Raw genomic sequence first — 138,054 nt, 5'->3', positions numbered from 1 at the left:
ATCTCCCTCCTCTCGTAAACCCGGGCCTCTTCACTTTGACCTTCATGTAGTCTGGGTTAGGCAGTAACCCCAGAAACAGCCGTTCAGAATGATGCATGTGTGACCTTGTGCTTGATGGCAACGTTCAGTGAAGCCTCAGGATCAAAACTGAATTAGACTGAATCTTATATTACAGACAAAAGGAAAAATACCTAAGAAATTAGACAGAAATGACAACAAAGTGGAAATCTGTCTGTCTCTAAACAGAAAATGCAAAGTGGCAGAACACCTGATTAAGGTGACCAGCTCTATGAAAAGTAAGAGGCAAAGACTACAGACTCAGCAAAGAGAACCTTTTAATAGTGACAGGCAAACACAGACAGACCTGGGCTGTGTTTCCCAAAAGCATCGTAAGCCAGAGGTTTTTATGATTTGCTTAGTCTTACAATACTTTTAGGAAATAATTGCACTAAAAGGGACAGACTGTGCTCTTTCTGCACACAAAATGAGGAAGAAATATATAAACTTAAACCTCATTAGATAAGAAAATATTTATGTAAGCTTGTTTCCACCACACAATAAATAAGTAAAAACTTTTCTCATAATTCTTCCTTTTTTCCCCCTGCAATTATGAATTTAGGCTATATCTCACAATTCTCACTTTTTTCTCACAATTCTCTGGGGGGGCGGGGGGCTTGGAATCAGAATTTCAGAATTATGAGATATAAACTCACAATTATGACTGGAAATTGTGAGTTTAGTTCTGCTTGTTGAGTTTAATTAATTAAAATGAGCTAAAGTAACACAAACTTAATTTCATTGTGTTCAATCCACCTAATATATTTAAAGCTGAAGTTTACTGAAGTCATTTGTGTTACATGAATAATTTTTGTTGACAACTTACTGGGCAGTGGATCTGCAGTTCCAGCATGCTTTACTGCATTATGAGAGTATAAAGTTCAGTTATGTTGGACAATTAGAGGAGTTTCTGTAATGTTTTTTTTATTTTTTTTTTATTTTGCAGTTAGTGTGGTGAAGAGTGGCGCTTGTGCTTAGGCAGTGATCTATAGTAATTTCAGTACTGATACCAGTTTTTTCTTATTTGTTCATTATATAATCATTATGTAAATTGTTTGTTTAAACATAAGAAAATTAAAGGTGCACTATGTAACTTTTTTTTTTTTTTTTTTCAAAAATTTAAATATTATCGTTACAAATGTAATAAAGTTGTTAAACATAGCCTACTAGGGTAAATTAATTTGGCCTAAACCAACTTAATTGTGTTCACCCAACTAAATGAACTAAATTAAATTGTGTGTAAAAACTATTTATTTTTTGAGTATATTTTGTATAGAATGCATTGACATTCATACATTTTAAAGTGGTAATTTACTCACAAAATTAAAAGTCTGTCATTATTTACCCCCATGTCGCTTAAAACCTGTATGACTTTCTTTTTTCTGTAGAACATGAAGGATGTTGGTAACAGTTTTGGTGACCACTGAATTCCATTATATGGACACATAATCACATTTCTCAAAATGCCTTCTTTTATGTTCCACAGAAAGTCATACATGAGGGTGTGAATGATGACAATTTCACTTTGTGAGTGTGGCTTTTGAGGCCACTGTGTCTAATGTGTTTAATTTTCCGTGTTTGAAGTTTCATAGAAAGTTATATCAGTGGTATATGTATTATGAATGAAAAAGATGCATATATAGTGAGGCCATACAAAGGGAGACACAATGCTTACAGAGAGAGTGAACTTCAAAGCAGCAAGAAAATAAAAGTTGAAGAAGAAAAACCTGGAAAGCTGGAGGGATTATACTGGATATATACTTCCCCTTTACTATTCTCTTACTCTCTCATTCTCATTTTCTGTTGTTCTTGGTTATTGGGTGGGCCTATAATGGGGTCAAATGAGAGGGGCTGTCTTAAACAGGAGTGATAGGAACAGCTGTATGAGCTCCACTGAGAACCGATACAGACTGATGTGGCTCTAATATGGAGATATTAAAGGAAATACAGTTTTTGGTGTATTTGAGAAAACATAAAATTAGGATAACTCTGCTAGTAATTCAAACCGTTGTATAACACTCAAGTGTCTACAAGTGCCTGACAACACACACACACACTCAAGCCCACATCACTTACATGCACCTACATGCAAGAATCAAAGGTATTTGTTTCAAAGGGAGAGACGTAAAAACTGAGAGAATGGAACATTAAAGCATTTATTCTTGCAGATTTATCTTCTTTCCGGAGCACAGTGAGGTCTGGCCCCTATTTTCTTTTATCCACACATAAATCATGAAAGCTTATTTCCACAATAATACACCAATCATGTTGTGCAGATAATAAAAGGGCAACATCCCCACAGATATTGGAAGTTTGCAGTACGAGCAACATTAAAGCACAGAAAAATGCTTAGGTTTTTCTCACACATCAGCTTGAGTTTTACTGTCACGTGGATCTTGTTTACTCAGCAGATCCTGAGGTTTTGGGCAGTTCAGATCTATAGTCTATGATCATTATTTGTGTTACTGGATTCATCTTTGCCGATCGTTGCGTCAGCAGGTTGGAGACTGATTGTCTCAAAGCTTTACAAAAATCATAGATCAAAGGAATCAGAACAGCTGTGCATCAGATGACACATGTGCATTCACTTCAATTATTGAAATCCTGCCATACAGGTGTTTTTATGCAGATTGTTTAGTCATTCTTTCTTACATGTGTTATTAATATATCCTTTAAGTTCAAGTGAATTTGAGTGAAAAAGAAATGGGACTATAGCAAATAATTGTGAATGGAACATTTAAAAACAAATCTATCAATACAATTTTTGATATGCTGTTAATTCTGAGAATATTTAAATGATTTTGTTTGTAAAAAAAAAAAAAAAAAGAAGAAAAAGAAAAGAAGAAAAAATTCATTCATTTAACAGAAGCAAGACTAATTTTCATCTATTGTCCCTTGCCAGTTCTTAAAAAGGCAACCTAAAATAAAAAAAGTAAAGCAAGTTATCACAAATATCAGTTATAAAATATAGCATTCAGACCAATATTCAAAAGAACAGGTTACACACCTACCAAACAAACACGCAGAACAAAACATCATTTACTAACACACACAGACACATACAAACAAAAATTAATAACACACAAAAAAACAGAAATTGAGTCAGAGTCAGTAGGCAGCTAATATTTTTCTGTCAAATTTCTGTCATTAAGTACTCACCCTCATGTCGTTCCAAACCTGTAAGACCTTTGTTTGTCTTCGGAACACAAATTAAGATATTTTTGATGAAATCCAAGGGTATCTGATCCACAGCAGCAACGTTGTTGAAGCAATTTTCTTTGAAGAGCTTCCCTGTTTACGTCCGAACGGCGGCTCAGTATTGGCCAGTATTGGCTCTGGTCATGTGATGCTGATGCAGGAGCCGGCCAATACTGAGCCCGCGTTCGGATGTAAACACGGAAGCTCTTGAATGAAAAAATAGCGTAGCAATATGACAGAGAACAGACAAATGTATGTTATCGATGTCTTTAATACCTTTCTAGACCTCAAAAGGTGCCAGCGTGGATCAGATACCCTCGGATTTCATCAAAAATATCTTAATTTGTGTTCCGAAGACAAACGAAGGTCTTACGAATTGGGACGACATGAGGGTGAGTACTTAATGACAGAAATTTCATTTTTGGGTGAACTAACCCTTTAATAACACCATTTGTGTATGGGGAAAAAACATAAAAAGGGCTGAAAAACACTGCACATTTCTGCTTTTGAACTTCCAAAATGCACTGCCCCATAAACCGTCCATAGCAAATGTATTACTGTACACATCATTTTTTTGTACACAACTGAGGGACAAGTCAAAATTATTGCTTTGAAACAATGTATATGTGTAAAGTGTATAAATACTAGACTGGACTAATAACACTTAAAGGGATAGTTCACTCAAATATGAAAATTTTGTAATTACTTACTCACCCTCAAGTGGTTCCAAATCTGCATGAGTTTCTTTCTTTGGTTGAACACAAAAGAAGATATTTTAAAGAATGTGGGTAACCAGACAGTTGATGGCACCCATTGACTTCCATAGTAGGGAAAAAAATACTATGGAAGTCAGTGAGTGCCATCAACTGTCTGGCTACCCACATTCTTTAAAATATCTTCTTTTATGTTCAACAGAAGAAAGAAACTCATACGAGTTTGGAACAACATGTGGGTAAGTAAATGATGACAAAATTTTCATTTTTGGGTGAACTATCCCTTTAACTTGTACTAAAGCTGTTGCATTCATTTAATATAGAAACAGACACCTGAATTGTCAGGCATAAACAGACATGTGTTGTGTTGTTATTGCTATTGTGTTGTTATTCCAAAAATTTTCTTTTTGGAACAGATTACCTGGGATATAATAATTTCTAGAATCATTTTCTTCCACTTTGGGAATATTCTGTAAGCATATATTTTTCCTAAACCCTGAAATAATCACAAGTGCATCCAGTAAAAGCAGTGGTGTTAAAGGTTAAAATGGACTTGGCATTCCTTCGTTTTTTTCCCAGCCCCTGTAGCAGGGGTACACAAGGGTACAGAGAGTGTGAGGCTGGAGGCGGGATGTCCTACTTTAGGAGGGAACGTGAAATTTCAAAGACTAGTGGCCCCTTCCTCAGAATTCACCACATGCTTTCATTCTTTCCGCTTCTTTGCCCAGTCTGTTTTATCCCATGGAAATAAACACACACACACACTCAGAGAAACCTCAGTATAATGGTGCTAGGAATAACATTTACTTAAGACAAAAGCAAATATGTGAAGTATGAGATTTTTCTACTGTTCTTTTGCTTTGTTGAATATTTCACAGATGTATTTTCCAGATGAAGACAGATGAAGTTTGTGTATCAGGCCTGAAAACTGTCATAAAATAACTTAATAAAGATGCCTGGCCAAAGCAAAAGTGTAAAAAAAAAAAACTCATTTTCTCAACTTTGTCTTTTTGTCCTCCTCTTTCCCTCCGTCTCTTTCTCGTTCCCTCCCTCTCTCAAAGTAACCATGTGCTTTTCGTGTCAGTAGACAGATTTAACCCTCTCCTCAGATGCACACTGCTGTCTCTTTTTCTCTTTCTTTTTCTTTGACTTCTCCTGCTCTCACTCCTTCAGTTCTTTATGTGTTCATTCTTTGCAGCTTTTTTCCCTCTTTATGGCACTAGAAACTCTCCTGTAGAAGAATTTATGTAACCTCAACAGGACAGAGACCTTAAACACACACAAACGCTGAGGAAGCCACAACAGAAACACGTCCAACAACAAAGTTTTGAACAGCGGGACCAACTTCAAAAGTCTGAGGATTACTGGGAGAGTAGAAGGAGCGTCAGGTTGAAAGAGCGGGACCATGCCGGACTGTCAGATCCGGATTGGGTTTGTGCCGGTTGTGCTGGTCTATTTCTTTCTGCTGTTGGCATCTGGTTCAGGGAATGCACGCATGATCAGGAAGAGGGGACTCAACCAAAAGGTGAGGATTCTAATGTGATTGCCATATTCCTGTACCACAGTTTTTGACCATAATCATATACCATGGATTTTCATAAAACTACCATGGTACATGTCCAAAAAACATGGTATTAACATGGTACCATGTTATATCATATTCATGTGCCATAATATTTTGATCATGGAATTGCTATAGTGCCATGTCATTTGTCTTTTTATTACTTTTTTTGTAATGGATTATGGTTTGTGCTATATTTTGAGCTGGGTAGGAAAATTATCTATTTTCAAGATTTTATTTTCAGATTACCACAGACTTCAAATATGCTATAATAAGAAGCAGTAATCAAATTTGAACTCTAATATGATATCTGATATACGTTTGATCAGAAAAATTCCATGGTACTCTTTGGCGCGTTGTTAGTGAAGGCAGTGTTGGAGGAAGTTGGCATCTGTGAGACTGTAAGAGGGTTTTTAGGTCCATTATACAGTGAGGGGGAAAAAGAAATGAATACACTGTGTCTCTGTGACTCCAGTGGAGTTTCTGTGGTTACGGTTGAATACTCAGGCAGTATAGAATGTATTGTGTGTGCAGCAGATGCATAGTAACTTGAAGCTGGAGGTTTCTGGCCCTCTGCTCATTAGTCCCGATACGTTTGATTGATAACAATTAACAAGGGATGGCAAGATGGAATTTGCACCGGATGGTGATCCCTTCCCAACTGACTGAATTCCAGAGTTATTCTGATTACGGCTCCTCTGTAGAATTCAAGATTGACAAGATTTTCAAACGGATCCATTCACACGTTCCACAGGAAATGGAGTATAGTAGCTCATTATGGAATAGTAGCTCATTTTTAGGTTAGGTGTGTCGTCTTCTTTCTGATTTTGTCCTTAAAAGTCCTCTCATATTCATTTTTCTTTGTTAATTTATCTTTCCATTTGGCATTATGACAAGTAACATCTGCTATCTGTCCTAGCTGTCCTCTCTTTCTCGCTCTCTTTCTGCGGAGTCATTGGTGTGAACTGATGAAGCATGTGTAGACACAGTACAGTGCTGTTATAGCAATGAATCATAATTAGGTGCACATTGAGGGTAATTGAGATCATTCCACTGATGTGACCTGTCTTAAGAAAAACAGCAATAACAGGTCAGAAAAGTAGAAAAGGTTTTGTAACACAGTATTATTAGGGGAGTGAGAAAAGTGAGTTTGAGCCAGCATTCTGTATTTTCTGGGTGGGCTTGAAGCGGTCCAAAAGACATCCTGATCCAGCTGGCTCCCAGCTCACTCGTAACTGCGAACAATCATGGACTATTTATCCTTACAAAGCATTTATGCTTAAAAAAGCTTGTGGCTGTTTCGTGAACAACTCTGAATCAGAATGTAATCAATCCATGAGCTTGTTTCATAGGTTTGGACTGCTAAAGTACAATGGCAAGATTATAAAGCTAAATATTTCTTATTCATCTTTGCAAAGATAGCCATCACAAAAGACTAATGTGGATATCAAAGCTTTTTACGGCATATAACAGCTCAGTCTCTCTGTAGGACATGTAAAGGCATGTGAATGGTCATCGCAACTCTGCTGTACCCTCACAACCCCATCAATCTCTGAGGTCCACAGTGATGATTAACAAGCCAAGGGCGAATGGTTTAAAAGCTGACAGAGATGATGACAGATGTTTTAGAGCTACCTGTCAACAACCTTCTAAGGCGATGCAAGTGTCTGTCTTCCTCTTTCAGGTTCTGTCTGCACATAGACTCAAATCAGCAGTGCAGTATCTGCTTGCATGGCAGGTTATTTCAAACTGGAGCTGTTAATGTTTTGCACCGTAAATAGCATTTGCAAGATAGTAATCATTAATTTTTAGTTTTTGCAAGATATTAATCATTAATTTGCAGCTTTAATTATCTGATTAACACCCCGGAAACTTCTCATTGTCCAGTGTTAAAGAAGCTACTTTGAAACTGCTACAAGCTACAAGCTACTAACAAAAAAAAAAAAAAAAAGCTAACTACATGACAGCCATTTCAGGAGTCATTATCTTAATAAGTATACAAGTATCATATGACAGTATTTTTAGATTCAGAGAAATATTTATCTGGCAGAATAATAATTAGGATCTAAATTAGGATGACAGAAAAACAAAAATGTAACTATAACATAAGTAGAATTGGTAGGGTAACACTTTATTTCAATGGTCCCCCAACAGACATTCTACTGACTGTAAGTAATTTAATTTGCAACTACATGTCAACTTATTCTACTAACCCTAATCTAACAGTCTACTACAGTCTACTAATACTCTAATGAGAGTTAGTTGGCATGTAGTTGCATAGTTACTTATAGTTATGACTAAAGTAGACCATCGAAATAAAGTGTATATCCTATTAAAAAAGAAAACAATTATTTTTAAATTCTAGTAATATTTCACAATATTGCTGTTTTTACTGTATTTTTGATCAAATAATCTAGCCTTGGTGAGTGTAAGATATTTCTTTCAAAAACATCTTACAGACCCCTTTTGAATTGTCTAGTGTACAGCTAATAAAACTACAAAACATGATATACTGTATACATAAAACATAATGTAAAAACATGATGAACGGCACAGCAGCATTAAACTATTTCATTACGAAAAGATGCAGAGACTTGAAATGAATGAATCATTTATTTGATCAGAAAATTGTTTAAATCAACCGAACCAGTTTCCAAAACTTTCCAGCACTACATACAGTACAAGACAGACAGGACAGATTGGGAGAGTTCAGCTCATCCATGGGTGCGATTAAAATATGTCGAAAAATACCAATTCTGACCAAAAGTTATAAGTTCTTTAAGAAGCATTTGACTGTTGTGGTGTATCAACTCCAGCTAATACTCAGCATGAGTTCAGACTAAAGCAGTTGTACAGCAGTCATGTGTTCTGTTGCAGAGGGAGTTCAACAGTAATCCCAGTCAGCTGAGATAGAAATAGTAGTTTTACAGGAAAATTAAACATAAACATGTTTAACTCATTTTTTTTTAATCTATAGATGCGAACAGGCTTTGTAAAAAACCATGCCCAAATATTTAAAAAAATATATATTTCTGTAATGTTTAGATAAAATAGGCTACATGAACTTTTCATTAAGAACTTATTTCTAAATTTGACCTACACTGTAAAAAAAAAAAAAAAAATCCGTAAAAAAAAAAAATCCGCAAAAAAAAAAAGGAAAGTGTACTGGCAGAACATTGCTAGGACATTATACAGTAATTTTACAGACATTTCCGTTAACCCTAAAACACAACGCAATGAAGTTAAAAATTCAAAATAGAAGTAAAACACCTGTAAAAAAATTAATACGGAAAATTCCGTCAAATTAAAGCAGTACATTCTGAGTGTAACAGCTAGATTTTCAGACAGAACCACAAGTTTCTGAAGAAAATGAGAGTGGCGCTTGCCATGGCAAAACTTGGCACAAGGTATAGTTGCTAGGATGTTCTAGGTGTTTTCTAGGCAGTTGCTAGGGTGTTTTCTGGGTCGTTACTTAGGCCTCGATATGTGGTTGCTAGCAGTGTTGGGGGAAAGTTACTTTTAAAAGTAATGCATTACAATATTGCGTTACTCCCTAAAAAAAGTAACTAATTGCGTTACTTAGTTACTTTTTATGAAAAGAAATGCATTACATTACTTTTGTACTACTTTTTCTCACCTGGGCTTGCTTATTTATTTAATATATTTAATTATTACAGGTTTGTGTAAAATTCTGAGATTGCATTTCACTGTTTTTATTCATTTTGAGGAATACTGAATGTATTTGTGCAGGTGAGATGAGTAAAGGCATGTTCACATTTAGTCGAGAACTACAATAACCATCGTGTTTACACAGTGCACACAACACTTCTGGGACAGGAGAGCTGTCAGTCAGTAAATGTGAAAACAAAGTAACTTGTGTTACTTATTTGAAAAAGTAACTTCAATTTTTTGCCATAAATTGAAAAAGTAATCCGTTACTTTACTAGTTACTTGAAAAAAGTAATCTGATTACACAACTCAAGTTACATGTAATGCATAACCCCTAGAGTGCTAGAGTGTTCTAGGCAGTTTCTAGGGTGTTTTGCTAGGTGTTAGTTACTATGTGGCTGCTAGGCAGTGTGTTCTGGGTGGTTGCTAGGGAGTAATTTGAGTGGCTGTTAGGTAGTTTCCTGTGGTGCTGATGTTTACACCATGATATGTTTAGCTGGTATATGTATGTTCAAAACCCATTTTTGGTCTAGAATACACCAACTGACATTAAATGATGCACATAACCATTAATTTAAACGATATTACAATACATTTAAGGGGAAAGGAAATTAATCTTGCTAATGAACAATTTACTAACCTCATGGCATGTCGATATTGAATTAGTCTAAAATAGTCTACATTGGGACTGCTAAATTATTTCAAAGAGCTTAGGGAACACCATAATCATGAACCATAGAGGAAAAGAGTTTATCAAGAAAAAGAGGTGAAACACTGAAACAAGTGACCTTAACCCTTCCCCTCATCAAGCTTTCGGTTCTGATCTTCAGATCTGCCAATCACACAGACCCCGTCCTACTCCACTCAGCTCAGACTGAGCCAAGCCTCTGAAGCACCTAAGAAGCTGTAAAATACCTAGAACTCGGCAGGAAATGAACATGCAGACGTCTAGACTTAAATCACAGCACATCGGAGGAACTTGGAAAGAGAGGAAAGGGGGCTATTTAGTTTTCCTCTCGTAATTATCTTAATGATTGCTTAGAAGACCACACTACAGCGTGCTAAGTATGTCAACATGTATTTAGTTCAAATCTTATTGTCCATACTAATAGGGGCCTCAACTCAGTGAACCTGAAGGATGTTGAGCAGTTACAGGGTGGAGTTACAATTTAAACGGGAAGTAAATGATGTTTTGTGGCTCCTTGAGGGTGAGGGAGTGTAATTTTGCAGTGCTTAACCCAGCATTGGTGACATTGAAATAATAGGCTGCTCTCAGTTAATAGTGCACACATTTTTCACCAGACAAGTGAGAAAAAATGGGTAAAATCTATATATGGGTCTACATTTTTTATACAGAAAGACTGTACAGACCTCTTTTACAATATTTTGCTTACATTTGTGTTAAAACACCAGCAAAAGCAGCATCAAACAGTAAAAAGTTCCTGTATTGTTAAATGAAATATCAGCATCGTTGTCTGATCAAATCAGAGGACCGGAACAAACTGTTGTACTGATATCTCATAAGCAGGAACAGAGAATTTGGGAGAGATAAGTAGAAAGACATATACAGTACCGCATCAGGGGACCTATTCCAGACAGGAAGAGCACACTACCACTTCCTCTCTGTCTGACCCAGAGACACTTGGGGAAATATTATCTGTATGTTAAATAAGCAAAGGCAGACTTATCCTAACCAGGATGCATTCAATTAATCAAATGTGAGAGTAAAGACATTTACGATGTTACAAACAACTTCTATTTCAAATAAACGTGTCTGCTAAATGTATAAATGTAAACTGTTTTCATTATTGATAATAAGAAATGTTTCTTAAGGACTGAATTAGCATATTAGAATTATTGAATGATCATATGACACTGAAGACTGGAGTAATAATGCTGAAATTCAGCTTCACCATCACAGGAATAAATTACATTTATTATAATAGAAAACAGTTATTTTAAATTGTAATAATATTACACAATATTACTGTTTACTTTATTGTTGATCAAATAAATGCAGCCTTGGTGAGCATAAGAGACCCATGTAACTGTTTAATTGCTCTTATACTCTGTAAAAAGATTAGAAAAAAAAGTTGAATCCAAGCTAATTACAAAAACAACCACAATGGGCCAATGCCAGACATTTGCTTTTATTTTAAAAGTTTGTTCGAATGCAAAGCTCCAAACTTGCTAAGTGAACATGCTGAGTTTTTAAGATGCATGCAGTTCACAAACCCCTAATTTCATTAGCAAACAAAATCACAGCCACATTTCGACTTGGGCTTTAATAAAAGGCTCTGCAGAGGAGAATGAAGCTCTGAACGCCAGCTTATACAAGTCTGCATTCTAAACAGCTATGGTCTGGAGTTTCAGCAACAGTTTAGTATATACTTGGCCAGGGTAAGAGGAGAATTAGTGAGCTTGAGTAGTGTTGAACTGTACAAAGAAAAGCAAGAGCGAGAGAATGGAGGAGGACTCTCAGAATAGAGTGCACCCCTAAAGAGTACCTCTAGTGCAAACTGAAACCTGGCTCTGGCAGATCTATGAGCCCATTGAAGAACCCATGGGAGGAAGAAAACTATGGAGTAGAAAGGCTCAGACTTGGATGAAAAGCCTTTTTTCTTACCCAGCGTCTGTATGAGAGGTATTATGTTCCTGAACAGTGTAGCCGTTATATTAACAGTGCTACATCAGAGAAAACCGTGTCACAGGCTATAAGAGACATAAAACATTGCATGGAAAAACTGTATACCAGTGATACTTTTGTGTAGCACACTATGCTGATTTTATTATTTTTATTTCTTATTAGTTATTATAGTTATCTAAGACTAAATCCATAAAAAATTACAATAACTAAATTAAAGCTGCAAGCAGTGATGAAAGGGCCCTTGCACCCGGGCTCACCGCCACCCGTTGCCCTTGTAAAAACAGCGAATAGTGGGTGACATGCATGTAAGCTAGTAAATACAGGAGAAATATGGCAAAGTCATTTCGACGTGCCACACTTTCTGCTGCCAACAGGTGGCTCTTACTGTGAATCATATTCAGACTATTACTGAATATTGCCATGTAGATGTCTTTAGGCCAGGACTATTATCAAACATGTGAAGTTTGGAGCAGATTGGACATTGTATGCCTGAGTTACAACAACTTCCTTTTTCGTGGCGTTAATCGCATACTTTAGCACTTAGTCAAGTGTTGCATGATTTAACATGTTTCTAGCATGTTTGGTACTTCATGGCATATTTAAATGTGTTTCTGGGAGTGAATTACTGTGCAAAGCAGGTCATTTCCTGTTGCCAGCAGGTGGCGCTATGACTAACTGAATATTGGCATATAGATGTCTTTAGGCCAGGACTCGTATCACACATGTGAAGTTTGGGGCAGATCGGACACTATATGCCTGAGTTACAACAGCTTCCTGTTTCATGGCGAAACATCAGACTTTGTCAGGCCCCCATAGAAACGGCCTTCAGCGAAAACTCAAGATCTTTGCAATTTAACATCGAGGCCTTAAGATTAGACTGACCAAATATGATGTTGATCTGGTTAAATCTCTATGAGGAGTTAATCACAGTGTAAAACATGCCATTTCCTGTTGCCCACAGGTGGCGCTAAGACTGTAATTGAATATTGCTATGTAGATGTTTTCAGGTCAGGACTCTAATAAAACATGTGAAGTTTGGGACAGATCGGACACTGTATGTCCGAGTTACAACAACTTCCTGTTTCATGGCGAAACATCGAATTTTGTCAGGCCGCCACGGAAACGCCCTTTAGCGAAAACTCACGATCTTGGCAATTTAATGTCACAAAGGCCTTTAGATTAGACTGACCAAATATGATGTTGATCTGATAAAATCTCTAGGAGGAGTTTGTTAAAGTACAATGTCTGGAAATGGAAAAAACTGCAAAATTTTGCAGAGAAAATTCAAAGTATCTCACTTCCTGTTGGGTATTCAGATTTTACACCCAGGACCTTTTTTTGTAGGTATTGGGCTGTTACATGTATCTACCAAATTTCATACTTGTATGTGAAACGTAGCACGAAAGACGCTTAATTGAAATTTTATAGGTGGCGCTATCAAGCCATTTTGCCACACCTAATTCAGAAACCCATATCAGACGTAAATTTTCACTACTTTTGACGCGTGTGCAAAGTTTCATGAGTTTTCGAGCGTGCTTAGGCCCTCAAAAATTCATTTCAAAGAAGAAGAATAATTGACTGAGCAATTACAATAGGGTCCTCGCAGCACCGGTGCTCAGGCCCTAATAAATTTTCATTGAGTTTAAAGATGCAGTAAGCGATTTCAGAGAAACACTCTTGACATTTGAATTCAACCTAAGCAAACAAACCCCTTCCTTCATCGCTCCGCACCCAAAACGCATGTACACGCAATGCAAGAGTGGATGTCTCTTTATCATAGAAGAAGTAAAGCATAATAATGCTTTGCGAAAAATAAAGCGAAGATGCCGAACAAACAACAAGGAAGAACAAAAAATGAACATACAGTACACAAGAGTATATACAAGCAAGAGTTGTTAGTTGGCAGCAGCACACTAGCTCCAGACAAAGAATGACACTGAAAACCGTTACTATAGCTAACATTACAACAACAGCATGTCTTTGTTCTGTGAAACATAGCAAAACTTTCTTGCGTATGGAGCAAAAACAACGTTTTTCCATTTTCAGGCCTTCCCACTTAGGTCTCTCCAGCGCTGGAAACCTTTTCTAATATTAACGCAGGTCCTAAAGCTCTTGCCTGATCATAACCCTTCTTTCTTTTTCCAGAGATATTCATCTGACCTTTTCTCTTTTGTAATGTCTCTCAGACATCTCTCTTTCTACAGTATTTCTTCAAATCTCCCTCTTACTCACTGACTCTCCTCCCCCATATGTGTATACTCCCCCTACTGCTGATTGGCTACAAGTGTGCTTTGGTGCTGTTCAGATCAGTTCGATTGATTGATTGATTGATTGATTGATTGATTGATTGATTGATTGATTGATTGATTGATTGGCCAATCCGTGTCACGGTCCTGATCACCCTGTGTCAAGGTTTATTTTTTTTTCATATTACATATGTTGTCTATTTGTCAGGACTACGAGTACCCCAACCATCCCCAGACCACTCAGCACCAGAAGAATGACCGCTGTCCTCCGCCACCCCAGATGCTGCCCGAGCGGGCATGTGAGGTGTCGGGTTGCCGCTCTGATTCTGAGTGTGAGAGACACAAACGGTGCTGTTACAACGGCTGCATCTACGCCTGCCTGGAGTCAGTACAACCTCCACCCGGTGAGAAAAAACACACTACGATCTGCTCAATAATCACCACAAGCAACCCCACAGACACACACATCCACTTTAGCATACAAGGTATAGTGCAAATGGATTTTACAATGAATTGAGGAGTAAGGTGTGATTTACTGAGCAGGGTGTGTATAAGGTAAATAATGGGTAATTTTGGCCATGCTTATATTGTGTATTGATTTCTTTTTGTCAGTGCTGGACTGGTTGGTGCAGCCCAAGCCGCGGTGGTTAGGAGGGAACGGCTGGCTGTTAGATGGACCAGAGGAGGTTCTGCAGGGTGAGTATGGATTAATCAATGAATTAGCGCACTGACTCGCCATTATTTGTCATTTTAAACCATATTAAGTAATCTTAATAGATTTTAGTATTGAATTTTACGCAAATGAAAACGAGGCTGTCTTTATAATGGCATGTGCTACATAAAGGTCCAAGATCACATGTAATTTTCACAACTCACAACTTTCAAACCTGTGGAGTTTTTGTGTACTGAAAGTTTTTTTGGAAAGACGTTTCATCAGCTGAACACTTCTGTCCCTCACAGCCTCATTTTTATTCTTGTCAAAATTAAATAAAATGCTACCCTGACTAAGGTCTATTCATATCCAAAAATCTATCAAAAATAAGAAAATTTAGAAAAAAATAAGCTGTAGGGGGGGTTCATGAGTTGATGAAAGGCTAATAATGAATTAAATTAAAAAAAAATATATTAAAATAAAATTTTACTTAAAAATAACTTAAAAATAAAAAACAAAATTAAACTCTTACTAATAAATATAATATAATATAATATAATATAATATAATATAATATAATATAATATAATATAATATAACATAATATAATATAATATAATATAATATAATATAATATAATATAATATATAGTTTTATAATTTCTAAATATAATTTATAAGATATTTTATTTAAGATTATATAAATACTGCAGTTAAGTAAATTTATATTATATAAAATGATTTTATATTTGTTCTTATTTTTACTAGATTTAATATTTTATTTTATATCATATAAATGTTTTATTTGCTTATCTGCATGTCATGTGACCATTAACCAACATTGGAGCCCTGACCATGTGACTGTGTTTTATAAAATATTTTTAAATATGAACTTAAAATCTTAAGGGGTCAAAGGGGTTTGACTGACTTTTTTTTTTTTTTTTGAGGAATATACAATAACTGTAGAAAACTACCCAGAAGGCTCTAACTGGCCCATGCTAACCAGCCAAACCTTGACAAGTGGTGCTCACTACAGAGCTAAATGACCTCCACCTCTTCAAATGCCATGGGTTAAGCTTGAGTTGATCTAAGAGTGGAAGGATAGAGTTATGTGTAGGGTTAGGGTTTGGTTGGACCTTCTAGCTCCATCCATTATACCCAAATTACATAGGAGATGGGGAGCTAGACTTCACAAGCCTCAACCTTGACCCCTCAATACATCCCTAGCAGTGACACTGCCACCTGCAGGTGGTTTGGTATTCCCAAATCAAGTATTACAAGGATTACATGCACACTTTGTCTGCGGAAAAACATTCTGGTGCTCAAACCGACATTCCAATAATACAAATGGCCTATTGTGCAACATAATACATTGGTAACTTGTTTGAACACAGATATGCACACAATGGCACAAACCAGTGACTTGCTTAACTGTGTTTATGTGCAGCTGAGGCCTGCAGCACCACCGAGGATGGAGATGAGCCTTTACTCTGTCCAACTGGTTACGAGTGCCACATCATCAACCCAGGAAACCCCTCTGCTGGGATCCCAAACCGAGGCCAGTGCATTAAACAGCGTGGAAACTCAGGTCTGAAAGGGCTCCTCCATCCAATCTTTCATTAATACATCCATCACTCTGTCCACACGTTATACATTGTGTAGGCTATATAGTATGGTGGTTAAAAACATTGTTTTAGTAAACGCCTAAGCAAGATTACATTGAAAATCCAACAGCAGATTGTAGATTTAATATAGGGGTGAATTCAGGTTGATTGTGACACTTTTTCCAAGTCATCTCAATGGCCAAAAGTGTCCCATTCACCCTGAATTCACCCTATTTAAATAAAACATTCATACAATAAACTCATTTAACTGTTCTCCCTCTAGATGGACGTAGCCTGAGACACAAGTCTTCCAAAGATTATTTTTCCAAGGATTTTTTAGGTTAGTACGACCACCAATTTATTTTGTCTTTCAGCTGTAGGGAGGGGAAGAATAAAAGCAGCCATTAATAATAGACTGACAACGAGTTTATCTCTGTTCACCAGGAAGTAACCCCAACAATGCAGTGAGCTATGAGAAACAACAGCACAAGCACTTGGGCTAAGACAGGTGAGTTGATTTTAGTTGAGTTTCACAATTGCATACGAATCCCAACTTTTGAATCCTAATTTTTGTAATTTCTGTTTTACAAGAGGCATTATCTTTTTTTTCTCATTAGGTGACTGAATGTGGGTTCCATTTTAGAGGACTGTAGTAACCAGTAACCACTGACCCTTATTCCTGAACCCCACCCTTCAAATCCATCGTAACTGGACAAGCCTTTCTCTTTAGCTTAAACCAGAGATCGGCTCATATCTGGTGCTATTTATCTTGGGTGCTTAATGTGGAGACAGAAATGGAAAGCTAAAATTTCCTACCTCTTACAAAAGCCAAAAAACAGACCACAGAAAGTATCAAAGAGCTCATACAATACTATCTAATGTCTTATATGCATACTTTGGGTAAAAAGCACATTTCCTCAGAATTAACTGTATTTGAGAGTTTTAAGAATGATACTTTGTGTGTTTTTTATGCTGCTGAGTCTGAACTCTTGTTTGGTTTTTTCTTTCAATTGATACACCAAAAACAGCTGGTTAATATGTTCTCAGTTACTATAAACTCTTAGGGGGAAAAAATTCAATAGGTTGACTCAATTTTAAAGAACATGTGAAGAAGGTGCTATAAATAGAAAAAAATTACCAAATGATTGCCTAATACTTTCATGTTTACAGGTTATTTCAGTTTTTTTTTTTTGTAGTAATATAGTATATTTACGAGCTGTTTAATTAATAATTAATTAATATAATTATAATCATATAATTAATTAAATAATTAAAACCAAATTAATTAATTAAAACTAAAACCATAAAATGATCCCATAATAGGAACCCCTTATGGATTCTATATGAAGTGCCTGACAGAACCTTTTAAGGTTCTATATAGAATCATTTCTTCTAATAGTGATGTGGATTTAATGGTACAAAAATACTCCACAAAGATCATACCACACAATTATTTTAAAAAAATATATATGTTTCTTCTTTTACGTTTTTTTTTCTTCTTCAAAAAATCATGTTTAGGTGATTGCCTCAACAGCTCACCATAACCAACAGTTAAATTCCAGCTTTGCTCCATCACTGCAAAATATTTGTTTTTCATGTGGTGCTTGAACTGTGGTTGTTGTTTACTGAGCCTGTGACTGATTGTGCAGATCTGTGTTTTCTCCACTACTCTCTGATAAGCTATACAAGTCTGACAAGTGGGACAAACCACAATACAGCCTTTAATAAATCAAAACATTTGAAACTGGTGCTGCATATTACTGCTTTGTTATTCCAAATAAAACAGTTGACAAAATATTTCAGTGTCGTCTTCAAGTGTACCCTCTATGTTTATAGACATGGTGTTATGCAGGGTTTGAAATTAATGAAGAAAATCCAGCAAATCTTTATTTAGAAAATTAAAAAGGTAGCTATATATGAATAGTACCTTCTGTGATAACTATCATGAAACCATTTGCATTTATTTTGGCGTTGTACTTCTTTAGTTATATTGTGGTGTAAAGTACATACATTTCAAGACCTCTCTCAATTTTATGCAAGGTTATACTGTACATCAGGGATGGGCAACTGAAGGCCACTGTCCTGCAGAGTTTAGCACCATCCCTAATCAAACACACCCTACGTGAACCGCTAAGAACGTGACAACAGAACCTACAACTGGAAGTTTTTTTCCTAACAATATTAAAATGAAAATTCAAATGCTTAAAAAGATCAAATAATAAATCAAAGTTTCAAAACAGCTGCTCAAATGCTCAAATTATTAAATAGGTTAGTAAATCAAACTCTCAAACAGCTGCTCAAATGATAAATCAAATGCTCAAATGCAATTTCATATCCTCATTCGGAGAAGCATGAACTGTATCAAAAATCAAATTAAAAACTAATTTGTATTTGATTTTTCAACCCAGTATAAACCTCTATAATTCAATGCTCAAATCATAAATCAAATGCTCAAATTATAAATCAAATGCTCAAATTATAAATCGAATGCTCAAACAAACGGACATCGCAAATAAAAAATCAAATGCTCAAACTGACACTCCAAATGATCAATTCAAATGAGGCGTGTCAATCAAGTGGCGTGTGGGCGGAGTTTTGAGGCGGAAGAGGAGACTTTCTTGTGTGCAGGTTGGGTAACTGCCACACTTGAGTAAAAAATATGATTCTGTAAATCATAATAATGAGAAACTTTCTCGTAATTATGACATTTTCTCATAATAATGACTTAGTTTCTCATAATACGTCTCTTGTATTACTTCTAAGCATGCGGACCAGAAGTGAGTGGCACGCTAGTGACATCCGCTGGTCAAAACTTCTTTCTCCGGACGCGCGTCACATGTGCGTGTCCACCGGCGCGGAGCAGAGCGAGCGTTTTGAAGTCCGCATGCTTTGAAGTAATACGAGAAAGTTTCTAATTATTATGAGAAACTAAGTCATTGTTATGAGAAAATGCCATAATTACGAGAAAGTTTCTCGTTATTATGATTTACAGAATTATTTTTTTACTCAAGTGTGGCAGTTACCCAAACAGCACACAAGAAAGTCTCCTCTTCCGCCTCAAAACTCCGCCCACACGCAAAGGGATTTCATTTATCATTTGCGATGTCCGTTTGAGCATTTGATTTGCCATTTTCGTACGTGTTTTGAGCATTTGATTTATAATTTGAGCATTTGATTTATGATTTGAGCATTGAAATATAGATTTAATTATGACAGGTTTATACTGGGTTGATAATGAAAATTAAAAATCAAATACAAATTAGTTTTAATTTGATTTTTGATACAGTTCATGCTTCCCCGAATGAGGAAATGAAATTGCATTTGATTTATCATTTGAGCAGCCGTACGAGAGTTTGGTTTATTATTTAATAATTTGAGCATTTGATTTATCATTTGAGCAGCCGTTTGAGAGTTTGATTTATTATTTGATCTTAAGCATTTGAATTTTCATTTTAATTTTGTTAGGAAAAAACTTCATACACTAACGTTAGCCTATTTGGTTAATACTTTTAAATTGCATGCACTATCATATAAAAAACAAACAAACGAACAAACAAACAATCATTTAATTGACAAAATTTGACATTTCAACACTTACCGCTGAATCCGTCCGATGAGACCACGGAGGAGACGAGAGAGATGACACAAAAGACAAATTCACAGTAGTTAACGTTACCTGTAATTGCCTCGCCTGCATTATTTTCACAGTAAAATTCTGAATACGATATTATATTGTGAAATATCACAGTTAAAAATGTGAAGGGATAATGTAATTTACTGTGAAATATTACAGTTACATCTTGCGAAATCCTAGTGTGCCTGCAATTTTTTAACAATCCTTTTAGGGTTTTTCAGATATATTTGATTGGGGATTGAGCTAAAACTGCAGGACAGTGGCCCTCCAGGACTGGAGTTGTCCATCCCTGTTGTACATAGACAGTATAAGAGACTAAGAAAGCTATAAAGACCACAAAAGTTTGTGAAGCTATATTTGTGTAACCATATTTTTATATCATCATCTCCCGTCCTCCTTTGGCACCTTTTCTTTATATATTTTATTTTAGTTATTTTATTTATTTATTTATTTATTTATTTTTGTAGTTATATTTCTCTTTTTTCTTTCTTTTTTACTGCTTTATAAATGGTTTATACTTGTTTGTATAATGTTTAATATTTTAAAGTGAATGAAAGAGTGTAATGTTAATGTTTCTTGTAATGAAAGCTCTCTTGAATATAAATCAGATTATATAATAAATATTTTAAAGCTAAGCTGTAACTCTGATAATCTAATTTATGTAATTATATTGTTATTTTAGAATTAACTGACATTGCGTTTAAATAATATCGAAACAACATGTATTATAGGCCTAATAATTTGTTTAATCTTCATGTTGTTTCGATCGGGACCTTTATTCTGAAATTAGTTTTTGTAGACAGGGCTTCTGTTCCGGGTCAAGAGTAACCAACGTGGTGGATCTTGCAGCTCAACGTGTGCGGTACTTCTGAGTGGGAAAAATCTGAACGAGAGAAAAATACATACGAAAAGAGGGTAAGAAAAGAGAGAGAGTCATTTTGTACTTGTATTCTTTTCTTCTCGGGTCATGCGGCATTAAGGCTGTGTCGCGTAAATAAGTATGTTAACCTACTTCAGAAAGACAGTTTCAGAAACAAGCAAGAACGTGATATAGTTGGACAAATTTTCAAATAAAGTTGGAAATTTTGATATTTAAACAAGTTACATTTGCAGTTATATAAATAGGCTCCTCGTTTATGATAACTTTAGCAAATTATCATAAACGAGGTACTTGATCAAAATTTCAGACTCTATGACAAAAAATTACAACGTTCTTATTATGTCCATAGGTCTCAGATCAGCGATGGGGGAGTTTAAAGTTCACCGGGTTCGGTTCTTTGATTACATGCCGTCGGGAATCAGAGCCCTGGCTTTCAACCAGCATAATGAAAGGATGGCAGTGGCGAGGATGGACGGAACAGTGGAGATATTCCACTGTTCAGACAGATATTTCCAAGAAAAGGTACGTTAAGTAAAGCTTTGTCATGTTTTTCAAATCAGTGATCATAGACATCACTTTCTTAGGTTTGGGTACCAGAGCTATTTTGATAAAAAGGTTTTTGATCAGCAGACTGTGTTAAAGATGTTTAATTATGTTTCCTATGTCCACAGATCATCCCTGGCAGAGAGCAGTGTGGGATTGAAGGCCTGTCCTGGGTTGGTGAGCGTCTTTTCAGTGCTGGTCTAAATGGTGAAATAACTGAGTATGACCTGACAAACCAGAGAGTGAAATACACCATTGAAGCTTATGGAGGGCCAATCTGGACTATTACAGGCAATCAACAAGGAACACACTTAGCGGTAGGTTTACTTTCCTTAGTACAATGTGTAGAAGTCACCCACACTTCATGTATGAATGCCATTGTATTAATTAATTTTGTTATCAAAACAAAGGCCATTTATTTCAAAGTCAGCATGAAGTGGGAGTTGTGATAATCTTCCCTATTATGACATATATCTGAGTGAAATGGCTTCTCTGGAATTGATTGGATGATTGTGGTTTGCTATTGCTGTGATGTCATGTGAATGACAGGTTGTCCCGCCCTCGTGCCGGTAAACGCATCATCAGAGAAGAGATGTCGGTGCAGGAGGGAGGGGAAGTTATTTTGATTAAAGATTACGCAGGCACATGAAAGAGAAATCATTTACAACAAATACTGCAATATTTCATAAAAAAATCAGAATTGTCAATTTAATTTCATAGTGACTTTAAAGAAAGATAAAGCATGACATTTTATATATATAATAAAAAAAAAGTTAGTTCAGATTTTGTTTTTAATGTTTGTAGGTTGGTTGTGAAGACGGAACTGTGAAATTGTTTGAGGTGAATGAAGACAAAATACAGTTTGAGAGAAATCTGGACAGGCAGAAAGGTGAGATTATTGGTCTTGTTTGAGAGTTTCAGATGCATTAATGGTTACCGTATTAAAAATACTAAATGTCTGATCATCTGACAACCTTATTCCATAGGCCGCATCATCTCTCTGTCCTGGCACCCATCAGGATCTAAAATAGCAGCTGGAATGATGGATAGGATCCAGGTTTTTAATGTGGAGACAGGTAAACAGAATTTGTCTTTCTTCCAAAACATCTTATTGCAGTCTTGTAGAATGAGTACATGAACTGGAGAACTTTAATGTAATCAAGTGTGTCAATTGTTTTTTGTTTTTTTAGGCCACTCTATACACAGGATGCTGGCTGACAGAGGGGTCGGGACATCCCGCAGTAAGGAGTGCATGGTGTGGAGTGTGGTCTACCTCTCGGATGGGACCATCATCAGTGGAGACTCTGTGGGAATGGTCAAAATGTGGAACGATCACACTGGTACACTAATCAAAAGCCATAATGTCACAAAATGTGACGTGCTGGCTTTATCAGTCTCTCAGGTGAGAAGATTGCTGCAAATTTGCGTGCAAATGGTAGCGTCACATTTGACTTTAAAGACTAGCTTGTAAAATATTTTTTTAGAAGTCTCTTATTCTCACTAGAGCTGCATTTATTTGATTAAAAATACAGTAAAAACAGTAATATTGTGAAATTCTACTACAATAAAAATCCTTCAGTAATCATTCTAATTTTCTGATTTGGTGCTCAAGAAACATTCCATGTTATTATCAATGTTGAAAACAGTTGTGTTGTTAAATATATTACTGACCCCAACCTTTTGAATTGTAGTGTACATAATAGATTACACAACATACAACAATAAAACAGATAGGAAAAAGTCTTATTGTACCCTCTTGAATGACAGAATGAGGACAGCCTTGTGGCCGGGACATCAGAAGGATTTGTGGTACAATTCCAGTTCATCTCTATGGTTCTGGAAAAGGATGACAAAGAATGGGTCAGAACCAGAACATTTAGGAACCACACTCATGATGTCAGAGCTGTGGCAGAGATTACAACAGCTGTGGTTTCAGGAGGTGAGTTTTTTTTCTTAGATGATTCAAACAGAGCTGTCTTCATCACTCAATCCATCATATGACTGAAGTATTTTGTCGTCTCAGGTATGGACACACAGCTGGTCGTGAGACCATTATTAGACAAGATTGAAGTGAAGTCATGGGCCTCTGCCTTGCGGAAGATTAACTTTCCACATGTGAGTATTGTGAACTTGTGTCTTGCACTTAGAAGACTTGTTTGTAATAGATTTTTAATAGCAGGGTCTTGTTCTGCACTTTTTCATTGCAGAGGAGTCTGGTGTCCTGTGCAAGAAAGTCAGGCCTGATGCTTTTCCAGTATCCTGGTCATCTGGAGCTCTGGAGACTAGGAGAGAGTGAAGAACAAGGTGAAGATGATATTCAGTGTGATCCTCAATATCAGTTAGAAGTTTGGACACACCTAATCATTCTTTACAATTACTGTTTCCCACATTTTAGAATGTAGTAAAGTCATCTAAAGCTATGAAGCGGCACAAATAGAAATGTTGCAAAAAAAAAAATTGGAAAGAAATGAATATTTTTATTCAACAAGGAAGGATGCATTGATTAAAAAGTGACAGTTAAAACATTTATAATGTTACAAACGTTTTCCATTTCAAATAAATGCCGAAAGTAATTTTGAAGTAAAAGTAAAAAAGTAACCTTCTATTCATCAAAGCTTTCACAAAAATATTAAGTAGCACAACTGTTTTCAACATTTGTGCACCAAATCAGCATATTAGAATGACTTCTGAAGAATCATGTGACACTGATGACTGGAGTAATGATGCTGAAAATTCAGCTTTACCATCACAGGAATAAATTACATTTTAAAACATATTAAAGTTGGAAAAAAATTAAATTGTAATACTATTTCACTTTACTGTTTTTACTGTAATTTGATCGAATAAACGCAGCCTTGGTGCGCATAAGAGACTTTATTCAAAAACATTAAATAAAATTATACCAACACCAAACCTTCGAACGGTAGTGTGAGTAGTGACTGTAATGTTTAACAAATAAAAAAATCATAAATTTTAGTTAAGTCATCTTCATTTATATAGTGCTTTTCACAATAAAGATTGTTTCAAAGCAGCTTCACAGTGATAATAGGAAAATTAATTGACAGAGATTGTTTTGGCTTTACAGCAGCTCTAAGAAAATATTATTATCAAGCTAAAGTAGATTTTTGATTGAAATTTTAGCTGCTTTAAAGTAAGCCACCCTTTGCGTAAAGCTCATTCTCTCATGAGGTGCTGCACCGCGCCACAACAGCTAAAAGCTGTCTACACTGAACGTGACAAGATGACCGTTGCTAGGCACTTGGACTACGTCAGAAATAGAACGGGGAATCCATTGCTGTTGGGAATTTGTCGCGCTGCATCCAGTGTAGACAGTATCACGGATTATAATGGGTTCTGTTGTCTTTTAATGCGTCACGTTGCGCCGATCGCGTCCAGTGTAGACATGGTGTTAATCCTTTACATGAAAAGATGTTTATAAAAATGAGAAACCAGTTTAGTTGAGTGTCTCCAGGCTTTTGACTGATAGTGTATGAAATAATTTCTAGTTGACTTTGGCATATAATGTACATTTTTCCTTGATGTTATTATTTATCGGTCTTTTGTTTTCAGGCCTACCAGGAAGCAGCTTACTTGTAAAAAGAAAACCAGAGAAACTGCTTCATTTGAAAGTGAAGGTACCATTCTTGCTTTGAAAATCAATGTTAATTTTTCTTTAAAGCATGACGTGAATATTTTTTTTTTAAAACATTACAATTGATTAAAATGATTTCTCAAAATATCCATATTGAGTAGTCCTCTTTATAACTCTATCCAGTATGTGTTGAGACTTGTGACATCCGTAGTGCCGCTGAAATGAATGAAGTGATTGAGCTGTGATGTTTATCTGCAGGGAGAGGATCACATCCGCTGCAGTGCCGTGTCTCCCTGTGGAGAATGGATTGCATACTCCACAACCAGCAGTTTACGGCTCTACAGGCTACACTGCGACAATAACAATGTCAGCATCACAAAGGTACTGTAGATTTCCACAGAACTGCATGAAAACAAATTACATAGCTTTGAAGCATGGTAAAGAAATTCATAGATTCTCCTTGAATTTTGAAAAGTCTGATGGCCTCAGATAAAAGTCCCATGAAAACTGATTAAATAGTAGACTGACATTGTTTTGTTTTTTTGTTTGTTTGTTTTTTCCTTCTTTCAGATATCCAAAATTCCAAAGGTACTCAGCTCAGCCAGTCAGCTTTGCTTCTCCTCAGACTCCTCCCATTTGTTTTCCGCCTCCACACAGTCATCAGTGCACTTGGTCTCACTCAGCCAATCAGGTTGCAAGTTTGTGGGCACCCTTAAACCCAAGTCAGGTGAGAGGACTATATGGTTTTATCTTTAGGCTGCTGTGAAAATGAATTCAAAAGATTCACAGATTCAAAAATGAATGCATTAATTTGATTAAAAAAAAAGTGACAGTAAAGACATTTATAGTGTTACAAAAAAATTTGGTTTCAAATATATGCTTAATATATGCTCAAATGTATATCAAATATATAACTTTTTATTCATCAAAGAATCCTGAAAAAAAATATATATATATATATTTCCACAAAAATATTAAAGGATTAGTCCACTTTCAAATAAAAATTTCCTGATAATTTACTCACCCCCATGTCATCCAAGATGTCCATGTCCTTCTTTCTTCAGTCAAAAAGAATTAAGGTTTTTGATGAAAACATTCCAGGATTATTCTCCTTATAGTGGACTTCAATTGGTCCCAAACGGTTGAAGGACAAAATTACAGTTTCATTGCAGCTTCAAAGGGCTTTAAACGATACCAGACGAGGAATAAGGGTCTTATCTAGCGAAACGATCTGTCATTTTAAAAAAATTAAAAATTATATATTTTGATCGCTCATCTTGAACTAGCCCTCTTGTTCTTCTCTAATAGAATTCCGGCAGTGTAGACGCTGCTAAGTGTATTACTGCCCTCCACAGGTCAAAGTTTGAACTAATTGTTATATACTTGTACTAGCTTATTGTATATGACAATTTAGTTCAAACTTTGACCTGTGGAGGGCAGTAATACACTTAGCAGCGTCTACACTGCTGGAATTCTAATGGAATGTTTTCATCAAAAATCTTAATTTCTTTTCGACTGAAGAAAGACGGACATGGACATCTTGGATGACATGGGGGTGAGTAAATTATCAGGAAATTTTTATTTGAAAGTGGACTAATCCTTTGAGCAACACAACTGTTTTTAACATTTATGATAATAAGAAATGTTTCTTGAGCATTAAATCAGCATATTAAAATGATTTCTGAAGGATCATGTGACAGTGAAGACTGGAGTCATGGCTGCTGAAAATTCAGCTTTGCCTTGGCAGGAATAAATTACATTTTAAAATATATTAAGATAAAAAAAAAGTTTTCTTAAATTATAATATTTCACAATATTACTGTTTTACTATTATTTTTGATCGACTAAATGCAGCCTTGGTGAGCATAAGAGACTTATTTTAAAAAAACTTTTTTTTTTTTTTTTTTTTTTCTGACTCCAAACTTTTGAATGGAAGTGTATATGCAACAAAATTATCCTTCTCTTCCAGGTTCCCATCAGGCCATTCACTTATTAGCAGCCAGCGAAGATGGCAAATGGTTGGCTTCTGCGAACAGTGACCACGAGGTTCACGTCTACAACCTGCATACACAGAAGGTGTGTTTTGTGACCAGTGTTGGGGAAAGTTACTTTTAAAAGTAATGCGTTATAATATTGTTTACTCCCTAAAAAAGTAACTAATTGCGTTATGAAAAGTAATTCATTACGTTACATTTCTCACCTGGGCTGTGCTTGCTTGTTTGTTTTATAATAACAAAAAAAGTCCTGTTTTTGGTAAATGTAAAGACACTTTCACTCCAAAAGTGAAATGATAAGCCTCAGGCTGAAGGAAATGCAAATGCAAATTCACGCTTGTACAGTAGAGGGCGCAGCTAAAACAAACCTTTCAGCTGTGCTGCCATTCTATATTGCAGAAGAATAGGCAACAGGAGAATAAAGTTTAACACTAATACTTCAGAAATAAAAACACAAAAATGAAACACAAATGTGATGTTTATCTAAAGTTATTTTTGCTTAGTATGGTTGAATTTGATCATTAAAGGTCATTAAAGCAGCAAAGACATTGGTTAATACATTATTTGTTTTGTTTAAAATATTTAATTATTCCGGGTTTGTGTAATATTGAGTTTGCATTTCACTGTTTTTATTTATTTTGAGGAATGCGGAAGCCTCACATTTAGTCTAGAACTACAATAACCATCATGTTTACACAAGTGCACACAACACCTCTGCACCGTACTCCCGATTCCTCTCCACATGGAGACGAGAGAAGTGTCATTCAGTAAATGGGAAAAAGTAACTTGCGTTATTTGTTTGAAAAAGTAACTCTGATATTTTGTTTTAATTTTAAAAGTAATGCGTTAATTTTCTAGTTACTTGGAAAAAGTATCATACTGATTCATGATTACATAACTCTCTTTACCTGTAATTCGTTACCCCCAATACTGTTTATGACCACAGTGTTTGTATACACACCTTTTGGCTTGCTTATTTGGGGACACTTAATATTCGGCAATATTATTGACATTATCAGAATTGAACTGGGGCTTGTACCATGATGGCAGTTGAACAAACGTAGGGTTACGGGATTAGTTTTGAGTTGACCAAACCAATCCAGTCAGACTTCGTTGGTACCGTGGCGCTGATCATCAGCTTTCTCTGTCAACTCGGGCTTTGATCTGGAGTTTATGGAGAGCATGCTCATGAAAGTGACATCAGTAGCAAACAGCCAATCACATGCCTTGAAACTATTGAATTCTGTTTGCAGCATTGAATCATTATTTTCCTGTTTATCACTCTAAAGCTGCTTTAAAACAATCTGTATTGTATAAAGGTGACTTGACCTATAGATATATTTGACAGAAGATGGATGGTTAACGATGACCTCATGTGTTTCAGCCTCATTGCACAGTTCCTATATACAGTTCTGCTGTCAGCGCAATGGCCATCCACCCAACAACAAACTGTCTGTTCATGATGCATGCAGATCAACAGGTAATTAGTGAGCTTTTATGGCAACCTCCATTGAATTGCTTATGTGTGACTTGGTGTGGTTTTGAATGTATTTTTGATTTTGTTCACCACAGATGTTTGAGTTTTCCATAGAACAGAAACAATACACGGATTGGAGCAGATCGGTGCAGAGAAAGGGCCTTCATTATATCTGGCTGGGAAGAGACACACCGTGCCTCAGTGTGATGTTTAATCCCCAAAATCCTTCCCATGTCATCCTGCATGATGCGTACATGCTCTGCATCATTGACCAAAGCCTGGTGAGACTGACTTAGGCATGCTCTGTCATTACATTTAGTGGCTTCAGAAAGCATTTGCCACGCTTAAAATTAATGTCTAAAATTGTTAAATTTTGGTTTGACAAAATATCAAACCAAGTGGTATTATTTTGAAACTTTTCACTAAACATTTTTATTTTTATTTTCCTTTTCTATTTGGATATTTTTATCTAATTATATTTTAAGAATTTTCATTTGATCTCAAGTTGATTTAGCTATTGTCGTCATGTAAAAAATGTAATTTTTTATGGTTGTGAGCCTCACATTTCTAATGATTTTACAAAACTGTGTGTGTCTTTTCTAGCCACTGCCTGATGGTAAAACACAATTCTACAATCAGCTGACTCTGAAGAGCCTCCCAAAGGAACAGAGGAGATCTCACAGCCATGCTTTCAAAGTCTGCAAGACCTTCAAGGTGCGTGTGAGCTACATGTTTGTTTGTTTTTTCTTTTCCTTTTCCTGAAATTTTGGATGGAAAATTCATTGCTTTTGATTCTCTTTCTCTCTTTTAGGATATCTTGTGTGTTGAGCTGATGTCAGATCAGTCTCTGGTGGTGGTTGAGCGCCCTCTAGAGGACATCACCACTCAGTTGCCCGCACCCATCAAACAAAAGAAATTTGCCACTTAAGAATAAACCCCTCCTGTATGTGTCTGGCCTCAGTGAGGAAGTGTTTTATTAACAGACTGCTAATATTTTTTTCCCTGTTCCCCCATTGGAAAAACTGCTGAGACAGTATTAAAAAGAAATATTTACTGTACATTCTGTGTTTGTCTTTTGTCTAGAAAGGTTAAGTTTGACATCTTCAGGTATCAATGTTGTTATTAGTAACAAACTATTACAATTGTTTTCTGTAATTGAAATAAAGCTGAAATAAAATATAAATAGATAAAAATTAGATGTTTTGCCTTAGCAACTAAACTGAAAGAGGTTTAAGTTGATGTCACTGATTTATATAAATTAGATTAGTAGTTGAAGTACTAAAATATGTACTATAATAGAATATAAAAATTATTAAAATAATACTGACATTGTGACATCTCCATTTTTACATGTATCTTAGGCACTTCATTCATTTAACCACTTTCAAAATTATGGTAATACCACATTACCTTAAAGGAATAGTTCACCCAAAAATGTATGAAATTATTTGTTCTCTTGAACACAAAGGAAGATATTTGGAAGAATGTCAGGAACCGAACAGACGTCGTCCCCCATTGACTACCATAGTATTTATTTTCCCTACTATGGTATTAAATGGGAGGTGAGATCTGTTTGGTTACTGACATTTTTCCTAATATCCTTCTTTGTGTTCAGCAGAACAAAGAAATTCATACAGGTTTGGAACTACTTGAGGGTGAGTAAACGATGACAGAATTTTGATTTTTGGGTGAATATCCCTTTAATTATTGTATAAGTTACTTTAAGGTATTTCAAAGAATATAATGGCATGTGGACTAATGTAGGCAAATTAGAACAGGTTATAAGGGATATATATAAACTTTAATAATTTATTTTTATTTATGTTGCAATTATTTAATATGTATGCCAAATATAGGCACTATTTGTTATCATTTGATCTCGGTCTGGTCGGTCTGGCTTTTTTTTTTTTTTTTTGTAATACAAGTTTTAGTTATAATTGTTTTATTATAAAATATATATATATATATATATATATATATATATATATATTTTTTTTTTTTTTTTTTTTTTTTTTCGAATCGCAATTTTGGATTGAGTAAAAATGGCTGTAGATAACATTATTTTAACAGACTTTTTCGGTTTGTTTTAGTGTTGTTCATACAGTCATACAAGTGTCAGTTCAAATCAAGAACCCCAAAAAGTCAAACAAATATTATAATATACGTTGTCTTTTCTTTGTTTATTCAGAGCTATAATCACAGTAACGAAAATCGGCCTTTTATTTTGAAACGCACAGTAATTACGTCAGTAGTTGTTACCTATGGCTTGTTGCTGTCAGACTCGCGCGATTGTTTTGGCAGGATGGCCGCTCCTCTCAGTGACAGCAATCAGAGACCACTGCAGAATGCCATGAGACTTGTAAAAGTGGCCATTCAGCTGGATACCGGCAACAGACACAAGGTAGATATGTTTAAATCTTTAAATCTTTAAACCTGCCTTGTTTGGTCCGGATATGGTCATATTTATCCAATAAGCGCATGCGAGAGCGACGTCATTTATCAGCGTAAACAATAATAGAAGCTGATGGTTTTCCCCAAAAAACTGCGGGTCCAGTCAGTCGCGTCCAAAATGTGAACTTTATTCAGTAAAAGTACTGATACAATCCTAGAAAAAAAATCAGATCAACAGTGATTTGCATTGTTTACTTTTTGATATTAACTAAATCTAATTACCTGTTCCTAATCACCTGATTTTAGAGTGTTTAACGATTCATCTGAGCTAGTTGAGTTAATGTTGTGAAAACACACTCAGATATATTGCAGATTTAGATAAAAACCTTTAGATAATACATCATGTTGTCCTTCTCTCTTTGGGGGGTGGATGTGGCAACTCGAGATACCCCAGATGTTCAATAGGTCATCTAGCAAAAACATAAACTTAATATGACACTGTGTTACAGAACAGATCCAATAAAATCTCCCTGCCACACCCACTATGGTTATTTATTTCTCTTTATAGGAGGCATACTGTGAATACTTAAGAAGTATCAACTACATCTCTCATGCTCTGCTTGAAGATGCTGCATCTAAACGTAAGTTATTCACACTCCAAACCTGCATTATGAGAGTTCAGAAATTAGTTCTCCAATTACACATCCTCCAACCTTTTTATTCAAAAATGAAATGTGCTTTTTAGGCTTCAACGGTTCTTTCGCAATACATATTATTTCCTCTGACAATCATTGTCATGTGGTGTGAACCGACTTCCTACTTCAAGAGAAAACAGGAGGACTTTGTGTGTCACACAACTGTATGTGCTTCATCATGAGATCAGAGTGAATTTGATTGACAAGACACGGTCCTTTTTGTGGGTTAAATGTATCTTAACTCATGTGGAAAAGATTGCATTAAATGATTCTTAAAGACCTATTAAGATAAGGCTAGATCTTCTCACCTTTGTTCATGATTAGCTTTTCAGGGTCTTGCAGAGTTAACCTGGTTGTTTAAAGGGACAGTTGTTGTTTTGTTTTTTTGTTTTTTTTTTACAAATTTTGTCATTATTTACTCACCCACATGTTGTTCCAAACCTGTATGAGTTTCTTTCATTTGTTGAACACAAAATAAGATATTTTGAAGAATGTCAGTAATCAAACAGTCAATGGCTGCCGTCAACTGTCTGGTTACCAACATTCTTCAAAATATCTTCTTTTGTGTTCAACGGATGAAAGAAACTCATACAGGTGGGTGAGTAAATGATGACAAAAAAAAAAAAAAGACAAAATCATTTTTGGGTGAGCTATCCCTTTAAGGCCAATTCACACCTCACTGACAGACGCCAATAGACACTTTGTCGGGTCAGTGTGTTACCCCTTTCGGTGTCTGTTGACGTCTGTCTGAGCTTGTTTTCGCCAACTGAACGTGCTGAATTGGAATTAGAATGTATGAGTAGTGACGTGCTGTAATCTGGTGACTGTCATTGCAGTGTGAATTGGACTTTAGAACTCCACCTTCAAATTGTACCTTTAAAGTGTGAAAGTTTTTTTGTTCTGTATGAGCAATATGAAATATAAAGAGTCATATGACTCTTATGCACTTCCTCTTGCAGAGGAGGGAGAGATGGAGGCAGTGGAATTAGAGAAGATGGTGAAACTGGTTGAGCAATGTTTGGAGAGGGTCAAATCATGTATAATAAGGAGGCAAGAGTCCCCTACACCTGCCACCTCCTCCACTCCTCTGCCCAACCCCAAACAGACCACCGTTCCAGCTATTAATGCAATAGGTGGTCACAAAATGACAGGTGAGCCTTTATTTTCTTTATCCTGGTTTTCAATCAGGGGGTCCATGAAGTATCTTCTAATGTAACATATAGACATTTATTTATTATTTTTAAAAGTTTAGAATAATTTAGATAATAATTAATTAATTAATAATTTAATTATTATCTAGAATAATTAATAAATAAGCTTGCCAAGGCTGCATTTATTTGATCACTAGAGATGCACCGATATATCGGCCAATACCGATTATTGGCCGATATATCAGTGCATCTCTAGTGATCAAATAAATGCAGCCTTGGCAAGCCTTGGCAAGCTTATTTATTTATTAAAAGCAAAATTTCACACTATTGGCTATCGGTCGATAATTAAAAAAACAGCTGATAGTCAGGGCCGATATATCCTGTCAATCAAAAGAGGGCAGGAAAATGCACTGCATTTGGGCTTTGTGTAAAGAAAATGCTAAGAAACCAGTCTGATGTTCAATATTAATAGTAATTATATGAATTAATAACATTCAGAAAGTTAAGAAATATTAATTTAATCTTCAGAATTTAGTTAATGTGTGTTAATAGTAACTTGATACCAGTTACTCTGAAACAAGTTGATAAAATGGAGAGAATAAAGTTTTTATATGCATTTCTTTCAAAATATAGTAATTAAAAATATAATGATTAATTATTAATTATAATAAAATTATCATTAATTTAAAAGAAGGTATAAAAGGCAGAACCCCCAAACTATCAGTATCGTTATTGGTAGATATCAGTGTGAATAATCGGCTATCGGTATCGGTGGAGAAATTTAGTATCAGTTATTATTACAATCTAAAATAACTTTTTTTCTAATTTAATATATTTTAAAATGTCATTTAATCCTGTGATTTAATCCAGTCTTCAGTGTCACATGATCCTTCAGATATCTTTCTAATATGCTGATTTGTGCTCAATTATTAATATTAGTTCTTATTATTTTCACTGTTGGGTTTTTGCTGCTTAATATTTTTGTAGAAATTGATAATTTTTTTTAGGATTCTTTAATTATTAAAAAACTCAAAAGAACAGTATTTATTTGAAATAATAATTTTTTGTTTACATCATAAGCATACACACAAACATAATATTCCAAACTCCTCTTTCTGTAGAAATGCCTAATGAGCCGGCACTGGTTTCTGAGACACAAAGTAAGGAACAGCCGACCAGACATCGCAGAGTCCTCTCTGAGGGAGGGGTGGCAGGCTGCCCCTTTCTGCCACCTGAAGTCTTCCAGAAGTTTCAGACATTTGAGTCACAAGACAACCGAAAGTGAGTCAGTAAGCCATCAATAGTTTCATAAGCATTGTATACATAACAGCAGAATGAGGAGGAACTTATATAACGATGTGTACAGAGTCCCAGTATCCATTGATTGTTGAGTGTACATCTTGTTCCCAAAGATATAGTATGATATGTAATACATATAAGATAACAAACAAAAACAAGATTTAAGTAACACTGTAAAAATATACATTAGTATTATATAAGGCTAATAAAAATTTTCATAAATTCTCACCATATCAGAGCTCTACATTTAATAACAGTGTAACAATTCACTATAAAATTTCTCCATAATGAATGGACTGGTTTTAATAAATTAAATTCCCCAAGAACATTATGTTTTATAAGAGACAGAATAGCCTCTGTCAAATACTTGAAAGGCATTCAAATAAAGTTAATTAAGAAAGCAATTGTTTTTAATCTGGATGATGCCTCTGTAAGAGAAAGAGACCAAGATATAAACTGCACGCTTTTCCTTAAGATCTAAATAATTATTATAAGTAATATATTATAAAAGAATATCATTATTTTCATCTGCTATCCCCAACCTTTAATATTTGCTTGTTCATCACTGTCATTTTTTTTTTTTTTTTAAATTATGGTTCACATGGTTCACATTAGTTATGTGCACTTCCACTGGCCCCTGGCCCCGACAATTGATCTTTCAAGGTTATCAGTTCTGTGATAAAGAAATCTATTCTGCATCTATATGAAGGAAGTTGATAGTACATCACGTTCTTTTAGTCTCACTATGAGCGGTCCCTAATGCACTGAATGTTCACAATAAGACGTTTTTGTATGTGTATGACAGGGAATTAACACCCATTGAAGAAGCGTCGCGTCTGAACCAGAAACTTAAGGCTAATTATGAAGCACGACTGGCAAGACTTTCCCCTGGCCAGGCCACACAGAAAACCTCATTGGTAAGTCTGGAAAAATTAAATGAGATTGTATAAAAAATAAAATTATGAAAATGACTATAAAAATAATTACAATGCTTGTGTATGCTCTACACTAGCAAATGAATAAATAAATACATATATGCATACATACACACATACAAACAGAAGCCCTAAAATAAAGTGCCTTAGTGCCTTGAGTCTCTTTCTTTCATTCTGCTATATTTTTTCCTTTTCATTATTTTTTTCAAGTATTTTTGGTAAATATTTATATCCATATTTTTTTTGTATTTTTCAGCATCATTTTTTCATATCTAAACAAATTATGGAGAAAAAAGGAAATGGCAAAAAATGAATGAAATGGACCCAAGAAGGCAAGGAAAAAAATGTTCCACCTTGTGATTTTTTTTTTTTTTTTTTTTTTTCCCCACCTTGTAGTTCAACGCTTTTATAATATATATAAAATTGCATATGTGGGGACAAACCGTAAACATTAAACTTTTTATTTGTCCCAATTTCAAATGACTTTATTGTGCGCACGCGTATAACACATCTGACGCCACACCTCTTGTTTTAAATGGCTTTGCGCGATTCACCAAGTCCATGTGCTGTGAATGTGGGATCCAGTCAGGGGTTCAGAGCGATAGGTTGGCCGCACACAGACAAAGACAATTAATATATTTCATTTTCGGTCGCTATCGCAGTACTATCGTAATTTTAATGAACAATAGCGCATTTACTTGCACGGTAAGTGCTTTCGTTTGAGTTTTGGTGGTGGGTCAAACAAACTTTATGTTGTTAGGCGGAACGCAAACATTGTGTACTGTCCAGTTTTCAAGAATGATCCGGAGACGCAGAGAAACGCCAGTGGATATCCGTTTATACTGGAAAAAACTCAAGACATTCTGGAAGGTTCGTTTTGACGTATTATTTATTTATTCATTTACGTGGCGAGAAAAAACAAAACAAAACAGCAGCTGGTGCTGCTCAAAATAAGCGGCTTACATATAAATACGTTTATACTTTTTGGTGGAAATCGTATATTTAAATGCGTATTTGGTATGTGAACATGCAAGTAAAAATGCAGAATCTTTTCCATATGAAAATCAAGTGCGTATAATGACATTTTTAAATATTTTAAATTTTAAAGTTGACATGTCATGCTGTGACATGATCCATCTAAAACTATTTTAATCTGCATTTTGCCAATTTGTTTTTAATTCTGTATTATGCACGGAGCTTTTAAAAGTTAATTATTGATTTACTTCATTAATTGACACTACTTTTTGTGTTTTTGAAAGTTCATTTGGCAAAAGTGTGATTTACAAATAGGGAAGAACTGGTGACCAGTCACAGGGCAGAAATAGTTTAGTTCTTGTTAATGGCTATGATGGATGTTCTTTCAAACTGAATGATTGGAGTTTTTCTGCAAGTGTATCTTAACGCTACAGGGATGCTGCACTGTATGCAAACTATATCCACTATCAAGTAACTTTCTTCTATTTTTCTTGTACTAATGAGTAAATGTCAATAATCAAAGTTGAAACTGAAATAATTACTTGTATATTGATGGTCTTTATTTCCTTTTCTTAATACAGACTCTCTCGCTTCAGAGGCAAATGATGGAGAATCTGATAATAGCCAAAGCCAGACAAGATGCAGTATCCTTTATGGCTTCCTGGGCCGTGGCTTTAAAAAAAGTCACCATGAATTCAAAATGAACAATTCTTTATTATTTTTATGGATTATTGCAGTTTTTTTATTTATTTATTTTTATTCATGTGACCTTGTAATCTTTAATCAAAATAACTTCTCATCCCCATTGCAACAACATCTCTTCTCTAATGTGTTACATCACAATAGGGAAGAAAAGTTGATCACAACTATCGTTTTATGCCAACTTGAAGGTCTGGCTTTAAATTTTAAAAGCATTGCATTTGAAACAATTCTGCTGTTTATTTAAAAAAAAAAAAAAGTTTTTGATGCTGGTCGCTGTTCTTGGATTGGATTGTTCTTGTGATTTGTTCAAGATCTATTTCTTTCCATCAATAATTTCTGTCTATGTTGTAGAGGTTATTACATAAGTTTCTAAGTTTAGCAAAGGGTTTTAGATCCATATGTCAGGACTGTCTGGAAGAAAACGGTAGGAAGGTCAACACCCCTGTAACCTTTTGTACTTTCTCTGCAAACCAGATGTCTATTATTCACACTATCAAACATCAGTATAAGTTTTACCATTGAAACATACTGCTTGCGATGCACTTGAGCTACTTTTTTTTTTTTTTTTTTTTTTTTTTTTAAGTGAAATCTAATTATATCCCCAATTTAATGTAATTTAAACAATTTACTAAAAGCTTAAAGCACTACCTCATTTATACAAGAATGTGTACATGCGAAAAACTAAAAACCAAACATTACGCTTGTTGGGAGATTGTGTTAATCAATGTGTTGTGAACAAGGTTTGCTTCTACTGATTTTTCTGAATGTGGTAATTTTTCAAACTGTTGGGAGTTTTCCTGAGCGCTTGCAGCTTCAAAGGAAAATGGAAGAGAGGAGACTCCGGCTGCAGGAAGAAGCCAACAGGTGAGCTTTTTTGACCCATGGGCCAAATGGACATTCATAACTTTAATTTAAACATGGAGTATTATGAGTTTTGCCAACGGCATACGTTTCTTGCGGTGTTGTGCATGACATAATACCTTAGAATGATAAAGGAATTATGTAAAGAGTCTGAGCACCTTTAAGCGGTTTAATGCTCAATGGTTTTCTAGAATTATTCTGTTAATTTGTGTGCATGAAATTGCATTTTTGCAGGAGGTTTGCAACCTGTGGGACCATTACACCTGACGAACAAGAGCAGCGAGATCTGTATGCAAGTGTGCTTGAATATGAGCATGATCATGTAAGTATATTTATATTGTAGCATTGATTTTTGAATCTTTATGTATATTTGTGCATCTGTAAATTAAATTGGCAAACCTACACTGCTGTTCAAAAGTGTTGGTAAGATTTTTGTAAGAAGTCTCATGCTCAGCAAGGCTGCATTTACAGTAAATACAGTAACATTGTGCCCTAACCCAAACTTTTGAAATTTCTTTTTAATTGAGTATGTATAAATAATGGTTTCATTGGTTTAATCATAGGAATGGCCAAAAATGTGGAAAGCTAATCTGAAAAAGAGCCCAAATGATCCGACACTGGTTTCAGGTCTTATCTCCTGTCTTCTCAGGTAGGTTTGTGGTATCAGATCATCTTTAAAAATAAATGAGTGTTTCTTCTGTAGCTAATGTCACCTGTTTTTGGTCTGTCTTGATCCCAGCTACCCAGATCACCCAGTCATGAAGTTGCTGAAAAGGTTTCAGTATCGTGTGTATAATAGACTGTATCCTATAGTGAGCCAGTGTGTTCCTCTGAGCACAATGCCTGGGCGCTCGCTACCCTTAAAGCCCTCCCGCAGCACCCAGAGCCTGCTGCTGTTCGACAGTCATATCTCTCCACAGCAGCAGCAGAACCCACTCTCATCTGCTCTGACTCACAGCTTATCTGATGCCTCCATCGCTCTTTCCCCATCCTACGACATCAACACCAGCGATACTAAGTCCGAGACCGACCCGGACGAGTCTTCGACTCTGGTCTCCACAGATAGGGAGAACTCTTTTGAAGATCTGGAGAAGTTTCTTACTCAGCTGGACTGGGTTCCTTCTCACAGTGGTGATGATACAGACTCTGATGTGGCCTTTGACACAACACACATAGGCCTACAGTCTCATATTCTTGATCTTGAGGAGCGTGCTCTAAAGGATCATTTGAAGGCCATTGTCAAAGATATCCACAATGCTATTGGTAAATGCATGTTTGTTCTTGTATGATTGATGCCTTAGTTGTGACTCTAGATATGTGCAACATGTGAGTTCAGCATTTGAAGAAATCCCCTGTTATAGCCAGAGGGATCTGTAGGGTTATCATGCATTTATACTTTGTCAGGGTGTAAACTACACCAGAGTGCCATAATCCACCATAGACGTGTTTGTCAAAGGTCCTTTTATGAAATGTACTAGTTGGCCGATTCTCTGTGGTAAATGGATTTGTCTTTGTGTGAAACAGATCGCCTGCTGTCTCTGTGTCTTCTGTCTTTTGAATGTCTCAACACTGCCAGCTCTAAGGACCAATGTGTGGCGAGCATAGAGGAAGTCTTCTTCACCCCTATTTGGCGCCCTCTGTTGGCACTCTTTCGGTGGGTCACAAATTAAGTGTTTTTCACAAATGTACACCACCTTTCAAAAGTTTGGGGTCGTGAGAATTTACACTTATTGTTTTGATGCTTGAAAACCCTTTTTCGTCTTTGACCCAAATACAAAAAAAAAAAAAAAGTATAGCCCTTTTAGGGCTGCGTTTTAAGTTTAAAAACAAAACAAAAAAAAAAAAAATTATGCCCTTCTCTCGCTATTTACAGTTATTTTTTCCTTATGAATTTTTTACACCATTCTATAGGCCTGTATATATGCTTGGGTTGTTGGAGAAAATATAAAACATTTCACAAGCGAAAATAACAATATAATAAATTATAACTCCTCTAAAAAAAAAAAAAAAAAAAAAAAAAAACAGCCAGCTTAAGGTAGCTACAAGTATTATGTGGTTAAATGTCAAATTAACTTCAATATCATACAGTAGAGTTGTGTGGGGTGGGGGTAAATTAAGCGCGATCTGCTGTGACGTCACAAGCGTGTTGCATTGTGGTCTATGGATCTGACTGAAGTGTACATATTGAGTAGACTCGCTCCCTCTGTCAAAGTCGGCGGTCTATCCAAATAAACTTCCCTCACCCAATTGACAAAGTTAAATGCACTTCAGAATGGCAGCGGGGATTCCCCCGAGGGGAAGTGCTTTGGGAAGTTTGCGAGTGTGTCTAAAAGTGGAGTTAAACACAGCCTAGCTCCACCGATTAGGTCCAGAGATAGGGAACTGGATGTCAGGCTCCACCCACTGGCTCTACAGTGTGCAGCCTTTCCTTTGGGTGGGAGAGATTGCAGAGTCATGTTGAGTCATTCCATGATTTATCTAGACATTGAGCAGTAGATGGCACCATTAAGCTAAAAATCAATCATCCTAACTTGTCAATTTGTATCATATACACATTGTTCTTTAGTTACAGCATGGCTGAAAATAACCATTTCCCTTACAACTGCTCCCAAAAAAGCATTAAGTCATCAAGACAGTTTTAATAGCTGCTTTATGGTTTAGTTAATTGCATATAAATATCTTATGTTTCTTTTAACTCTTCAGGAGGGTGAATCGAGAACGGGAGCTGGCTGTTGAGAGCAGCATGCGTCTTCATTGTAATATTTCACCTGGTGATGTTGGTGTAGCATCTAAATTGTTCCCTAAAGACCCAGCTGTGCTGCACGGTTCCTACCCATACGAGTCAGCAGTACAGGAGTTAAAGCTTCTGTGTAGAGACTATTGCCCTCAAAAAAAACTTGAGTGTATTGGTAAGATCTCTGAGATGCTTAATGAAACCACAAACCCTCTCAGTGTCACTTCAGTGCCTAAACAGAATTGCAAAAATGTGTGTGTATATATGTGTGTGTGTGTGTATATATATATATATATATATATATATATATAATTTTTTTTTTTTTTTTTTTTTTTTTTTTTTTTTAAACAAACACTCTTGCCTTCTGGTCAGACAGACGTAGTCTCACCCTTTTTTAGGGGTAATTAGCCTTCAAATTGCTGGCTTCTAGTTATCTCTCTGTTAAGCTGGGATAGGAGAAAGTATTGTAATGTTTATGAGATGAATAGTCAAAATAATGTAATTTCTACTTCATCTTTTGTTTGACTTGTTCTCAATTTTGACTTCATCTCATAAAAATGACGGTATGTAATAATTTTGATTTCATATAATTATAAAATGAAGTCAAAATTTACATAGACATTCATTAAATGAATAGTCAAAATGTCATAATTTCTACATCTTGTATTTGACTATCATAATTTTGACTGTCTCATAAATATGACTTGGTATGTCATAATTTTAACTTCATAAATGACTTACTATGTCATAATGACTTTTAATGTCGTATTTGAAATGATTGACTGTAAAAAATTATTACAGTCGAAATTGAGTCATAATTATGAAATTGAAATTGAGTCATAGTTGACATAAAAAGACAAAATTATGAGACGTCAGTTTGACCCATAATTGATTTTTTAAAAAGTCAAAAATCATAACAAATAAAAATGGTCATACACACATAATTTCGACTAATTTCATAATTTCAACTGTCATAATTATGATTTACCAAAGCATGATTTTTTTTTTTTTCTTTTTTTTTTTTTAATGTGCCAGAAATGGGCTTCCATACTTTTGTTCATAAACTGTACATCATGTTTTGCACATCTTTTGAAAATGTATTAATAAATGTATATTCATACACCTAAAGGGTGCGTATTAGTATCTTAAGGGTGCTAATTAATGCTAATATGTACCCTAAAGGCATTAATATGCACTGTTTAGATATTGTACCAGTTTTTTCTCTGACTGCAGTTGTTTTTCATTGCAGTGAGAACTCTACGAATTATCTGTGGCTGTGCTGAAGAGTACCGCCTCCTGCAAGAAAACGACCATCCACCCAAATCAGCAGCAATGTGAGTATTGTGTTGCTGTGATGCTTTTTCCCTTTTGCTGTCCTTTTCAAAAAAGGTACAAATAAACACGAAGGAACTTCATGTTGGAGTTCAGAGTTCTTTAAGAACAATCTCCTGCTTGTCATCTGGCCTTGTGTCAGACTTCATCAGACCCCACAGAGGCCAAAGCTCAGCAGGGGTCCCGTCTTGACCCTCTGGACCCCGCGGGGCGCTCGGAGCTGACTTCCTCTCTAAGTGGGTCGCCCTGTCTGGAGCAGACTTTGGCCTTGATGCACTTTGAGAGACAGTCTGAATGTAGAACTGCTTAGGTCAAGTAAAATTGATCTAGTTATTCTAACCAAAAGGAAGCTTTATCTATTGCAGATAGATACTTGTGGCTCTGCGTATGTGCCTCTTAACATGATGCTAGTATATTAGATGTTTTTCACACAGCTCCTGGCAAATGAATTGGCACCACCGAGATTGCAGTTTCACTTCTTCTTATTCGAAAAATCTTGAATTCTGGTTTCACAGCATGAAATGGGTGTGTTCAATAACATCTTGATGACACATTTTCTTGAAGGTGTGGATTTATTCAGGTTTATCAGAGTGAATCTACTTGGCTTAATTTCTCTGTGGAAAATCTCCCACAGACCTCAGCATCTGCTCCACTCTCTTGGAAAACATCTTAAATTTCTTACTGTCTCAGCTGCGATCTCGACAGTTAAAGTGCAAGCTCACGCTAGCGTCCTGCATAGGAGAAAACTGTGCTGGGATATTATGTGGGCTGTTATGATGTCTGTAACCTCTTGGCCCTGCCACACCCATCAAAACAAGGTGCCTGTTCATCTTTTTTGATTTCTACAAGGAAATATGGGTAGAATGAACACTTGCGTCATCTACATGTGTCTCTTTGCATCACCGCTAGCAGAGCAAAGGCTCGCTGGTGACGCACATGCTCAGCGGTTTGGCACCCCATGACAACGGCTGATGTAGATGCTTGTTTTTAGAGCACTGTCTGCAACTTTTATACAGTGGCATCCAGTTTTTGTTTTTGTTTTTTTTCCTCTTAAGGATGAACATTTTGCTCATATGTAATTTGTTGAAAATGTAGCAACTGGTGCAGATTATGTTATACTATTTATACTGTGCAGTAAATCCGTGGTAAATCAGGCACAAAGCAGAACATGTTTCAGGCAGATACTTCCTGTGCAGACAGTGTCTGGTCATTAGCGTCTGGTATAGACAGGATGTAGGCTTTGAATCAATCATAAACGTATATAATATATAGTTTTATTAATAATAATGTTAATTTAAATGTTTATTTAATAGTATAAGTGTTCAATTTGGTTATAATATTATAATTTTATTTCCTGTTTTATAGATATATTTGAATATTTATTTTATATTATTTACTATTTTGTTTATATTTTACATTTTATAAATAAACTTAAATGTAAATATATAATTTACATTTATACATCTTTAATTGACTGGACTATTTAAAGAATTTTTTTTTAATAACTATTGTTATATAATTGTGATTTTGATATGATTCAATATTTTGCTCATACTGCCCACCCCTAATATTCGTATTTTGTTCTTGCCAGAACAATGGACCGTTGCTTTCTGAACCCAACGGCTTTGGTTATTTCGCATTATTTGAGTGTTTTCCATTCCGTGCTTGAACATCGGTTTAAAAATGATTATGCTATAAAGGCATCAGCGATCCGAATGGAAGTGTTTCATTGTGAGACTTGCCCTGATTTTGCCCCGGTAGCACAGCCAAGGCGCATTCTGCCTTTGTTTTGCTTTTAAGTTTGTGTTTGGTTGTGAGGGAGAATGAATGTCCTCATGCATGCATGAACATGAACAATTTAGGCATTCTCACCCTTTTTTCGGTTGTTTTGTTCCATTGTCTCTCCTCTTTCTCGCTCACTCGCTTTTTTTTTTTTTTCTCCTTTTTTCTGGATTACATCCACTCACAATTGAATTTATATTGCAGTCTCCTTCTGCACATCAGTCATTTCCTCTGTGTATCCTTTGTCTTTTAAGGACAGGAGGGGGCATATTAGTATTCATTACATCTTTCATGCAGTTCATGCATTGGCTAACTGTTTAATTTCAATAGCCCCTATATTTTGTTTTTTGATTTATTCTGAAGTTCACATCACCAAACTCTTCAACTGTTCGACATGCTTAGATTGTGCCATAATTTAGCAAACAGGCTTGAACAAGCTAACGGCCGCGTCATCCCAGCACACCTTCACGGTGCGTGAGCGTTATTTTGATGGCAGCAGAAGCAGTGTTAAAACAGAGATGAGGATGGCATGTAGAGCTATTCTCACCTGTATGAAACGTATCAGGTGTCCTGCAGTCCGGCAGGAAAGGGGACACCCAGCTACCTTCTCACGCAAGCATCCCTTCATCACATTATGTGTTCTGTTAATGTGTTCTTTCTGAGAATATTTTATCCTGCAAATAAATAAACATCATTGGATTTGTTTGTTTAATTCTCTATATCTTATTTCTTAATTTCTCCCATTTTGTCTTTCTCAGAGGTGCCGATGACCTGTTGCCCATCCTTACGTTTGTGGCATTACGCAGTGAAATGCCCCAGCTGGTGTCCGAATGTGCTGCGTTGGAAGAGTTCATCCATGAGGGGTGCGTCTTCAATATCAAATGCTGTGTAATTTAACTGTTCTCCACAAAGTCACAGTATTCATGAACTGAATGCTGTACCATGGGAAATTGTGTATAATGGAAAGGAAAAGGTCATGCACTCTGCCATACTCTGCGCATGTACTTTCCACCAGGCCATGTCTAATGATCCTCTTCAGGCTGATAAGATCAGAGAATGGTCAACTGGCATATATAAAATATAAAGTTAATTTTTTTTTTTTTTTTTTTTTTAATATAATCCTTAGAATGAAGCGACCAGTAGCATATGAGATCAGTAATAAGTAACCACAGAAATCAAATCAACGCATTATTCCATACATTACTGTTCAAAAGTTGTTGTTTTTTTTTTTTATATAAATTCTCACCAAGGCTGCGTTTATTTGATCAGAAATACAGTAAAATGGTAATATTGTGAAATATTACAAATAAAAATATCAGTTTTCTCTAGATTTGAGAATAGATTTGATTAGAGTAGATTCAAAAATGTAATTATTCCTGTGATGGCAAAGCTGAAAAAAAGGATGGAGCGAGATTTTGGTTTACAAATTGTAACTTTACATCAGTCATTCACGTTAGTGCTCGGCTAAAGTATGCGCTGTTATTGATACAGTTACAACATGTGCACCTCAACAAATTAGAAATATACACATTGGTTTGTTGATGGACCTTAATGCTGATGTGGAGGAATTACAGTTGCAACATCTCATAATGTTCGACAAACTGAGTAAAAACGTGCCACTGAGAAATGTCCTGCTCAAGTCGTCCTTGCGCTGGAGGTTTTGGTTGAATAACTAGTTCTTCTAATGTGTCATCATCGGGCTCACGCTCTAATTGATATGGTAAAATTGATGCCATTGTTACTGTCTTTACAGTGTGTACAGTCATTTAGAGGATAGGAAGCCTCCGGAGCTGAAATTCAATTGCAGTAATGGGCGTTTCGTTTCCGACATGCCAATCACAACAGATTAGGCCATCTGACCAATCAGTGCAGAGTAGCTCTCGAACGAGTCGTTTTCAGACTTTGTAAGAAATGAGGTGGTGAGAAAATTAGGTTTACATGCATAAAGGGCAAAAAACATTTTATTGTAGGAGACCTCCAAAACAAAATTAGTAACCTTTAAAATGGCATAATAGGGGCACTTTAAATCTACATTTACAGCCTGACTAAATATTATGCAGTAGAAAATTGCATATCTCAGACTCAGTCTCCAAAAAAGATTGACAGTCTGTCACATTTTTGGCATCATTTGTTGATGGTGGGTTAGGTGATGCTGTTTGGAAATTTGGCTTGTCACATCCTTTGAAGTGCCAGCCTCACTGTCATTTAGGCATGTATCGACAGAACACGACCTCACTTGCTACCAATAATCGAAATGTCATCTATTGCACCGTCTCAGATTCTGTGCATGGATATTTCAGCTAGAAAAATACCCTCCAGTCTAAAAATGTTGGAATAAACCCATAAAACATTATGGTTCTTTTTGGTAATATGAGTCCAACTTTGAAAACAACTTGATATAACATACTAATGCTTGTATAACATTTATATATATTTGAATGATGGATATCACAACAGTGAGATCTCAGTTTGTGTAGGTGACCATTTGACCTGTTTCCTGAGAGACGTTGTGGGGATTCATAGCACCCCTCCTGTGCTGCACTCTCGCGTGTCTACTCAGACCACAGCCCTGAGCTCTGTTTATCAGTATAAAACTGGACATTTTTACAGGCTGGTTAGATTGGCACTTAAAAAGGAATGTTGGGTATATTCTGGTTTGGGTTTTTCTCTCCCTATAAAAATACAAATAAAATATCTTTAGATGTTTATGCTGCTTAGTGGCTTGGAATTGAGGGTGGAACTCTCTGCAGTGTGTGAGGAAAGTTTTGATAGGAAGTGTTCTCGTTCTCAGGCACAGTTGACAGGTTTTATTTAATTAAGACTATATACATGTGTCCTAGACTTTTTTTTTCTTTTTTCTTTTTTTTTTTTTTTTTTTTTTTTTTTTTAAGGCCTTGTTATTAGATGTAGTTCCAAATCTGTTTGCTGTTATTTTTTCCTTTGAAAACAAAAGGAACATTTTGAGGGAAAAAAAAAAAAAAACTGTAGAATGAAATATGTTATAAACTCAAGTGTTTAAATGTTCGTTTTATGGTTACTGAAAGAACAGCATGATCTGTGTCTCATACTCTGTGGCTTTCTCATTGCCTTCATCACTTTCTATCATCTCTTTACACTCTCAAACATGTTAAATTCTGAGTTTTGGCTTCAGCTTGATCTCGTGTCTTGGTCCCATTATCAGACGGGTTCACTTGAAGTTGACCCTCAGTGGAAGAGATCTTGTTTTCCCTTGTGAGGAGAAGCGCTAATGAAGTGTTTATTTATGTCTACAGGTATCTGATTGGGGAGGAAGGGTACTGCTTGACGTCAATGCAGAGCGCGCTGAGCTATGTCGAGTCATTGCTCTTGGGTGGGGCTCCACCCCCAGTGGCCAAACCCACCTGATGTAGGTAAAGCCAATGATATAATTTCAGGAATACTTTTATTTACAGTAAGGACACATTAAGTTGATCAAAAGTAACAGTAAAGGCTTTACATTGTTACCAAAAAAAAACATGATTTCTGAAGGATCTTGTGACAGACTGAAATAATGACTACTAAAAAATTTTTAAATTGCATTTGAAAATGTATTAAAAAAGAAAAAAAGTTATTTTAAAGGTACACTGTGTAACTTTTGACACTCTAGCAGTTAGACAAAACTGCATAAATTTTGCTGAAGAATGTTTTTTGGTTGTTCTTCGGCTCTGGTGACTACGGATGAATATGATCCATCACAATAGATAATGCCTTATAATGAACTCTGTTAGAGAGCTAAATATGGAAATTTATCTGTTAAATAAAATGCCTTACTCACCTGTTGAATAATAACACCGTCTCCATGTCGTTTACAACTTTTCAAATCCCTCAGTTCTCACCGTCTCCCAAAAAACAAGTTGATTCTCACTTTATTACAAGCTCTTTCATGGTGTTTTTGCCAGCAGACTCTCCTCTGTTCAGCGTGTTTTATTTTTTTTTTTTTTATTTTTTTTTTTTTTTTAAACGGACGATTCCCCGGAAGTTCGAGATTTAGTGTGCTCCATTTTAACTTTTTCTTGCTTGTTATAACTAACCTATTCCACTCCCACACCATACATGCGGCAAAGTAGCCAGAGAAACTTTTCTCTATTTACAGATATAACAAGACACGCATTGGCTAGTGACATGTATGTAATTTCCTATGAAAACCATCTCGACTGGTCTAAAATATAAACATTTATAATAGGCTTACCTTAGTTAAACAGGGTTAGACAAAAACGTTTTGGAAGGATTGATGTATTGACGTAAATTTTGTTAATTTTGAATAAAACAGGTTGCAAAAGTTCCAATTAGATTGTGGTATTTCACAATATTGTTTTTACTATATTTTTGATCAAATAAATGCAGCATTGGTGAGCATAAGAGACTTTCAGTTTATGCTTTTCAAATTTTGTCTTTCAGTTGAGTAAGAACTTTAAGTCATATGGTGGGTCGGGGAAAGATAAACTCTACCCGACAGTGTTGTTCCGCCTCATCAGAACTCCCTGTGACACAATTATCCCATGTTATCCAAGCGTTTAACTTTGCAGAGCGCAATGTCTATACAGCTGTCACTTGCACTGTGGCGTCCCACATTTAAACCCGCTCCTCTGTCGTCATCATCCACCACTGAACAGCTTAAATGAAACAATTGGAAGGGGAGTGATGGGCGGTACCCCTGGATCACAGTCAGATGTGCTACTTTATTACCTTGATGGATGGATTACATTGACCTCGCTGAACTTTCAACTTGACTTAAAGTGAAATGTTGCTGTTTGTTTTTGGCCAAAGGGTGAAGTTTCTATTTAAGGTTGTGTTACTGAAATAATGATAGTCTACGGTTGCTTAAGTTCTAATTAGATTACCCAATGGGACTGTTAAACATGCCAAAATTTCAAACAGCCTTTCAACAACTTCCAGAGTGATGGAGAACACTTTCATTCACTTTTACTTCTGTAACACTCTGCTCTTAAAGTAGCTGGCTGGCTCACATTGTTCTTGTACATCAAGTTTAATTAGAACCCTTTGTGTTTTGATTCTAGGTGCCGTAGCCAGCGGAAAGATCTCATCATGTTTTGACGGTCCTCAGGAGTTGCTGTATCTCCTTAGCTCAGCCTGTTTAGTCCTAAATCATGCCAGGCTTCAGTTCTGTTCGAATCTTCTCCCCCTACCCCTTTGAAGGGACCGGAGAAGGTCATGCACTGTGTTTGGGCACTACAAGACAGGTTCATCTGAATGTTGTTAGAAGTGAGATCAATATTGTAGCCAAAGCAAAAAAACAAAAAAAAAGTTTGAGACTAAATGGGATTAAATGAGCCAGATGTTGGACTTGTGAAAAGGTTAGGGGGTTTTTATTGTCTATATATTCTAATCCCATTGATATCTTTTTTTTTTTTTTTTTTTTTTTTTTTTTTTGGTTGTTGTTAAAATGGTATTCCCCATAAAAATTTTATGAAATATAAAGGAAAGACTAAAGCACTACTAGCATTTATCATCCTATAACACCCTATTTATTAAACAATGTGAAGTGTGACACTAATACAGAGTTTTTGTAGTATTTGAGCTCAGAATTTTAGCCTAACTGGGTAGGAGAAAATGGATTAAAATGATCAAGTTTGGTCTTGCAGGTTTTTATACTCTGAGCTGTACATTTCTCTTGCAAATAAATATACCGCTAAGCAGACACACATGTTAAGCTGTACAGGTTTTATGTATTTTTTAAAAAAAAAAATCTTAATTTGTTATTTAAATGCTTTTCACTCTAATAGTCAAAGAAGTGAAATCATTGTGAAAAAAAAGCTTGGATGTGATACTAATGCTGCTGGGCCAACTGTCTTCAGTCTGATGTTACTGATGTTGAGGAGATTTAATATGAAATAGGCATAATAAAATATATGTGTGTGTGTGTGTGTGTGTGTGTGTGTGCAAAGGCATAAATGAATATATTTATATGTTATATTGTTTGAGCAGAGTGTGTGTTTTGTTTGTTGCTGAAGATCTGTATTGTGAATTATGATGAATGTAGCCTGAATCTCTTTGCCTGAGAGACAGCAACCATGTATTTTTTTTTTTTTAAACAAAGCCTTCCCAGAGTTCATGTCCCATTTTTGGGAATGGATAATGCACATGGGCATGGTTTGAAAGTGCATGGCATGAGAATTTTCTAACAATAAAGACATATGTAAACCTTTTCCGTTCCTGTCAGCGTTTTTCTTTATTTTTCCAATTCTTCTATGCATTTGACCACCTTTTAATCGATTAGTTAAAATCTGAAGGGGAAGAAAATCGCTGGGAGAGGCGATTGCGCAGAGGGAGGCCGAGCCGCCTGATGGGCAGATGGCTGGATTGTTCCGAAAGTTTCCGGGCCGAAGGAGAAAACATGCCACTCTGCATCAGGAGGCTTAACCTCTGTCCTAGAATACCCTCTATGTGGATGACGATTACTCTAATGGCTTCACTGTATGACTCTTTGTCTATGGGTGGCTTTTTAAATCCATTCCAGTTCACTTGTCTTGTCCCTCTACATAAATGCCCCAATTCCTGTCTGAGTTTTAGAGATGGCACCCAAAATAGTCTGTGACAAGCCTTGGGGTTAAACACCAAAACACAGCAAGAGTGGCTCGGGAAAGTTTGCAAACCGTGATCTCTGTGTAATTTGATATATAGAAATGGATGATGTGATTAGATGGATGCTTCCTGTCATTTACCAATAATGGCTGTAATTGTGATTGAGTTTTTGCATGAAAAAGCCAGTAGGTTACTCATAACCTTTTCACTTTTAGTGGTTTCTAATTGCTACTATTGGTCTGAAATTTTGCATTTCCTCCTTTCAACTGTTCTTACGATTTAATGGGATAGATCGCCCCAAAAATGAAAATTGTCATCATTTACTCAACCTCATGTTATTTAAAATAGGTTATTCGAGATGCATCGGCGCTGCGCAGACCAATCCGCGTATGACATCAAAGTACCGCGAGAGCGATTTAAAAAGCATAAGGAGTCGTATGCTCTTTAATCGCTCTCGCGGTACCGATCGGTCTGCGCAGCGCCGATGCATCTCAAAAAAGCCTAGTATCTTCTTTTTTTTTCCACAGAAGAAGGAAAAAAAAGTCATACAGGTTTGGAACAACATGAGGGTAAGTAAATGACAGAATATTTATTTTGGGGTCATTTCTAGAAGTATGAGTTTTCAGTTGGAAAATATTGATGAAAAACATGGTCTTTTACTTGTACTCTACCGTCTCACGAAAAGGGACATCTGTGGTTGCCAAAGTGCATTCTTTTGTTTTTCCATTGTTTTAAATTTTTCAATTCCCAAACAATTTTTGAAATAAGGACTCCAAGCCAGATTTTAATGAAATCCAGGCAACTAAAGTCATATCACACCCTCAGCTTTGTGGCTCATGTCACGAAGGGTTACTACTTCAAAGAAACTAGGAGTCTGGGAGATTTTCTCTTTTTTATTATTTTAATTTCCTCAGACACACAAGATAAATGCGCCGGTCATGAATTGTTTCCACTCAGACACATATTAAACTGAGTAACAGAGACTATGTTTAGGTGATGTGAAGAGAATGGCACACTTTTTGGTCTGTAATTCAGATTTAAAGGCATAGTTCACCCAAAAATCTAAATCATGTCATCATTTACTCACCTTCATGTCATTTCAAACCTGTATAAGATTTTCCTTTTTATGTGGAACATGATAGAAGTTAAAAAAAAAAAAAAAAAAAAGTTCTACACTAGAAAGGAAGTAAAAAAGCGACAAGAGGATGAGAAAATGATGAGAGAATTTTAACTTTTGGGTGATATATCCCTTTAATAAACTGATGCAAAGCAAAACCACAGCTGATAAACTGACAAAGTCTTCCCACCTTCTTCCCCATCTTTAATTAGACACTTCACTGAATCCAGATTTGTTTAATGGCAAATTTACATTCATGTCGCTAATATGCAAATATGATAACAGTAAACAAAAACAATGGCCTCCACCTTGGAGGCCGGCCATTTCTGAACTCTTCGCGCCCTCACGCGCTTATTATGGGCCACATGGCTGGGAATAATTGGAGCTGTGGAAGCAGCAGCCAGATAAGTTTTGAGTGAACGAGGGCAGGGAGTCACGCTACAGGGGATGCAAGTGTGCCAACAACCTGCCATGTTTTTTTCTTTTACTCTAACCAAGGAAAAGACCGAGTTTGTTTTCACATCCGTTCTCCCACGTGTCTCACTTCTTCAATGTCAAGCTTACATGTCTGGGGCTGAGTTTATGCTCTGCTGCACTCCAAAGCATCTGTACCATTTCACTGGCTATTATATTTGTTTGTTTTGAGCACAATGATTATTTCAAGGCTATGACTGTACTATGACAAAGCTGGCTATTTTCAATACAGAAATGTTTTGTTGACATGCAATAAAAACAATACACGCATACTAACAGGATAAAGTGGATACAGAGGAAAATCTGTTGACCAGTCTGAGGCTTGCTTACAGATTGCCTTCCAAAATAACAGTTTTTAGATCGGCAGGACAGCTCACAGCGAACACTGTGTGGGACGCATTGCGGCGCTCCACCAGCGCTGCCACAGCCTCCCCCAAATCCAAGTGGTTCAGGTACCCGGGGGCCATTCGGTCTGGGGCCGCCACACCCGTGTTGATTTTCACCTGTTGGAAGATTATAAAGACAGGCATCATAGAGGAACAAATATGAGGAAATACTTTCATGACATTTAATTAAGCACATCTACTGTGAGTCTACATGTCATGACCGGAATATAACCCCATGAACTTGTTGTGTTTAGGAGAGTTTAATGAGATTTTTAGGCAGCACATAACAGACACACCTGGTTGAGTTTGCATGGCACCTCTGGGTACTCCTCACGCAGAACCTGACAGAACGCCAGAGCACTAGCTGCCCCTACGGTCAGGAACCCTGTGCCAGGCATCAGCACTTTCTCTCCAGCGCCTCCTGTACAACAGAGATTGCATCTATATAAGCAGGGTGCGTAATTTACTAATCTTTTAATCTGCCTGATGATTTTTTCTTCAAAATCTGGTTCCTAGAAATAGGTTCCAAAACATTTTTTGAACATCTTTTTAGTGAATGGCTCTTAAAGGACCCATTTTTTCTTAGTTTTCTTAGTTTTTTTTTTTTTTAAATAATCACTGTAAAGAACCTGTTGTGCACTATATACTAAGTTCTTTACAGTGGTTATTAAAAAAAAATAAGAAAAATGGTTCCTTTAAAGGGATAGTTCACCCAAAAATGAAAATTCTGTCATCATTTACTCACCCTCAAGTAGTTCCAAACCAAAGCAGATCTCGCCCCCCATTTACTACCATAGTAGGAAAAATAAATACTGTGGTAGTCAATGGGGGGTGAGATCTGTTTGGTTACTGGATTTCTTCCAAATATCTTCCTTTGTGTTCAGCAGAACAAAGAAATTCATACAGGTTTGGAACTACTTGAGGGTGAGTAAATGATGACAGAATTTTCATTTTTGGGTGAACTATCCCTTTAAGAGCTGTTCACAAAAAAGATTCAAAAGATTTGAAAAAACGAACTTATGGAACTTATATGGAAAAATATATATATATGCGTGCATTGTTGCAGCTCCTATGATCAGTGATTTGAGTAGTGTTTTGAATTTGCTGAAATATAAATTCTTAAGACTTCACTTATTTATACACATTTATGTGCAGTGTGTGAATGTCTTCAAATAGATTTACTAGTAAGCTCAAGATTATTTTCCACTTTCACTAAATATATGTTTTGGAGGGAATGATAACCTACCTGTGATAAACGTGTAGGTGCAGTTAGGATCATCTCTCACCAGGGGAAAGAATGCTTTCCAAGACACAAAGGTGCTGAAAAGCAGGGTCTCAATAACCTGGTGATCAGAGAAGCAGAGTTTTGAGTAATGAAATGATGGTGGATCATTTGGAGAAGCAGACCCAAAGATGAAAATTAGATTAGAAAGCAAAATGTGAATGGTGAAATGTACGTCATATGAGCAAGTATAAAGAGTGGAAGGAAACGGTGAAAGTTAATGCTGCTCTCTTTATTTGAATCTCACCCAGTGCAGTTCTTTGAGGGGTTGAGTGTGTGGTAGACCACCCTGCCACCAGCTGAAGCCCAGAGAGGACACCACATCTGTAATCTTTCCCACAGACTTAAGCAAGGCCTGTTTCACCTCCTCCACTCCTTCCTCTGAGCCTTATAGATTAGGAGTGTATTTTTAATCAGTCACAAACAATCCAAAATCAATGAGACCTCAAAATGACTAGAGTTGCAAAGATAACATAAAAAATACAAAGTAAGAAGATAGGCTACTTACCAACATTCCCCACTAAAGTGGTCAGGTTAGTTTTTGTGCTAGGTGAAACAAACCCTTTGAGTTTCTCCAACTTGCTGTTGTCTCTGGAGATCACAGCAACTTTGAAACCTAAATATGTGTTTGCATAGTTACCACACATGCGAAACTTAAAAATGCAATTTATGCGACGAAATGTGTTTTTACCATTTAAATTAAAAGAAAGAAAATGTTTAATTGGCTTAGACTTACAGAATCAGAATTGAAGATCCTAATTTTAATCTAATAGGGTTGTTGTGAGTATTTGATATATTTTCCTAATCATAACTGCACTGAATAAAATTGTAAACAAAGCAATAAATTAAAAAATATCAAAACAGTGTGGGCAAATGAGTTACACATTGTCTCATTTGATTGTTTTGTAGTAAATCTGTTCCTTTATATAAATGAATAACTGATCTACAAATCATTTGTATTAACTTCTAATAGATAGGTGTTACAGGCAGACATGTTTAAATTTAAGCACGGTCCATTTGTTATATAATATAATATAATATAATATAATATAATATGATATAATAATTGTTGTTGCTATAAATAATTTTTAATATTTCATATATATTTTCAATTTTTTATTTTTTTTTATTTTTTTAATAAAGATAATGCTTACTACTATATATATTAAGATTAAATACTTAATGTGCACTTACCTCTGTCCAGGAGAGCTTTCACTATCCCGGAGCCGACAGTTCCTGCTCCACCGAGAGCTAAAACGACCCTGTCCTCGTTTGACATCGCGCACACAACTGCTGCAGCAGTGCAGACGTCTGAGATTGATTATGGTTTATGGGGTTCATGTCTCCTGCTGCTCAAGATCTTTAAATCTAACCGCAGCAGCAATGCCACGCCCCTTTCAGAATGACACTCCCACCAAATTATTCATTATCCTTTATCACAATTAACTTGGTTTCAAATAAACGATTTTTTTAGGAAAATTATAAATGTTACGAATGAAAAACAAATTATACTAGCCTACAGTGAATAACAGTAATATCAGTAGACAACAAGGTTCCAATAATTAACTTTTAAAAGTGTGATAAAGTCAGAACTAATATTGCCAACAGTTTCCATCTTAGATTATAGCGCCCTCTTGTGAACAATCACTGGTGTATTTAAATAAATCACTTAACTAAATAATCATTGCAAACTGCACACAAGTGTGAAGTTGTTTAAATTATTTTGCTATTTTAATCCCAAAAAAAAAAAAAAAAATGTAGAAGGAGCCTCTGTTTATTAGATTTGGAATAGGGATCCCAAAATGTATATGGAATACTTTCATTACTTTTAATTGTTATTGTTTAATTTAATTGTAATTGTTATTTAAATACAGTTTTAATGATATTTATTTTATACGCTTTTATTTACTTATTTAATTTTTATTTGTTTTAATCTGCAACTTTCACGTGAGCCGAATACGGAAGTGATGTAAAAAAGTTTCTCCGCCGAGAAGCACTGACGCTTTCAAGGCAGTTTGTTTTGGACGCTCAACGTTTATCAGGTAACAAATCTAGTTTATATCATTCGTAACAGTCCAATGTGAACGGCGTCAGTGTGTCACGAGCTTTGTTGATTTGAATTTTAGTTAGTAAGTTAGTTGAAAAAATGCCAGTTGCGGTTTTAGTATGGAAAGGCAGCAAGATACACAATATTTAAACGTTTTAGCGTCGTTTATGCTATTTATTGTTTAACAAATTTGCTATACATTAAATATAATTTTAAAAATCCGAATTTAATAAGTATTATGTAGAACGCTGATTGTAGATCACTGACCGAATTGTGTTTCATCTTCACTTTCACTTTAGTCTGTTGATTTAGGAGGAATATTATACATGATTTTAATAGTGTAAAATATCCACATATATTCAGCAATCGCCGGTTAGATTGAATTGGTTATGGATAATTAATCTTTAGATAATACCGTGTTTTATATAGTTAAATATAAAAAACGTCATCTGCGGTATTTATGACGTCATTAAGTGTAACTCTGAATAGAAACTTCTTATATTGTTGTTAGTATTATACTAAATTTTGATATGTAAGTCATTATTGGTCATGTTTATTGAATTCTTATATTGTGTCTTCTTTACAGGATGAATTCTTTTGCTCATAAAAAGACAGAGAATGGTCTTATCAATAGGTACCAGACTAACCTGGAGAGACGAATTGAGAAGGGGGATCAAAGTTTGGTATGCAGGGATGAGGAACTGTGTAAGGAAGTGGAGGTGCTCCTTTGCAATAACAATGCCCAGAAGATACATAATCTACATGGAGTAGATTCACTGACAGTGATGGAAAAATCTCTCCATGCATTTCCTTCTAAAACTGGCCAAATGGGGCTTGAGAAACTTTCCAAGGCCTTTGAAGTGTTGGAGCTTGCTGCGTTAAACCTCTACGTCTTCCCCTGGAGAAGAGAGTACAGACTGGTGAAGGTATGTGGAAATAGTGGTGTTGTGCCCACAGACCTAGATTTTTATATTGTCTGAATGACATTTTGTTTTTCACTATCTTAATATAGTCTCTTCCCTCTCACCAGATGTTTTCAGGTATGTTCACCCATTTGATCAAACCTGCACTGACCCTTCCGCAGGCTAAGGAGCTGTTTGGATTGCTTGGGTACCAACCTTCAAGCCTTAATGAAGATGAAGAGTTGGCGCTGAACTCCAAACTAGTTCCTGCTGATTTCTTACTCAGCCTAGCATGTGGTTTCTTCACTGCCCGGATGGAATGCCAGCTGCTACTTTCCGCCTTGGGCTCTGCGCACAGAGGTGTGGAGTGGGTTCTTCAGCTAGTTAAAGAGAGGCAGGCAGGCCACAGTCTTCAGGTAGCATTAGAGAACACCAAGAGAAAGTCAGAGGTTGCTAGTGCTTCGGATGCCATCCTAACAAGCGGCATGGACACTGAGCTGGATCTGTACACAGAGCAGGCAGATGTGACTTCTCAAATGACATCCACTACTTCTTCACCACCACACTCTTCTTATATGCAACCAAAAGAGATCGTTCAAAGCAAGTCTTTACAGAAAGAGCCCTTCCAGTCAGACATGAGGAATAATAAGGATGCAAAGCAGGGAAGATCAATCAGCAATCCAGGTCCAATGGAAAACTTAGATAAAGATCAATCAAAAGGTGATGCCCAGAGACAAGCAGCAGTAAACGTGATGTGCAGCTGTATCACTCCAGGTTGTTTATTTATATACCAGTGTGAGGAATGCAGAGATGTTCACAGTACATTGTGTAGCCATTATAAAACGTGCTGTTTCAAAGAGCATACTTTAGTACTGTGCCCACACAAAGCTGAAGACCTGCTTAGATTGGTCAAGGAAAAAGATTCCCTGAAGACACATCATTGTATGGCCAATTCTACTTATGATTCATTTTTGGTTTGCCACGACTGCCAGGTAATCCATGACCACAACTGTAAAATTATTAAAGTATGCAATTTAAAACACAATGTGCAGCCTACAGGAAAATTACAGCTCCCTCAAGGAGAAAGAGAGAATGCTAAAAAGAGGCACATATGTCTTTCTTCTGGAGCCCCAGTAGATGTAATCTGCCACACCTGTAACAACTCCCATGATTTCCAATGTGAAGATTGGCAAAACTGTATTGCGAATGCCCATCATACGCAGTACTCCCAGGAAATGGGTGATTCAGAAACACCTTGTGCACCAATACCATTTCACAATGATTGCTTTACAGATACACAGCCTTTGCCTGAAATTGTATGCCTCACTTGTAAAGCCTTTCATTTCTCTGGGTGTCCTGATGGACGGCATTGCTCTCAGAAACACAAAATACAATATATCGGAAATAAATGCATCACTTGCTGTGGTTCTGATCTTGGCACATTCTGCAAGTATTGTGGTGCTCTGTATTGCAAACGGTGTTGCTTTAAAAATACCATGTTGTGTCAGTGTGGAAAGCTTTTCATCTCCTCTTCCTCTGTATAACATCTATACACCAGTATTGACTATGTGTGGTTGAAGCCTGTTATTATTTTGCTAATTGCACAATCAATCTGAAATACTGAGGGATAAAAACATGACAATCTGTTACGCTTTTGATTTTTGATATCAGCAATGTCTTGATAAGAGCCATATATTACAGAAAAGTTACAAAGCTCACTGTAGAGTTAGCCATCACTTACAAATTTATATGTCATACAATAACACAGCTCATAAATGTATATTATTGGTTGAGATTGTGTGATGGCCAGTCCAATATTTGATTCTTTGGAGATTTAACTCAATGTATTCAGTTATTTGTTTGATGTATTTTGGAAAAATATGGTTTTGGGTCTTTTTAGCAACATTTCTAACCAATTATGTTGTTTAGAGTGACGTACTATACTACCATATAATTATTAAATATAATGCACATGTTTGTTATTGAGATGGTTTAATGGAATATAAAAATAAAGGGAATGAAAGAGAATTCTGCTTGTACTTTTATTTAAAACATCAAAATAAATTCTAAACATAATAATAATAAAAAAAAATACTACTAATGAAGATGAAGATGTAATCTCCATAGTCGTATACTATCCGCAAAGGAAAAGTGGAAAATGTGATAAACTGAGATTAAAATGCATGTATCAGATAACAAAAGATTGATATGAATGTCCATTTTCTCTGAAATCCAAAGGTAAGGTTGCAATAAAGTTCCCAAAGCTTTATTCATTGTACTCTTCCCATTTTACATTAATGAAAGTTTTACTGTCCATGCGATCGATATATAAAACTCCATTGAGGTGATCCATTTCATGCTGCAGTATTCTGGCCGGCCACCCACTCGCTTGCCAGCTGACAGGCTCTGCTTTCTCATTAAGACCTTTGGAAAGAAGACAAACAGTTTTTATTTGATACTTTAAAGAACATCAGAAAGTAAATATTTAAGTCTAGCCTCATAGGTATGGGTCACTTGATACAGGTTGAGTATTTATTTATTTAGACATTTTACAGCATTAAATTTTACCTGAGACTTCTACAGACACATAGCGTGGAACGGATGCTGAATACCCACAGATACTCTCACATGCCTCTTGGAAGATGACAGTGCGTCCATCTAGTACACGCAACTCTGGGTTTACAAAAATCATAAGGGGCACTGCCACCAGACCCCGAGCTTCAATAGAAGTGACTGAGCTGTAATCCAGCATTTTTTTGGGATACTCCAAGGCTAATATTCGTAGAGGAACACCAATCTGGGGTGCGCTCAGGCCGACACACTCAAGCTTTCTCATCACATTGACCAGGGTCTTTATGACCTTCTGCACTTCTGGTCCCTGAATGGCTCCAGGTTCTACTGCCGCAGCCTGTGAACGTAACACAGGATCTCCAACCTGGCACACGTGATTGTATGGAGGAGATGGTGCACCTTTGACTTTCCTTTTCATATACTGTAAGTAGGAGCGCATCTTGATGTTGGTAGAATGAGTACGTGGGGATGCAGTACATGTGAATGGTGACAAGGGCAAAAGTATTCTAACTGGTTTTGGAAGTACATAATTTGTCTGAATTCTTAAGACACAATGTGAAAATGTCCACCAGTGCCTGATCATGACTGGTTGCAGTGGAAAGCTTCTCTCTTGACAGCTGGACAAAAGAAAAAAAAGTTGCCATGTCAACAAAGACAAAATAATTATGAATGAAATAAATTTGAACGTAGTCCAGTAGGTTTTATTTTAACTCATTATGCTGAATGCACATTTAAATTAATTGAACAGCAATGATTTAAAATTGCTACATTATATAGAAGTGGGAAATAAATTATTAAATGTGAGATCTATGTTTGTTTGATATGAGCATTTTTCCAATGACATATGGCAAACAAACAAAAAAAATATTTAACAAAGGACACAGTCACTTTTATGAGCAAGTGTCAGTACTCACCAGCACTGTATTTAATTAGTAACAATTCCTGTAATAATTAGAATGCCACATGTGCAATTTTTAAGCGGTTAGAAGCATTTCAATAACAGCCAGAGACCAGTCCGGAAAACGGAATTACAGAGACACCGTGTTGTTTCTTTAAAATAAAAGTGTCTGGGTAAAAATAATAATAAAAAAAAATAATAAAATAAAGTAAAATAAAATAAGTAAAATAAAATAGAATAAAAAAAAAACAGTCTAAACTTAAACACCACAGAGAAAAAAATTTATTGAGTCGAAGGCTTTTATTTTGGTAAAATCCTGTTTTAAAACGTCACGTGATATGGTCGGCGTGAGGATTGTTTACACGTACGTTGAAGGACACTCCTTCGGTCATATCAAGGCATGAATCAACGATCCACATTTCCAAACAAATCTTACCATTAATAGTACCACATTTAATAATCATTAAAAAAAATAATATACACGTTTTTCATTATAAGTAATTATTCTATGGCCAGTTTGAGGAGAATAATAGCAGAATCTGTAGTTTCATGCAGATAATTATTTTCAGTCCATGTATAGTTTACTATATATTTTTATCGTAAGTAATGCACTGTTATCGTAAACTTTTTATTTGTTATTTAAAAATGAAAGTGAAATAATTAGGTGAAGTGTGTGATCACGTGTTTGCACCGTTGTAGTAGAGAGAGAGATATCCAGAGTACGTACTACATCCGTGATTCGATGAACATGGCGCAGGGGAAACAGGCCATCGGTGGACTGTAAACAAGAGGAAATTTTGGGATAAGATCGACATCGTACGATGCACGTGTGAAATGGTCTCAATCTCGATATACTGGACCACTTGTTCTGCTTCATTGATGACTACGAGGCGACAGATTGAGTGCAACGCATCGAATTGCATTCATAAACATTTCTATAGGACTTCAAACCCCTGATCATTCATTGTTTTGGATATTAAAAAAACCTTGATTTATTGTGGATGACATCCTTGCACGACCAAATGGCTGCACCTGGAAAAGTCAAACGGAGTAATGATTTGCCTCAAGGCGTTGAGAGGTTGAAAGAGGAGCACAAAAAGGTCAGGAGTAATGTTTATTTCGTGTGCCACCAATGCATTCCTGCAGATATTAAAACTTCATGCACGTGATTTATCATCAGCACCAATTTATCTGTTATATGTTTATGGTGTTTTTGCAATATAGTCGCATAGACGTATTTCATTTTCTAGAAAGTTCTTTGTGTATCACGTGTTGCTGTTGGTTAGCTGATTGCTTTGTTACATGTGCGGTTTTTTGATACTTTGCAAAAAAAAATGCATGTACATATTTACATACAGTGTATCTCAATAATGTTATCAGTAAATTATCCTACACGTATGGTATCTAGCAAACAATGTAAACTCCAGTTTAATCGAATACAAAGTTGTCCACGTTGCCAAAATTCATACAGAAAGCAAAAGCTTACAGTACTGTTACAGTCATGCTGTAAAATGACACCGTGTGAAGTTAGGGTTTAACTGACCTATTTATATTTGCATGGTATTTTGAGCAACTTGAGTAGGTGAAAGGCAAACAAACAGTGTCTTTTACCCATGTGCTGACATTGGAGGATAAACCTTAGCTGGCCGGATATGAAGGCTACATTTGTGCTGCTTCGTTTAAAGTCAGCAAGACTGGGGCATTTTACTTTACTTTAAAAGATCTGGAAGCTTCTGTGTTGCATTGGCCTCAGCAACACTTTTTCTAGAAGTGAGAAAATTAGAAAAAACATAACACATATAGGCCTAATGCTTATGTGCATGCTATTAGACATGCTTTTTGTTGTTCTCTTGGTTGCTGAATCTCCTAAAGCCTGGAAAGAGCATACCTGGGTCATATTTCACCCCATCATAAAAAAAATCAACTTTACAGTGAAAATTATATTTTACATAAGGGAAATTAAGATGATTTCCTCCGTGACATTTATTTCCATGACAAATAAGCACATTAAACTTGAAATTTCCAGTCTCATTACGTTAAAATGATCTCATTCTCATTACTGTAATAGAAAACCATATTATAATTTTTTTTTTTTTTAATCATGGTAGTACACTTACATTTATGCTGATATTAATAAAAAAAAAGTTATGTCCGGACAGGAGGCATTTTCATTACTCTATAACAATAATAAGAGTATGAGATTAAATGGAATTATAGTAGAAAACCTCAAAGATATCCAAATGAGCATTACAGTATTGTGAAATAAAGGGTGTATATTATGAAATTAATGTCACCGTGCAAACAATCCCAATGGGCTTAATTTTCTTTGTGCAGTAGTACTTTATAGCTATTTGTGAGACTCAGTCTACAGACTATTTTTAGTTGTTTAACATGTATATTGTTTTTGACAATGATATTGCAAAACATCCTTACATGGTACCTTGTCTCAGCATCTCACAAGAAACTTTCAGGAGTATCATTCACTCTCTCTATAATTGTCAATTCACATTACCAGAATATTACAGATAGTTTAGCAGTGATTGTCACAGTGGCATTTTGGGAATTTCAGTGGTTGTCAAATGACAAATTGTCTTCCACAACAGGTGGTGAAAGATTGCAGAAGTCAAATTGCGCATTGGTGAGTGTCCTTATGCAGTTTAACAGCTCAGACATCATAACATTATTATCAATGCATCTCACTGTCAATGTTTCTCAGGAAATAACTTCATACTAGCTGCACATTAGCTTGTCATCTTAGTTTGTTTTTTTGCATGTTTATATTTGGAATGGAAATGCTGTTTATACTGTGAATCAATATAGATGTTTGATGGCTATGACAAAAGATTTGACGGGCTTTTGTTATATTCCCTTTCAGTATTTTAAAAAGACATTCAGTAGGTAGGACAAAAAATAGAATTTGTATGGCAACAAACCAGCAACTACCTTACAAGTGATTCATTTTTCTCTGTGATTGACAGGGAAAAGGTGGAAAAAGACTATGACTCTCTTCAGGACCGCCTCAGGACTTTGCCTGACAAGCTGTCTTATGATATTATGGTATCACTTTTCAATTATTAATGCATCCAACTTAACCTTTACCTTTAGATACACAAATATTTTGTATGTCTGAGCAACAAAATATTTAATTATCATCAGAGGATTATTCGCTCCATTTTAGCTGGTTTTAAGACACGTTTATACCAAGGTTGATAACTATAAAGTTTTAATATTCATTCTAATTCTGTGAGAATAGGAAAGTTTACACCACAACTGTACCTATAGATCTTATTTACATCAGAGCCATCTTTTATTTTTAATAACGGGAATGATAGCGTGGCTGTGAGGGATAGACATACATCTCTTCAGTGGCTTGTACTGCTATTTAATGTGTTTTTGGATTGTTCTGCTCACAAACCACTGCAAAATTATATTTCCAAGAATTTTCAGTAGACAAAAACCCCAGACAATATGAGCTGTGGAAAAATGTAAGTGATCTAGGAGCTTTATACAGTGGAAGCCATTGAAAATACGGTGTCTATCCCTCACAGCCTCGCTTTCATACCTGTCATGGCGCTGCTCTAAATAATAAGGTATATAGCACCATAGAGGAGCCATTTCATTGGAATCACTTTTGGAACAATGTTTCAGCTGATGAAGAATAAAAACATTGACAGCCAATCAGAGTCTGAGACATACCTGCAGTGTGCGCTTATAGTAACAGAATGTTAATATGTCTTGGTGTGGACACCAATATAGTTATCTTTATAGTTATTGTTCTTGGTGTGAATGGACTTTTTGTCTGATTTGAAAATGTTGAAAGTGACACTTTTACTGGAAGCCCTCATTTTGCTCATTATTTGGTTGTTTTTTTTAACATGATAGGTACCATTTGGTCCCTTGGCTTTCATGCCGGGAAAGCTAGTTCACACTAATGAGTTAACGGTGCTCCTTGGGGATAACTGGTTTGCAAAGTGTTCTGCCAAACAAGCCGACACTCTTGTGGAACACAGAAAGAAACGTGAGTTATTTCTACTAATATTTCCCATTGACCGGTTTTGAATAATGCATACAGCTTGACCTGATATATGTGCTATTTTTCCAGATGTCAAAAATGCACTAGATGACTTACAAAAAGTGATGAAGAACTTTCAGAACAGAGCCGATTTTACAAATGATCTTGAAAAATTGACTGGTGTAAGTGTCCTAACCATGACCTCAATACTGTGTGACATTATTTGGAAACCTTATATTGATGTTTTCATCCCTGGAAGAAACTTCAGCATACGCCTAAAATCATGTCTACTTTCTCAACAGGGTACTGGAGATTTTGTAGACATTCGAGAAGAGGTAAAAAATGAAGATGAAGTTACCAAAGGTAAATCTAGTCATGCTATCAGGCTGTTTTAACTTATATTGTTCACTACGTTTACACTCTATTGTGCTTCCCCAGGAAAACATCGTTTGGCCCACAAACCCAACTCTAAACCTAAGCAGGAGTATTTTTTGGAGCTGACAGAGGACAAGAAGAAGGAAGAAGGTGATGAAGAGAGAAAGACAGGGGTGCTCTCAGAGGAGGAGCTGTGGGCTCGACTTGATGAACTAGAGCGTCAGGAGGAACTGCAGGATCAGAGATACCGGTAAAAAAAAAACACAACGTAACACTGTGTTCAATATTTTGCAGCACAACTGTTTTCAATATATAATAATAATAATAACAGAAAATGTCTCTTAAGCACCAAAACAGCATATTCGAGTGATTTTTGAAGGATCATGTGACATTGAAGACTGGAGTAATGATGCTGAAAATTCAGCTTTGCCGTCACAGGAAAAAATTACGTTTTAAAGTATAAAAGTTATTTTAAATTGTTATAATATTTTACAATATTACTGTTTTTACTCTATTTTAGATCAAATAAATGCAGCTTTGGTGAGCATAAGAGACTTGTTTTAAAAGCATGCAAAAACTTTACCAACCCAACTTTTGAATGGTAGTTTATATGGTGGCAAATGGTACTAGCTAATAATTGTTTTTCTTGTGGGACCCAAAATGGTCATTCTCCAGTGTTTAAATCAATCAAGTATTGGTTCCTAGCATATGAATGGAAGTTAAATGGTTTTTGAAAGTAAATTCTTATTCAGTAATCACAAACTTCACAGAATGTTCATGGAAATTTGGTGATCAAAGTGTAGAAAGCTTGCTTTTCATACCATATATTGCATACATATTTAAGTAATATGAAAATGCAATACACAGTACAAAAAAAGTAGCTGTTACACCAACAATTTAATAGTATACTCATATATTTAGTCTATTTTTTTCTGCCTTGTTATCCTAGATTGGACAGCACAGACACTAATGGAGAAGACACCACTTCCTCCTCAGAGGAAGAGAAGGAAGCAGATGGTGGCAGCAGTGTCCAGGTTAATGGCCATCAGAAGGAAAATGGCTGGGCACCATCATCTCTCACAAGTCAGATGAACGGCACTAATGGCTTGCACCCTGAGAATGAGGAGGAGGAGGAAGATTGTGAGGAGGAAACAGGCAATGGTCTTCCAACTATCTACTTTTCTCACACTGTTGAATTCAAAAAGGTTAGTCAACAGTTATACAAAACCCTTTATATAATGTTACAAAATATTTCTATTTCAAATAAAAGCTGTTCTTTTGAACTTTCTAATTCATCAAAAATCCTGAAAAACATTATCACAGTTTCCACAATAATATTAAGCAGCAAAACCGTTTTCACCATTTATAATGGTAAGAAATGCTTTTTCGAGCACAAACCGGCATATAGACTTTATTCACGGCAGCGCCATTCTTCATTTTTAATGGGAGTGAAAGTGAGGCTGTGATGGATAGACATGCATCTCTTCAGTGGGTTAGACTGTTATTTAATGTGTTTTTGAATTGTTCTGCTGACGAAACACCGCAAAAATATCTTTCCAAGAAATTTCAGTAGACAAAAAAACTCGAGACAACATGAGTTGTGGAAGATTATAACTGATCTAGGAGCTTTATACAGCTTAGGTAAGTCTATCCCTCACAGCCTCACTTTCATACCTGTCATGGCGCTGCAATAATATTACACAGTATATTTTTTTTAACTGCATTTTTGAGCAAATAAATGCAGCATAAGAGAACAAAAACATTAAAAAAAAAAAAAAAACACATTAAAAAAATCTTACCAATCCTAAACTTTGGAGCAGTGGTGTATATTAATATTTTATGTTTTGTATTGAATTACTTTCTCCTGTCTGTCTTAGAAATAAAACTTTTTGCATAATTCTTTCTTTCCATCTTCCCTTTTTCTTCTGTAAAGGTCAGGATAAATACAGGAAAGAACACCACTCTAAAGTTCAGCGAAAGAAAAGAACAAAAGGAGCAAGCCAAACGAAAAAAGAAATGTGGCAGAAGTAATTCTCTGAACGAAAGTTACAAGATCACAAGCCCAGCAGACATTTATAGGTAACAGCCTAATGGGAGACATCATTTATCTATTTTCCTTTATGTCTTCCACTACATGTGTGTTTTTAGCTGTTCAGTTTAAACACAGTGTATGTTTTTAGGGTGTTTGTGGACTTGGTGAATGGAGAGCCAGTACCACGGAAGTCCATTTTGAAGTCTCGCAGCCGTGAGAACAGCGTATGCAGTGACACCAGCGAGAGCAGCACAGCTGACTTTGACGAACGCCGTGCGACTTTTGGACGTTCATGGAGCCATGATGATGCCACGCACAGTGATACCAGCGATGGCATTACAGAGGAGGACAGCCCTACTGGAACAAGCCCCCGCACTAACGGACGCTTTGAGGTACAGAAGGCTTGTTGCTGTTGGTTAAACTTGGCATGAAATGTAAATTCACCTCATCTCATGCCTGGAAGTTTCTAGTATGCCTAGTAAGACCTTGATTAGCTGGTTCAGGTGTGTTTAACTGAGGTTGGAACTAAACTCTGCAGGACAGTGGCACTCCAGGGGTAGGATTGGACACCCCATCTTATTTAGCAGCACAGCCAGAATTGTTAAAGATTTTGTTGTTGGTATTTAAACCTTTTTTATGCTTTTTGTTTTAGGCTTTTACAGGCACAGTGATCGAAAAGGATCCCCTGCCTTGCTCAATCCCACACCTGACCATCGCCCCTCCTGCCTTACCCACAATCCCGGAGAGAAAGCTGGAAGAGCTGGGCCCAGAAGCGCCTCAGGAGCCTCCCAAAAGGATGTCCAAATTCAAAGCTACACGGTTGCATCAGAAATAAGAATTCATCTCATCAGGGCCCAGCTTTTGAATTCAGTTATATACAACAGTAACACTTAAAGACTGATTTCTCACTAGCTGTCCTTTGCCCTCTACACTGCTTCTATACTGTCATCTGTCTCATGTTTCATGCACGCCGGATATTTTATTTGGTCTATAAGAGCAATAAAGATGTTACATGATTTTTCCCAACAGATTTTTCCCAACTTTTTTAAGGCCAGATGGTTTAAGTATCGACAGGCTGCACATTTTGGTATCTTTTTGTGTTTATTAGTTAAATAATAGTCAAAATAGAATTGAAAAAATAAAAAATGCTAAAATGTTTTCAAGACAAACAAAATAGTAGAGTTCGTGACATCATGACTGCTGTCATTGTTGTGATGTGGCTTATTTGGAAAATGCTTTATCAAAGTTTATTCTCATTCTGTTTTGACCTATGTTGGCAATGGAATATCTGTCCAATTCTGTCAGCTTAAAAAACATTTTTATCCCTTCTGAACTTTGTCCTTGACTCTCCTTTATCTTCTTTAGGTCTGTAAACAATACAAATGTACATCAGCTTTTTTGTGACTGCCAGAAAAAAATGATGTAACTGAAAAAGAACAAAATAAATGATTTTGACTATACACGCGTTTGAACTGGTCTGAACATTAGTATTCTTGTTCCTACACGGAACATGCATTTTTGCATTCGTGTCTGGGCATGAAATATACTGATGAAGCAACTCATTTGTCATCGTGGTGTTGCTCAGTCAGAGCCATTGGAGGGCGCCAAAGCGTAATACTTTTCAACCTCAAAGCCAAAACAAGCTGCTGCATTTGGGGGGAAAAATGCTCAGATTTGGTGTTTTTTTTTTTTTGTTGTTTTTTTTTTGTTTTTTAACTAAGCATTTTTTTAAAAATATTATTTCAAGGTTTAAACAATATTCAGACTCAATCTAGATAACTTAAAATGTAAAAATTATTATAAATATTATACAATTATTTGAATATAAATGTTAAGCAAACATGCAACTTTTTTCAAGCTTACACTACACGACTTTTGGCTGGATTTTGCTGCCTCAACGGATTTCCAATTTCTGCGATAAAACCCCACGTGATCTTGTGGTGGAAGTAATCCAGCCAATCACAGTGAAGATGGTATAAACTGAAAAAATGTCATAAACAGTTGAGTGAATTTATGTGAGAACTTTTTTTTCGCTGTTGGTCGGACTGCTCCTTTTTTAGTCTATGCTCTTGACCAAATGTCTTGAAGTTTGTGAACCTCGTCAGCGTTGTATTGTGTATGCGCGCTGATTTGACAAGACGACGACAGATGACAATAAACTTTGTTGTGTAGTGTGACCACAGCAGTTCAGGTAGTGTAAGCTTGCCCTTAGCCAGTTATTATGTAAATGCACATGTCTTAATTCGCCATTGGTCAATTATATATATAATTGTGTGTGTGTGTGTGTGGCAGGATGTCTTTGTATCATTAACTTTACTGAGGGCAACTCAAGCTTGTAGGCCTGTTAGTCATGTTAGATTATATATTTGTGTTGAATGATGTGAAATGTCATAATAAATCACAGGCACATCTCTAGAGAGTCATTTACAAGGTTAGCAATAGCATCATCCACTGTGGCATTCAAAAAAGGTAGCTCAGCCTTCTTGGAAACAAGTATGTCAGAATAGTCCAGAGAGTGCTCCATTATTACTTTTGGCATTTAAAGGCAAGGACTGAGTACTTCTGAGGAGGACTGCCTCCATCAATGCCTTTGTTTGCACCGGTATCAGTCACTTGTGTTTGACTGCAGACTTATCCATCAGCACATTGACATTTGGACGTGGACAGGTTCTGAGTCAGCAGCTGGGCTGAATGCAGCATAGTCCATTCAATTAATTTCTGTCTAGAAGGACTGAGTGATCAACTCAAATCATTTTTTTTTCAAGCATGATCTCAAGTCATGCTTAAAATGGTGTGGAGTTTATTTTGTTATGGCATTTAGCTGGACTAATGTGCAAAAAATGGTTTTGAATAGAAACTGATTAAGCGGGTGTTAAAAAAAAGTTCACTCAAAAAATAAAAATTCTGTCACCATTTACTCACCCTCATGACGTTCCAATCCTGTATGTATTTTTTTCCTTCTATTGATCACATACTGATTATCATTGGTCATTTTTGACAACCTCTAGTCACCATTCACTTCCATTTTACTGAAAATAGCAGCATAAACTTTCTGCTAAGCTTGTGTTTTACAAAAGAAATATGAACGAGTTTGAATCAACATGTGAGTAAATACTGACCAAATGTTTATTTTTGGAAGAACTATCACTTTAATTCTCACTCATAAGTCAGTGCTTTCACATTATTTGGTGTCTCAGTAAATAATGAATATAGAACCACTGTGGTGCCTTCTATTTTATACCACTGTCTCAAGGGCTGGGGGCATCTGTGTTACTGAAACTGTCACTGATAAGGATCGCACTAATAATCGCTTCTGGGCCAATGAGCTCTATAACGTCCAGCTGGTCTCTCATGCTGATCCACCATTTTAGGGGTCAGAGTCTCTCCGAGGTGACTGAGCTCACTCTGGAAATGTCATCATTAGACTCAACATATCAGCTATACCAAGCCATAGTGCCTCAGAGTGGCCATTTCACCCCATAATTGAAACATCTGATACTCATCTCAAAGCAACAGTTATTAAAGGCAATTACACAGCAATTAGTTGTGTAGTTAACACATCTAATGGAGCCAGATGGGGAGTATCAATTTATGCTCGAATGACAAACCTGCCCTGGATTTTGCTGGAGTGCAATTAGCAGTATGAATGAAGCTGAAAAGACAGAGCTGTTTTTTTATTGCATGCTTGGGATGGATTCTTGTTCCTGATTTTACTGTGCATGGTATGCATCTGTTGGTCTGATTTTATAGCCTATTTCAATTTTCAGAGACAAAACATGTGAAGCAATTACATTCGTTTTGGAGATTTGCAGTGAAAGTGTTCTACTATGCATGTGCCTGACTGGTAAAACAATAGATCACCACGGGCAGCTGTGTTACCTCCCTTGTTTCCATGGCAATGCTGCTGATTGACAGTTGCCCTGACAACTCCATTCAGCCACCACCTGCTAGCTGTCAATCAGACCTGCCATCCTGGGGCTATTGACAGAGCTGTCAGCCTGTGTGAGATGTGCCTGTCAAAGCTTCCAAACACTTGTGGTGGCAGGGAAACATCTTTTTCCTCCATTCACATTGTCTTCTCTTGCCTTCTTAAAGTCAAATTTGAGCCATCCTCTTAGATTTACATTTACATTCACATTTATATGCCAGGCACACCGTTTTTTTTTTTTTTTTTTTTAGCAAAGTGAGAAATGTTATTTAATGGAGAACCTTCCAAGTTTACTTTTTGTTATTGCTCTTTTTTTGTCAGTGTTGTTTGAATGCTCTTTTTCAGCAATGTTAGAATGGAGCTGCATGAGTTATAGTTGACTCAAAGTCATAGTTTCCAAAATTTTCCTGTAACAACAGTTATTTTACATAAATATAGCACATTGTATGGTCATAGGATTGTGGAGATTTATCTTTACTCTTCTCACTAAAGCAATGACAATCTCAAGGCTGGCAAACTCTGAATAAGTATATAAGTTAAACCAGTTCAAATTCAGTCTGAAAGATTTGTTCACGAATTGCATTGAATCTATCTGAGCGTTTTTACTTGAACAATTCATGACAAATCAGGTCCTCCATATTATACCAAGTACACGCAAACAGTATTAATTTAAAATATGTATATAACTGTTACTATATAGTGCATAATAAAATAAATTGGACATCATGTAATTTCCTTGACTTGATAAACTATTAAATAATAATAAGAAGTAACCAATGTTGGACCAATGTAGTATTGTAGGGAATAGTGAATAAGGATACAGCCTGTCTCTTGCACACTTGTGGTTAAATAACCAATTCAGGGAAATGAGTCAGACATTGCATCACTAATAGCACAAAGTTTATCCAGTCAGAATTGTTGTGGTCAAGCAAAGCATGAGTCCACCCCTTTTAGAGTGTGCAGAATTGTCAGTGAATCCAAATAGTGTGCAACAGTCAAAAAAGTCCATTCAATTTTTCCATAGGGAAATTACATCAATCAGAGAGTCGAAATGAGCAAAACGCGCTAAAAATCTTGTTAGCCCCGCCTACTTCCATGAAGTACTGTCGGGTCTGTCTCCCTACGCTCTTCAAATACTTGAATATTTGAATATATATACATACATATTTTGCAATAATCTGAAATATATTGTTATTTCAATATATTGTTGAAATATATTGTTTTTATATAATCAGCATTTTTAAATGAGTAGTTTTATATTTCTTCATCGTTTTTAATTCGATTATGCTGTTCACAGTGCTTCATGGGCTTAATTTCTCGTTATTCCATTCCAAATAGGAAATGAAATGATCAAAACGTACACGGACCCTCTTTCTATCACTAAGCCATTAAGTACGCAGTCTTGTACCTTTGTATTTTTGCCCGGTTTTCAAACACATTTTTTTTTCTTCAAAACAAAGTTTGTAATGTTATGATTCACCTCATGGCTGTTTGGCTAGATTCATGGCTTATAATGCTTTAATGATGACTTTTTTGAACCAACAGAGCTGAAAAAGTGGACGGGCACTGTTGTACTCCGGAATAAAAACTCAATTAATTTTCTCCATAGGGAAGTTTATTTTAAACAATAACTTCCAAACCTTTAAAGACAGCCCTACTGTGAGCTACGAGGTTGTTAATCGATGGTATTTGATTCTGTTGAAGCCGTCAGCCCCTGTATTTCAGCTTATTTTTTAAAATAATCATGTTTAACACTGGAATTCCTTGTGAAAAACTACATTACCCGTGATGCTGTACAGAAAATTACACCAATCAGAGAGTTGAAAATAGCAGCACATGCCAAAAGATCTCATTAGCTCCACCCACTCCCATGAAGCACTGCGAATGACGTTATCGAGTCGATCTCTCTACGCTCTCAAAATACTTAAATACTTAATACTGTTTGCAATGCTTCATGGGATTGTAGTTCTTTCCCTCACTAAAGCCATTAAGTACACAGTCTTGAACCTTTGCATTTTTGTTCAATTTACAAATACTTTTTTGCTTCAAATCAAAGTTTGTAGTGTTGTGATTCACCTCGTAGCTGGTTGGCTTGGTTCATGGCTTATAACACTTTAATGAAGACCTTTTTAAAATCCCTATGGGAAAAATGAATGGAAAATAATACTTCCTGAACCGGACGGGAGCTGATGCACTTTATAGGAATCTACTTTCCAAATGAGTCTGGTCCTGCTGAGGCCTTTTAGCAGACCTCGAGTTACGCAATCACGCATTCAATAACGTACGTAATTACAATGAAAAACGCAATAGAATTTAAAATGAGTCATTGATTATTTTTACTTCAGATAATCATTAAGTGTTTCCTGTGCTTGTCTATTTTCAATTTGTTGATTTCTTACAATGGGGTGATTGAAGTTTTATAGACTGCATGAATTCCATGTCAAGTTCATGAGTGTTTTCTGAAATGTCAGTAGTGTCATTGGTGCAGTTTGCTGAGATGTAAATGTATGATGTCCATACAGGACCATCAGTTAAAGCATTATCTAAGTGTTTTAAAACATTCCCTCTTTCTGCCGTCCATGTTTGTAAGTGTCATCAGCCCAGCAGAGCTTTGCTCACACCTGACAGATGACAAGCCCCAGCTCGGAGGCTGACGCTGCAATCAAAGTTCTGTCACACCTGTCAATATCCTGCTGTCATAGCAACACTTCTTGTGAATGATGATGTGAGAGACGGTGGTGGGTTGGGGGCTAACTTTGCATAAACAGTCACCCCCACCTCCAGAGGAAATATGGTTTATGTTCTCCACTTCATAGCTGTCTCATAACAATTTACTTTTTATAGGACTTCATTTAGAACTAGACAGGAAAATGCACAGTTTTTTAATGTATTCACTGTGTTCTGATAATACAGAAGGTATTGAGGTTCTTTTTGTATAATTCACTTTGAAAAATGTGCTTATTTGTATCCATAGCATACTAGTTAACCCTCGTTTTGTTTGGGGTTTTTAATAGTTCAAAAATATACTAAACTCAAAGTTTCATGTTGATACTTCATGACTGTTCCTAATACTTTGACAAAAATGAAAAACAGTTCAATTATGTTTGGGAACTCAGAGACCAGTTTTTCACGTTTTACTGAAAGATTTTTTAAAAATAATTTTACTCAAAGTTTCTATCTGACCGAATATTTTACAGCTTGGCATAATTAGAAAAAAACATATACATTATAGAATTATAATTATAGAAATTCCCATGCTGATTTGATCAATTTACATGACGTTTCCAGGTTTAGAAATCACCTTTTAAAGGATTAGTTCACCCTAAAATGAAAATTCTGTCATTAATTACTCACCCTCATGTCGTTCCACACCCGTAAGACCTTCTTTCATCTTCGGATCTTCGGATCTTTATGAAGTTTTTGAAGCGTCAAAGCTGTAGTTACAAAGGCAGTCAGTGGAAGGAAATCTGACAGCATTCTGTCATCGAAAAGATCTTCATTTCAGTCTTACGGGTGTGGAACAACATGAGGGTGAGTAATTAATAACAGAATTTTCATTTTGGGGTGAACTAACCCTTTAAATATATACAGGTTTTTCAGGACAATGGGAATCCTGGTTCATCAAAGAGAAAAACAAGTTGTTGAGGGGATGAAAAATATTTTTTAAATTATCTTGATTTTTAGTTTCTACTTATTTTAATGCTTGTTTTGTCTTATTTTAAATCATTTTGTGTCATCTTAACGCCCCCTTGGAAGTTTGCTGAGGCCCCCTAAAGTGGGCCCGGACCCTTGGTTTAGAACTGCTGCTTGACTGATTTTTCTTTTTTGTCAATTTACCCCAAACAGAAACAATGTTATTTTAATGGATGCCAATTGCAATTGTAAAACGTACATGCTACTTTGTTTAAAAGAGACATAAAGCTTAACCTGTTAACTGTCACTGGCCCACCGGTGGGCCCATAGCCGTTACATATTTAAAGCAGTAATATCCTATACTAAATCTAAACTAATCTTGACAAACTATATATCATTTGAAAGCTTACAGTTTTCATATTTGGTGACTGATTTTCAAAATAAAATACAGAGGAGCAGAAATTTATCAATTTGCAACAAGAATATTTTCATACTTAACTACATAAGGCATGTTCAGACCTTTATTTTGAAATAGCAATGAACATGAAAAATCATTTAAGATTGCTTGAAACATGTTTGTTTTCATGCCAAGAGTTCAAAAGATAACATCCATTCAATTTTTTGAGAAAAAAAGATCTGAAAATGTTTTTAAATTTGAAAAAAAAAAAAAAATGTATGATTGTGGCAGCGAGCTATAACCCACATACATGTTGTTTTTATGTTTATTAGAGGCTGAATTCATATCAAATTCTGCCAAACTTCCCATACTACTTTTATATAGGATGTCAACTTCATAAATTGTATGAAAATAATGGAAATATATGGTTCAGATCACTCAAACCATATATGGAAATGGAGGCGCCCTTATATGGTCAGTAATGGAGCTTGGTTGTCATCTAGTGAAAAAGTTTGGTACTGCGACAAACAAAATCTTACTGAAAGCTCATTTTTTAAAATATCAACCTGAAATTTGGAACACAACTTGTTCAGATTTTTGGCTTTGATTTCCTTGCAGTTTCAGAGTAAAACTTGTTTTGTAAAATATATATTTTATATAAAATATAAAATATTATATTTTTACATTTTCATAAACTTAAACTTCTATAACTTTTTTTCTGTTTCACTTACATAATTTATTTCACTTCTACAATAATCTGCCATTTTATCTTTAAAACAAGACCAGCCTTATGTCTGTAGTCCAAAGAATTCTTGAATTACAACCATTTAAGTTTGGATAGTGCATTTTCATGTCTATAAAAAAAAGTGGGGGTGACAGTTAACAGGTTTTAAACAATACTGGGATTTGAGGAACTTATTTAAAGGGATGGTTCACCCAAAAAATGAAAATTCTGTCATTATTTACTGTTGATTACTGTTGTTCCAAACCTGTATGAATTTCTTTCTTCTGCTGAACACAAAAGAAGATATTTTGAAGATGGGTAACCAAACAGTTGATGAGCTCCATTGACTTCCATAGTATGAAAAAAAAAAAAACCTATGGAAGTCAACGGGGCCCATCAGCTGTTTGGTTACCGACATTCTTCAAAATATCTTCTTTTGTGTTCAGCAGAAGAAAGAAACTTTTTTAGGTGAAATATAATAGAATACTGACAGGAAAATAAGATGTTAATTTTGATTTTGCTATTATTGTTTTTACACTTGGACTCCAAACATGACAACAATAAAGTTAATTTCAACAAAACATGAGGATTAAATCAAATAGTCTATTAAAGTATGCTCAGAAAATTGACATATGCAATTTAACGACTGTCTAGCATTTTGTTATATATCACATTTGAAATCCTATGATTGGGTCAGTGCAGGGGAGGAAGGTTCTATTAAATCTGTCTGGGTGAGGCATTCACAGTTTTAAAGAGTTTACAATATCCTAGCCATATTTCAAAGCCTATCATCGCCTTCAGATTAAAGCTGACGCTGATGTCTGCCAACTCGCATTAATCAGAAAAGTGTCACAATGGGTTTTGCAACAGTTAAGAGTCAATGCTAATGATGTCTGCATTTCATGTTTCCTCTGCAGTGGATTATTAATCATGATCTATGATATTTGCTGTTGAATTGCTGTCTAATCATTCAAAGAGTTTGTAGTTACAATGTTTTTTTTTTGGATATGTTTCACTTAAATGTGATTCCTGCCATGCAAAAACCCAGTGAATGGAAACTCATGTCTCCTGTGCATTTACATGAATCGGAAGGGACAGCCTCGTCCTTGACAAGTACACCTGTCACAGGGTCAAGTCAGATCACATTGGCAGAGTCAAGCATGTTGCGCTTGGTGCCTGTGTTTGTGTTTATTTCAGGATACATTTGTTGTAGTAACTAGCTGGCTTGTAAAGCAACAGCGAATGAAGTAAAATGTATTTTAAGATAGTTAAACTACCATATTTGTAATAAACAAAATGTAAAGAGATGAGAGAAATCATACCATATGCATTGCAACATGGTATTTTTTTCACTATGCGACTACAGTAAGCATTATTTTCTGCATATATGTTATCCTTTTTATACAACGCTTTATTTCACTGTCTACATTTTTTGTGCTTTTTGTCACAAATATACAGATACTTGCATGACATGATGATTATTTATTATATAAATAATTACGTTAATAAATAGAAAAATGTTACTTTTAGAACATTTCATGATTATATAGGCTATAACCTCTTGTTTTGTGTTTGTATTTTTTAAAATAGGTAAGCGAATACATGAAATTATGACATGATGGCTGTAGGAATTATGTGGAAAATGGACAATGATGACCAAATGGTACGATTATTAATTTTGATGTTTTCTTATGAGTCTTATCATTACATAAATGACATCTTTTCGAATAGTTTTAAATATTAATTTATTCTCTTTCAAGGCAAGTTCTAGTTGAAATTGTTGAAATAAGATGTTTTGACAGATAATGGTACCATAAGACAAAGGCCAAGCAGGATTCTTCCCGAGCTTTTTTATGAAAGGTAAGAATTTCATGCATTTTCCACTTTTAAGTTATATGTGCACATGTTTTATCTGAAAAACTATTTTATTTAGTTTAGCAATAGTGTATTACAGCAATAGCAGTATATTGTTTTATTAATCTGAAAGTAAATGCTTTTTTTCCATTTATAAATGCACAATGAGTTGTTCTCTAAAAAAAACTACAGATGTTTCCTTTGTGAATTCTTTCTTGGGTAAAATGTAATATCCTTACACCAAGCTGATGGACAGAGTTGACACCTCTGTCTCACAGCTCGTGTTATTATTGGGGCATTTTTTCATGAGGGAAGGACTCACCCTGCCAAGCACACAGGCTGATGTTCACAGCTTTGACAAGATTCTGCACCTCTTTGATGTCTGTATGCGAAGATGTACGTGCGTGTGTTCTCCAACACGTTATCACGTCTCTGTCATTCTTCTGTGCTGAACTGACATGTTGAAGGTATGGGACAGCAGCATGAGAGACTGTGGGTGTGTTTGTGTTCATGTTTGTGCTGTCTGAACAATATTAAAAGGCTACAACTAAATTACAACTAAAACAGCTTATATGACTGATTGGATGAAGAAATGATGATGTAGCCGTCATTGCTGTTGTTGTTCAATGTTCGCTCTGGTTTGGACAGATTTAAACAGTGCAAGTAGAGTGAAGCTCGACTATATCATGTTTATTAATTATTTTACTATATTAGACCTTGGTGTCACATCTAGTTTTCAGAGATATTTAGGGTTAAGGTGTACTTTATTGTCCCAAAGGGAAATTTGTGGAAAAAACACTGCATCACATACAGTAAATCATAACAACACACAACATTTAGATACATAAACACAAATACATAAACACAAGCATAAGCATATACTGAATCAAAGATAAATCAGCAGTCCTTGACTCTAGAAAATAAAATTAACATTAAAGCTGCAGTCCGTAAGTTTTGCCTCTTTGTCGCCATCTCTGTTCGAAACCTGCAATTGCAATTATTTGTGGAATTTTCATCTTTACGTGGGTTGTGCTTCGGCACAGCTCCTCAGCGCGGATGAATCTAATGCTTTGAGAAGAATGTGTGGCTGTCAGTCACCGCACCGGTGGATATTGTACAGGTACTTCGGAATCGCAGATTGTAGTCTTGGAAGTACGACCAAAATAAGAATTTTTACTGGAAAATGTCATCTGAACAAGTACTGTAAGTAACAAATCTGCCACTTTTGTTCTGACCAACTGAGAAAAAAACCCATTACAATAAATCGCGCTGCACTCGTAATCATAGGGGAACCACTTTAAGTACTGTATAGCACCAAATCTTGGTGCTTCAGTGGTTCTTCAGCGGTTCTTCACCGGTTCTTTGGGATGAATGAGGTGCTATATAGCACCGTTACCATATACAGAACCTGTTAAGCCCCTGTATGGTTCTTCAGCGGTTCTTCAGTGGTTCTTTGGGATGGTTAAGGTGCTATATAGCACCACTGCCATACAAAGTATCTGTTAAGCCCCTTTAAAGGTTCTTTACGAGCCAAAGAACCAAATGTTGGTGCTGTTTAGCACCATTTTTGTTGAAGAAATAAAATGTGATATGGCACCTCTTATGGGCTCTACATAGCACCATTTGACAAAGGTGCTGTAGAGCACCCCTACAAGTATGGTGCTACATAGCACCAAAAGTGGTTCCCCTATGATTATGAGCCAAGAACCACTTTTAGTGCTATATAGCAAATTTTTTTTTTTTTTTTTTGAGTGCAATGGTGATCTGATGATCGCTTAGCTCATGTAACATCAAACCTTGCAAATTATTATTATTGTTATACTTTGTTCTCAAATTGTTAATGTTAACAACATCAGCATGTATTCAGTGTGTATTAGCGTTACTTGTAGATCTCAGTTTCTGTACAGTCTAATATCTTATTGTCTATTTGTCATACCATACAATCAGCCATGAAAATGATATGTTTAATTATTCTATCTGCTGTGAGAAAAGGCTATAACATGCGATATAGCCTACTAGCTGGGACTCGTTCTTTATGTAAACAGATGTTACATATTGACACAAAGATGAACGGCTGCATGCTCGAATTTCCGCGGAATTCCTACCAGTACCACTCAAATTATAAAACATTATTACAAGCTTACCGTTGTGAATCGGGCTAAGGTAAGGAGATAGTTTTGAACACTGGCTGGTTATGTACTTGATCAAAAATTGATTTTGGATAATTTTTTACCAAAAAAAAGTTACAGACTGCAGCTTTAAGTATTACGATTTTATTTATTTGTTCTGTTAAACTTTTTATCCATAAAACTTTCTTAATTAGGTTAGAAATGACTGAACTGACCATTAAATGCCATAGCACTGCTACACTGCACTGCTATCTGCTCCTCTGTAATGCAGATCAGAGCTGGCACTGACGTTGAATGAGAGGTGGCCAAACATGATCATGACAGTCAAACAGAAAGGCCAGACAAGCAGACAGATGTCTTATCGGTCATTTTCAAAACACTGTATTTCAACTCCTTCAATGTGTGAATAAAGGGGACAGGAAGTGGCAGTTTGGCAGCTCCAACCAGGAGTGTCACACTGAATCGTGTCCCCTGCCATCTCTGTATGGCTAGCGCGGCCCAGGAGGTCGCGTGAAGCGCTCAGCTCATGCATTTCTGGGACGTTGCATCTAAACGCCACCTATGCATACGGCTGAGGCGTGCGGAGAGGGACGATGGACAGGGATGAGACCATTACCACATTTCGAATGAGCCCTGACAGAACATGAGTGGATGCCTTGTCAGATCATTCTGAATACACAATGTCAGATGTCTTGCCACCATGTCAGACAACTCTAGCGATGGTAGAGCTAGCATGCTACAATGTTCAGCTTCTTTTTTGAAATCTTGACGTGCCTGAGATTTCTGCTCAAAATGAGGTCATTTCAAGTGAAACAAGATAGACGAAATATTTGTTTAAGGTTAGTGAATATGCTTATGTTTTGCATTATTTTCTAACTCAAAACAATGTATTTTAAAATTTTGTAGTTATTTCCAGGTTTAAAAGGGGATTTTTTTGGACATTTGGACCCAACTGTATACATCCATACATAAATGAACAATCAAACAAACAAGTAAATCTAACCACATAGACAAACATGGGGCCTCATTTATAAAATGTGCATGCAGATTTGATCTTAGAGTGTGCGTACGCTAAACATTCAACATCAGTGCCAGCTTTCATATTTATAAAAACGGACGTTAACGTGGAAAAGTGCTTTGCGCTACATCAGGGTCCAGACATACGCACTTTTCCTTGTGGCAGAGAGTCAGAGTATTGCAGGTATTTAGAAATCTAAGCAATTCTTGCCGTTCGCCATTCTTAAAGGGTTAGTTGAACTTCGTTCATCTTCCGAAAAACGCAAATTAAGATATTTTTGATGAAATCCAAGGTTTTTTTAATCCCCCATAGAAAGCAACATAATTACCATTCATGGTCCAGAAAAGTAGTAAAGACATTGTTAAAATAGTCCATGTGACTACAGTGGACTACCTTAATGTTATGAAGTGACGAGAATACTTTTTGTGCGCAAAAACAAAACAAAAATAATGACTTTATTCAACAATTTCTTCTCTACCTTGTCAGCCTCATACGCAGTTGATGCAGTGCTTCCGTGTTTACATCCGAACGCCGGCTCAGTATTGGCCGACGCTGTTCACATGAGCACCACAACACATGCGTGTGATGCTGACTCAGGAGCCGGCAAATAATGAGCCAGCATTTGGACTCATTATTTTAATTTGTGTTCTGAAGATGAAAGAAAGTCTTACGGGTTTGGAACGACATGAGGGTGAGTAAATAATGACAGAAATTTCATTTTTGGGTGAACTAACCCTTTAAGTAAAGGATTAGGACATTGACTGGTGCTCTGTTATGTTAATGACATTAAGTAGGTGCTGTTAACACCATTTGCGATTTAAAAATTTCACATCTGCAAAAGAGGCGTACTCATGTTTTTTTGTGCGTATGTTTATTCTCTGAATCACACATACACACATTTGAGAAATGATCGTGAGATCAAGTGTAGGATGTTTTTACGCAACATTTTATAAATAAGGCCCCTGATATGCTACAAGATAATACAAATAAAGGTCCAAAAGTCTACTAGTGAAAATGGAATTCAAATTATGTAATGAAATTGGAATCCTAAAACATTTCCTTTTATGTTATTTTAAAATGTTATTTATTTTATTTATTTATTTTAAAATGCTCAATAGATATTTTATAATTCCAAATGATCAATGTGCCCTCAGACTTTGTGTCCCCATTGTATATATATTTATATGGACAAAGGACAAAGTAAATCTAACCTACTGGGTGCAGAACACATCTTATACAGTAGATATACAGTCATAGGCAATCTACAGTACATAAGGAGTTGTTTGTGCTGGTGTTCCAAGAGTCCTTCATTTGTTAATATTTGAAAAAAAAAAAAAAAATTCTGTCATAACTCAGTAAGGTTCTGTAAGGTGGTACAGTCAACATGTTCAACTAAGATTCTTGTTTCTAAATTCTGTCAAGAGAGGCAGTAAATAAAATAAATAGAGCAAAACTAACACTGGTTCACGGTGAGATATCAGTTCTCTTGGGGGTTGTTTCACTCTAGTGTATAAAAATGAAATATATGCTCTTATTTATACACCAGCACATCTTGTTTTAGACCTTCCTTTTCTTGCAAATATAGCTAGATCAGCCAATGCGTTCCTCTCGAGCATTTTACTTGGTCAGCACTTCACTCGCAGTCAGAAATGTTGCTTAAGGTATCACTTAAGGTGTTGGAAAACAGGATCAAACGGGTTGATACACAGATTTTGACATGCTATTTGAGCATGTAGCTCACTATAATTGGTCGTGTCATCATGCATTAAATTAACAATGTATGGTGTAATGCCCTGAAACGAGTGTCTTTTGCAAATCTGTCAGATATCATGTGAAAATGCTCTTGACAGCTGTCTGGGGAAATGCTAGTGAATAGCAATTCAGCTGCTCAGAATATTCCCTGTCCAGCTGTTAAATATTTTGGACGTACAACAACTTTCTTGAGTTTGTTTATTAGGCAGATTGAATGTAATGCACCAAAGTTCTTCACACTGCTTAGTTTTCCACTTATGATCTTCCATGACTGAACCAATATCACATTTAAATCATGTTTAAAGCACTTCAGCATAAACGATGTCCAACTTGATTTAAACTGACTGCACTCACTGCAGCAGTAAGACAATTTTCTCATTCTTTAAGAAAAGGAAAATGACCTTAACCCGTACCCTTGTGCTGAGAATAATTCAGTCAGTGTGGACTCTGTGGGCAGCTGCCTCGATTCTGTCCCATGAGTGCTCTGGAGCTGTCATAAACTGTCACGTCAACTCAGGTCTGGTCACAATATGAACTGACACTCAAGTAGCGGGTGAACATGATTTCCAAGAGGACATGATAAGATGAAGATCGTTCTAGCTCATTGATCAATTTATTTCAGGTTAACCATGAAAATGTTCTGCTAATTACACCAGAACAGAGATCCACTCTTGAAGTTACATGTTGAGATGTTTATGAAAATGTATGTTTGAAATCATGTCAATTTTTTTCAGGTACTGGCCCACTTGCTATAGTTTTATAACAGCTAACTTCAGACAAGATGTCAGACAAGAAATAAGGATGATTCTAGTACAATCTGTACAGCATTTCACATCAAATTCAAGCTACTGTTTTCACATCAACTTTTTTTCGATTGGCACATGTGTCAGAATTCCTGTTCAAACTTGTCTGATCAGGTTGAAGCTTATTGCACTGTCAAACGTAGCTCTCTTCTCATTAGTCTGGGCCCCTTCCCATCAGTGCATGCGCTCAAATTAGATTGACATCCAAACTGTTCAGATATACAAAGCAATTTAGATGATATTCATTAGAGCGGTGACATAGGCTGATGTGACTCTGACAGGGAGCACTTCTCTCTCTTATTTTATTACCACTGAGGCGTGACTACCCCCACTGAATTCACTGTACCAAGAGAACAAAACAAAAAGACACAACAATGTCAATTCAATTCTATCTGCCAATACTGGATAGGAAACAAGCTAATATTACAAAGAGTACAGACATCTGAGATGTTTAAACTTGGCACGGTAAGAGTTAAAAGATCTGCACTAAAAAGGAAGTAATCGCAGCAGAATCATGAGATTTGAAAATATGAAAAAGCCTTGGTCCATCTATATGACAAATTAAAAAATGGGCTTTAAATGTATTCTCAGAATACTGGAATCAGGTTAAAAATAGTGGAAAAAAATCAAACAATAAAAATGTGAATTGCATGTATGAGAGAGAGTCAAGCATTTAAGAAAAAGACAAACAGGCTTTGTTTTTTCTATAAAAAGATTATTATTTTTTTTTTTACATTTTACATATATGGATGGCATGCCTCATTCAATGTAATAACATTCAACAAAAATGGTGTAAATAAAAACTTGTCTGGTTAAATAGTCTGATTAACAAATCTGGCTAGAATAAAAATTAAGAAATGATACAGAAGTGAAAAAACGCATCTGTAAAAAAGCAAGTCATGGCAATTTATATCAACAACAAAAATGTTTAAGACTTTAAAGTCTTTTATAACACTTTATATACAGTTATTTAGTTATACATCTAAATAAATCAGATTCCTTTTGCACAAACAAAGTAGTAGCACAGGCAATAAATGAAAGCAAGGAAAAAGCAAGCCATATTTTGGAAAATATGCATAACATAGTTTATCTATGTACAAATGTACATTCTTTTTTCATCAGAACAGAAACTTCTCCCCAAAAAATGTTCATGATTATTAAGAATGTTAATAATTTTAAGACACATGTTTACGTATAATAGATTTCTTATACAGAGTATCTATTTGGTAAAGCTGGCAGTAGCCACCTTAGAATGTTTAATGCTAAATTCCCATGGCACCACCATGGCAATGATCACAAAGCTTAGCCTACAAGGCCAGTTGTGTATGTTAATGCAACAAGTATCTGTGAATGAATCCTTACACTATGATCCTACTGTCTGTTCTCAGCTTAGAGTACAATAAATATCCTCACATACAATGTTAACTGTATGATTTTATATCTTGTTTGTATGTTACAGCGCTGGCACTGGTAGCAGTTGCTCCTGACATCCTCTAGCTGGCGATACAGCAGGAAGCACAGGTTTTATGGGAGTGCTTTTAGAATGCTTTGTAACCTTCCGGTTGAGATCCTTAGAAGAAAGTTTAGCCAAGTCTTTCATTTTAAACCCAAGGTGTGACTCAAGGTGACAGATGTACGTAGATCGAGATTGAAACTGTGTTGCACATTCACTACAGTAGAAAACTGGGTGTCCTGAGTCAACGTTCTTTATGAACTTTGTTCTGCCTGTTCGTCTGAGCTGGTATTTCACATTGGCCAGCCAGTGGCTGATGGTTGTCATAGACAGACCTGTTATATGTGATATGACCATCCTTTCCTGGGAGCTCAAATCTGATATCACATATTTTCCATCAACTGTCTGCCTGAGGCAGGACGTGAACTGAGCCTGCAAAATCAGCAAGTGCTGGGGTTTCCAGTGTGACTGCCTACCTTTACGTTTGTGCACCATTGACGTATCCTCTGCCTCATCTGAAGTGTGAGAACCCTCGATTTCTGACTGCTCTGGCCTACATGAAAGTGCTGGGGACTTCAGAACTTGAGAGTCTGAGAGATTACGCAGCATGTCTGAGATGTCAGAGAGGGCATTTTCACGCAAAGGACTCACTGGTGTGAAGATTTTTGAACTAGTTGATTCCCTCACAGATGCACTAGATACAGAGGAACTCACAGCTTTGCCTGGGAGAGCGGCAGCTCTGAGACATTGTTCACTTTTGCCTTTGGACAAGTCTATTGGTTGGTCTCTGCAAATTTCATGGCAGTCCGAATGTAACTGGCTAAGTTTCGTCGAGTGTCCAGATGGACCGGCGAGAGCGGCCCTTTCCGCCATGCTGTTGCTCATCCTGAGAAGCATACTCATAGGGTCCTGGACAGGCCTTAGCGGTTTGGCAGCTTTACCCAGATGAAGGTTCATAACAGACTGAAGGGCACTTAGAGGACTGACAGAGGGTTGTTTTGGCTCAGGGTGTGCAGATAACAGACCAGCATCATCATACGGATCTGAAGTGGAGGTGGTGTGACTCCTGAAATCTTGTGTTTGCTTCTGAATTTCCCTTTCGTTTGTGTTACCCTCAGTGGCATTGCTCATAGATGTAATCATGCTATCCAGGCTTGGAGATTTTGGTGATTTCCCTTTAAGATTCATTAGCTGCCGATGTGGTGATCTCTGCCCATTCAAGTCATTAAATTGCCTGTCTACTTCAGCAACTTTTTCTGTTACTTTGTTTTCCAGTTTTTCCACCTCATGGAGATTAACTGTGGTTGAGGAAGCTCTTGGTGGAGTGCCTGGAGGAATCAAATTACTTTTGTCTAAGGACTGGACTTCCTGACTACTGACTGATTGTTTTAAAGAAGAAATATAGCCTGAGTTGTGCAGAGCAGGTTTCAGATGGTTTTGTAACTGATAAGCTGCATGAATGCTCTGGTAACCACCCCAGCTTGGAGCACCCCTCTGTGCTTTGTTAATGGCCGATGTAACCGTATTCTCCAGTGATTTTAGAATATCAAAATCCATTTTAGGGCTCTCTTTCAGATCATCTTCAGTAAGGTAATCAGACTTTGCTAATGTGCTGAATTTCTGCTTAACATCATTTACATTTGTAGACTCCTTGCATTCACTGTCTTTCTGAGAAGTAATTTCTTGTGTCTTGTTCTTGTTGTCCCCAGTTGCTGCAGATGTGATGGATGATGATTCCAACATTCCTATCGTTGAGAGAGAAGAACATGTTGTACCTGACTGAGACTTCTCAGACTTACTTTTGGGATGAGGAGGCTTGTCTGTCTTTTGCAGTGAGTGGGTAACTTTAACAAAGTGGCCGGTCAACACCATATGAGCACTCAAGTGTTGAATAGAGTCATGCAAAATCCCACACTCCATACATTTGAGATTCTGAGACTTGAACTGTATACCTCGGCTTGTCGTCTTCTGATCTTTTAAGTCTTTATTGTCGGTTTGTTCAGAATACATCTGAAAAATATCTCTGGCATGCCCATCATTAGGACTTCTTGTCTGCTCTGTGGTTTGCAAAGATTTTGCAACATTCAACTCCACTGGAACCCTCTTCCTGAAAGATGACACAACTTTAGCAGCAATTGCTGTTCTTGGCTCTCTCAGAGGAACCTTTTGGTAATGTTTAGTCTTTATCATGTGAACGCTGAGGTCTTGCAAAGATTCAAAAGAGTGTCCACAGTACATACAGCGTAGGACTTTCTGGGCATCTTCCTTTCCCTCCATCTCCAAAAGAGAGCGCTTACGTGGCTTGGACCATGACTTGGCACCCTTGCTAGCACTTTCGAGGTTGTCATCACGGTAGTGGTCCGTTTCATTCATGTGAACTGTGAGATCAAGCAGTGTGTCATATGCTGCACTGCAGCTTTTGCAGTGGAACTTGCTAGCACCGGTAAAGATGGATCCGTAGAGTTTAGTGCTTTGGCGGTAGAGCTGGACAGTGGAGAAAATACTTGGTTCAAGTGCAATAGGTTGTTTTTGAGAGACCTGTTGGAATGTCTTTGCGATAGCAGACTGATGCCAATCATAACTGCTGCGTCCAGGACTGCTGTTGCTGCTGCTACTACCGCTGCTACCGGCTGGCTGTTCATCTGAATACGGCTGAGAGGAATTCAAGTTCAAAAAGGACCAGTAGGGATTATTGAGGAAGCTTTTGTAAATAGCCTTCATCTGTTCTAGGCTGTCTGTAATACATACAGAATGTTCAGAACTGTCTTTTAGAAAGTCTCTTGTGGCATCCTCCTCTTTTTTGTTCAGGGTGCTCTCTGTATCTGACGTAGGGTCACTAGATTCACTTATGTGAGATTCACTGTCAACATCATGACCTGAAAGCTCAGCAGCAGGGGAATCTTGTTCATCCGCTGGGTTTTGTAAGTCTTCTCCCAAATCATTTTCATCTTGTGGTTTCTCACTGGTCACTGAGCAATCACTTCCAGTACCTTCAGTCTCTATGGGGGTCTCCTTAACATTCTCTGAATCATAAGCTAGAGGGTGGGGAAAGAAAAAAAAAATTAAATAAATGCCACTTAAGTAACACATTGAAAGATAAACAAGCAAAACAAACATTTTGCCTAATAATATTCTTCTATAAATGAAGTGAATGGGCAAATTTCTTCTGAAATTCCAATTAAAAAAAGTTCAGTACAGGTGTTCTTCCACCCTGGCCCACAAAAGTCAAAGTCTTACATTCAAATTGCAATTCTGTATACTGTTGTCTGCCTCAATTCATATGCAAATCAAATTCAGGAATTGAATTCAATTCTGTATGGCACATAAGCACTGGTGCATCCACAAGCAAATAACCGAGGACTGAGAAATAACTTTTATTTCTTTTAGAACTGCGATTTAGTCTAGTCTAGTCAGGTTAACATCAAAGCTTTTTTAATCTAATAGTTTGCTGTTAAGCATATAATCAGGCTATTTACAAGAGGTTGCACCTGCTACCATTTGGCCCACCTCTCCACATGTCCACACACCTGTGCACATATAAAGAGACAAATAGATAGAGGGAAAAGGTGGACAGATAGATTGAGAGGTTAAGGGGAATGACATAAGATGGCGGCACATAAGCCACCTGTCACTTTGAATCCCACCTGACGACTGTTCACCTTGGACAGGTGACGTGTTGCGAGAAAGGTGTCTGCTCGAGCACCTCAAGATGACAGATCCAAGGGGACACGGTCGCCCTTCTCCCTGCCAGCTGCCCTCACACCCTCAAAGAGCCCATCCACCACCGTCCTTCGGGACTGATGATCCCGTCTCCTGACAGCCTGTCCCCTGCTAGTTTGACACTGTCACTCTGACTTCGTAAGTGGAACAAATGCCCTCTTGAAAGCCATACCAACCCCCCCTTCTCTGTTCCACTCTATTCACTCTTGTTTGTGTGCGCATTTGTGATTATGTTGCTCATGTCAAAAGGAAAACGCTTGACATGTCAGATGTTTGGAAATACAGCAGGCCCTAAATTACAAGCTAACATGGTGTGCTGCTGCATGTGTGATTCAAGTGCATTGTCGCATGCCAACGGTCTCTCTTCCTTTCTCTCTCTTACAAGATCCACCACAGTCTTGACAAGAGTGTTAAAGCACAAATAGCTCTCATTTCAAATGATAATACACAATCTCACAAGCCTGCGCTTCTCTCATTTAGCCTCTCACTGGCTGTCAGCCAGGCGGCCTGCAGGATGGGGGCTCTAAAGGATAACTGGCAGGTGCAGGCCAGTCTTATCCCCTCTGTAGATTTGGATTGTCACTAGGTATCCATTACTTGCCAATCTCCTCTGATCGTGCCCGACAGCCTTGATCAAAAGATGTCATTTGAACGGCCTGATTTGGCATGAACTCCAAAGCAGTTCGAAAAGAGGGTGAACCAGGTGTAACTACAATGACATGATCATTTTCCTGCCCTCTCATATCCCTGAGACAATTACGGTGACACACTGAGTGTCCACAATGGCAAATTGCTTTTTTCTTGTACAAATGCTGAAGACTTCAAGACTGTAACTTTTTTTTTTCTTTTGGGGGGGCGGTTAAACGAGGCAAAATATAAAAGAGAATAAGAATAAGTCAGCTTTAACTCACTAAGTTTGTTACTGTACATATTGTACAGATGTATTCAAGTCTGTCCTCATAAAAAAAATCTTAGACGGTGGACAAGTTCAGAAGAGGTTCATCCTAAGAAAAAAAACAAACTTTCATAAATGTGTGTGTGTGTGTTTATCAAAACCCAAGCCCACCAAATTTGAACACAATCTTTAACCTCGAATGATTTATAATCCATCTCAGGAGGCACCTACCATAACCAATTATTCTCAAAAGGCTTGATTGACAGCCTGGGTGATTTATTAAGTTAATAAAATGTGATGTGTGCAATGAGCTCTAGCAGAACAAAAATCCAGGAGACTTTAGTGGCACTTGCCCGGTTTGATTTATATAACTATTACATTTGTCTCCATATGACCACTCATTAACCCCCTCCACCCTATAGACAGAAACAGCACATAAGACATTTAAATTGGAACATCAAGTACTATACATACCATTATTCGTTTAATGGGCATGCATTATTGATTACTCTAAGACTGTACAGAGGTCAGACACGTTTACAGTTAAAAGTAGGCATATTTTGTGAATGCGCATCTACTCTCACAACTGCTTTGCACTTTATGTGATTCCTAAACAGTCTAGATGATCAAATTCTTACATGAAGTGAAAATCAGAGGAAAATCATTTAATGCCATACATTAGTCTTGTTACATATGTCTTGTTAAGTAACTTTGCAATAATACCCAAGAAGATGATTATATGCATTTAAACGGTTGCTCAACATAAACAAAGCTTTGTCAGTAAATACTGTAGCTTTTCATCCTCAAAGCTCACATGACTCACTTGCAACCTCACGGTGCGATACAGATTGAGGCTAACTGTGAGAATTGTTCTTGCTTGAGGCCATGCTAATGTGCAACACATGACACTTTGATCAAAATAAAGCAGCGTTCAGGCAACATGTTGAGATGCCCCCATGCCAAAAATAGTGTTCTTTGCTGCAAAAGAAGCAAAGAACAGTGTGAATTTTTAAACTCAATCAAAGTGGGCAGTCAAATAAATTTTTTTTAAAAAAAGTCAAAAAACACTGTTGGCGTATATCAGTGCCCTGGGTCTAACCTTTTCTGTAGTGTTTCTATTTCTCTGCAGGAGAAACTTAAAACTGACCATTTACTGTAAATGCGGGAAGGCAAACAGTCTCTGTTGACTGGAATTCCACAGACCACAAACGTCCTTTCAGGGGAGATATCTCTCTAATTATCACTCTGTGTGCCTTTGATTCCTTTTCCCCCTTGACAACAGTGTGTCTGATGTGTCTCAGCTGCCAAGAGTGATTGGCAACAATTCTATGTGTATCTAAGCCAGCAGCTGCTGAGATGATGGCCCAGCATCAAAGAACTCAGTGAGATGGATGGCACTCATAATTCTACTCTGCAGGGACAAGGTGGGGGAGGTTGGGGGCAAAAACCAACATCAAAAAACCCCAGACTGTCACCCACCCACCCCCCAACCTTTCAAGCGAGGCTTTGTCCCGGAGTTACCCTCTTTAATAAGCTTCCGATAACTAGGAATTGAGTTCACTGAGAATACTGGAAGGGTTCGTTGGGAATGCAATACCAAACTCCCAATCTTATCCGGCAATGACCACCCGGTGGACAGCTGGTGTCTCGTAACAAACATGGAAAGAAAGCAAAGCTATCCATCATAGAGAGGACATCTAAGACCCTGTGCTCTGTCTATGCCTCTCTAACTCTCAGGTTACAGGCTTACACAGCCGTCCAAATAATATTCACTGTGATAAATGGTCCTCTAAGCCGCCTACCTCTCATTAATCTCTTTCTTTAAAGGAGCATCCATCATGGAGCAGTGCTAGAGCTGCAGAAGAGAACGCTAGAGTTCATTTACAGGCCAGCTGTGCTTGAGTGATGCATGTCATTTTTAGCTTGGACGGGAATGCGCAGACGTGAACACGTACGTGAATACCCACAGACGAAGATGGATGCACGCGTGAACGCGCATTCTTGAGAAGCAGTCGACAATTGACAGACTGACTGATTGATTTAAAACGTGGTTTGGTAGGTGAAAATTTTGAAATGTGCAATGAAAGACATTCCCACCTTTCGCTAAAGTAGAAATTATCATGCATTAAGCTAAATTAGAACTCATTTGTCGTTTCACTTGCTCAACATGTAATATATCTTAGTCTGTCATCGGCTGAGGTCTCTACCCAAAGAGGGCTTTCAATGACTTAATGACTTAACAGCTTAACTCAGCAGTGCGACAATTTATTGAATTTTCTTGCCTGCGTCACTTTCTTTTAGTCTAACTGCAAACCCTATACAGCGCCATCTCCGTTTTGCTTTTAAACATTTGGCCTGTATCTATGACTTCCCAACTTTCTCCCCAGCCTTTTCTGTCTAATTCTCAACAATATTTCTCCTTTCTTTCCTCCCTCAGTGTCTCGGAAAGCCTGCGTGATAGATGACATGTGTCAGGATGCCAGAAGTAAAGGGTGGCAGCGTGATTAACGGCTCTGTTGAAAGGGTAATTGACGGTTTGGCATTGTGCTGATCTTCTCCACCAGGGTTTGGTTTCTGGACCCCTGAGGACCAGACTGACTCATTTTTCTAAAATGGACCGCAAGCTAAAAGCCACCTCCCATGAGAAAAAAGAGATGGATTCTTGTCTTCTTAACAGAAGATTGATGTCTTCATTGTCAACACAGCAAAGTAACATTCATATAAGTTTACAACTACAATAGAGTGCTAGGTCAAATGAGAGTTTGGATAGATAGCAGGTCAATGATGTGACGTTCATCTTTTGTCCTTTCTATTAATTTATTTGAAAAATGCAATCAATACATACTATGACTTAAATACACCTCTTCTACAATGAGCATGATTTTAATTCCTGTATAAAAAGGAATTATGACGTTTTTGTGGGTGGCATAACGTGAAAAAAAGTGAGTGTTACAACAGTATCTTTTGCCATATTTTACTATTATTTCTTACAAAATAAAAGTATTTTACTTCACTGTTTATTTGAAAAACTTTTACCTGCAAAATCTATATCAAACAGGAAATTATATCATAGAGAGGATCCCTGCAGACCTTCATGACTGTTAATAAGTCGGAAAAAATCACAATTCGATTTTTTCTTTATAAAACTATTTATAAATTAATAATTCATAATATTTGTAAACAATAAAACAGTAAAACATATAACTATATTAATTTTTCAAAAGTATAGTATAGTTTAGTATAGTTATTTCTATGAACCTGGCATGTGTTTTAAACTAGATTTTTCCATTTATTTATCATGGACACTTTTATACCCTATTATACCCCTCTTATACTCTCTAGTAAAAGGCATCTACTTATTTAGTCAGCTATGACTTACAAAGTTTAGCTTAAATTTAAAAATGTAAGCAATTTTAAGAATTAAATGGAACATTCACAAGTAAAACTAAATTTGTCCATCACAACTAAAACATCAATAACAGTTATGAACACATTAAACCTATGAACACACCATCTGTGTGCATGTGTGAAATGTGTATGCAAGAATGTGTATGATTACTTTAATCTTTTGTCTCAGCCATGTGTAAATCAATGGGGTTCTAGCAGTTTTGAAGCTGTTGGCAGTGATTACAGGCATGCCTGGCTGGAGAGGTATGTTGACACTGGTTGGGATTAGGGAATGGTGGGCCTCTATGGTTTCCTGCCCTTTCATCACCGCCACCATCAAGCTCAGCTCCTGCGTCACATCCATGCATGACTGATGGCCGCTTGTCCGGATGACCTGCCTTGCACCTTAGATCTGACAGCGACTGATTTTACCCTTAGAAAGTGGGAGAAGGCAGGGCCTGGAGTCGCGCCCAACAGAGCCTGAGAACCGAGAAGATTTTTGGCCAGGGTGGCCCGTGGGATTTGCGGAGGCGTGTCCGATTAACTCACATTATCAACCCACACACAGACGGAGAGAGATCTAACTAACAAAGTTGAAGCAAAGTACAACTCTCAAAATAGATTTGATGTCTAATCTGTCGTTCCAAATATGGCTCAAAGCCTAACAGACAGATGAAAACATTCATTTCAGAGGGACTGTAGGTGGTTCCACATGTTTGTCTCCTCATAACAGTTCGGAATCATCTAGATTCCAGACAGGCACCAAAAAGCTCATTTGTCATGTAAAGGTGCTAAATTGGGTTATGGCGATAGGAAAGGCCAGCAGGAGTGGCTAATATCAACTTGATTACATCAAGGGAGCACAAACCTAATATGACTTGGTGACAGACGCACACCTTGTCATCTCCAATCATTACATATGTCAGGAATCCATCAAGTTTACAGCTAATTAGGTGTGCTCAAATAAAGCAAACAAAATGTTTCTTTTTACAGAGCACTGCAAACCTTTAAGGCAAGAGAAATGGGGAAAGAGTACACTGCTCTGAAATCTCTCATTAAGACTTCACCTACAAGATCGGCTACTGAGCTTTACATCCTCTACAGAGAAAAACAATACATCAGAATCAATAATTTGGTCATCATCAAGTTAAAAGTAAACAGCACATCACTAAATGTGTTCATACCTGTAAACCATAAACTCACACTTGTAAACCACCATGGTCACCACTCTGCACAGAGTCCATGAGTGAAGTTTGGTGGAGCATACTGATGAAATAAAAGCCCAGGCAAGCTTATGGGAAAAAGAAGGAGAGCACTCACATGGCCTTGCTCTGATTGACCATTAAAGCCTTTGATGGATGAGGCTGTCACAAGGATAACAATTAAATCCAACATGAGACAAAGCTGTTCTGACAGGCCAGTCTAACAGAGCAAGCCATACCCCTCCATTAAACTCCACATCATCTCTGCCTCAAACACACACACACAAACAGCGAAGGCTATATAATAATGGCTTTGTATCTGTTTCAAAGAGCTCTGCTATAAATATAAAAATGCCCCAGAACTCCTCCTCTTTCAAATAATAGGATAGGATCTATTCTATTAAGCAGACAGATAATGTTTTGGTTAACATGAAGGCAGTTTCAGTGGTTCTCACTTTTTAAAAGAAGAGTCTGAAATGGTTGTATGTAAATAAGGATGTCTGAGCTGATAAAAAGGGAATATTTTCTTAAAAAGCTGGTTTAAAATGCCAGTGCCAAGTTCTTGAAATCAAATTCATATTTATGTTATAGGCCTATAACATATATATTTGGCCTATTATAATAACTATTGACCTTATAATATTTATTGACCTTGATATACAGATTTAGGGTCTAAATGGGTTTTTTCTGGTCTGTTTTTTTTTTCTTGTCACATGACAACAAAATGGCTTCCTGAATGTTGGTTATACCAAAGCTTTTAAAATATTTTTAAACAAAATTTAAGCCCCACAAAAAAAAACAAAAAAAAAAACCTTATCATTATTCAAAAGCTGTATTCAAGTAATTTTTGTACGAACTGCATTTTACTGTACCTTTAATTAACTTCTGACAAAAAAATAAATAAATAAATCCAGGCAAAAAATTACCCAATAACATGACAAAAAAGTATGACTCAAATTAGGACAAGAAAAATATGTATACGTGAAAATATTCCAGGCAATTAAAAGCGATTTTACAAAGCTTTTGTTCTTTATGAAATGTACTAAAACGAAATGTACATAATGGAGGACAGATGCACAAGAGCATCTTAATCAAATTCAGATGAACTTACCTGCCGCTCGTTTCGGCGCCTGCTGTTTTCTTCTCGGCATACTTGCGCGCAGACTGTGTGTCTATATACGCAACCTGAAATGATATTCAACTATGTATGCTCCCAGTCAGACGTGTCACCATTTAACAAAAGTATAGCGCGGTCACAAAAGCTACGCTACTTCGCTTTGGGCATAGGAGAAAGCCCAGGTGCTCCGTGTTCAGCTGTGGTCTTTGTTTAAAGCCAGTCTGCTGGAGTGATGAGGGAAAACTGCACGGCAGGACAGTAACGCCTAGCCGATCGCTACGAGTTTGTCACGTCACTCAAAAGTCCGCGGCAACCGATTCACTCGCAGAAAGTATGGGGGCGTTCACACGTCTGGCTGTCCAAAACAGCTAGATATAATGTAACGGAATGGCACAGAAAGCAAGGGTTTCGTGTTGCGATTAGAAGTTAATAAAAGTTACAACGTTTAACTCGACAACGTTGATGGCGCAACATCAGAGAGACGCGACGCAGACCAAAGACATCATGCGTGTGTAGTGCGTTGACCAACAATTATACAATAACAGACTCACAACGCTTCCTGTGTTCCTGTTGGTCACTCCCACCCACATATAATGCCAAAAAATGCAGTCTAGGTAGGCAGCTCGTAAGGTTTTGAGACACTGCCAATATGTCACTTAAGAGTGCATTAACAAGACCGCTTACACTGACAAGAAGGATGTAAATTAACCCTTTAATGGGCACACCCAGATAAAAATGAGTTTTTGGGACAATAACAACAAACAATGTTTAGTGTTTTTACAGATTTAACCGTTTTTAAGCATATACCAAACGTCTGAGATGTCCATTAATAGTTAAAGTGCATTTTTCATCATTCTATATTGATATCAATTTACATTGAAATAAAAGACATTCCATTTTTAATCATCATTACACTATAAATAAAATTGTTAATAGTTTGAAACCACTGTCATCAAAAACATGTTTATTTGATATGTAAATAACCCTACATACAGATATTTGTGTCATGAAACTTACTTTTTTAGGTTATATTATCAGATATTCATATTTAATGTACATGAACTGACCTGTAAAGGACTTGAAAGTTATAAAGTGTTACCCAAAATTGTGATTGACATAGTTTTGTGTATAGTTATAAATACCACAACTCATACTTCAGTAATACATGATTATCCTAACACGTATAGTGTTTTTATCACACTTTGAATAAAAAAGCAAATCTGATTCGTTACTGCATCAAACACTGAGAAACAAAATAACTTGCTACAATTAAAAATGTACAACATTTCTGTCTCAATGTTTTGCTATTCTATAAGCCTCTTATTAAAGTCAAATTCTACTGAAAACCAATAAAAGACGTTTGTTGTGCATCTCTGTTGTATTTCCTGGAAACAGTCCCTTGAGTAATCAAAACTGCATGGCCAAAACAAGCTTGCCCTGAGGACTTTCTTTTACAAATCAGCACTGTCTGAGGATGTCTTTTTAAGTACTGTAAAGTCATTCAGATGTGGGGTCAGAGTTCTGACCGTGCCATTAAAACACAGGCAGAGACATAGTGCTCTCATTTAACTGCTCTGCTGCATCATATATCATCCCACTGCCACAGAGCTGCATTAGAGAGGATCTTTGATTTTTACTTTTAGAGCAACATAAATCAAATGCAAGGCAAGGTCTGCCAGTGACATCCTTGTATTGGTCCTCAATGAATGGGATGGAGAGGGTTTGTTGACTGAGGTCAGGAGCACTAAACTAAACAAACCACAGTTGCAAACGAACAAAAGAAAAGAATGCTTATGCACATGTCTGTCCAAACACACAGAAGCGTTCATTTAAACTAACATTAATCAAGTGAAACTGTTTTCGTAATGAAATGGAATAGGAAATTGAAATTTTAGCAAATCTTATTTCATTGCTCATTGTTTGATTTCTGCAAATAAGTCTTGTTACTTTGCTCAGTTCATTCTGTTCAGTACTTTCAAATTCTCACAAGGCTGTAACTATATGTCTTCTTGTTTTTGTGCTTGTGCAACGATGTCAGGGCAAACATTAAGGAGGCAACTGTCTCATTACCCAGACCTCTTTGGTCTTCCCCACCTCAGAGCAATCTTGTCAAGCAGCATCTGAAACGAGAAGGGACATCTGCCAGCAGGACACCCACCCTCCCTACAGCTCACAGGAGGGTGTATTTGAGCCACATGTCCATCAGTCCTGTTGTGAAGATTTCATTTTATCTCCTCCTGCCCGCTTTCTGCCACTGTTTTGAGAGGTGCTGTCCTCCACTTTGATCTATGATGAACAGATGACCTTTTTCCCAAGTCAGGTGTCTGGCTCTGTAACATCATGTTCTAACAGTGTGTCAAAACAGCATGGCTCACCTTCTCCAACTCCGGTTATTTGTCTCGGATAGACTCACAAATCTGTTTTGAAGAGATCTATGGTGAGGTGAATGCGTTGGAGATGGCAGCACCTGGGTGTATTATAAATGTTAAAAACGGAGAGAAAGTGATGATGTTGATTAAAACAAACTAGAGAAAGTATCTGCAAATACTGCTTTTAGCAATTCATTCTGCCTCGGTATTGATCAGGCAGAGAGATTACAAGCCTTATACTCTAGGAAGTGTTGATCAATGACACAATCAGGATGTTATTCTTAACCCTGCAATAATTCAGTGTAACTGCAGGAGGCTGTAAAATTAAATCAGTATTGCCTCCAATACAACAGTATGAAACCTTTTTTAGGAACAATTGTGTAGCTACTAGACAACAGGAGACATTTGGGCTAGTTGTCACAAGTAACTATAAGGTCTAGAGTCAAAAGTTCAATTATGAATATATGAAACCAAAAATGTTGGCTTCATTTGTTATATTATAAATCATATTTTGGTAATTCTATGCTAAAACATCATATTCTTGTTAAATAAACACATTAAAATCATGCTAGGATACATTAAAGCACAATTCAACTCTATAATGATTGTAGTGCAGTAAGGTCGAACTGTGTTCTCAGGACAACGTTTATACTGTACATTTATATTGGAGCAAGTTGTCACATGTGTTCAAATGTTTATGCTGTTTTGGTCTTTCATAATCAATTTATATTTTGCTGAAAACTCATTATGTACCCAAAAATCAGATATTTCATGCATAGTCAGTTCTCATAGTAACAACTTACCCCATAGTGTGGCAACATGCTCCACTATCGCAAAGCATCAACACGTCTGAACTATAAAGTGCTTTTCCACCATATGGGTGAATTATTTTGAACACAGTAAAAAATAGTTGTATTTCCACTTGCACATGGCACAGGACAATCACAATCCATTCTTGGCCTGGATTTCTCGACATGGTTAGCTAAACCGTGCAAGTGGATAAATCAAGGTCCATAAATATAGTTAGTCTGGAAACTTTTACCTTTCTATATAACATGATCAACCTCCATAGCACACTTTTTCCAGTGTTTACAGTCTCATACAATTCACGTCCAGTGTTGGGTAAGATACTCTAAAAGAGTTACTAGCTACTAATTACATCTTCAATAGTGTAATTATAGGTTACTGTTCTAATTATTCTCTCTAAAAATGATTCGCATTACTTATTACTTTTTAAATCCCATATCAAACTCAACCAGTTGAACAAATAGACATGAAACTGCTCTTTTAATTCTTTCAAAGAAATAATATAAAATTGCATAAATTATTCTTGAACTGACTAAAGTATTTAAAGAAGGTTACATTAAAAACAAGTAACATTAACATTAGACATTACATTTTGATATTAAATCCACTATTGTTTTATATAATTGTTCTAGTCTATACAGTATTTAATGCAATTACTAATCAGAAGTAACTGTAATTAAATTACAGAAAAATTAAGAGTAATCCCTTACTTTACTTTTTCAAGGGAAAAGTAATTAAATTACAGTAATTAATTACAGAAGCTACGCTAATTATTTTCCATTTGCTTTTCTGTTTTATCTCGGGATGCCCATCCCAAAGTACACTGTAAACCCTAATGCTCCTAATAATTAATTGTTTTGAGTAGGACAAACTTAAATTAAACAAATTAGTTCAGTCAAATTAACTTTTATGAGTATATAGCACTTTCTTTTTCTTTCAAGTTCATAGACCTGATATATTTTAAGTAAACTGAACTTTTTCATTGATTTGAGTTTTATGAACTTAATTCTTTTAATTTAGATGAACTTAAGTTTACCTGAAACTGGGCTGGGATTTCTATTTCCCAGCATGCTTTGCCCATGGTACTCAAAAGGGAGAGTAAATGCTAAAATTAAGTGTTATATAATTTTTGTTTGTGCAAGATTAATGTTAAGTATGAGATTTAGTAGTGATGAATGTTTTGTTATGCTAATTTAGAAGAGTTTCTGTTAATGTGGGTTTTTGGAGAGTTACCATCATGGTGACAAGTGTGTGGCTTGGTTTAAGAGTAAGTATGTTGAATGCTTTATATTGATGTACTCATTCAGCAAGTGCTATACCATGCCATTGTTAAAATGTTAGCAAATTAGCATTTTCTGAATTAGCTTGTTATAGCTAGCTAAGTTTACACTAATAAAAATGTTTATATTGAGGTTACATGATCATTTTAAGTTAAATGTATGAGTTAGTGTACTCAAACATTTCAAGTTAAGAATTAAAATGTATGAGTACAAAATAAAAATCTGCCAGTTCTACATACTTAAACTTCGAATTTCTTAACTTAAAAATTTTGAGGCTACTGTTTTGCCAACTTATTCAGGTTTACGTCAGCTCCAGTTTGGATCCAGCCTTTTATTAAGACTTCAGATGCCTAAACACCTGTGAAGAGACAGCGCCAACTCCTGTGAGGACTTGAGATGACACGACTTTGGATCAACATGCACCAATGCAAATTTTTCTATATATCCTAATCATTTGTTAACATGTATTAATTACTTCAATGAGCTCATTGTTCTGTCTTAATTAATACATTGCTTAAATTAATAGATTGTTAGCTAACTGCATGATTTGTATATGTACATTTCCTGAAATGACATAACTTGCACAGAATCACCTCTGATAACAGATTACTCTAAATTGTAATGTTGACATGCATTTTCTGTAAAGCTGCTTTGAAACAATATGTATTGTGAACCAGACCTTTGGAAACCAATACTTTTAAGATTTCTATAGATATAAAATAAATATTCAGTAAAAAGTGTAACAATATGCCCCAGTCTCACAAGACATTTAATTTATGCAGTTATCACTGAGAAATCACCACGTTCACATCCACTAATCCAACTTCCTCTCTGATGACAGCAGAGGCTCGGTCATAGGCCGCTCTGAATAGATAATTAAGTCTTGATCTTAAAATATAAATGTACAGATGGGGCTTATGACAAAAATGGAAATTTTTCACCTTTAACCACCATTAGTTTGACAGTGACGCAGTTTCCCCTTAGCTCGAGAATACAGTGGGCCGAGTTCAGTCAGGTGAGAGGTGACAGGGCCGTATGGTGGATCTCCTGCCAGTGACAGGCTGTCATTTGGAGATGTGTGCCATGTGGCTGTCTCTCAGCCTGTCTTTGAGCTGAAGGATGACCCCTCCTGCTCACTGGGGCTTCACCGGCCATGCCATTCCTGTCTCTCAGCTTACACGTCTGACAGGAGACATGACGTCCAAGACACATCGACTCCATCTTCAGGTAGGCCTGTCCTGCGTTTTCTCTGATAGTTCAGGCAGGGAGAGAAAATGAGAGAAAGTGTAAGTGTGTCTCATTCTTCCTGTAAGTAGCCTATAAAAGAGGTTATATATAATGGCATTATTCTTATAAATGTACAGGTATTGTATGTCTTTCAAACCAGTCTGAAGATTGAGAGAAGGCTCAAGGTTGAGTGTTTTGATTGAGGTGAAAGGTGTACTTATTATGATTTGGAGGATATTTTCACCAAAAATACATCATCTCTGACATAAATGCATTTTTGCAATTAACTGTCCTTCCTGATGGAGTAATTTAACTTGATTTGTGGCTGTCGGAAGAGGACAAAATGTGTATAAATTCTCCAATAACAAACAAATGCATCACAAACATCATTTGCTCACACAGTTGAGTAAACCCTAAAAAGCATGTCCACGGCATGTCATGTTACACGCATGGACATCTTTTTTTTTTTTTTATATCATAACTATATGTAATGTACACTCTTAGAACAAAGGTTTAATGGGGTTCTATATAGAACCCTAGGGTTCTTTACTCAATTTTAAAGAACCATTTAATCCAAAAAGGAGAAATGTCTTAAATGATTGCATACTACTTTCATGTTTAAAGGGTTAGTTCACCCAAAAATGAAAATTCTGTCATTAATTACTCACCCTCATGCCGTTTTACACCCGTAAGACCTTCGTTGATCTTCAGAACACAAATTAAGATATTTTTGTTGAAATCCGATGGCTCTGTGAGGCCTACATAGGGAGCAATGACATTTCCTCTCCCAAGATCCATAAAGGTACTAAAAACATATTTAAATCAGTTCATGTGAGTACAGTGGTTCAATATTAATATTATAAAGCGACGAGAATATTTTTGGTGTGCCAAAAAAAAAAAAAAAATAACGACTTATTTAGTGATGGCCGATTTCAAAACACCTGCTTCAGGAAGATTCGGAGCGTAATGAATCAGCGTGTCGAATCATGATTCGGATCGCGTGTCAAACCGCCAAACTGCTGAAATCACGTGACTTTGGCGCTCCGAACCTGCTGATTCGACACGCTGATTCATTACGCTCCGAAGCTTCCTGAAGCAGTGTTTTGAAATCGGCCATCACTAAATAATTCGTTATTTTGTTTTTTTTGGCGCACCAAAAATATTCTCGTCACTTTAAAATATTAATATTGAACCACTGTACTCACATGAACTGATTTAAATATGTTTTTAGTACCTTTATGGATCTTGAAAGAGGAAATGTCATTGCTCCCTATGTAGGCCTCACAGAGCCATCGGATTTAAACAAAAATATCTCAATTTGCGTTCCGAAGATTAACGAAGGTCTTACGGGTCTGGAACGGCATTAGCGTGAGTAATAAATGACAGAATTTTCATTTTTGGGTGAACTAACCCTTTAATGGTTTATTTCAGTTTTTTTCTAGTGATAAAGTATGTTTACGAGCTGTTTAATTCATAAAATTTAATCAAAACAAAAAATTAATTAAAACAAAATTCATTTATTAAAACTAAATCCATAAAATGATCTCATGATGGGAACCCCTAAAGTGCCTGACTGAACCCTTTCTATATAGAACCTTTTATTCTAAGAATGTATACAAGCATACTTTGGTATATGACTTGGCATATACTTGGTCAATACAATAGAACATAATAATAAAAGATTGGAAAGATTCAAGTGACATTCCAAGTTACCTATCTTTAAATAAATAGGCCTACTCATATCAAACTCAATCTACCCGCCCAGTAATTGAGAACTTCCTGAGAGCATTCTGACCTGCTGCATCACAGTCTGGTATGACAGCTGCACATCCTCAGACCGGAAAGCCCTTCAGCGGGTAGTCAAAACTGCCCAGCGCGTCACTGGACTCGGCTACTTGCCATCGAAGACCTCAACAACCGTCGCTGCCGGCAAAAAGCTCTCCAGATCATCAGGGATTCCATCCACCGCAGCTACAGTCTGTTTTCCTCCCTGCCATCTGGAAGCCACATAGACACATACAAAACACAGACCACAAGGCTAAAGAACATTCTCTTCCCTTGAGGTGTTGCATAAGCTAAACTCTGATCTCTCTTTCATTGTCATCTGACTTGCTCTAACAAATCCTCCATACAAACCCAATATCAAACTGCTGAATACTAATGATTTATTTCACTACTATTGCAAAACTACATTTTTTTTTTTTACCACTGATACTGTGTGTCAGTTGTCATAAGACAGAACCCTTTAAGTTTCTATATAGAGTGTACTTGCAAGGGTTAAAAGTAAGTTTTTTGTTGCAAAAAATTGTTGCTAAATGCTTTTGAAATGGAATTAATCATTTTAGAGACAAAAGTGGATCTGTTTTTGCTTTGCATATGGCCCTAGAGCAACAGAAATGAAAAAACAGAGGAAGTGCTCTTCATTAGATAATCTGTCTCTGAAATGAAGTGCTTTTTAAACTATGTTCTAGACAATATTCATTGATGACAGACACAAAAGCAAATGGGTTAAGAAGGGTAATAATAAACAGGAAAAGAAGATCATACAGGAAATGTCAGCCTATAAGCGCCTACAAATTAGCCTAACAATCACTGTTACAAAGCTACAAAGTGCAATGTAATAGAATTATATTCTATACTATACTATATATATATATATATTTAGCCTAATAACATATATGAAGCACTATATACATGAAGCACATGGTAAATTAAACTTTAATGAGACAAATTATTAATCATCATGAACAAAATTAATGCAGAGTGAGATAGTCAAACAGGGTGTCTTTTTTTTAAAGATGTAAGCACATTGTCCTCCCCTGCTGCAATATCAGAGTGTAGCTGGACATATTTGCATGCTCAGCGCTGTGTGTCTGCAGTAATTCATCATTGGTCTCTGAGGTATTGAAAGCATCAGCATCCGTCAGCAAGCTTATGTCAATGGCTTTGTTTTTAAAAGAACAAAAGAATTATTTCTCATCAGTAGACCACTTATTTTTAAATAGCTTGTGTTATGTGTCTCCAAAAATATCAACTGCAGTAGAGAAAAAAAGCCACACCTAATAGCCTGTAAGATCACAATATTGACAAAATAATTAGAAAAATAATCAATGGCTAAACTGTGAAACTGTTTAATGAGATTGTAGCCCATGTCCAGCACAGCAATAAATAAATAAAATAAAAAACCTACAAAACATCTACTCTCTAAACCGTAATAGAATCAGAATATTATAGAAATAAATACACTGATGCCAATGTCCAATGAAACCATGAGTTACTGTATTATATACACTGCTCACTTATAATGTATAGGCTTCAAGACCACATAATATATGCTCTACAACCCTAATCAAAGAGTTATAAATATAAACATACTGGCATACACTAATATTCTAATATCAATGCATATTTCAGCCAGTCATTGTATATAAATGACAACTATATCTGCTTAAAAGTCTACAAATCAGTTATATAGGCTACAAGCACACTGAAACAGCATGCACTGTTACTGTAGTAGGCCTAGATACTGCTATCTTATAATGTTAGTTCACCCAAAAATGAAAAGTCTTTTTTTTATTACTCACCCTCGTGTCGTTCCACATCCGTAACACCTTAGTTCATCTTCGGAACACAAATTAAGATCTTTTTGATGAAGTCTGAGAGGTTTCTGTCCCTCCATAGAGATCCAACGCAACTACCACTCCAAGGTCCAGAAAGGACCATTAAAGTACTTCATGTGACTCCAGTGGTTTAACCTCAATTTTATGAAGCGACGCGAAAAACATAATTTACTACTTTACTTACAAAAATATTGATCTGCAATGCACAATCACAAGTTTCACAACGCATGCGTGTTGTGTTCAGACTCGCGCGTCAACTCAACAACATTGTTGCGTGAACATGCTTTAGATAATATTTTGTAAATAAAGTGGTAAATTATGTTGTTTTTTTTGCACAAATAAAGCACTCATGTCGCTTCATAAAATTGAGTTTAAACCACTGGAGTCACTTGGAGTACTGTAATGATGTTTTTCCTACCTTTCTAGACCTTGGAGTGGTAGTTGCGTTGGATCTCTATGAGACAAAAGTCATACATGCTATACAATTCATAATACCAAAGAGTTATAGGCCTATATAGTATAAACACATTCACACGTTCATGTTCACAAACGTTCTTAATGTTCCTCTCGCGCAACTGATTTTTTTTTGGCACCCATAGAGCAGTTAACCATCTTTAACTTTTGCTTTCTACGGTGACCGGGAGGGGACATGTTCAGTGAACTTAATTTTGTTGCAGCTATGACATATTAACTCGTGGGAACGTGATAATGTGTCGAGGCCACAAGATCATTTTTTTGAGGTAACGGCATCCTTATGTGGTGGCCAAGCGATGTGAAGACGTGGCCTTGAGATCATATGTTAAAGAAACGACATCTAGAGTACCTCAGAGATGACGTGTTTTTGTAGGCCAACCTGGAAGTTAGCGGCGCACGGGTTCCCTCGATCGAAAGCCTATGCGTTTTTCCCATAGACTTTTGGAAAATCGCAAAAAATAAGCTCTGTGTTTAACAAAGGGTGATGACACTTACACGTTTTGTCTATCAAGATAATCTTTACAAGTTAACACAACATTTAGACATTTTGAAGCCTAAATAAAGTCGTCAGATATAAAAAGCTAACAGTAGGCTATAAACGGACTACAGCACACCATGGTCGCGGATCAACATCACCACCATCAAGCTTCCTCACACTTTATTTAAAAAAAAACTTTATTTAAAAACATGCTCGCTGATTATGATCTGTGCTGTGTATGAATACTTATCCACTTTTCTATGAGAAATGCTGTCCAAATGTCCTGTTTGTCATGATGACGTCTAAAGTCCCCGCCAAAGGAAGTAGTCCCTTTTAGCAATTTGTTAGCAACCGCTGTTTTTAAGACACAATAAAGGTTTAAAAAAATCACAAGCGGGTTATAACTGGTGTGTTTTATGTCATAGATCAAAACGTGAAAATATTTAGAGGCTTTGTTAACCACAGACCTTATTTCAGGCGATTTAGCAAAAACTCATTCAAAAAAACCCATAGACTTTAGGGCGATGGAACCGGAAGTCCCAAAATGCTAACTCGCTTCCGGGTTTTGCCTACAAAAACACGTCATCTCTGAGGTACTCTATTTCTCGACTACAATGCATGTATAAAAGCATATACAGTGGTTCTCTATTGCAAGGTTAATCATTTTCTTAATTAGCAAAGCCTTTAAGCACTGTCCCAGTCAGTGTGTTTGGGTGGATGAGGCAAAATAAAAACAACCTAATTCTGAAAAAAGAAATGTGACATTAACACATTTTTTGACTGATTTTGTTGCAGTAGTACATCATATTCATATTTCCATCAAAGGGTTGTGCAATTTAGTATAGCTATGACTATTTTATATCGACCTTATAATAAAAACTATCTAAAGCTTGCCATTTTTCTCAGTTCATGCATTTCAGGGTCAACTTCCTGTCTAATGCCTGCGCCGCCCACCTACATGACGTCACGCCAATGATGGCATCCAATTTTGCTTATGAGGTCTCACAGCTAGAGCTCAGCAAAAAAAGTTTTTGTTCTCACTCTTCAGGCGAGAAAATAAACTCTGTAGGCTAGTTATACTGTCCCGTTTGACCTTATGTCCCAATCAATCACCCTTAATTAACTTTCTGTATTATCTAATAGTCCTACTTACAAGTACCATAGACTGCTTTGTAAATACGGTAAATGCCAACGTCGTGGCTATGACCGTCCCTCCCCCCTTATGTAAATATAATGCTACCATAAATATAATACACCCTGTGCAATCACTGTGCATTTCTAAAACCATAATTATAATTACCCTATTTAGTTATTCTAGCTAAACATCAAATTTCATCCCAAAAGTTTTGCAGATAAGGGACAAACAAACAAAGCTTTTAGTGTCCCTGTGCTCAAGTGCTTTTCCTCTGCTGTCCCTGTCTAAACACCCCCCCTATACTCCAGATCAGATCGCATTGCTCAAGATGTGTTTATTTCTGCTGCGCTGTCTTGTTTGCGACGTGGCTCCATCAGTATACAGTCATGTCTCGCATTTGCAGCGGAGGAACGTGGATAGGCAGACGAGCGCGTCTGTCAGTGAAAATGACACGCGTGCCACTTTGCTGCGCGACTGACGGCGGGATGCGCACCAGTGTCACATCCCTGTATGTGTAGCCCGGAGCGGAGTGTGGGGGTCCCGTCCATCAGGAAGGGGGGATGACGCGGCGACAGGGATGTGATGAGTGAGTGAGTGAATGAGTGACTGGAGCCGAGGCTTTTGCATCTCCTCATTCTCACGATCTCCAGCTGCCACATCAAACGCCTCCTTCAGCCCACGTCCGGCTCTTTATCCCATCAATTAGATTTAATCGCAGGGATGGGTCACATAAACCCCACATACGGGTAATCTCGGGCCCTGCTGTACAAAGTACAAAAGATCAAAAGAGCCATCATAATCTGTAAAAGAGTAAATGAGATCACACACCTTACCATACTTGGGCCAGTTCTGTACATAAAAATAAGTGTTCATTGTTAATGAACTAAGTACAGTACACTGTAAGTACAGTACCCTTAAAACAAAGCAGCTTACTGTGGTAGTAGCAGTACTTTGCATATTCATATTCATTGGTATTACATGGAATTCCAAAGCAAGGAATACCATGTAAATACATCATGGTAATGCATAAAAATGATAAACAATATGACATTTGTTATGGCACTGTATGATTGTACCAATATTCAGTTGTATTTACATGGTACTCCACTGGGCTTCAAACACTCTAAAAAATGCTGTGTTAAAAACAACCCAAATTAGGTTGAAAATGGACAAACGCAGCGGATGGGTTAAATGTTTGCCCAGCCTGCTGGGTAGTTTTATTTAACTCAACTATTCTTTAAAAATTACTGTATTGCTTGCTTAAAATGAACCCAAAATATGTTGGAAATTAACATTTATTAATATGTTTAATAAATGAATATTTAATAATAAGTTTAATGAATAATTAAACAATAAACATTTATTAAATTGCTTACTAATAAATGTTCACCTTTTGATTATTATTGTCGCTTCTAGTAATTACGTGTCTGATTTTTAATTTCCAACCTATTTTGGGTTCATTTTAGGCCAGCCATATAGTAATTTTTTAAAAATATTTGGGCTAAATAAAACTGTCCAGCACATTGGGCAAACATTTAACCCAACCGCTGAGTTTGTCCATTTTCAACCCAACTTGGGTTGTTTTTAGCCCAGCATTTTTTAGAGTCAAGCATACCAAAGTATCACCCAAAAACTGCATCCAAAAAACATGGTAATATGATACTTTGATATATATATCATAGTATGTATGACTGCATATTTATATTAAATGATATTTACATGGCACTCCAATCATTGTAATGTCCAACAAATATTCCAGTACCATGATACAGTGTGCAAAACAAACATGGTATTTATTACGTTTGCTAAATAAGTCCTGAGCACATCTGCTAGGAACTCACACCACCTGCTGGACAATTCCTATAAAAAAAATGGATGGCACATTTCTAAAATGTATTTAAACTGTTTTTTTGTTCATCAACAACAACAACAACAACAACAACAAAACTATCTTTACTCTGGTCTAGTACAACAGATGTGCTTTATTTGGCAGTTTACAGCATGTGCGGTGATTCGATTGTGTGGTCCATCTGAGACTGAGCGTTTTGTGCAGCTTTTCAGTTGAAAACAAGACTTTGGCTTTTTACAATAGTTACTTGTGGGAAGAGAAATGTCATTTTTTTTTAACATAGCATTTACATAGAAGTAACATGAAGAACATAGTCATTACAAATTGTGACTCCAAAAAGGAACAACCGACATAGCTAGTATGTTAATACATATTTTAAACATTACATTCTCATCCTTCAGGCCATAATATGTCCATCATAATAATTTGCCTGTCAAAGAGATATTAGTCCAAATCTGGTCAATATAACTACAGCAATAATAGTCCAGATGAGTATTGTGTCCATACACACTCAACAAGTAACATTGATACTGGCCTATTAGTTGTTAGATGCCAGATTTTAACACTGATTTCTTTTTTTTTTTTTTCCCTTTTTTTTAAATCACCATCTTCTTATATTTCACATAATATACTGTTCCTCTTCATTTGGAGAGTCTATAGCAATAGACTTGGCAGGATATGCAGTACTGAACTATCGCATGATCCTTGGTGCTGATCTGTCATTGCAGGCTGCTTTTCTGAGACGCACCCCTCTACGGATTGTCTTCAACATATCTTCTCCCTTCTTCTCATGCTCTTGATCCTGCTGGTGGCTGGCCTGAGGGTCCGTGGGGAACGGGAACTGGCCCTCACCGAGAGCATGAGCATTAGCGACCAGCTCTCCAATCTTCTCCACCAGACTGTGGCGATTGGCGGCAAGCATCTGGTCTTCTTCTGAAGTGAAGCCCGCAGCTCCAGGTTGCTGGGCATAGACAGTTCCACCACCAGCTCCTCCCCACGATGGCAGGCTCATTCGCTTGGGGGAGGCTTTGTAGTCTAAAATTTCCAACGTTTCATCATTGTACAGACTTTCCTCACTTCCATTGTACTCAGGAGGAGGGCTGGGGAATCCAGGTGAGTCTGGGACAGTGGGGGTCTTTACAGGGACGATAGGTGGTCGGATAGGGATCGGACCCACACTAGACGGGGTGCGTCTCACGTTTGTTTTAGAAGAAGGGGTTCTACGAATGGTGGCTGTTCCTGAGGCTATGACACCACTTCCTTTCCCATTGGTTGTTGGGGCTCCCTGGGCACCCAGTGCTCCATGCAGTCCTGCGGTGCTGGCGGGCCTCTTGGTCTGGATCATACGGCGGTAGTTCTGAGCCAGGTTGCTGTGGCGAGGGACGGTGGAGGACTTGTCGAAGTCTGTCTGTGTGTCGTTGTCACCATCGCCATTCATGGAATAACAATCATATTCAGATCCTGCAAAGAGAAAATGGTGTTATTGAACTCTCTTAGCCTAAACAAACAACAAACTGACTTCAAGCAATGGATCGTATTTGTCTTTTTGGTCTGTTAGCAAAAGGTTTATAATCAAATAAAGTTTATTAAGTTGATAAAACTGTGGTTCTGATCAGCTGCCTACTTAGGTAGTATTTTAAGGCATCATAAGCACACTCCCGACTCAAAGACTGTTCCAGAAGATAAGCTAAGATACATTTTAAAGGGATGGTTCACCCAAAAATGAAAATTCCCATATTTTATGGGTCCATAGGTTAGAAAAACATACTATGGAAGTCAGTGGGGCCCATCAACTGTTTGGTTACACATAAAATATAAGAATTTTCATTTTTTGGTAAACTAAATATCTTCTTTTGTGTTCATTTTGAACAACTTTCATTTTTGGGTGAACTATCCCTATAAGGCAGCACTTCATGTAGTCATCCAATAATGGATAAAGATAAAGTAATGTGACAGAAATGTTAATTATAAGTATACTGTATACACTATCATACAAAAGCTTGGGGTTGGTAAGTTTTTTTAATGTTTTTGAAAGAAATCTGTTATGCTGCATTTATTTGATAAAAATACAGTAATATTACTGTAATTTATAATAATTTAAAATAACGCTTTTCTATTTTAACATATTTTAAAACTCCTGTGATGGAAAAGCTTAATTTTCAGCATCATTACTCCAGTCTTCAGTGTCACATGATCCTTCAGAAATCGTTCTAATATGTTGATATGGTGCTCAAGAAACATGTATTATTATTATCATTGTTAAAAACAGTTGCTGCTTAATATTTTTGTAATTTTCAGGATTCTTTGATAAGTAGAAAGTTCAAAAGAACAGCATTTATTTGAAATGGAAATCTTTTGTAACATTATACATTTCATTGCTGTCCCTTTTGATCAATTCAGTGCATCCTTGGTGAATAAAAGTATTAATTTATTTTAAAAAAGTACTAAACCAAAACTTTTAGTGTACAAACGATAGTGTACTTACATAAATGTGTAGTTCATTAAATTCTGAAAATTAACAATAGAAACTGTTCCAACTGTACATGTGCACTTGTACTTAAGAGTGTTTATGTTTGTCTGTGTATATTACCCTGTGAAGGGATAGTGTCCTCTGAACATGATGGTGTAGTGTTCTGTGTGCTGTATCCACTGGAGTACTGCAGAGAGTCACAGCTGCTCTTCTGCTGCTGTTCTATACTAAGCCCCCGAGTCAGAACCATAGCCAGCTCACTAGCGGCGGATGACATCGGCCTACCATGCTATGAGAAAAGGAAAAGGATAGAATTTTTTTCTCTCTCTCTATATATAAAATAATTACTTTTCAGTTTTATACATATATATATATATATAAAATATATATTCTCAGAACCTTGGCAGCGACATCTTTAGAATTCATCCTAGCTAGCCTATAAGGATCCTCAGGGTGAATTATTCCATTTCCTCCCAGTCCACTAGAGGGTTCTGCAGCCTCAGTCCTGCGCTGTTGGGTTACAGCCGTCTGCTCATAGTGACCTGCCTTTGACCAGTCCTGCTGCAAGAGGAAATTGTTTTCAGGGTCATGGAAATATAGCCAGAATAGGACAGGACCTGTGCATGGGTCTGCAATTTCAGTTGACTTATTTAATAGATGTTCATTTTAATCAACAAAAATAGCCAAAAAGCCTGAGCCGGATGTTGGTTAATAATGAAAAGCTGATGATAAAGAAATTAAATGGGATGAGATAAAAGTGAAAACAAATTAAAACTAATATTGTTTTGCAAAGAATAACAGAATATAAACAAAGCAAACAATGGCCGACCGAATGGTCAAAATGAAAAACAAACCTTCCAGTAAGGAACCTTTGATGTGGGTGAAGGGGAGTTTGATCCTGGGGACTGATTATAGGAAGGGGACGCAGGAAGTATGTAAGAGTGAGGCCTGATGGAGTCATTAAAACAGTGAGCAGGGCGAAAGGTAGCAAAGGATGAGCCGAACTGTGGAAACGGAATGACAGGATGGCCCAATCAAATACGGAGAACAACACAATAGTGAATACCCCACACCAAATAATAATAAACAAATTGCTAGCTTAACCCTTTATGCATGAAATATATACAAACAGATCAATATTTGGTCTGAATGCTTTTTAACAGGGCGGGGGGTGGGATTATCCATTAGGATTTTTTTAGTCCTCATATAGCTTATGGGCAATGTGCTTGAAAGTTTTAAATCAAAGAAACATGATAACTTAAGAAAATAAACAAATAATCACAACAGAATTCTGTCAATTAAAAAAAGTTTAAGGTGCTAGCCAAAGAGTTTAAGTAATTAAGCCATATATTTATTAAAATTTCCAGACATAAAATAATACTTACTATTGTGGGAGAGCCGCACTCACTGACTGACTGACAGGTTTCTGAAGCCTCTGAGGATGCAGAACTGGATGACTTCTGTTTACCAGAGATAGTTAAAGATAGGTCAGTGAAATAAATGTGGAAATTAAACAGCATTAAACATAACAGACGAAACCAAGACACCAGATGAACTGGTAAAAACCTGGCTAGTGATGTCAGACGGCATGGGAGACGGAGGTTTGGAGTGCATATTCGCATCTTGAGAGACAAATCCAGAATCATGAGAGGAGACGCTGCTCAGGCGATGGGCGCCACCTGGTGGCAGATGCACCAAACTGAGAGGAACACAGAGAGAAATCATTAGTGTTAGCAAATAACCTAATAAGAATATCTAAATGCAACTGAGAATGGTTTAGACATATACACTATTAAAAATAAAAGTTCTTTATTGGCATCTATGGTTCCATGAAAAATCTTTAACATTTATAGAACCTTTTCATTCTACAAAAGTAAGGACAAATTTTTCTTTTAAGAGCTGCTCGCTGAGAGGTTCTTTGGGGAACCAAAAATGGTACTTCTGTGGCATCACTACGAAAGCCCCCTTTTTGGAACCTTTATTTTTAAGAGTGTATGGCTTAATATCATTATATCAACTGTAGCCGACTTCAACTAATTACACAATTAAACTTTGCACTGATGGGAACTCTTAATTGTGATAAAAACGATAAGACAAGCACCTGCAAAGGCTGCTCTTCCTGGATCCAACACTACTCGGAGAAGAAGGTGGGGTCTGGTAGGACCAGTTGTAGTCAGACCCCTTAAGATCCAAAATCACCTAGTGGAAGTCAAATTAATATTTCTTTATCATTATTATCTCTCTGTGTGTATGTTTGATAAATGATTTTCATATGTATGTTTAAGCACCTGTTCACTGGCTTCTGGTAGTTTATGTGGGTCAGTGGTCAACACAGTGAGATCATCAATAATGGCCTGGAGGTGAGTGGCCTCTCCCAGCATGGCAATTTCACCGATCTGAGGAAAGAGGTTGATGTTGATTAATTTGATTAATTAAATATTTGATTAGTTAAATAAAATTTTGCTGTTTAATTTTAAACGTCCCCTCTCTTACTTTTTAAATATTGCTGGAAAGTATATATTAGGCTTTTTAATGGCAGGCTGGCAAGCATCTGCCACAACAGATTACTTTTTTGTCATAAGCAATAATGTAACAAAGATTTATTTTTAATTTCTTTCTTCGGCTGAACACAAAAGAAGATATTTTGAAGAATAAAGGTAACCAAACAGTTGATGGGCCCCATTGACTTCCATAGTATGGATATATATATATATATATATATATATATATATATATATACACACACACTATCAACTGTTTGGTTACTGACATTCTTCAAAATATTTTCTTTTGTGTTCAGCCGAAGAAAGACATTTATACAGGTTTGGAACAAATTGAGGGTGAGTAAAAGATGACAGAATTTTCATTTTTGGGTGAACTATCCCTTTAAGACATATTCACTGGAGAAAAAAGTGACAACTAGTCATAATCTTGTTTATATTTTCAATCCTCTCTTGAAAAAATTACAATATATTACTCACAAAAAAGAAAAAAATCATCTTGCTAGACCTCTAGAAGTAACTTTAAGCCCAAAGCCTTCCATTCTCACCACTACAGGCTGCAAGAAGTTGATGAAAGTGCAGTAGCGCCCCCTTTCCTCCAGGAGGGCTCGGCGCACCGCCTGCTTCTCAGTCTCCTCCATCAGCAGGTACATGTCACTCACATCCTGCATGGCACTGTCCAGCTGTGGCTGTAGTCCTCCTCGACCTGAGATGATGGGAAAGAGAGATACTGTGAGAGAGGAGAGATAAAAGGCAATAAAGCCATGGGCGAATAAGCAATCCATGAATGGAAAATTACACTACCGTTTAAAGAATTGGGGTAAGAAAGAGTTTTTTTTTTTTTTATCAAGTATGCTTTAAATTGATCAAAAGTGACAGTAAAGACTTTTACATTGTTACAAAAAAAAAAATAAATGCTGTTTTTTTTAAACTTTCTTTTCATCAAAGAATCTTTAAAAAAATGTATCACGGTTTCCACAAAAATATTATACAGCACAACTGTTTTCAACATTGATAATAATAAGAAATGTTACTTGACCAAATCAGCATATTAGAATTATTTCTGATCGATCATGTGACACTGAAGACTGGAGTAATGATGCTGAAAATTCAGCATTGCCATTACAGGAAAAAAATTACATTTCTTAATATATTAAAATAATTGCTGTTTTTAATGTAATTTGGATCAAATAAAGTGTGCATAAAATACTTATTTTAAAAACCCCAAACCCAAACTTTTTAATGGTAGTATAGACCAAGATGCACTGACTAAACTGAAAATGTACATTTTAGCATTTTTAACACATGAAATGTTTGATGTAGATGTCAACACAGATGTCCCATGGGTCAGCACAATGAAGACAGATTAGGGTGGATAATGTCAACACAGCAACCAAGCATTGTCAGGCTTCATGCAAGAAAACCTTCATGACCATATAATGAAAATAAATGACATAAGAGTTGATGCTCTGAATCTAAACACAGAAATACTGCATGATTGTACATTGTGATTTACTTTCATAACACAGATGCTTATTATGTCTGACAGAAAGAATGACAATGAGATAAGCACGCTTTGCAAACAATGGAACAGTGTGGGGTGTTCGCAAAGGACACTAAAACATTCTTATGAGATGCACACAAAATGAAATGAAATCAATGTTAGTCATGCTAAACGTGATGAACTATGAAGGAACTGCCTGAATACATACCTGATAGTTCTACAGTTAATAAGCAGAAGCCAAGCCAATCACAGTATGAAAGACAGAGAGAAAAAGAGCATTGCCGTGAAGAGATTGCAAAGGGAATGCAATTGCGAGTGTGTTGCCTCACGACAATTGTGATACATGTAACTAAATATACAAAATTCTTATTTATGCTCCACAGAAGAAAGTCATAAAGGTTTGGAACAACATGAAGGTGAGTAAATAAGGACTTCAATAAAATCAATATTCTTATTTGAGTGAGCTATCCCTTTAAAATAAAGCGAACAAAAATAAAGCTAGATGGTGGTATGGTTTACTGGTCATCATCATCTGATTCAATAGGGCTACTGACCTACTGACCTTTTGACCTGACTTGAACTTTATAATCTGTCTTTGACCTAATTAATCCTGCCATCAGAATTAGTTAGCATGCAAGAGAGGGGGCTATGTGAGAAAAGACCCCAGCACGACACATATTCACTGATTCTTTAACATACTGAATGCAGTAATCCTCTAAAAACAAAGCACAGAGAGAGTGTGAGCGAGAGAGAGGGGAAATCATTGTGCTGACAGAAGGGGAAAAAAAAGAGACTGACCTTTTCTGGCTTTCTTTTGCAGCTTTATTGTGTCAGATGACTTCTTCTTGATCTCCTGCCTTGAGCGCTTGTACTCTGGTGAACAGAAAGAAGGTGTAAATTCATGACAGAGACATTAGTATTGCAGAAAAAACAGGTTTGAGACAACTGTGATGAGTCAGTCCCACCTTTGGCGTGGTCTTTATCAAGCAGGGCAGCCGTTTTCTTCCACTCTTCTATCTTGTCTTGGAGTGGGGCGATCATTTTTTCCATTAGAGCACTTAGTATAAAATAAAATAAAAAAAATGGCAAAATGAAACAACAGAAATAATACAGCGGCCAACAAATGTTCGCAGTAATCTGGACACATCTGCAGTTTTCATGCCTCCCTGCAGCAGGACTATAGCATGTTCACACAGGTGATCAGGGACCCTGGGTGTCTTTTTAGTGCCCTAAGTTATTGTAACTGTGAACTTAATTGTCTACTGCCTGTAAACTGTTAGTGTCTTAAAGGATTAGTTCACTTTAAAATGAAAATGACCCCAAGCTTTACTCACCCTCAAGCCATCCTAGGTGTATATGACTTTCTTCTTTCTGATGAACACAATCAGAGTTATATTAATAAATATCCTGACGTATCCAAGCTATATAAGACCACCTTCTGTATTCAACGTACGAAAAAAGTGACGTCGCATCAGTTACGCTTTTTTCGTAATTTGAATACGGAAGGCGTAGGACGTAGCTTAAGCGTTTTGAACTGCGAGAGGCATTACACTTTCTTTGTAAGTTGAATACGGAAGGCGGTCTAGCGGAAACTAGATATTTTACTTTATAACTTGTTAAAGGGTTAGTTCACCCAAAAATGAAAATAATGTCATTTATTATTCACCCTCATGCCGTTCCACACCCGTAAGACCTTCGTTCATCTTCGGAACGCAAATTGAGATATTTTTGTTGAAATCCGATGGCTCCGTGAGGCCTACATAGGCAGCAATGACATTTCCTCTTTCAAGATCCATAAAGGTACTAAAAACATTTAAATCAGTTCATGTGAGTACAGTGGTTCAATATTAATATTATAAAGCGACGAGAATATTTTTGGTGCGCCAAAAAAACTAAATAATGACTTATTTAGTGATGGCCGATTTCAAAACACTGCTTCAGGAAGCTTCGGAGCATTATGAATCAGCGTGTCGAATCATGACTCGGATTGCTTGTCAAACCGCCAAACTGCTGAAATCACGTGACTTTGGTGCTCCGAACCGCTGATTCGACACACTAATTCATTATGCACCGAAGCTTCCTGAAGCAGTATTTTGAAATCGGCCATCACTATATAAGTCATTATTTTGTTTTTTTTGGCGCACCAAAAATATTCTCATTGCTTTATAATATTAATAATATACTCACATGAACTGATTTAAATATGTTTTTAGTACCTTTATGGATCTTGAGAGAGGAAATGTCATTGCTGCCTATGGAGGCCTCACGGAGCCATCGGATTTCAACAAAAATATCTCAATTTGCGTTCCGAAGATGAACGAAGGTCTTACGGGTGTGGAACGGCATGAGGGTGAGTAATAAATGACAGAATTTTCATTTTTGGGTGAACTAACCCTTTAAATATGGATATTTTTCTTACAGAAACGCATCACTTCACTTTAGAAGGCCTTTATTAACCCTCCGGAGCCGTGTGTCATTATAAAGCTGGGATGCGTCAGGATATTTATTAATATAACTCCGATTGTGTTCATCAGAAAGAAGAAAGTCATATACACCTAAGATGGCTTGAGGGTGGGTAAAGCTTGGGGTAATTTTCATTTTAAAGTGAACTAATCCTTTAAGGACTTTCCCACAGGTGCATGTGCAGTAAGTCTTTATGGTTTAAGCATGAAAAACACTGTTTAAACCCTATCCAATAAAGATCTGTAAAGCTTATTTGGATTTTACAAAGCTATCTTTAAAATACAGTATCCTGAAAAAGGGATGTTTCTTTTTTTGCTGAGTTTATATATACTATATATATATATATATATATATATATATATAGTATATTGGCTTGACAGCCAATGGTTACTGTATGAAATCAAGGTATGGAAAGAAGCAGAGTGAACATTCTGCCTAACATCTCTTTTGTGTTCATGAGTAGTTTGGAATGATATGAGGATATGTAAATAATGACAACATGTTCATTTCTGGAAGAACTATTCCTTTAAGGTCAGCATTTGAAATCTCTTGAGCTGTGAGCTAATTTGGTCTCTCTGAAGACAGCACATTAAAGCCTTAGAGCAGGCTGATTGATCTATGGATGTTTGCTTATCTCCACAGTGGAAAATCAATGCTTGGCACAGACATAAAATCCTGTCAGTGCAGTCTGACTGGCGGGGAGCAAGGCATGAAAGTAATCACGCCATGGATGGGTCGATCACTCACTTGGTGAAGTGGCGCAGTTTGGCCTCGATGCTGCGGTGTCGCATGCACATCCGGGTCAAAGCGGAGCCAATATCCCTGGTGGCACCTGACAAGAAGACAAATGAAAGTTAAATAAAGAGATAAATATGACATGTGAACAGCTTGAAAAATGTTTGCAGTCTTAAATTGTGTGGCGATAGGCAGCATGAGTCAATGAAACATCAGACAACTTTGTTTTTCAAATTTAATCGCAAATATAAAAATGGCCACAAGGGGGCAGACTAATCAGAAGCATGAAAGCAGGTCTATTAAAGGAAAAAGTATGTGCTTAGTCGGTGAAAATACAAGATAATTGCACCATATTCACAAGAGACAGAACTTCAAAGACCACAAATAGAACACTTCCCAAACGGCATGGCTCTGATCCATCAAGAAGTGCTCACTCGCTTGGAGACCTTGAACACAATTACTTAGCGGTGTTAACTTTCCTCTCCAGCCAAGTGTAATTAAAATGGGGTCTTAAGCGATAAAGCCCAGCCTGCCTGTGCCTTAACACAACCAGCTCATCCAAGATTTCTCCCAATCTTGCAGCCAGATCTGATGAGATTGAACTCTGCTGGTATGAGGGCCAGTAGGTTACACAGGCTAGAAGGGCCAAAGTCTCTACTTACAGAGTTCAAAGGGCCAGTGGATATAAGGGAAATAAATAATGTAAATAATTTTACAGTTCTGGTACTGATTCCACTTAATGATTTTGGTTTCTTAACTGTGCCAATGATAATTCTTTTTTATATTTGGAAAAAACAAACAAATATAACTTACCAAATGATGAGATGAGCTCAATAACAAATAAATGTAAAACTATTCTTGACTTTTTTTTATAGGCAGAAAAAAATGCAACAAACAAAAGTGAGGTAACCTATTTAATTCAACATTTACTATAAAATACTACCGATAAACACATAATGTATATCTTTAAATACATGTTATCTTATAAACAACCAGTCAGTAACAACACTGATTCAAAGTTAGTACTAAGCGGTCTGTGTTTGATTCACTAAAAAAGAAACAGCTCAGGGTAAATTGGTCAGGAATCACACTACACTGGTTGTGCTGTATGTTTTTTATTCACTAAAAAGAAATCGGCAAATTAGAGTTGTTTGTTCGGGAATTAGACAACACTGGTTGCGCTGTATGTTTTTGACTCACTTAAAGAGAACTGACTCCAGTGATATGGAAAGTTACTTTCAAAAGTAATGCGTTACAATATTGTGTTTACTCCCTAAAAAGTAACTAATTGCATTACTTAGTTACTTTTTATGGAAAGAAATGCTTTACGTTACTTTTGTGTTAACTTTCCTCACTTGGGCTGGGCTTGCTTGTTTTGTTTTGTTTTTTACTAAAAAAAAAAAAAAAATTATCGTTTGCAGAAGTAAAGGCCCTTTACGCTGAAGAAAATGCAAACTCATGCCTGTACAGTAGAGGGCGCAGCTCAAACAAACCTTTCAGCTGTGCTGTTATTCTGGATTGCAGAAGAATAGGATACAAGAAAAAACACTCTTACTTCAGCAATAAAAAAAGAAAAAAAAAAAAGAGAAAGAAAAACAAATGTGATGTTTAAAGTCATTTTTACTTATTATGGTTGAATTGGATCATCAAAGGTCAGCAGCAAAGACAGTAAACTTAGATTAAATTGAATAAATTTAAAATGCATGATAGTCTATACATTTTGCATTTCACTGTTTTTATTAATTTTGAGGAATACTGAATCTGTTTTGGTGCAAGTGAGATGAGTAAATGCAGGCTCACATTTAGTCTAGAACTGCAATAACCATCATGTTTACACACGCCTCTGCTCCTTACTCCCTATTTCTCTCAACATGAGGACAAGAGAGCTGTCAGTCAAAAAATGCGAAAACAAAGTAACATGCATTATTTATTTGAAAAAGTAACTTGGATATTTTGTTGTAAATTTAAAAGTAATGTGTTACTTTACTGGTTACTTTAAAAAAAAAAAAAAAAAAGTAATCTGATTACGTAACTTACACTGCTTGTAATGCATTACCCCCAACACTGACCGGCTCATTAGAGTTATTTGTTCAGGAGTCGAATTACACTGGATGCGCTGTATGTTTTTGATTCAATAAAAAGAACTGGCTCATTGGAGTCATTTGTTCAGGATTTGGACTACAGATTTGTGGTACCTCTGAATAAGCATTGCAGCAAACTCTCTCTCCATATTTTACTGTATTTTGTCCGCAATGGCAGAAGAATAGATGTGCGAGAAATGGTAACGTAAAAAAAGAACTGATTCTCGGTTCACAACCCAAACTGATTGTCAGTTTCACAAAGTTTTAAAAGAAGTGAATATGTTGGTGTTTGTTGTTTTTATAGACCAAATTGAAATTTGTGTGTGTGTGTGTGTGTGTGTGTGTGTGTGTGTGTGTGTGTGTGTGCAATAAGAAATTGGAGCAGCCCAGAAGAACAGCACTGCAGCACTCTCCATCTCTCCATCCAGGTCCAAAGGGAAAAGGAGGGAACCCGGTAAAGGGATATCCCTCCATTCTTCCACTCTGTATCTGCCTTTCCTGTCTGCTCATGTTTCCTAAACACCATTATTACAGGAGAGAATGGGAGAGGCCGGCAATAACCTGCCCTCCTATAACCACACACACACACAATGAAGCACACACACAACTACTGAAAAACCAGAACTAAAAACCCTCAAAACAAACAGCCTCCAACATGGGAGCTCATCGCAAAGAGGCATGACTTCAAATACAAATAAAGTAAAGATTTGAAGATTTTTAAGCTTTTAAAATTCTTCAAACCAGTGTTTTTCACAGTTTGTCCCACTGGGTGGGACACTGACAGATTGAGCGGTGGCCAAACCAGGTGACAGTAAGAAAAAAAGGAAGGTTAAAGATCAGCCATCTGAATCCTCGGTCTGAAGAGCTGTACTCAGGAAATGATATTGCAAAAAAAAAAAAAAAATCCCTATGTATCCCATTTGGCACAGACCCACAGGTCCACCCCATAGCGTCTGTCTGCTGAGAGAAGGCCTGCTGTCAGTACACAGTGTGCTTGTCCAAGAGCATGCATGTCTCACATCCTATTCTCAAAGGTCTTCAGCAAGGCAAATCAAGTTCAGTGCTACTGGTGTTGAGACATAACAGAGCTATCCCTGAGTTGATTTGCGCACGCACGCACACACATCCATTTACATGGCTCAGTGCAAAGTTCACAGCTGCACTTTAGCTCAAAAACGAAGGCTTTTTTTATCTCAAAAACAGACCTTCTCAATGTCACTGCTACAGTCAAGATGATATGCTACACAAACACACACCTGCCAGCATCCTTTTTCCTTCCCTTGAGGAATCAGCTGACAGCTCCATCCTGAAAGCGTTCAGAGATTTCCTGTATCCAGGAGTCCCCTGGCCTCCCACCCTGACCGGACACACACGACTCCCACAACCTTCCTTCAGATCACGTGATCCAGAGGCTTCAGATGCTCCATTCAGTCAGACTCTCACTGCCTCCAACACCTGCCCACGGCTGGGAAGCTATTTAGCAGATCTGTGAACCCTTGAGGAACTACTCATGTGATCAACAGCTATTTAAAGGGATAGTTCACCCTAATATGAACATGTTATCATCATTTACTCACCCTTGTGTCATTTCAAACCTGTATGGCTTGCTTTTTTCAGTGGAATACAAAAGAAGGCTGTTTTTGTCCATGCAATGAAAGTCAGTAAGGTTCAAAACAAAATTGGACCACAGTGACTTTCATTGTTTGGACAAAAACACATTTTTCAAAATGTCTTGTTTTATGTTTTGCAGAAGAAAGTCATACACTGAAAAAAATTTCACTCAGAAATTGCTAGTAAATTTCACAAATACAAACACTGAATTAAATGTGGAATTTTGATTTAGAGAAACTGAAATAGTATTTTCTTGTAAAACATACTCCAATAATCTTTGTTTTATTTACAACTTTGAAAAATAATTTTACAGTGCACAGGTTTGGAGCGACATGAGGGTGAGTAAATGCTGACAGAATTCTAACTTTTGACCTTGCTGGTTTACTGGTGACCTCAGCTGAGAATTAAAAATTATTTTATAGGCAGTACAACTTATTGCACAACTACAAGTATGAATTTTTGTCTTAAAGAATAACATGCATGGATTAATTGCTCACAATAACATGAAGAATGTGCATTAAGAACGTAAATAGAGTTTCACCTCAATGTGGAAACAACTAAACGAGACCTTAACATTATTTCAGTCAAAACATCTGATAAATAACGGCCTTCACTGCCATCTGAACTGAGAAGTAGTGGCCACGGGCCTCTCAGATGTGCCCTCTCTCTCTCTCTGAATGGATACATGTGCAGGTGCAGAAATGGTTGGCAGACACTCTTAACAGAGCCTGTGAATGGCTGGCATTGCAACAATTGTCATGAGAGAGTCAAACAAGATTATTCATGGTCTTCTCTCTCCTTGGTCTCCCAACAGCTCACTGTGAAAGTTCTGCTTCACGCAAACTGCAGACAAAACAACTGAGATATATTAACTGGGTAACACTTTACAATAAGATCCCATTTGTTAAGGTTAGTTAATGCATTAACTAGCAATGATCAATATGTAATATAGTAGTTAATAATCATTGTTAATGTTAGTTAATATGAATACAACTGTTCAGTATAGTTCATGTTAACTAATGTAGTTAACTAATGGAACTTTATTGTAAATTGTTACTATTAAAGGGATAGTTCACCCAAAAATGAAAATTTGATGTTTATCTGCTTACCCCCAGGGCATCCAAGATGTAGGTGACTTTGTTTCTTCAGTAGAACACAAATTATGATTTTTAACTCCAACCGGTAGGGTTTCATTTGGATTTGTCTGTTTCATTTGGATTTTTTTTTTACTCTTATAGATGGAGTTCCCATTGACAAGCATTATACGACTGACAGACCGCAACGGTTGGAGTTAAAAATCATCATTTGTGTTCTACTGAAGAAACAAAGTCACCTACATCTTGGATGCCCTGGGGGTAAGCAGATAAACATCAAATTTTCATTTTTGGGTGAACTATCCCTTTAACTGCATCAAAGTGGACCAGTATTTATTTTTTATAATGTACATTCTTAGTCTTTTTGTGAATAATTCATCAATATTCCAAATAATCTTTAATTAGAAAACAACAATTAGATTTTCCCCTGAAAACTTAGGCTGCTATAATGTTAGCTATTTTTTATACTGAGAAAAAAAAAAAAAAAAAAAAAAAAAAAAAGCTCAACCAACCAAATAAAAACCAAAACGATTAGTTTATCTCAAATTATATTAATGGTTTAAATTTTGATTTAATATTAATCAAAAATATTTATTTTACCAAAGACAAAAAAAAAAAAAATTATACAAAAATATTATTTATTATAAAGACCATGCCACACTTAATCAATATATGTACTTTAGACATAAGCCAAAACGTTTCTTAATTTAGGCCAATATAATATTTTTCGGCATTCGTACAACTTAATTATACCATAAACAAAAGCTAAATTAGCTATAATATAATGGTAGAATTCTGTTAGTCAATGATTAATTTAGTTTACTTAATTTAAATAAGGGCAAATTCAAAATACCTTAATACTTATTGTGATGTATTTTTAAAATATGCATCATATTTTCTGTAATGTACTAACAAAAAAACAGAAGAAAAAACAAAAAACAATAATTTCTGCAGTCAGTAAAGCTAACCAGAATGAGTTCTGCACATCAACACCGTGATGTCAAGTGAAAATACTATTTAAACAAAATAGTTTTTTTTTTTTTTTCAATGGGAAACAACACAGGTTTAAACCGGAAACTATGATTTTCGATTAGTCAAAATAAAAATGCATTAAAAATAATTAACGTTCATTTCACTTTCTTCAGTGTAGCCATTGTCTTAGCAAACTCACATTCAGTCTCCATTCTGGGACTCTCCAATCAAGTCCTGATGGATAAAATGAATTCTTTCCCTACATTTTTTCTCAAGTTTCACTCAGAAATGCACCACATTAGAAAACTACACTGGTTTACGAATGAGGATTCACTTTACATTTAAGAAATGTCTCTTTGGGGCCACTATAGTGTAAGATCACAGAGAGCATGAAGTGCTGAGATACTCAATGCTTCATATAAACACATCCCTGTAACCCAGCGGTAACCTCAAACATAAATGCACATGAGTAAAAACAAACACATGCACAGCTTTTTCCCTCTTCTCACGTTTTTTGATGCCTGAAGATGTCTGTGAAAGTTTCTGAAGGTTACATAACAATCTAATAAACCAGCAGACTGATAAACAGAAGAACTCAATGTCAAAGTCGCTCTCACACGTTCAGTCTAGCACGAGTATGGAACGAGACAAGAGACAGGAAGACCAATGACAGCAAAGCTGAATTTGGCCCCCTGCCTTCACTCTATCTGTTCTCAATTACTCCAGACTTCCCAGGACTCTCTCCTGGCATGAGGAGGGGACATTAAGGATGCCCATGTGTGTGTATGGCTTAGTGTGAGTGTGTGCATGTGTGTTTACAGCCTGTATAAGACTTCCTGTCTGGGGGATAGAGCACTGCTGCTAAAAATACTCCGCAGTCCTCCCTGTCCAGATGTGCTTCACATCATAGCTCCAGCAAAAACACAGTCACACTTTTTACTAAAACAGACATAATAGGGACCCCTCCTCTCTGTCTGTCTCTCTCCCTTTCTCTCTGTCCATCTGTCACTCTATTAAGGTTGACAGTAGTTCAGTCAGGCGTGAGTTGGAGATAACAACATCAGTTACTTTTCCCGGCTGCTATTCCTCATCTTCTTTTCCTTTTCCTTTTTTCCCCATAGCTGATTCCCAACCAGAGGTACGTGTTCCTGAAGTACTTCTGGGGGCACTTAAACACATTTTGCTTTGCTGAACCCATATATTGTACAGGAATGTACAAATTTAAAAGTATATATTTAATTAGTTACTAATACCACTAATAATAATTAATTAATTTTAATTAATCATAAATAACAGAAACATATACAGTATGTATGCATGTACACTATATTGTTTAGGAGTGTGTTTATGGGAAATTTTGACCATTCTTCTAGAAGCGCATTTGTGAGGTCAGGCAGTGATGTTGGTGAGAAGGCCTGGCTCGCAGTCTCCGCTCTAATTCATCCCAAAGGTGTTCTATCGGGTTGAGGTCAGGACTCTGTGCAGGCCAGTCAAGTTCCTCCACACCAAACTCATGTCTTTATGGACCTTGCTTTGTGCACTGGTGCGCAGTCATGTTGGAACAGGAAAGAGCCATCCCCAAACTGTTCCCACTAAGTTGGGAGCATGAAATTGTCCAAAATGTCTTGGTATGCTGAAGCATTAAGAGTTCCTTTCACTGGAACTAAGGGGCCAAGCCCAACCCCTGAAAAACAACCCCACACCATAATATCCCCTCCACTAAACTTTACACTTGGCACAATGCAGTCAGTCAAGTACCATTCTCCTGGCAACCGCCAAACCCAGACTCGTCCATCGGATTGCCAGACAGAGAAGTGTGATTCATCACTCCAGAGAACACATCTCCACTGCTCTAGAGTCCAGTGGCGGCGTGCTTTACGCCACTGCATCCGACGCTTTGCACTGCACTTGGTGATGTAAGGCTTGGATGCAGCTGCTCAGCCATGGAAACCCATTCCATGAAGCTCTCTACGCACTGTTCTTGAGCTAATCTGAAGGCCACATGAAGTTTGGAGGTCTGTAGCTATTGACTCTGCAGAAAGTTGGCAACTTTTGCGCCATATATATATCTATATATATATATATATATATAAACACACACATATATATATATATATATATATATAATTAATTAATCTTATGACTAATTTGTAATAAAAAAAGTCATCCAATTTTGCTCACCACAAATTTTGCTCACCGAGGCTACATTTATTTAATCAAAAATACAAAACAGTAATGTTGTGAAATATTATTTACATTTAAAATTACTGTTTTCTATTTTAATATTTTAAAATGTAATTCGTTCCTGTGATGGCATTACTCCAGTCTTCAGTGTCACATGATCTTTCAGAAATCATTCTAATATGCTGATTTGCTGTTCAAGAAACATTTATTATTATAAATGATGAAAACAGTTTTGATGTATAGAAAGTTCTAAAGAACAGTGTTTATTGTAAACAGAAATCTTCTGTAACATTATACATTTCTTTACTGTCACTTTTAAACAATAATTCAAATAAAACTTTCAAAAAAATCTTAAATCTAGTGTGTGTGTGTGTGTGTGTGTGTGTATATATATATATATATATATATATATATCATAACTTAACTTTTTTCTAACTTAACTTTTTTATTTTCATGCATCTGTGCTTGGCTTCAACAGCCGAACATAACTGACTCCACAATAAATGTGTTGATTATGGAGGCATCTAAATGCATACCAGGTTTCCTCTGAAAAATATTTGTGGTAAAGACTGTCATAAGAAGCATTCAAGGATGTAAGATGAGTGCTTGCTTTTACTAAACACAAATAATGAAGGACAGAAGTTGGATTTAACATCTGTTGGTTCTTCATTTTGTCTAACTTTACAGTTTCCCCGTTTACCAGGCTTGAAGAATAATATCATCATGGTAGTTTGATATATACCATGAAACTGAATGATTTCCATTTTCATGTATCATGATACAATAAAATCATGGTATTACCACCTCAGTTGTACAAAAATCAAGGTACTAGCACGTTACATGTCCATAAACAAAAATCTATGGTTAGGCATTGATGAATGTCCAAAAAACTGTGGTGTTGCCATAGTACATAGCCAAAAAAATAGGGTAGTTTCATGTGACCATGTCCAAAAAACCACAGCACTTTTTGTAATCGAATAATTATGGTAATCTTAGGGTCGAAATCCATTTTTATACTTACTGTTAACATGCATGCAGCAATGTTTTCTTATATATAAATTATATTCAAAGGGGGAAAATACATATCACCAGTATATACATAACTAAAACACAGCAAGCCTCAGTTTAGCAAAGATAATGACCATGTGTGAACAAAAGACCATTGTAAGTGCTTAATAATACACTTGGGAGCTGTTTGAGGACCCACAGACCTGATAAAAAGGTGAGTTAATAGAAATGGGTGAAATGTAGCAAGTGTGAATCTGACGGTATAATCTCTGGTGCCAAGTAAAGCAAATTCTTGCCCATGCCCCACACTCCAGATGGCTGGCACGGATACATGCCATCTGCCAGTCCAGAGCTGCAGGGAAGATTAGCAGCCCACTGCGTCCCACTGACACACACTCACACTAACATGCACAAACTTAGTCTGTGTGTCAGAACAAGGTAAAGAGGATTACACATTTCTGCCTCGCCACTGCAAGCCGGGGGAAATCGCTTCAAAGCTCCTTCCTTGTATAGACATGCACTCATACGCTGAGAAGAGCCTGTCATCAGCGTGGATGGAAAACACACAAATACAGACCCAAGAGCCATCATTAAAACACACCTCACTCCAATCCCATGATAAAGAGGTTTGTGACCATCTCCCATGGTGTATCTCTCACAACATAAGAAATTACCCACAGGACTAACTATACACTTACACAACTAAATCACTATGGGGTGGTGCAATGCAGAGTGCAAGCACTGACATCATATAAACAATAAAGAACTGCTAATAAAGAACTAGATGAACAAAGCATGTCATCATTACTTTTAACTTGTGTTCCAGTAAACATCCCTCTTCCAGCATTCATCACTGGAAGTGAATGTAAGCAAATGCAGCTATTCTTAGAGGCCAGACGTCCAAATGCAAGTCAAACACAGACATCAAACACTTCCACGCCTGTCTAACACGTGCTCTAATAGACTGCCCACATCTGCTCTATAAAAAACGCTGACCATGACGCCATGACTATAAAGATCACAAACAAGCCAGACTGCTGGACTCCTTTGCTATCAAAGGCAGGGAGTCATAATAGAAGAGAAAGGTATTAGAGAGAGAGAGTTGCAGTATGTAATTTCCTGCCATATTGACGTTCCCTGTATTGGTATTCGCAAGCCTACTAACACTCAACTTAAACTGACCTTTCCTTGACAAAAACTTCAATCGCAAATGCATGTATGGAACATTAAGTCCCTACACTGAGTTGAATGGTGATGAAACCTCAATACCCTCCTAAAAACCCAGCATTGCTGCTCAAGGTATGTTTTGCATGCTGGGAACCAACATGGAATTCATGCTGGATTTTTCAGCAGGGTAGTGGTCAAAACTGAGACATCCATGCAATCACGAAGGTGAATTTGAAAGTTGAACTGGTAACACTGTACAATAAGGTTAGACTATCTTTATGTTCATGACTTCAGGTTCATAAAAAAATCACATTTCTACTTTTACTGTTGCATATACTAACATTCAAAGTTGTATAAATGAACATTAACACTAATGTATTCTGAATAAACATGAATTAACAATGAACAATAGTAAATAGTAGGGATGTACCGATACCAAGCTCGTGTACTTGTACTCGTAAAAATACCCCCGATACCAAAGACCGATACCTCACGTGACTTAACTGACAGAATTTCCGTGCACAGAGACACCGGCGGCAGCAGCAGAAACAATGTCGGCCTCAGGGGTGTGGAAATACTTCAAAATTAATGATGACAACCCACACATTGCGAACTGCATGCTTTCAATCACAATTCGTTATCGATAAGTGAAGGCGGGATAGGCGGAATCGCGCTGAATGACAGACCAGAAGCGCGCTCTCTTTCTTGCGCGCGATCCCAGTTCTCAGACAGAGCGCGATCAGCTCTCCTCGCGCTTGAATCGTCAAATGCACACATAGTTGTCAAAATGTCCATCGTGTGGAGTATCTCACGTAAATACAGTCGGTTATGGCTTAAGTGGACGTAAACATTTGGGTGAAAACAGGATATGTGTCAGTATCCATGGATTCGGTCTTAAAGGGACCGTAGCCTATATTTGTCACAGTAAATAAATGTATACATGGTAAATAAACCTACTGTATCTGAAAAACAAGTTTATTTAATTCGTATCTTTATAGTATTTATTGTATTGTTTGTAATTTGTAAATTTCTTTTTATATAACAACAATTATATATATTGGTGATTATGCGCTTTGAAGGTTTTTGGACACTGTGAAATTTTTGTTCTTTAAGTTTGTGACAAGCAGATAAAAATTAGAGTAATAATAAAAGCAGCTGTCCTACATTCATTAGTCTCACTGTGTTGTGCTTGGAAAACTGCAACATCACCAAAAAAAAAAAAGAGAGAGAGAGAGAGAAATTAATAAATGTATAGGTATCGGTATCGGCAAGTACCAGAAAAAAGTATCGGTACTCATACTCGGTTCTTAAAAAATGGTATCGGTGCATCCCTAGTAAATAGATTGTAAATATTAATAGATTGTAAATATTAGATTGTAAATAGATTAAAAGATTGTAAATATTAGATTATATTCAGATTGTTTAAAAAAATTGATAATTTTATGAACACAAACAAATTGTTGTTCATTGTTAGTTCTGCATAAACAAAATGAACCTTACTGTAAAGTGATAGCGATTCACTTATATTCAAACACTTTACATGTTCAGGACACTGAAAGGCTTTGGTCGTTAGTTAATTAGACTGTCCGGACTGTGTGTGATTGTGGGCCTGCTAACTGGGGTGATGGGGGGAAGAATGTGTGTCACTGGAAGCCGGTGAGACGAGAATCCGTCTGATGTTAGCGAGATCTCCAGCTGTGTCAGTGCCCCCAGCCTGTCCCTAATTCAAAGAGAACGCATGCCTCTGTTGCTGACACTTAATACCATGGATTATATACTGCCCTCTCATTGGTGTAGACTAGATATGATTTCAATGTGGAGCTACTGGAAACCAAAAAAAAAAAACCCCTGAAAAATAATTAAATAAAAGTGAGAAGCTTGTAAAGAATTCTTTCCTTTAAAAATAGGGCAAAAATAATTTGATACACTATGGTGTATTGTGCAACTTGTAACTTTTATATCAACGCAAAGTAATAAACAACGTCCAGACAATGTCAGAGGTGAAAATCTCCAGTGACAGCCATCTACTGAAAGTATTGACAGTTCACTGAACTAATTTATGGCAGTGCTGTATGTTTGGAGTCCAGTGCAGAACAAAGCGCTCCCGCAGGACAAATGGAATCAATCTGGTTCACTGACATCTGGTAATGATTCTGAACTGGGCAGAAGGGTGAAGGTAGATAGGTGGGTAGTGTCTCTTAATTTCTTATCACTGCAAGTGTGCCATTTTTAACCAGCTGCTATATATTCAAAATATATGCTTAAAAAATGCAAAATATATGTGGCTTAAGAAACATATTTTTTGGAAAATATATTTTGTTCAAACTTTTAAATGCCAATATATAAAGTACTACAAAATGTACTTTTTTTTTTTTTTATTTATTTATTTGCTTAAATGCTTCGAGTATGGGCCTGAGTGACGTAAACGGGGGCGGAATTCCTTGTACGGGCACTTCTCCCGGAAGGGCGCGCACGCACACGTCGACCAGAGAGAGAGCAAGAGCACGCCCATCAACTCGCGTTCAGCTTTACGGAAGTCGTCGGCAGCGCTGCACAGGTCACAGGACTTCACAAAATCAACAATGTCACCAAAGAAGTGTGTTTTTGGTTGTGAGGGAAAGATAACCTTGCTTCCCAAAGAACCCAGTATTAAGTGGAGCTGAGAGTTTTGTTCACACGCATTACATTGATATACTCTCGATATTTGTCATTAAAATAACCATAGAAACTGATAGTTGCAATCGCGTTTTTATTGGTTAAAATGAATGGAGAATAACTCGTGTTTTTCCGTGGCTGCTCGAGCCCTCAGTGTCGGCGCTTATGGTTTTATAAACAAGGCCCAGTTCTGCGCTGGATTTACAGATCGTTTGAAACTGAAAGATGGAGCAGCCACAGCGGTAATGATCCCGGTCATGAGTCAGAACCACAGGTGGTGAGTAAAACTGCTTCAAATGTCTGTTTTGTTGGCAATAGGCGCCTAAGTGCATATAATGTATACAATACGAATGCAGTGAATTTATAAATTCATTATTCATCATTCACTATACGCTATATTCATTATAGTGATTCAAAAGTTATCCATAACACGATGGTGTATTGCGTGTGTTTAAATATATTTGTTTAGCAGACCATTGATAGCTTGCAGCCGATCTCTACGCAAAAGCCGCGCGTGCTTGTGACAGCTCGTCACTCTATCTCCGCTCACAACGACACGCCTCCAGGCACTCGGCTGTTTTCGGAAAGACTCGGTACAGCGTATGTATCTTTTATAAATATGATAAAACTAAAGACTTTTCGGCGATATGAAGGATGCTATACTACTCTATAGGTACTTAAGATTAACATGAGATTGGCAGAAACTGTGTGTGATAATTCCCCCCCCTTTAAAGTCCACATATACTAAGCCTGTCTAACCCCAAACCAAAACGTATTAATCATAGATCATAAACCGATGTGTAAAATAAACTATTCCATCATAATTTCTCTCCCACACTAAGCAGATCTGTCTGGTATCTGAGAGGTAGTGCTGTAACCTTGCAGATTTGGTAGCCAATAGCAACCGTGCCTTTTGTCCAATGTGGTTGGTCAGTGAACACACACTAATACACACAAACCCACCCACGATATAAAGATCCAGTGCATTCAGTGCTAGTGTACATATGGTGCAATTTACCAGACAGATACAAATGAGTAATTCAGCTCTAGGCCGACAGCTATGCCTGACCCACATCCTTTAACTGTGTTGATGAAGACTAGATTTGTTTGGCCTTGTCTGGTCCCTGCAGGCAGTAACTAGAGGATTTTAAAGGCACAGGAAGGATTCGGTTTCAGAGATCCAATAGCAGCCAAGCTAGAAGCAGAATTAAACTATGATGAAATATGACTCGCAAGCCATTTCCTAGTTATCAGAACAAACCCAAAGTGACCTTTCTGCTGTATTCATATATTTAAGTATGACTTTCAACCAGGGCTGAACGATTAATTGGAATTAAAACAACATCGCAATATGTCAGTGCGATTATCAAATCACAAAGCCTGCAATTTAATTAATTTTTAATCTGCATGTTTCAGAGTGAAGCATGGCACTGTGTTCTTACACGTGAGCAGCTCATGATTTGGTGTTTTCAGTGTCTCAGAACAGCTTGGTTCGCAGTAAATGCTGCCCTACACAAATCTCTGCATCTGATCTGAGTTTGGGTCACTCTAATGAGCAATTGGAAACGCAACATACGCCAACCATCTTCTCATCCTTGTAACGATATGTATTAATCAACAAAAGAGTAGCCTTAAAAGTTTGATGGTTTAACGTTTGAAAATGAAGAAATAAAGACTTTATAAATGTTTTTATTATATTACTTTTCTTAAACACTCTTTGTTTTTATTGTTTGTCTTTTTTGTTTGTGCGTTCACAAGAGAGTCAAGTTCCGGCGGTGACCTCTGACCCGGCGTAGGCGTAGCATAAGCTTATGTGAGAATAGACGCCTCTCGCGAAAAACCACGTAACTCTCTCGTGAGTGCGCGTATGGCCATTGCCAGAAGCCAGTGATTATAGTTTATAAAGTTTTAAATATGGATATTTTTCTTACAAAAACCCATCAGTTCGCTTCAGAAGGCATTTATTAACCCACTGAAATCATATGGATTACTTTTATGATGGATGGATTTGCTTTTTGGAGCTTCAAAAACACTATTCAGTGCCATTACAAAGCTAGGAAGAGCCAGGATATTGTTTATTATAATTCTAAATGTGTCGACTGAAAGAGGAAAGTCATTTACATCTAGGATGGCTTGAGAGTGAGTAAATTATGGGATAATTTTAATTTTTGGGTGAACTATTCTTTTAATAGCCACATTAAATCACAAAATGTTGGCCAAATTGTGCAGCCCTACAAAGAAGCACAGCAAAGCTGGAACTTTTTATCACATTTGAAATCGCAATCACAATTTTTTCAGAAAAATTGCAATTCGATTTTTCTCTCCAAATTGCGCAGCACCAATTTCCATCCAATGGCATATTTTGGAATGTAATTGTGCAATCTGACTATGCAAAAGTTTGTTATAGTCTCCCAAAACACCATCAACAAACGTCTGCATTGTGACCTCAACTTTTTAATTGAAAAATGTACCTCTCGTGTTGGTTGCCATGTCTGCCACCTTCTGAAAAGCATCAAGGAATGCTGCAGCTGCCAACACTGTGGTTCTGTGAAGGGAGTAAACAGCAAAACATTTATAGTCATCAGCGCCAGTGCTGATTAAGAACAGCAGGCAGACCTGTTGAAAATCACTTGATTCACTTCTTGAGAATGCAGATTAAGGACCGAATGGAGGCCTTGATGTGGACTTGCGGTCTCATGGCCTTCGCTCGTGCGCATCTGTGAAGTCTATGAGACCTCGGGGTGTCCTGTTTGTCATTTTATGAATCAGTAGGATGCGCACATGGGCTATTCGACTTTTTGTCGATTCCACACTGGTGTGGACTATTACCCAACAGCCCATGCGGCAAAATATAGACCACAAAGGGTTGAGGAGGACATTTGGGACAGGGCCTATAAGGTGAGCATCAATATATCAAAAAATAAATAAATAAATAATCAATATAAGGATGTCTGAAGTGTTAAATCACCTTAGCTGGGAATGTAGTTTCGTGGCCTTTGCAATGAAGTCTTCCCACACCGGGTATGAGTACTACAGGAAGGAAGAGACACATATAAGAGAGTTAGTAAGGACATAATCCTCAAAACCAAACTGCACACAAACAGGTACCCCAACACAGACACATTCAGAACTCCACACACCACAAAGAGAGAGCAAAGCACTTCAGATGAGGACCAGATGTCTCGTTGAATACAAACAGCCATGACACTCTTCCATCTGTTTTAGAAGAACATTCTCGACAGAAACACCAGCTAAATTTCATCCAGGTGTGCTGACCCTGTCTGTCATCATAGCTTCCTACGCTGTTTAAAAGACCAGCATATGTTGTGCCCCAACATAGGATGCTGGTGTCCTCACAATAGGCTTCTTAAAGGGATAGTTCACCCAAAATGAAACATCATTTTCTCACTCTCATGCTGTTCCAAATCTGTTTGTCTTACTTTCTTCTTTGGAACATAAAAGAGGATATTTTGAAAAATGTCTCAAGTGTTGTTTTTGTTTTGTTTTTTTCATACAATGGAAGTCAATGGGCACCAAAACTCCAACAATACAGGTTTGGAGAGACATGAGGGTGAGTAAATGATGACAGAATTTTCATTTTTGGGTGAACTATCCCTTTAACTAGCTTAACCAGCAACACTTCCTTGGTCAAGTAGAACCTCTGTAAACAACAGTAAAATCATAAAAGAATTACTAAGATGTTAATTCCAAAATAATTATCAAAATTACACTCCAAGATGCATCTTTTATACAAAAAAGACCAAATGAAAAATCATGAAAGGCCTCAGGCTTTCACACTGGATCAATTCAAGAGAAAGTCTGAAATTTGTAGAGACAGGAAAGAAGAATCTTTTTAAAATTGTGCTGACAGCTCTTGTTTAGAAACTGGAGAGGGTTGCATAAAGTTGTTTTGCATGGTCTCTGTATCTGTCTGAAAATAACATTTGTGTTAAAAACTGCAGAATTCTGGCATCGGGTTTGCTGACACAACCGCTCTGGAAAGACACTAGCCACATGGTAGAATACCTGAGACATCTATTGTAAACAGTAGTTTCTTATTATTTCTTTTTTTTTTTAAAAAATCAAAGCAAGGGAATCTGATTTTTTTTTGTTGATGTTGGAATCTAGGTTTTCTTGTGTTTTGGAAGAAAACTTAATTGTGCACCTAAAATTACACCCTTAGTTACACACAATCTCTCTACACTACCATACAAATGTTTGGGGTCTGTAAGAGTTTTTTAAAATTTTTGAAAGAAGTCTCTTATGCTCACCAAAGGCTGCATTTATTTGATCAACAGTATTATTGTGAAATATTATTACAATTAAAAAAACTCTTATCTATTTTAATATATTACAACATGTAATTTATTCCTGTGATGGCAAAGCTGAATTTTCAGCATCATTACTCCAGTCTTTAGTGTCACATGATCCTTCGGAAATCATTCTAATATGCTGATTTGATGCAAAACATTTCTTAGTATTATCACAGTTGGATTATTTGATAAATAAAAGGTTCAAAAGAATAACATTTATTTTAAATATATAACAATGTATAATTTATAACAATGTAAAAGTCTTTACTGTCACTTTTGATCAATCTAATGTGTCCTTGCTGAATAAAAGTATTTCTTTTGAAACAAAATCTTACTAACCCCAAACCTTTGAACGGTAGTGTACATAAATGCATACAATAAGAAAAATGATTTTGACTCTCTAACTCCAGTTCTTCTAAACAGTCAAAGGCAGGTATATATTTAAAACCCACAGGTGGTTAATTAGCTTTAAGGCAACAAGGATGAGAAAGACACAAGGAGATTGAGACTAAAACTGATGAACAAATAAGGTTGTTGCAGGTTAAGAACAGTCTGCAGTTTCTGTGATCAGTTCACTTATAGGCCATAATAGACAATAGCTTAATTCAATAATATGATCATCTCATCATATTTACAGACTTTTAATCAGAAAATAGAGCATAATGTTATAACCGTTTTGCTTTTTTTAGATTTAAAAATCTATATTTTTTCATTATAATATCAGTGCCTTGCTCTTTTTTGATGAAAGAATAGTATTGTGATTGGAATAAGTTACCAAGCCCAGATAAGAATTTGAAGAAAAGCCAAATTTTGTGGTTATTTCCTAGGCTCCATGCAAGTTCCTGTGGCCAATAAACACATTAAACAAGATGACAGAAAGCCCTAACATTTCAACCCAAGAATGAAACTGACCTTAATGATGTTTGTATGGTCAATTTGTCATATCAGCCCTTGAGATTATCTGTACTCATAAAGGCTATCTCAGTCACAACTCAAAAGCTAAAACAAATAAACACCAAAATGTTTGAAAATCCTGAAAAATAAATAAAAAATGCTCTTATTAATTTTTGACGCTGGAGGAATTTAAAGTACACAATTACAAAAAAATATACATCACATTTATTAAATGAACTGGGTTACACTTTATTATGATGGTCAACTTTAGACATTTTACTAACTATAAGTAACTTTGCAACTACATGTCAACTAACTCTCAGAGTATTAGTAGACTGTTAGGTTAGGGTTAGGTGTTAGGGTTCGGGTTAGTAGAATAAGTTGACATGGAACCATCAAAATAAAGTGTTAGCAGACATTAAGCAGAAAGTCTACTAAGTTAGTTGACATGTAGTTGCAAAGTTACTTATAGTTAGTAGAATGTTTAAAGTGGACCATCGAATTAAAGTGTTACCATGAACTGTTTTAAACTGACGAGTAATTATTATTACTTTTTTAATTATTTTATTTTGTAAATGAAAAAAGCCTTTCTGTGTTTTCATTTCAAATTATTCTAACAAAAATAGCTGTCATAAACCTTTGGCCACAGCTGTAAACTCTTTTATAGACCTTGGTCTACCAAGTGAAATCACTGAGTAGAGAAATGCTACAATATGCAAATGTTTGAAGAGGAGTTTGCCCTACCTACTCACATCATCTCTGACATTACAACACTCTCCGGCTGCACCCTCTTTACAAGTGTTGATATACTGCATGTCAAACAAGCTGAACGTTGCCAGGGTTGGACCTGTGCCAAGTCTGGAGCCGTTCACAATATATGAACTCCAGATCTGGCATCTGGCCACTGAACTTCACTCAAATGCCAACTTTCAGCAATAACATTCACTACTGGAGCCGCATGAGAACATGGAAACCATTTATGGAACAGTACGTACAACCACAGGGCTCTGCTTCAGCAATGCAACAGGCTGAAAAGCACTCCAAAACAAATTGCAAATAGTTGAAGGAAAAGGAGATCATATCTGAGAGATGGCCATGAGAGGTTTAAATGTTACAGGAAGAACAAATTCAATTCAGTTTATTTATACATATCTGTGCAAAGACCTGGGATCTTTCAACAACATTGTTAACACCTTATTTTTGTGTGTTTTTTTAATGACATTTCACACAATAACATAAGATTTTGGCTTGTCTTCATTAAGGAATATAACTACAAATGTCTCTTAAAATATGTGGGTCAAAAAAATAGTGCAAAGTAAAGAAATCCAATATTTACATGCCATGTAATATTATATCTCTTATTGATATTAGTAAGGTTAGCCACTGTAATATCCCATATTTTGCATAGCCTGAATGAGTATCTATACCACAAACTTTTCTCTTCTGACAAAAATAAATGTAATGCTTTCCTATTCTACACATAGTATCGCATACAAAAAGCTGTATAAAAGCTGTTTTTTGATTCTTTTTACTTCACTGAAAATCACAACACGGCTCTGAGCAAGTGAGATTTTAGCTGAGCTCCACAGTTAAGCTCACTCTGATGCATTTATATCTCTTTATGAGCCATGCATAATCCCTGCACATTAACACTGCTTTCAGAAATCATCAATATGATAGAGGGTCAACATGAGAGATATTGAGAGACTCGAGTTCAAAATAGTGGTAAATGTCTTTTGGTCATTGGACAGCTAATAGCTAGGCAGACTTTTAGTGCACCATTTTCAAATCTGTAAATGGTGAGGACTATGTCAAGTAAAATTAATTGGGTTAAAATGGGATTATATGGTCCTTGTAAAACTCAAACTACATATGAGCCTCTCTAAACATGCAATAACAGACAGTAGTGCTATAGGTCACATAGTAAAACACTTGACTATCAAAAAATAATTTTTCATTTCTGTTAAAGCCTGGAAAGTGGGTGGTGCCCATGCTTTATATAAACCCCCTATATTTTAAAGAAACAATTTCTGAAGAATTTTGATCATTTCTATCTGATCCCCTAACTAGACCTATATTCTGTGGGGAAAAAAATATTTCTCTGTCTTTTAAATCTTTTACGTAGGCCTATTATTTTTATTTATCTCAAATAGATAGCACAAAAATATGCTTTAACATTTAAAAGGTTCTACAAACATCTACAAAGGGTTCAATTCTCATTTCACAACAAAGCCCTCCATGCTGAGACCCCCATGTCATTAATCACAGCATCAGTGGTGCAAGCAGCTGGACCCCTAATGAAAACAAAGGCAGTAAAACACAACCATCTTTTTTTTTTCTTTTTTTTTGCTAAATATCTGCATCAATAAAACAGTACTAGTACCTTCATATCATTGACGATCGCCTGAAACAATCCACCCAGAGCGCCGCACTCCTTCTCCACACTCTCCATCATGTCACCAAGCCCTTGATTGTTATATGCGCTCAGTGAATGAACAAAATAGATTAAATGTTCTGATCCAAATAAGCTGATTTCGTCTTCAGGGATTGAGATGAAAGTGTTCCATTACACCCTAATATACAGACCTCTTGTTGCTTCGGATGCAAATGTGAGCAACATGCAGCAGATGTCGGCAAAAAGGAAACAACAATTGAGGCTGTCGGGTGGCTCTGTGCCCGTTATCCAGGGAATGATGGCTGGGGTCAAAAGATCTGATTCTCCCCTCCCAACCCCCGGTCTAAGATACAGAGGACGATTGGTGTATCATACTAACAATCTGTGCTGTCAGATCCGCGTGGACGAGAGGTTTCAGCTTAAACACTGCCACTGTAACAGCGATTTTAGGATGAAAGAAGGAGTCGAGTGATGCAGCGAAAGACGGACGTGATATTCGATCCTCCAGGTTGGTGGGCGGGATCTTTGGGGCTGGAGGCGGGGCTTATGGGTAGACATATGGCAAGTTGATGTGTGCGTGTATAGGGAGAGGACAATTGAATGGTGGTCCTTTAAAGTAGCTTTAATGTGTCTTTGTGTGGCAGGGACAAAGTTAACAGCACAGCTGCCACTGCAGGCCATTAAATGGACAGTGAACTATTTTTAACCCTTTAACTGTCACTGCAAGAAAAATATTAAAAAATTATAAAACAAATAAGTTTTTTTCTAGTAAATTA

The 138,054-nt window shown here is 36.7% G+C and overlaps 9 protein-coding genes and 1 long non-coding RNA gene across 18 annotated transcripts; 5 read left to right on the top strand and 5 right to left on the bottom strand.

The window, feature by feature from the left end:
- Nucleotides 1-5,040: 5,040 nt before the first annotated feature.
- On the top strand, nucleotides 5,041-18,134 carry wfdc1 (WAP four-disulfide core domain 1). 2 transcript variants are annotated; one of them, XM_051870408.1, is made up of 7 exons: nucleotides 5,041-5,493; nucleotides 14,300-14,495; nucleotides 14,704-14,787; nucleotides 16,190-16,330; nucleotides 16,630-16,686; nucleotides 16,791-16,854; nucleotides 16,964-18,134. In XM_051870408.1, the coding sequence occupies exons 1-6, from the start codon at nucleotides 5,374-5,376 to the stop codon at nucleotides 16,847-16,849; spliced, it is 657 nt and encodes a 218-aa protein (XP_051726368.1). In that variant the 5' UTR covers nucleotides 5,041-5,373; the 3' UTR covers nucleotides 16,850-16,854; nucleotides 16,964-18,134. The 2 variants fall into 2 exon arrangements, with proteins under 2 accessions (XP_051726368.1, XP_051726369.1); XM_051870409.1 differs by lacking the exon at nucleotides 16,630-16,686.
- A 2,595-nt stretch (nucleotides 18,135-20,729) lies between these two features.
- On the top strand, nucleotides 20,730-29,524 carry utp4 (UTP4 small subunit processome component). The gene is made up of 17 exons (XM_051870959.1): nucleotides 20,730-20,895; nucleotides 21,210-21,382; nucleotides 21,532-21,720; nucleotides 22,208-22,292; nucleotides 22,390-22,479; nucleotides 22,594-22,805; nucleotides 23,171-23,342; nucleotides 23,427-23,518; nucleotides 23,611-23,707; nucleotides 24,974-25,038; nucleotides 25,254-25,376; nucleotides 25,566-25,722; nucleotides 26,965-27,071; nucleotides 28,374-28,469; nucleotides 28,562-28,747; nucleotides 29,070-29,180; nucleotides 29,278-29,524. The coding sequence occupies exons 2-17, from the start codon at nucleotides 21,224-21,226 to the stop codon at nucleotides 29,392-29,394; spliced, it is 2,058 nt and encodes a 685-aa protein (XP_051726919.1). The 5' UTR covers nucleotides 20,730-20,895; nucleotides 21,210-21,223; the 3' UTR covers nucleotides 29,395-29,524.
- Nucleotides 29,525-30,706: 1,182 nt separating this feature from the next.
- Nucleotides 30,707-49,508, top strand: vps9d1 (VPS9 domain containing 1). 4 transcript variants are annotated; one of them, XM_051869597.1, is made up of 16 exons: nucleotides 30,707-30,867; nucleotides 31,426-31,498; nucleotides 32,512-32,703; nucleotides 33,825-33,984; nucleotides 34,808-34,919; nucleotides 36,494-36,556; nucleotides 37,426-37,478; nucleotides 37,710-37,797; nucleotides 38,039-38,124; nucleotides 38,215-38,738; nucleotides 39,000-39,129; nucleotides 40,179-40,384; nucleotides 41,459-41,543; nucleotides 44,082-44,186; nucleotides 46,596-46,708; nucleotides 48,360-49,508. In XM_051869597.1, exons 1-15 carry the CDS (start codon nucleotides 30,769-30,771, stop codon nucleotides 46,705-46,707), a joined length of 2,088 nt encoding a protein of 695 aa, XP_051725557.1. In that variant the 5' UTR covers nucleotides 30,707-30,768; the 3' UTR covers nucleotide 46,708; nucleotides 48,360-49,508. The 4 variants fall into 4 exon arrangements, with proteins under 4 accessions (XP_051725557.1, XP_051725558.1, XP_051725559.1 ...); XM_051869598.1 differs by having other exon boundaries at nucleotides 46,596-46,712; XM_051869599.1 differs by lacking the exon at nucleotides 32,512-32,703.
- Nucleotides 49,509-50,764: 1,256 nt separating this feature from the next.
- si:dkey-238o13.4 (uncharacterized protein LOC560780 homolog) lies at nucleotides 50,765-54,597 on the bottom strand. The gene is made up of 6 exons (XM_051869606.1): nucleotides 54,338-54,597; nucleotides 53,652-53,759; nucleotides 53,391-53,530; nucleotides 53,108-53,204; nucleotides 52,158-52,282; nucleotides 50,765-51,978 (listed from the first exon to the last, which is right to left on the bottom strand). The coding sequence occupies exons 1-6, from the start codon at nucleotides 54,420-54,422 to the stop codon at nucleotides 51,802-51,804; spliced, it is 732 nt and encodes a 243-aa protein (XP_051725566.1). The 5' UTR covers nucleotides 54,423-54,597; the 3' UTR covers nucleotides 50,765-51,801.
- A 447-nt stretch (nucleotides 54,598-55,044) lies between these two features.
- Nucleotides 55,045-58,120, top strand: spata2l (spermatogenesis associated 2-like). Of its 2 annotated transcripts, none has more exons than XM_051869602.1 (3): nucleotides 55,045-55,185; nucleotides 55,777-56,116; nucleotides 56,221-58,120. In XM_051869602.1, exons 2-3 carry the CDS (start codon nucleotides 55,778-55,780, stop codon nucleotides 57,634-57,636), a joined length of 1,755 nt encoding a protein of 584 aa, XP_051725562.1. In that variant the 5' UTR covers nucleotides 55,045-55,185; nucleotide 55,777; the 3' UTR covers nucleotides 57,637-58,120. The 2 variants fall into 2 exon arrangements, with proteins under 2 accessions (XP_051725562.1, XP_051725563.1); XM_051869603.1 differs by lacking the exon at nucleotides 55,045-55,185 and adding an exon at nucleotides 55,225-55,272.
- Nucleotides 58,121-59,831, bottom strand: pdf (peptide deformylase, mitochondrial). Its single transcript, XM_051869605.1, has 3 exons — nucleotides 59,578-59,831; nucleotides 58,661-59,280; nucleotides 58,121-58,516 (listed from the first exon to the last, which is right to left on the bottom strand). The coding sequence occupies exons 2-3, from the start codon at nucleotides 59,244-59,246 to the stop codon at nucleotides 58,359-58,361; spliced, it is 744 nt and encodes a 247-aa protein (XP_051725565.1). The 5' UTR covers nucleotides 59,247-59,280; nucleotides 59,578-59,831; the 3' UTR covers nucleotides 58,121-58,358.
- Nucleotides 59,832-59,985: 154 nt separating this feature from the next.
- uri1 (URI1 prefoldin like chaperone) lies at nucleotides 59,986-67,440 on the top strand. The gene is made up of 11 exons (XM_051869604.1): nucleotides 59,986-60,661; nucleotides 62,165-62,199; nucleotides 62,540-62,618; nucleotides 63,444-63,579; nucleotides 63,664-63,755; nucleotides 63,876-63,936; nucleotides 64,012-64,198; nucleotides 64,898-65,153; nucleotides 65,882-66,027; nucleotides 66,129-66,372; nucleotides 66,633-67,440. The coding sequence occupies exons 1-11, from the start codon at nucleotides 60,563-60,565 to the stop codon at nucleotides 66,813-66,815; spliced, it is 1,518 nt and encodes a 505-aa protein (XP_051725564.1). The 5' UTR covers nucleotides 59,986-60,562; the 3' UTR covers nucleotides 66,816-67,440.
- Nucleotides 67,441-82,912: 15,472 nt separating this feature from the next.
- Nucleotides 82,913-94,534, bottom strand: tshz3a (teashirt zinc finger homeobox 3a). Its single transcript, XM_051869596.1, has 2 exons — nucleotides 93,987-94,534; nucleotides 82,913-86,706 (listed from the first exon to the last, which is right to left on the bottom strand). Exons 1-2 carry the CDS (start codon nucleotides 94,024-94,026, stop codon nucleotides 83,672-83,674), a joined length of 3,075 nt encoding a protein of 1,024 aa, XP_051725556.1. The 5' UTR covers nucleotides 94,027-94,534; the 3' UTR covers nucleotides 82,913-83,671.
- A 407-nt stretch (nucleotides 94,535-94,941) lies between these two features.
- On the bottom strand, nucleotides 94,942-101,814 carry LOC127499833 (uncharacterized). Its single transcript, XR_007926204.1, has 2 exons — nucleotides 101,471-101,814; nucleotides 94,942-99,697 (listed from the first exon to the last, which is right to left on the bottom strand). It is a non-coding gene; the product is annotated as an uncharacterized LOC127499833 (long non-coding RNA).
- A 5,532-nt stretch (nucleotides 101,815-107,346) lies between these two features.
- Nucleotides 107,347-137,789, bottom strand: mtss1la (MTSS I-BAR domain containing 2a). 4 transcript variants are annotated; one of them, XM_051870926.1, is made up of 15 exons: nucleotides 137,267-137,789; nucleotides 132,645-132,706; nucleotides 132,148-132,221; nucleotides 116,917-117,001; nucleotides 114,672-114,763; nucleotides 114,505-114,579; nucleotides 112,751-112,908; nucleotides 111,990-112,097; nucleotides 111,803-111,900; nucleotides 111,268-111,400; nucleotides 111,087-111,161; nucleotides 110,556-110,705; nucleotides 110,101-110,262; nucleotides 109,822-109,990; nucleotides 107,347-108,692 (listed from the first exon to the last, which is right to left on the bottom strand). In XM_051870926.1, the coding sequence occupies exons 1-15, from the start codon at nucleotides 137,336-137,338 to the stop codon at nucleotides 107,923-107,925; spliced, it is 2,283 nt and encodes a 760-aa protein (XP_051726886.1). In that variant the 5' UTR covers nucleotides 137,339-137,789; the 3' UTR covers nucleotides 107,347-107,922. The 4 variants fall into 4 exon arrangements, with proteins under 4 accessions (XP_051726886.1, XP_051726887.1, XP_051726889.1 ...); XM_051870927.1 differs by having other exon boundaries at nucleotides 110,101-110,259; XM_051870929.1 differs by lacking the exon at nucleotides 110,556-110,705 and having other exon boundaries at nucleotides 110,101-110,259.
- Between the last annotated feature and the right edge of the window lie 265 nt (nucleotides 137,790-138,054).

Source organism: Ctenopharyngodon idella, chromosome 18 (assembly GCF_019924925.1).
Source record: "Ctenopharyngodon idella isolate HZGC_01 chromosome 18, HZGC01, whole genome shotgun sequence".
NCBI lineage: Eukaryota > Metazoa > Chordata > Actinopteri > Cypriniformes > Xenocyprididae > Ctenopharyngodon > Ctenopharyngodon idella.
Note: the sequence above shows the minus strand (reverse complement) of the source record. Positions and strands in the feature narration are given on the sequence as shown.

Coding starts and splice junctions, on each gene's coding strand:
- wfdc1 (XM_051870408.1), top strand. CDS start 5,374: ATGCCGGACTGTCAGATCCGGATTGGGTTTGTGCCGGTTGTGCTGGTC. Junction 14,496..14,703: donor GTCAGTACAACCTCCACCCG/GTGAGAAAAAAC, acceptor TCTTTTTGTCAG/TGCTGGACTGGTTGGTGCAG. Junction 16,331..16,629: donor TAAACAGCGTGGAAACTCAG/GTCTGAAAGGGC, acceptor TTCTCCCTCTAG/ATGGACGTAGCCTGAGACAC.
- utp4 (XM_051870959.1), top strand. CDS start 21,224: ATGGGGGAGTTTAAAGTTCACCGGGTTCGGTTCTTTGATTACATGCCG. Junction 22,293..22,389: donor AAATCTGGACAGGCAGAAAG/GTGAGATTATTG, acceptor CTTATTCCATAG/GCCGCATCATCTCTCTGTCC. Junction 28,470..28,561: donor TGATGCATGCAGATCAACAG/GTAATTAGTGAG, acceptor TGTTCACCACAG/ATGTTTGAGTTTTCCATAGA.
- vps9d1 (XM_051869597.1), top strand. CDS start 30,769: ATGGCCGCTCCTCTCAGTGACAGCAATCAGAGACCACTGCAGAATGCC. Junction 38,739..38,999: donor AGATATCCACAATGCTATTG/GTAAATGCATGT, acceptor TGTGTGAAACAG/ATCGCCTGCTGTCTCTGTGT. Junction 44,187..46,595: donor GAAGAGTTCATCCATGAGGG/GTGCGTCTTCAA, acceptor TTATGTCTACAG/GTATCTGATTGGGGAGGAAG.
- si:dkey-238o13.4 (XM_051869606.1), bottom strand. CDS start 54,422: ATGTCAAACGAGGACAGGGTCGTTTTAGCTCTCGGTGGAGCAGGAACT. Junction 53,760..54,337: donor GAAAGCTCTCCTGGACAGAG/GTAAGTGCACAT, acceptor ACACATATTTAG/GTTTCAAAGTTGCTGTGATC. Junction 52,283..53,107: donor CACCTACACGTTTATCACAG/GTAGGTTATCAT, acceptor TCTGTTGTACAG/GAGGCGCTGGAGAGAAAGTG.
- spata2l (XM_051869602.1), top strand. CDS start 55,778: ATGAATTCTTTTGCTCATAAAAAGACAGAGAATGGTCTTATCAATAGG. Junction 56,117..56,220: donor GAGAGTACAGACTGGTGAAG/GTATGTGGAAAT, acceptor CCCTCTCACCAG/ATGTTTTCAGGTATGTTCAC.
- pdf (XM_051869605.1), bottom strand. CDS start 59,246: ATGATCAGGCACTGGTGGACATTTTCACATTGTGTCTTAAGAATTCAG. Junction 58,517..58,660: donor TGTGTCTGTAGAAGTCTCAG/GTAAAATTTAAT, acceptor TTCTTTCCAAAG/GTCTTAATGAGAAAGCAGAG.
- uri1 (XM_051869604.1), top strand. CDS start 60,563: ATGACATCCTTGCACGACCAAATGGCTGCACCTGGAAAAGTCAAACGG. Junction 63,937..64,011: donor TGAAGATGAAGTTACCAAAG/GTAAATCTAGTC, acceptor GTGCTTCCCCAG/GAAAACATCGTTTGGCCCAC. Junction 66,373..66,632: donor GCACTAACGGACGCTTTGAG/GTACAGAAGGCT, acceptor TTTTTGTTTTAG/GCTTTTACAGGCACAGTGAT.
- tshz3a (XM_051869596.1), bottom strand. CDS start 94,026: ATGCCGAGAAGAAAACAGCAGGCGCCGAAACGAGCGGCAG. Junction 86,707..93,986: donor GGCGCCGAAACGAGCGGCAG/GTAAGTTCATCT, acceptor CCCACCCTCTAG/CTTATGATTCAGAGAATGTT.
- mtss1la (XM_051870926.1), bottom strand. CDS start 137,338: ATGATGGAGAGTGTGGAGAAGGAGTGCGGCGCTCTGGGTGGATTGTTT. Junction 117,002..132,147: donor CATGGCAACCAACACGAGAG/GTACATTTTTCA, acceptor TCTTCTTGTCAG/GTGCCACCAGGGATATTGGC. Junction 111,162..111,267: donor CGTCTGACATCACTAGCCAG/GTTTTTACCAGT, acceptor TCTGGTAAACAG/AAGTCATCCAGTTCTGCATC.